Source organism: Staurois parvus, unplaced genomic scaffold (assembly GCF_062004578.1).
Source record: "Staurois parvus isolate SC_StPar_1 unplaced genomic scaffold, SC_StPar_1.0 ptg000003l, whole genome shotgun sequence".
Classification (NCBI taxonomy): domain Eukaryota; kingdom Metazoa; phylum Chordata; class Amphibia; order Anura; family Ranidae; genus Staurois; species Staurois parvus.
Genome location: NW_028317799.1, coordinates 725,161 through 869,339, shown reverse-complemented (window position 1 = coordinate 869,339; position 144,179 = coordinate 725,161). Strand labels below are relative to the sequence as shown.

The 144,179-nt window shown below is 44.1% G+C and overlaps 4 protein-coding genes and 1 pseudogene across 5 annotated transcripts; 3 read left to right on the top strand and 2 right to left on the bottom strand.

The window, feature by feature from the left end:
* Positions 1-5,829: 5,829 nt before the first annotated feature.
* On the top strand, positions 5,830-7,740 carry LOC149474701 (galanin receptor 2a-like). Its single transcript, XM_089672423.1, has one exon. It carries the CDS (start codon positions 6,128-6,130, stop codon positions 7,439-7,441), a length of 1,314 nt encoding a protein of 437 aa, XP_089528549.1. The 5' UTR covers positions 5,830-6,127; the 3' UTR covers positions 7,442-7,740.
* Positions 7,741-33,716: 25,976 nt separating this feature from the next.
* GPS1 (G protein pathway suppressor 1) lies at positions 33,717-89,922 on the bottom strand. Of its 2 annotated transcripts, none has more exons than XM_089670387.1 (14): positions 89,781-89,922; positions 70,323-70,415; positions 66,162-66,352; positions 62,499-62,663; positions 62,203-62,338; positions 59,573-59,650; positions 57,977-58,037; positions 56,631-56,716; positions 56,445-56,539; positions 53,183-53,288; positions 50,347-50,427; positions 43,457-43,594; positions 43,242-43,376; positions 33,717-34,538 (listed from the first exon to the last, which is right to left on the bottom strand). In XM_089670387.1, the coding sequence occupies exons 1-14, from the start codon at positions 89,811-89,813 to the stop codon at positions 34,464-34,466; spliced, it is 1,473 nt and encodes a 490-aa protein (XP_089526513.1). In that variant the 5' UTR covers positions 89,814-89,922; the 3' UTR covers positions 33,717-34,463. The 2 variants fall into 2 exon arrangements, with proteins under 2 accessions (XP_089526513.1, XP_089526597.1); XM_089670471.1 differs by having other exon boundaries at positions 66,171-66,352.
* LOC149474700 (U2 spliceosomal RNA) lies at positions 86,752-86,867 on the bottom strand (annotated as a pseudogene).
* Positions 89,923-89,986: 64 nt separating the features above from the next.
* RFNG (RFNG O-fucosylpeptide 3-beta-N-acetylglucosaminyltransferase) lies at positions 89,987-117,273 on the top strand. The gene is made up of 9 exons (XM_089670279.1): positions 89,987-90,070; positions 93,503-93,951; positions 97,885-97,933; positions 101,724-101,826; positions 103,324-103,477; positions 103,661-103,746; positions 106,116-106,281; positions 108,607-108,692; positions 112,738-117,273. The coding sequence occupies exons 2-9, from the start codon at positions 93,556-93,558 to the stop codon at positions 112,814-112,816; spliced, it is 1,119 nt and encodes a 372-aa protein (XP_089526405.1). The 5' UTR covers positions 89,987-90,070; positions 93,503-93,555; the 3' UTR covers positions 112,817-117,273.
* A 3,406-nt stretch (positions 117,274-120,679) lies between these two features.
* DCXR (dicarbonyl and L-xylulose reductase) lies at positions 120,680-139,417 on the top strand. Its single transcript, XM_089670088.1, has 8 exons — positions 120,680-120,765; positions 120,836-120,933; positions 122,629-122,783; positions 124,972-125,014; positions 126,759-126,858; positions 128,788-128,852; positions 134,886-135,003; positions 139,053-139,417. The coding sequence occupies exons 1-8, from the start codon at positions 120,714-120,716 to the stop codon at positions 139,154-139,156; spliced, it is 735 nt and encodes a 244-aa protein (XP_089526214.1). The 5' UTR covers positions 120,680-120,713; the 3' UTR covers positions 139,157-139,417.
* The last annotated feature ends 4,762 nt before the right edge of the window (positions 139,418-144,179 follow it).

The window sequence follows — 144,179 nt, the reverse complement described above, 5'->3', positions numbered from 1 at the left end:
ATTACAGGCCTCTCTCATCTTTTTAAGTGGGAGAACTTGCACAATTGGTGGCTGACTAAATACTTTTTTGCCCCACTGTATATATGTAAAGCGCTGCGTAAATTGATGGCGCTATATAAGTACCTGAAATAAATAAATGCACGGCCCTGCAGTGCTGAGATGTAGAAATTAATAGACCAATAAATTAAAAACATGGCTTTTGCTGCAATTCTCACCTTCAGTTTGGAGATGTCACCGCAGCAATTCCTTTCCCCCACTAGATGTCCTCGATCTTCTAAATTGAATGGAGCCAGCATCACACTTCCTTATCTCTCCTTCTGTAGGTAAAGTGTTACTAAACCCCGGACCCTGCATTCACTATATCTGGTCTCCCCGGACCCTGCATTCACTATATCTGGTCTCCCCGGACCCTGCATTCACTATATCTGGTCTCCCCGGACCCTGCATTCACTATATCTGGTCTCCCCGGACCCTGCATTAACTATATCCGGGCTCCCCGGACTCTACATTCACTATATCTGGTCTCCCCGGACCCTGCATTCACTATATCTGGTCTCCCCGGACCCTGCATTCACTATATCCGGGCTCCCCGGACTCTACATTCACTATATCCGGTCTCCCAGGACCCTGCATTCACTATATCCGGTCTCCCCGGACCCTGCATTCACTATATCCGGTCTCCCCGGACCCTGCATTCACTATATCCGGTCTCCCCGGACCCTGCATTCACTATAGCTGGTCTCCCCGGACCCTGCATTCACTATATCTGGTCTCCCCATACTCTGCATTCACTATATCTGGTCTCCCAGGACCCTGCGTTCACTATATCCGGTCTCCCCGGACCCTGCGTTCACTATATCTGATCTCCCCGCACCCTGCATTCACTATATCCGTTCTCTCCGAACCCTGCATTCACTATATTTGGTCTCTGTGGACCCTGCATTCACTATATCTGGTCTCCCAGGACCCTGCGTTCACTATATCCGGTCTCCCCGGACCCTGCGTTCACTATATCTGATCTCCCCGCACCCTGCATTCACTATATCCGTTCTCTCCGAACCCTGCATTCACTATATTTGGTCTCTGTGGACCCTGCATTCACTTACCTACAGGGCACTTATACCCCCTTCCTGCCCAGGCCAATTTTCAGCTTTCAGCGCTGTCACACTTTGAATGACAATTGCGCGGTCATGCAACAGACAGATAGAGCTTTCTTTTGGTAGTATTTACTCACCTTTGGGTTTTTTTATTTTTTGCTAAAACCAAAAACAACTGAAAATTTTGAAAAAAAAAAAAACCCGTTTTATCTTAGTTTTTGTTATAACATTTTGTAAATAAGTGATTTTTCTCCTTCACTGATGTACGTTAATGAGGCTGCAGTGATGGGCACTGATGAGGAGGAACTGGTAGGTGGCACTGATGGACATTGACAGGCATCACTGATGGGCACTGAAAGGCAGCACTCATATGGCACTAATAGGCGGCACTGATAGGAAGCACTGATAGGCAGCACTGATAGGTGGCATTGACTGGCACTGATAGGTGGCACTGAATGGCGGTTAAAGTGTATGTTAAGGCAAACGAAAAAAATAAAATGCGTACGTTCCTGCAATACATGCACATTTCACATGTTTTATGGCTTTAAACGCATTTCAAGCATGGAAAAAATTACAGGTGATATGGTGAGTTCTTAAAGTGGCTGTAGAAGCTCAAGGTCTTTTTACCTTCATGTATTCTATGCAGCAGCCCCCCCTAACACTCACCTAAGCCCCCTCTCGATCCAGTGATGTGCACCGGAGTCTCTGCTATCCCAGGACTCCCTCTCCTCATTGGCTGAGACAGAAGTGGGAGCATTGACTCCCACTGCTGTCAATCACAGCCAGTGAGCCAATGAGAAGAGATGGTGGTGGGCAGAGCAGCCGCTCCATGTGTGAATGAATACACGGAGCAGCAGGTGCCCCCATAGCAAGCTGCTTGCTGCATGGGCACCCGACAGGAGGGAGGAGCCAGGAGCACCGGCAGGGGCTCCGAGTAGAGGAGGATCAGGGCTGCTCTGTGCAAAACCACTACACACAGCATGTAAGTATACATATGTTTTTTTTTTTTTGTTTTTTTAATAAGTCTTTAGAATCATTTTAACTTCCTGTTGGAGCTTTGAAATCCTAAGCCTGTGGTGTCAGCCCTGCCTATCTCTTTCTGAAGGATTACATAGGACACACCCCTTTCTTCATCTTCATAACCCCTCCTTGTGTACAAGAAGTTATCAGATCACAGGAGTTTTATTTTCGTTTAACAGACAGATATTACAAAATGCTGCCAACAGTAAATCTAGCAAACCAAAAGGGAGCAAATAGAAGACGTTCATTGTTGGGGTTTACATACACTTTAAGCTAGTCATACACCATACCACCCAGGGGCCTCCAAACTTTCTAAACAACGGTCCATCAGACTTTACGGGGGCTGGCCAGTAGGAGTAGATAATATTCTAACATCAGTGGGAGTAAGCAATGCCCCATCTTTGGTGTCAGTGGGAGTAAGCAATGCCCCATCTTTGGTGTCAGTGGGAGTAAGCAATGCCTCATCTTTGGGGTCAGTGGGAGTAAGCAATGCCCCATCTTTGGTGTCAGTGGGAGTAAGCAATGCCCCATCTTTGGTGTCAGTGGAAGGAAGAGTGCCCCATCTTTGGGGTCAGTGGAAGGAAGAGTGCTCCATCTTTGGGGTCAGTGGAAGGAAGAGTGACCCATCCTTGGGGTCAGTGGAAGGAAGAGTGACCCATCTTTGGGGTCAGTGGAAGGAAGAGTGACCCATCTTTGGGGTCAGTGGAAGGAAGGGTGACCCATCTTTGATTTCAGTGGAAGGAAGAGTGACCCATCTTTGGAGTCAGTGGAAGGAAGAGTGCCCCATCTTTGGTGTCAGTGGAAGGAATAGTGCCCCATATTTGGTGTCAGTGGAAGGAAGAGTGCCCCATCCTTGGTGTCAGTGGGAGGAATAGTGCCCCATCTTTGGTGTCAGTGGAAGGAATAGTGCCCCATCATTGGTATCAGTGGAAGGAATAGTTCCCCATCCTTGGTGTCAGTGGAAAGAATAGTGCCCTATATTTGGTGTCAGTGGAAGGAATAGTGACCCATCTTTGGTGTCAGTGGAAAGAATAGTTCCCCATCCTTGGTGCCAGTGGAAAGAATAGTTTCCCACCCTTGGTGTCAGTGGAAGGAATAGTGCCCCATCTTTGGTGTCAGTAGAAGGAAGAGTGCCCCATCTTTGGTATCAGTTGATGGAATAGTGCCCCATCTTTGGTGTCAGTGGAAGGAATAGTGCCCCATCTTTGGTGTCAGTAGAAAGAAGAGTGCCCCATCTTTGGTATCAGTTGATGGAATAGTGCCCCATCTTTGGTGTCAGTGGACGGAACAGTGCCCCATTTTTGGTGTCAGTGGAAGGAAGAGTGCCCCATCTTTGGTGTCAGTGGAAAAAAGAATACCCCTTCTTTGTTGTCAGTTGATGGAATAGTGCCCCATATTTGGTGTCAGTGGAAGGAATAATTCCCCATCCTTGGTGCCAGTGGAAGGAATAGTGCCCCATCTTTGGTGTCAGTAGAAAGAAGAGTGCCCCATCTTTGGTATCAGTTGATGGAATAGTGCCCCATCTTTGGTGTCAGTGGAAGGAAGAGTGCCCCATCTTTGGTGTCAGTGGAAGGAAGAGTGCCCCATCTCTGGTGTCACAACAATTGAATCTCTCCTTAAAGTTCTTGATGATCCAATAAGTGGTTGATTAGGTGCAATCTTAGTAGTAGCAATATCCTTGCCCATGAATCCCTTTTTGCACAAAGCAATGATGACTGCACATGTTTCCTTGCAGGTAACCATGGTTAACAGAGGAATAACAATGATTTCAAGAACCACTCTCCTTTCAAAGCTTCCAGGCTGTTCTTCTACAGTAACTCAGTCAGCATGACAGAGTGATCTTCAGCCTTGTCCTCATCAACACTGACACGAGAGAATCACTGACATGATGCCAGCTGGTCCTTTTGTGGCAGGGCTGAAATGCAGTGGAAAGGGTTTTTTTTGGATGAAGTTCATTTTCATGGTAAAGAGGGATTTGCAATTAATTTCAATTCCTCTGATCACTCTTCAGAACATTCTGGAGTATATGCAAATTGCCATGAGAAAAGCCGAGGCAGCAGACTTTGTGAAAATTAATATTTGTGTCATTCTCAAAATTTTTGGCCACAGCTGTAGTTTATGATTAATGTGCTTTAACAAAAACATTCACAACTCTTTTCATAGATCTTTCTTGGACGGAGGGTAGCACAATCCACTGAATTTGGGAATGCACTGAGGCAGAGGCGTCTCTAGGATTGGTGTCACCCGCTGCGGTAACACTTGGTGACACCCCCTCCGACGATCCCCGCAGAATGGATCAGATCTGCAGACTGAGCATAATGAATCGGACTCTGATCCATTATGCTCAATCCACAGATCCGATCCATCCTGCGGGAATCATCGGCTTTCTTTCCAACTTACCTTTTTGGGGAGCGGGTCCGGTGTCACCCCGTATAGGTTGCATGCCGACGATCCCCGGAGGATGGATGGGATCTGCGGATTGGGGAGCATAATAGATCGTACTCCGATCCATTATGCTCAATCCGCAGATCCACCAACCACACAGGGTGACACCGGACCCGCTCCATGAAAAGGTAAGTTGTAAACGAAGCCGACGATTTCCCGCAGGATGGATCTGATCCATCCTGCAGGGATCGTCAGCTTTCTTTACAACTTACCATTTCGTGGAGCGGGTCCGGTGTCACCCCGTATAGGTTGCATGCCGACGATCCCCGCAGGATGGTTTGGATCTGCGGACTGAGCATAATGGATCGGAGTCTGATCCATTATGCTCCTCAATCCACAGATCCCATCCATCCTGCGGGGATCGTCGGCATGCAACCTATACTGGGTGACACCGGACCCGCTCCACGAAAAGGTAAGTTGTAAAGAAAGCCGACAATCCCTGCAGGATGGTTCGGATCTGCGGATTGAGCATAATGGATCAGAGTCCGATCCATTATGCTCCCCACTCTGCAGATCCCATCCATCCTGCGGGGATCGTCGGCATGCAACCTATACGGGGTGACACCGGACCCACGCCATGAAAAAAGGTGAGTTGTAAAGAAAGATGACGATCCCCGCAGGATGGTTCGGATCTGCGGATTGAGCATAATGGATCAGAGTCCGATCTATTAGGCTCCCCAATCCGCAGATCCCATCAATCCTACGGGGATCGTCGGCATGCAACCTATACGGGGTGACACCGGACCTGCTCCACGAAAAGGTAAGTTGTAAAGAAAGCCGACAATCCCCGCAGGATGGATCGGATCTGCTGATTGAGCATAATGGATCAGAGTCCGATCCATTATGCTCCTCAATCCGCAGATCTCATCCATCCTGCGGGGGATCGTCGGCCTGCTTTACAACTTACCTTTTCGTGGAGCGGGTCCGGTGTCACCCTGTGCGGTCGGTGTCACCTGGTGCGGGCCGCACCCCCGCACCTGCCTCGGGACGCCATTGCACTGAGGATACAGGATGATTTGTATCTATGAATACATGGCATACAATGCCCTTTGCAAGTCTTTCACATGACATAGAAGATGTATCTTTAAAGGGTAAATCTGCTTTGACAAACTTTCACCTGTTCATAGATCTTTCTTGGCTGGAGGGCAGCTGATAGCAGAGAATTTGGGAATGCACTGATGATACATTGTTGCAGGAATAGAGGAGGATTTGGGATCTGAATGCATTGTATACAGTTCCCCTTTGCAGTCTTTTCACATGACACAGAAGGTGCATCTTGTGCTGTGTGTCTCCCAGCATTTAATATGCATTGAATGAAGTGCTGGCAGTCACTCAGTCACGGTTCAGCTTGTAGAGAGGCGAGTCTGCTGCTCCCCCAGCTGGTACATTCAGCACCTGAGCCCCGGACAGCTCCGCACAGAGCTCCATCATCATTCCCTGACCAGCTGGAGGAGGCTCCTCAAACTTCCCATCACCGTTGTCACCACAGACAGAGGGTGATCTGCCATCACAAGCCTTGAACAAGCAGGCACAGGCTGCCCAAAGTCTCTGTGCTATGATTGCTGATGGACACCATGGAGCTCCACCAGAGGCTGGGGGACCTTCTGCTTTGGAATGTCTCTCTGTTGGACTATCTCTCTCCTGGAAATGACAGTTCCTGGCAGTCCAGACCTTTGTCCAGCAACCTCCTTTTCTCTGCCCATGAACCAGGGACCATCCTCTTGGTGGTAATGTACTCTGCTTCCTTTCTGGGGGGCTTGGCAGGCAACATCATGGCTTTGAGGGTACTGGGAACACGCAGGAGGAGAAGATGTGGCTTCTCTGGGGTATCAGGGACCAAGGACCTTCTTGTCAACTTGGCAGTGTGTGACATGATGGTGATTTGCATCTGTATGCCCATCAACCTTGGTCATCAGGTTCACAACGCTTGGGTGTTTGGTGGGTTCCTCTGCAGAGCTGTCCCTTTTGTCCAGGCTGTGTCTGTCTCTGCCAGTGTCCTCACCTTGTCTGTCATCAGCCTGAACAGGTACTATAGTGTACACAACCCTATACATGCCAGGACTTGCTTCACCACTAGGAGAATAACTGTCATGATCTGTTTAGTGTGGCTCTTCTCTTCTGCTTTATGCATTCCTCTGCTGTTCATGAACAGGACTCAGAACTTGGTACTCTACCCTGGGCAGTTGGCTGTAGTGGTGTGCACCGAAAGTTGGCCAAGTCTTAACATGAAACTTATTTACAACTTCTTGTTGTTCTGTGCATTGTATGTGTTCCCTGTCTTATTCAACCTCTTGATCTGTTTTCTGACAAGTCAACGACTTTGGGGGTCCAGTGACACAGTGATTGACAAGAACAGTTGGTCCATGGCTGGCTCCAGGTTGAAGGCTCGAAGGAAAATTGCCAAGATGGTGGTGGCACTGGTTCTTCTCTTTACACTGTCATGGTTGCCCCTCTATGTGCTAGACATCTGGATTGACATCAACATGACCTATGCCCCTTTTGGCGAAGTGTTGGGGTCCCTCCAACATGACTGGATTTTGCAGTTGAGACCCTTCGCCCAGTGGCTTGGCCTTACCAACTCGACTCTGAACCCCCTGTGCTACTGCTTTGTGGGCAACCTGTACCGATCAGCCAAACGGTTTAGGAACAGCTACCGAGAAAGGTTGGTGTCTATCTTTAGTCAGTCATTGACCCAGGCTCCAGGAGACCCTGCTGCCCCCCGTTTATTACACTACAAGGCTTCTAAAGACAACATGGAGGCACGGTTCAAGAGAGGCAAGCTCCAGTCAACGTTTCAACCGCTCACCAAGAACAAAAGTGCTTCCTCAGTCCCAATCTGCGAAGGGAGCCCAGGGCAACCCATGCCTGTCCCTATTTGATCACAAAGGGGGGGCTTTCTCTCTGCAGAAGGCGCCTGGACTCACACAGCTGATTACATCCCTTGGTGTGTACTGTATTGAACTAATCAGACACTTATTGATTATTATGTCATATGTGTGATTCTAAGCTGGACTGGCGTTTATTGATTATGATGTCATTTACCACGTGTGCTAATTAGAGAGCCCGCATGTACTTGTGGATTAGATGACCAACTGCTGTCAACTATACTTTCTATATTCAGGATAATAAACATGTACACCTAATCCATTGTCTGTAATGGGCACAATATCGCACAGAAGCATCTTTGTTGTGGGTTCTTTAACTGATATTACAGCAGAAATAACGAGCGATGGGACACAGAAAAGAGTCATTTCTGATCACAGCTTTCCTGTGTTATATATCAATGGAGCTGAGAGAAAAATAAATGTAAGCTGTTTAAAACGTATCCAAACCCAGGAACAGAAAGGTAATATATTGCAGTGCAGAGGTGCCTCTTGCATTCCTTTTCTTTGTTCAGGCTTTTTTTTTCCTTTATGTTCAACTGGTGATCCTGCCAGTAACATACTTCCTCTTCTAGGGTGACAGCACTATCCATTGTACTATGACTATGGAGAATCAGTGTAGTCATCTTTGCTCATGATTTGGACTACAGAACACCTTTTTTTGTTATAACATAAGGGAAGGTGTTCTGTAGTTCAAAGAGTTAACCTAGGCAGAGCTAATAGGACTCCTTTGGATTTCAGTGCAGCACAGGCAGAGTGCTCCGGAAGTTGGGAACTTACTGGATTTCTGGCACCATCAACAGGTTTTTTTTTTTTTTAAATGGAATGGACTGTACACTAAATCTAATGTTCTCGTGCTCTGTCTCCTCTCCACTCCCTCTTTAAATTAGATATCTTTTTATTTATCTATTTCTAAACATTTTTTTTTATTTCAGGTACTTATATAGTGCCGTCAATTTACACAGCGCTTTACGTATATATTGTACATTCACATCAGTCCCTAACCCTCAAGGGGTGTACAATCTAAGGTCCCTAACTTGCATTCATACATATACATACTATGGACAATTTAGACAGGAGCCAATTAACCTACCAGCATGACTTTGGTGTACCTCGGAGTACCCGGAGGAAGCCCACGCAGGCACAGGGAGAACATGCAAACTCCAGGCAGGTGGTGCTGTGGTTGGCATTCGAACCAACGACCCGTGTACTGCCAGGCGGAAGTGCTAACCATTTAGCCACTGTGCTGCCCCATTTTTTAAAAAAAAAAAATCTGAATTGTCCATATTTTTGCTGTTTTAGTGCATTGGGATGCCTATAGGAATCAATAGCCACTCACTGAACTGCATATAACCTGCATTTTGATGTGTCGGCAACAGGTTTTTATAGACTTTGGCCCATGGCTTGTTAATCCTATCCACTATGAACTATAAATCAAGAAGAGTGGCTAAATGGTTAGCACTTCTGCCTGGCAGTACTATGGTCGTTGGTTCAAATCTGCACCATCTGCCTGGAGTTTGCATGTTCTCCCTGTGCCTGCGTGGGTTTCCTCTGGGTACTCTGGTTTCCACCCACACTCCAAAGACATGCTGGTAGGTTAATTGGCTCCTGTCTAAATTGGCCCTTGTATATGAATGTAGGTTAGGGACCTTAGATTTTACACAGCGCTTTGAATATATATTATACTTTCACCTCAGTCCCTAACCCTCAAGGGGCGTACAGTCTAAGGTCCCTAACTCACATTCATACATACACATACTAGGGCCAATTTAGACAGGATCCAATTACCCTACCTGTATGACTTTGGTGTACCTCGGAGTACCCGAAGGAAACCCACGCAGGCATAGGGAGAACATGCAAACTACAGGCAGGTGGTGCTGTGGTTGGGATTCGAACCAATGACCCTAGTACTGGCAGGTGGAAGTGCTAACCACTAAGCCACTGTGCCACCCCAAACATCTACTGTGCTTCAAAGCAGCACTTCTGCATATCTCGCCTAGGTGAAAATGACATCTGGGATCCCCCAGCCCCCTTCCCTAGCACTGCGCATGCGCAGATGTGCTGCAGTGCTTTGGGTCCCCACAGCCCTGGAGTTCATGTGCAGCTTTATCCATACATCAGTGCATGTGCGTGGGTTCCCCGTGCATCCACAAAGACAGGTAGCTTCAGGATCCAACAGCCCTGCGGCATGTCTGCAGGTGCACTGGTTTCCCGATACATCTGTGCATGCGTGAGGTTTCCAGTGTATGCACAAAGATGGGTAGCACTGCAGTCTGAAAATATCCCCATCCTGACGCATGTGCGGGAAATGTGCGCAGATATACCCAAGGGCTCTGCCAGGACCCAACAGCTGGTGCCGAAGGGGGTACTGGAGCAAACGGGCAGAGAATTGAAGTCCCTCTCTAACAGATATAAAAAAAAATATGTTTTCAATGTTAAGATTAACAGTCCAAAAGGGAGCAAATAAATGCTTGTCCACACAATAGTATACTTACAAGCAAAAAGGGAGCATGCTGGCATGTATTTTTAAATTGTGCTGCAATGCATTTTTGTAAGTGTCTTGCTGTGTTTTTTTTTCCACCTTCTTTTCATGTGGACCTGCATGCTTTTTCTGTGTACTACAGCATGTTAAATGCATTATAGTGCATCAGTGTGAAGAAATGAGGTTATTTGCTGTATCCATGTATTGGGGACTGTTTTGGCAGCCCGATGCTGCAAGTGTGAACATGCCCTATGAGCAGTGCCTGGACAAGGTCATCCAGCGCCCAGGGCTAAGGTACCAATCTGCCCCCCCCCCAGTTCATGATGCTCCTGCTTATGGGATCCTACACTCAGCAGTCACTCGCTTGTCAAAATATCTGCTGCTGTCACTACTCCTGTCAGCCTTGCCACAGAAGGAAGGCACCCCCCCATCCCTACAGCAAACCATTGTGCCCAGGACAGCCGCCCCTTCCGCCCACCCCTTGTCCCGGCACTGCCTATGAGAAGTGCAGTATTAGAGCTTACATACAGGGCTGCTGTTAGAAACCATGTGGTTTGGAGGGCCCTTTCAGGTTGGCTGTACGGGACCTTGTGGTTTCTAACAGCAGCCCTGTATGTAAGCTCTGACAGGTCCCCCCAACCCACAGGGCCCATACAGCCAACCAGGTCCCACTAAACCACGGGGCCCCATACAGCCAACCCGACAGGTCCCCCCAACCCACAGGGCCCATACAGCCAACCAGGTCCCACTAAACCACGGGGCCCCATACAGCCAACCCGACAGGTCCCCCCAACCCACAGGGCCCATACAGTCAACCAGGTCCCACTAAACCACGGGCCCCATACAGCCAACCTGACAGGTCCCCCCAACCCACAGGGCCCATACAGCCAACCAGGTCCCACTAAACCACGGACCCCATACAGCCAACCACATCCCCATAAACCATGGGGCCCCATACAACCAACCTGACAAGCTCCCCCATTCCCACAAAAAAAAGTTTACTAGGCTTCATTTGTGCACAAACACAGTGATTCATTGGTACCAATCACTCATTGTGTTCATTCAGGAAAGGAAGGGGCTGGTAAATGTGACATATTTACCAGACCTTTCCCCCAACTCTCCATCCTGAAGGATGCAGCTTGCAGCTGCCGATGGGAATGAGAAAAGGGAAGCTGGCAACATTTCAGGGGTGGGGGCAGCAGGGGAACTGTATGGTGTATATGGAGGGTGATGGGTGCACCAGGGAGGGGGGGGGGGAAATTACTGTAACCGTTGCCCTGTATGGCTCTCTCTGCAGCAGCTGAAAGCCAGCGGGAGGGAGGGAGAGGAGAAGACAGTTTCAGCTGCTGCAGAGAGCCATATGGAGGACCGGTTCCATTAATAGCCCCCCAGCTGTGCCGATCACCCTCCCTGCCCACATCTGATTCACCCAGCTGCCTGGGCCCCTCTGCTGACCAGGACCCCATACAGGAGGACTGGTGGTACCCCCTTATCCATGGCCCTGCTTACATACAGTGGTGTATTTAGGTTTTGTGCTGCCCTAGGCAACACAAAAATCATCTGCCCCCACGGACACCAACCAACATCCCCCCCTTCCCGCAGAGAGAGCCTGACATTGACCAACACCAACACTATCCCCCCCCCCCCCTCAGTAATAGAGAGAAAGACACTCATCTTCACAATTCCGGACATCCCCGGGAACAAGAATCAGGCTCTACATACACTATGAAGCAGCCTGCAGCCTCTCTTGGATCCCACCTCGTTCCTATGGCGAGTGTCCCTTCTTTCATCCCTTCTGCGGGGGGGTGCTGCCCCCTTGAAAAATGCCGCCCTAGGCAAGTGCCTTGTTTGCCTTGTGGTAAATACACCCCTGCTTACAACCATATTAATTCTAATGGCCTTGGCTTCAATTTTCATATAGAATAGTTTTAATGGTTGAACTGGATGGACTTTTGTCTTTTTTCAGCCAGACTAACTATTTAACTATATATAAATGGCTTTCAGTTCATGAAAAGTGAAGTTGTCGCCTTATAGCTGCAAAGATGAAATTGGTTTGGTTCTTACAGGGAATAGCGCAGCATTTTCTCCAGTTAATATGATAAATCTTCAATGAAGGTTGTTTGCCACATCTCCACTATCTCGGTAGCAGCAATGGATACGCATAGTTACCCATTAATTACCCAGTAATTCATGTAACCTTTACATTTCCTGTTTAAGCTGATGAGCTGATCTGCAGTCCTTTGATACTAAAAAGGCAGATTGCCACAAAGCCAAAAGGGTCATTGGTATGTGCGTAAGAGTTCTGCAAAGGCTTCTGGGAGAAAAAGTTTTGAGGGAATGCATTAAAATGCCTGCTAGCGTAAAGGGCACTTGCCTTGCCCTGAAACTGAAAGAAAAAAAAACTTCTGGGATTAATGAAGAATCCAGTGTGGTGCTAGAGACTTCTTTATTACCTAGTCCTGTAACAAGTATGCAGCAAGTGAAGTCAGGGCTGCTGTTAGAAACCACGGGGCCCCTTACAGCCAACCTGACAGGGCCCCCTCAAACCACAGGGCCCCTTGCAGCCAAACTAACAGGGCCCCCTCATGCCCACAAAAAAAGGTTTCAGTTATGAACACAGCGAGTGATTGGTACCGATCACTCATTGTGTTCGTTCAGGAATGGAAGGGGCTAGTAAATTACTGGAACCGATCCCCTGTATGCTTCTCTCTGCAGCAGCTGGGGGGGGGGGGGGAGAGAGGACAAGAAGCCAGCTTTCAGCTGCTGCAGAGAGCCATACAGGGGATTGGTTCCAGTAATTGCCCTACTCACTCTTCCTGTACACATCCAATTCACCCAGCTGCCTGGGCCCCGTACAGGAGGACTGGTGGTACCCCCTTATCCATGGCCGTGAGTGAAGTCTTGCTACTCTTGGGTCAGTAACTCAGGAACAGGAGCTGACTGACAACTCATGGGGCCCCCGTGCAGTAGGGGATTGTGGGGCCCCTGTGTCCTTGCCCACACTCAAAGCACACCCAAAAAGCCTATAAAAGGTACCAGGGGCATTTCATGGGACCCCCTACTGACCCTGGGCCCTCGGGCAGTGAGTGAAGCCCATGGCCCTGAGTGAAGTCTTGCTACTCTTGGGTCAGTAACTCAGGAACAGGAGCGGACTGACAACTCATGGGGCCCCCGGGCAATAGGGGATATCTATCTATCTATCTATCTATCTATCTATCTCTCTCTCTCTCTCTCTATCCCCTATATCCTATCTATCCCCTATATCCTATCTATCTATCCATTCAGTCGTATCCAACCCTTGGTGATTGCATGGACCGTCACTCGTAAGCGACTTTTTCCATGAATTCTCTTAGCAATTATTTTACAGGGTAGGCTGCCAGGTATTTCCCCAACGCCTACCATGCAGGAGATCCCGCATGGCAATCGATGAAACTAGGACAATTTAGACAGGAGCCAATTAACCTACCAGCATGTCTTTGGAGTGTGGGAGGAAACTGGAGTACCTGAAGGAAACCCATGCAGGCACAGGGAGAACATGCAAACTCCAAACAGGTGGTGCCATGGTTGGGAATTGAACCAATGACCCGAGTACTGCCAGGTGGAAGTGCTAACCATTTAACCACTGTGCTGCCCCTTATTTTTATAGATTTGTATAGAGCGGGCCCCTCCTAGCAGGGGGCCCACGACAACTGCTCCTTTTCTCCGCTTTTAAAATCTAGCACTGGTAGACAGTGTTTCGGCGGTCAGACTTCTGAAGAACCAGGCTGCTGCTTTGTGCGCGAGCAGCGGTCTGACTCTCACATCTACATACATATCCATATATCTAAAAACTGTAAAATAAAAAAAAACCACCTCCATAAACTCTTGTTTATGTGCAAAGTGAAATTTCAGCTTTTCTATTCTGCATGGAATGTACTCTGTGCTGTTTTCTTTTAATGGAGCTATCTGGTTATATTGATAGCGGACACGTATGTAATTTATAATACAGTACAAAGGTGTATTTTTGTCCTTCGCAGAAAGAAAGTACAAATCAGAAAAAACCCACTTGTGTTATATAACATGTAAACATCCACAGCAGCAAGGTTAGAGGAGACAGATTCCACACAAACAGCGACTACATGGGCTCCAGCTGGGAGTGATTATAAATGACATAACAAGTTATTGTTGGATAATGAGACACAAAGAATGACATAAAAGACGATAGAATTCTGGCAAGGGAAGAGATTCAGGATGCTTCCCTTAAGACCCTTTTTGTTTCACTATGCCTTCCGAATACAACACATCTAAGGGCAATGCTAGACGAGATGGAAAAACAGTCCTGGGGGATGAACTAAACAAGGAATAACTTTTTACCCAAGTCTTATTTTAGGTCTGCTATAGAAAATAAAGCTGTCCCATGGCTGGCAACCCATTTTTTCAACCTGGGTTGGAGGACCCACATTTCAAGGACCTAATGTAAGACGTTCTGTGCCCATTCTGTTTCGCTGACCTCTGCTGAGACAACTAACATTGAACCAAGGCCTCTCACGAGGGGTGGACTGACCATTTGGAAACTCGGGCACTGCCCAAGGGCCCGGGGTCAGTAGGGAGCCCCATGAGATACCCCTGGTACCTTTTTCATAGACTTTTTTGAGTTTGGACAAGGACACAGAGGCCCCATGATCCCCTATTGCCCGGGGACCCCATGAGTTGTTAGTCCGCCCCTGCCTCTTACACCCTGGGACATGGAGGCTCTCATAATTGTCCCATTTCCTCCGTTGGCATCTTCATCTTTGCTCCCCGGACCCCTCACTCAATTTGAAAAGGAATGCGAACACAAAACCCTCTCAGACATACTGTTTCCATTATGTAGTTATGCTCAATACCCTAGAGGAAAACTTTGTTCCCCTTATAGCTGGCAAAATGGAACCTGACCTTAAACTTGCCTTCAGAACAGTAGGATAGGATTCTATATTTTGCCCACAATCATCTATTTGTATGAAAACCACAAATCAAGCTTTAAAATCCTATTTTGTTGATTTAAAATGCCCCATGTCCTTCACCATATGTTTCCCGTGACCCCTGACAAATGTTGGTGGTGTGACTCCACTCCAGGTGATTTCCTATATATTTTCTAGTCTTTCCCTTCCCTCCAACCCTTCTGTTCAATGGTACGCTACCACTTGCAAAGATTCATGGATTGTCCTATTTCAAATGACCTAGCTCACATATGTCAAACACAAGGCCTGTGGGCCAAATCTGGCCCCCAAGACCAGGTCATGTGGCCCTCACACCCAATTTTTCAGTTGGAACATGGATAAACGTTGTTTTACCACCTCCAACTCTCACCTTCCGCTCCCCGTTGTCACTTGTAAATACAGAAGCCTTTTATGTTTACAAGGACAACTTTGCTCTGGGTGGCTCATGGCCCAAACAGATCCCTCAGATATTCCTCAACCATGCACTCTGTACACAACACACCCCTGAACTACATACATAATGCACTCCTGAACTCTGCACTCTGTATGTGATGCACCCCTGAACTCTGCACTCTGCAGATAACGCACTCCTGAACTTTGCACTCTGTACATAACGCACTCCTGAACTTTGCACTCTGTACATAACGCACTCCTGAACTCTGCACGTAATGCACTCCTGAACTCTGTACGTAATGCACACCTGAACTCTGCACATAATGCACACCTGAACTTTGCACTCTTCACATAATGCACTCCTGAACTCTGCACGTAATGCACACCTGAACTCTGCACTCATCACATAATGTACTCCTGAACTCTGCACTCTTCACATAATGCACTCCTGAACTCTGCACTCTTCACATAATGCACTCCTGAACTCTGCACTCTGTACATAACGCACTCCTGAACTCGGCACATAATGCACTCTGCACATAACACACTCCTGAACTCTGCACATAATGCACTCCTGAACTCTGCACTCTGTACATAACGCACTCCTGAACTCGGCACATAATGCACTCTGCACATAACACACTCCTGAACTCTGCACATAATGCACTGCTGAACTCTGCACTCTGTACATAACGCACTCCTAAACTCTGCATTCTGCACATAACGCACTCCTAAACTCTGCATTCTGCACATAACGCACTCCTGAACTCGGCACATAATGCACTCTGCACATAACGCACTCATGAACTCTGCACATAATGCACTCCTGAACTCTGCACTCTGTACATAACGCACTCCTGAACTCTGCATATAACGCACTCCTGAACTCTGCATTCTGCACATAACACACTCCTGAACTCTGCACTTTGTACAGAGCACACTCCTAGCACACAACTGGCCCTTTGAGGGTAACCATATTGCTGATGCGGCCCGAGATGAAATTGAGTTTGACACCCCTGACCTAGCTTATTTCCTACTGCATCACAAGACTATCCCCAAATGGACATGCAAGAGATCTGTACGTCTTCAGCTGCTTAAAGTGGTTGTAAACCTTTACCTTTACCCACCTCAGGTGATACACAGAGATGAAACTAATAATTACATAAGTTGTACCGGTTTATCTGCAGTTTTTTCTTTAGCTGTTCCTGAATTTATAAAGCTTGTCTGAGCATTTAGAAAACATAGGGCAGAGAGCAGAAAAAACACACTTCAGAGCTCAATGAGGAGAGCTCTGAGAGCTGATTGGAGGGAAGGGACACACCCACCTTCGCACAGCTCACAGGAAGAGAGCTGAGGCTGTCAATCAGCTGGAGGTCACCATTATTCTCTTGGTGTCAGGAAAACGTGAAAGAAGTGACTCATGCTGATAGCAGGGGAATGAAGCCTCAGACAGAAATGATGCTTTATGCTCTGGACTGAGACAAGTACACACTATAGAGGCATATGCTTTGGTCATATTTCATATCTGAGGTTTACAATCACTTTAATGCAGCTAGAAGATGCATTCCGCAATGTTGGAAGCAACAGTGCACAACACCTGGATAACCAAAGTAAATAAAATTGAGCTTATGAAATATGTACTTGCCATGGACAGAAACTCCCATGATAGACACCAGAAAACATGGTACTACTGGAATGAGTTCTCCATTATTGAATATGAATCTTTGCTATAGGTTCGCGGTGATGCTAAAAAGGTGACCATCTCCTGAGGAGAGAGGATAACAGAGCGATTCTTTTACTACGCCCTGTCCAACCTTTCCCGCTTTTTCTTAAATTTTTTTTTTCAGTTTTTTTCTATTTCTTACCATTTCACCTCCACGCTTACCTTTGTTTCACAAATCATGTGCGCAGTACAGTTCACATGCGAAGACCACTTTACCACAACAGACCCGAATCTGTACAACACTGTGTCTGGTTTACATAGGCTATGCTAGATGATGTTCTGTATTATTTTGCTAGCCCTGTGCATGCTTTATAACCTTTTTTTTTTTTTTTAAGATACTAGAAATGTGTTGTGCTGTACGGTACTTTGTATAAATGAAAAATGCAAAAAAAAAAGGAAGTCGTATTCAACCAACAGGTTACTTTTGAGTTTTGTAACAACCCAGCTATTGCAGAAAATGACACATTGATTCCTCCCCTAGTTCACATAAGGGTTCTCTACTCTAGGGAGTAAGGTAATTGTAAACCCGGTAACTGAAAGCACATATAAACTTTAACTGTCTTCTAATTTACCTCCTGTGTTGTTGCCTGACAATTAAGCCCCTGATGTAGACAACAAGGAGCCTTGAAGGTCCTCATTCGGGCACTTCCTGTTATGGGATGACAACGACTTCTAATTGTGCTCAAGCATTGTTGTCCCTACACATACAGTGGGGGAAATATTATTTGATCCCGTGCAGATTTTGAAGGTTTGCCCACTTACAAAAAAATGAAGGGTCTATCATAGGTATATTGTAAATGATAGAGACAGAATATCAACTAAAAATCCAGAAAAAAACACGATACAAATGTTATAAATTAAGTTGCAGATAAATAAGTATTTGATCCTCTACCAACCAACAATAATTCTGGCTCTCACAGACTGGCTATGTGCTCACGTTCTACACAAATTAGTCCTGTCAATTTAAGAAGGTGCTCCGATCAACAATTTGTTACGTGTACAAAAGACACCTGTCCACAAAATCAATTTCTTCCATTCAAACCTCACCATCATGGGCAAGACCAAACAGCTGTCAAAGGATGTCAGGGACAAGATTGTAGACCTGCACAAGGCTGGAATGGGCTACAAGACAATCAGCAAGAAGCTTGGTGAGAAGCAGGCAACTGTTAGAGTGATTATTTGCAAATGGAATAAAAAAAAACAAAACATCAACTGCCCTCGATCTGCAGCTCCATGCAGGATATCGCCTCATGGGGTAAGGATGATCATGAGAAAAGTGAGGCATCAGCCCAGAACTACACAGGAACTACACAGGAGGAGCTTGTGAATGATCTCAAGGCAACTGGGACCACAGTCAACCAAACAAACCATTGGTAACACAATATGCCGCCATGGATTGAAATACTGCAAGCTCCCCCTCCTCAAAAAGGCACATGTACAAGGCCGCCTGAAGATTGCCAATGAACATCTATGAATGATTCAGAGAAGGATTGGGAGAAAGTGCTGTGGTCAGATGAGACCAAAATTAGGCTCTTTGGCATTAACTCGACTCCACCGTGTTTGGAAGAAAAATGCTGCCTGTGACCCTAAGAACACCATCCCTACAGTCAAGCATGGAGGTTATTATGCATTATGCTTTGGGGCTGCTAAAGGTACAGGCCTACTTTGCCGTATTGAGGGGCCAAGTATTGTAAAATCTTGGATGAGAACCTTATTCCCTCAGCCAGAGCACTGAAGATGGATCGTGGATGGTTCTTTCAGCATGACAATGACCTAGCCAGTCCCCAGACCTTAATCCTATAGAAAATTAATGGAGTGAGCTAAAACCACGAGTTGCCAAGCGACAGCCAAGAAACCTTAAGGATTTAGAAAAGATCTGTAAAGAAAAGTGGACCAAAATCCCTCCTGAGATGTGTGCAAACCTGGAAACCAACTACAAGAAACATCTTACTTCTGTGCTGGCCAGCAAGGGTTCCTCCACCAAATACGAAGTAAATACTTATTTTACTCACTAAACTGCAATTCAATTTAAAACATTTGTATTGTGTTTTTTTCTGGATTTTCGGTTGATATTCTGTCTCTATCATTTAAAATAAACATATGATAAAAAAAAGACCTTTCATTTCTTTGTAAGTGGGCAAACTTACAAAATCTGCAGGGGATCAAATATTTACACTGCTCAAAAAAATAAAGGAAGACTTTTTAATCAGAGTATAGCAGCAAGTCAATGAAACTCCTGGCATATTGATCTGATCAGTTAAATAGCAGAGGGGGTTGTTAATCAGTTTCATCTGCTTTGCTGTTAGTGAAATTAACAACAGGTGCACTAGATGGGCAACAATGAGATGATCCCCAAAACAAGAATGGTTTTACAGGTGTAGGCCACTGAAATGTTTTTCCCTACTAATTTTTTGTTTTTCAATAGTTTTGCATTTGGCTAGGGTCAGTGTCACTACTGGTAGCATGAGGCCATACCTGAACCCTACAGAGGTTGCCCAGGCAGTCCAACTCCTCCAGGATGGCACATCAATACGTGTCATTGCCAGAAGGTTTGCTGTGTCTCCAGCACAGTCTCAAGAGCATGAAGGAGATTCCAGGAGACAGGCAGTTACTATAGGAGCTGAACAAGGCCGTAGATGGTCCTCAACCCATCAGCAGGACCGGTATCTGCTCCTTTGTGCAAGGAGGAACAGGATGAGCACTGTCAGAGCCCTACAAAATGATCTCCAGCAGGCCACTGGTGTGAATGTCTCTGACCAAATAATCAGAAACAGACTTCATGAGGGTGGCCTGACATCCTCTAGTGGGCCCTGTGCTCACTGCCTGGCACCATAGAGCTCACCTGGCATTTGCCATTGAACACCAGAATTGACAGGTCCACTACTGGCCCCCTGTGCTTTTCACAGATGAGAGCAGGTTCACCCTGAGCTCATGGGACAGATGTGAAAGGATCCGGAGAAGCCGTGGAGAACGTTATGCTGCCTGTAACATCGTTCAGCATGACTGTTTTGGTGGTGGGTCAGTGATGGTCTGGGGAAACATATCCATGGAGGGACACACAGACCTCCACAGCCAGACAATGGCACCTTGAATCCCATTAGGTATCGAGATGAAATCCTTGGACCCATTGTCAGACCCTACGCTGGTGCAGTGGGTCCTGGGTTCCTCCTGGTGCACGACAATGCCTGGCCTCATGTGGCAAGAGTGTGCATGCAGTTCCTGGAGGATGAAGAAATTAATACCATTGAATGGCCCCCATGCTCGCCTAACCTAAATCCAATAGAACACCTCTGGAAAATCATATTTCAGGCCATCCGACACCGCCAGGTTGCACCTCAGACTGTCCAGGAGCTCAGTGATGCCCTGGTCCAGATCTGGGAGGAAATCCCCCAGGACACCATCCGTCATCTCATTAGGAGCATGCCCCGACGTTGTCAGGCACGCATACAAGCACGTGGGGGCAATACAAACTACTGAGGACCATTCTGAGTCGCTGCAATGAAATTTCAGAAAAATAGACTCGCCTGCTGCATCATTTTTTCACTTTGATTTTCGGGGTGTCTTTGAATTCAGTTCTCTGTAGGTCGATCATTTTCATTTCCATCAAATGATGGGGCATCCTTACATTCCTAACACATTACCCCGTCCTTATCAGTATAGATATCCAGCAGGAGATTTTACCACATTGAGATCTGATGTGTTTTCAAAGTTTTCCTTTCATTTTTTGAGCTATGTGCTTGGATGTAACACGATCTTTTATATTTTACCAAAGAAGAGGTAATACATTGCTTTAGTGTATTTTTTGTATTGAAAATTTGCATCTGATAAACTGATGCTCTAATATTGTGTGATATAAAAACTTGGAACGACCACCATTTCATTCTCCAGGCTCTCTGCTAGAGAAAGAGTTAAAAATCTTCAATAAAGCATGGTGCCTGCCCTCCCTGTACACACCGCTCTGAGATCAGAGGCATCCTCTGTGGATGTTCCTGTTGACATCCAGATCAGCTTTGGACAACGACAAAAGGCCAGATCACCAGGTAAAAAAAAAGAAAGAAAAAAAAACTAAAAAAGATACCTAATGCAGCCGCCACATAAAAAAAAAAAGCGTTAAGATGCCATATATTACATTTTTAATTTGGGGTTTAATACAATTTTAATTCAGTTTAATGTCACCCTTTCAACATGATCTTAAATTTACAGGATTTGGGAAAAAAAATAGCACCTTCTTTAACCAAATGCCTCGAACTCCAAGACTATGGCATCATTCCAGAATACCCTCTGGCAACACAAACTACAAACTGTCTCACTCCTCTGCAGCAGGTATGGAGGATCACTGGTCAGGGAGAAATATTGAACCATTCGCTGTCCATATTAGAACATAAGACAAGAGAAAATACTGTGCTCACGAGATATCCTTCACTCCTATAAACCTGTCTGTGGAGAAGACGTGACCTGCACAGGGATTAATGAATTTTGTGGCTATGTCTAATCATCGCACGCTTCATGACAGAGAGCCTAAGAAAAGAAAGTGTTGCCATGGATCTTGAATTACGGTCTTGGTTGCAACTGAAACAAATAAGTGATCTTAGCAGACAACTATTTATAAATGATATAAACTACTTACTAATGCGAAGCACCTGATCCACTAAATTAAAGTCATTGTAAAGGATCAATTTTTTCTTTAAAAATAAAAACATTATACTTACTTGCTCTGTGCAATTGTTTAGCTCACAGTAGTTCCGATCCTCCCCTTCTCATGTCGCTCGCTACCGCTTCTGGCTTTTCCCTCACTCTGAGTGCCCCCATAGCAAGCCAGTTGCTATGGGGGCACTCGTGCAGGAATGTTCCCAAGCACAGAGCGCGGATTGACCCCACCCCCATTCCATGCTCACTGGCTGTGATTTACAGCAGCAAGAGGCAATGGCTGCTGCTGTCTCTGAGCCAATGAGGAGGGAGAGAGCATCTGCTCTCATGCACAATCGCTGAACTGAGATCAGGCTCAGGTAAGCATATGAGAGGACTGGGGGGGAGCTGCATGTAGAAGGTTTTTTTTACCTTAATGCAAGTGGTTGAAAACCTCAGACATGAAATATGAACAAAGCATATCCCTCTATCGTGTGTACTTGTCTCAATTAAAGCGGAATTCCACTCACACTGAAAAAAAAATAAAAGTCAGCAGCTACAAAAACTGTAGCTGCTGACTTTTGAAAAACAGCCACTTACCTGTCCCACGATCCTCCGATGTCCTCCCTGCAGCCCGTTTCACCGGCCATCCTGTGTTACAGGCACTGGCATCTTCAGTGTGGGCACCCAGCTGTAACGGCTTACAGTTTCACAGCCAGGTGCCCACTGCGCATTCGCAAGAAGCACTGTGCCCAGAGAGAGAGAAGGGGGAGGGAGGGAGAGAAGGGGGGAGGAAGGAGAGAGAGAAGGGGGGAGGAGGGAGAGAGAGAGAGAGAGAAGAGGGGAGGAGGGAGAAAGAAGGGGGAGGGAGGGAGAGAGAAGGGGGAGGAGGGAGGGAGAGAATGGGGGGGAGAGAGAAGGTGGAGAGGGGAGAGAGAGAAGGTGGAGAGGGGAGAGAGAGAAGGTGGAGAGGGGGAGAGAGAGAAGGCGGAGAGGGGGAGAGAGAGAGAAGGTGGAGAGGGGGAGAGAGAGGTGGAGAGAGAGAGAAGGGGAGAGAGAGAGGGGGGAGAGAGAGAGAAGGGGGGAGAGAAAGGAGGGGAGAGAGATAAAGGGGGTAAGGGGGGAGGAGAGAGAGGGGGGAGGGAGGGGAGAGAGAGAAAAGGGGGGAGAGAAAGAGAGAAGGGGGAGGGAGAGAGAGAATGGGGGAAAGAGAGAGAAGGGGGGAGAGAGAAAGAAGGAAGGGGAGAGAGAAAGAAGGAAGGGGAGAGAGAAAGAAGGAAGGGGAGAGAGAAAGAAGGAAGGGGGGAGAGAGAAGGGGGAGAGAGAGAGAGAAGGGGGGAGAAGGGGGAGAGAGAGAAGGGGAGAGAGAGAGAAGGGGAGAGAGAGAGAAGGGGGGGAGAGAGCAGGGGGGAGAGAGGGGGGAGAAGGGGGGAGAGAGAGAAGGGGAAGAGAGAAGGGGGGAGATAAAGAAGGGGGGAAAGAAAGAAGGGGGGAGAGAAAGAAGGGGGGAGAGAAAGAAGGGGGGAGAGAGAGAAAGAAGGGGGAGAGAGAGAAAGAAGGGGGAGAGAGAAAGAAGGGGGAGAGAAAGAAGGGGGGAGAGAGAAAGAAGGGGGAGAGACAGCAAGAGATGGGGGAGAGACAGCAAGAGATGGGGGGAGAGACAGCAAGAGATGGGGGAGAGAGAGAAAGAGATGGGGGAGAGAGAGAAAGAGATGGGGGGAGGGAGTAGAGGGATAAGAAATGGACCAAGTGAGGAAAGAGACAATAGGAGAGAGAAATGTCCTGGTTGGGAAGTGAACCAAGGACGATGGTGATGCAAAGCAGTAGAGAGCGAGAAAAAGAGAAAGAAAGAGTTCTCAAGAGGGAGAGAGACATAGGAGAGAGGTGGGAGAGAAAGAGAGACAGGGAAACGAGAGAGAGGATGGGGATTGAGGATGGGGGAGGGGGGTGGTTTGAGAACTTTTCTGTGTGGCATTTAAATTTGCATGTTTCTGCGTCCTGCCATGGCAGATCAGAGATTGCATGTTCAGCAGGAAAACTTGAAAAACATCCATTCTTAGTCAGTCAATATAGTAGTCACTTGTAATTCAGGAAAATGTCCGAAAGGTTCTAGCACTCCAACGGAAATCCTTTCAGCCTTTGTGTTGCCTTCTCTTAGCTGTAGGCCCACGCTGGAAATCCGATGCGTAATATTGATTGTGGCCGTATTTGAGTTAAAAAGAGAAACTCTACAGAGGAGCGTGCGATCCTGACACAGACAAGATGACTGAAAGCCATGGGTGTCTCCACGGCAACGGAACAGCATCTAAAAATGTACAGAATAAACAGCGTGTGGCAATAGTTTAACCAGAAAACCGACAGGACCCCCAGAGACACCTTTCTACGGCAAACAGAAAGACGGCTATTTTTACCTTCCGTGCATAAACATTGTTCACAGCATCCATTGCTGAAGTGATCATTAAATGAAAGAACAAAAGGGCATGCTGATCCAAACTCGGAAATATCGCTGTGACAATTTTTCCAGAAGAGTGTTTAAACTAGAGAAAAATCTTCAAGGTCAAGCCCAAACTTTTTTTTTTCCTTTAGCTTTGAATAGATTAGTGAAGGGTTAACCCTTGTCAGGTTATTATTTTCTCTCTGTGTGCCATTGGGGAAATTCCCTTCACTTCCTGTCACTGAAAGACAGAAGGAAGTTGGACTTCCACTCTTAGTTGTCCCCAATGTGTTCCATCTGCTGACAATCCAGGAGGGGCACAGAGTCTTCCATCAAAGATTTCTGTCTGCCGTGCAGGAGATGAGGAGCAACCCAATTGCACCAACCTCTCCTTTCTGTGTGGAGACTACAGTTTGAGGAGAGCTACTTTGCAATACATTGTCTTTAGGCAAACCAGCGCAGCAGAGAGTAGTGCTCTTATAACTCGAACATACGATAAGAAAATTGTACGAACATGTCCCTACAAGGATCGGATGATTATCTGATAGTTAGTATACTGCCGATTCTGACTGTTCAAGTTGGAAAATTTTTATTGCACGAAAACACAACCTCTGATATATGTGTACAGTAATCACACAGAAATGATCAAACAGAAAAAAAGATGCATGGTTGGAAGCAAAGAACGACCCTACACTAGTATGAGGTTACGTTTGCCTTTGTCGGTTGAGAATTTTCATACAAGTTAATACCATTGTTGGCTACATCCAAAATACGCACCTACGTGGAAAATTGGACAATTGTTCGGCCAATTTTCCCATAGTGTGTTCTACGTTTTTGAGCTGTCCAACACAGGGACAAAGCTTTTTGTCCTAGAAAACTCCCACTCCTTCCCGAGGGAAAGCCAATGCAACTCTCAGTGATGTCCAACAGCATCTAACCCTGGAAGCTAACTCAAGACAGGCAGGAGGGGACCAGCTGTTCATGAGAGTCAGACTGAAGTGATGGGAATAGAGACATCTTGGCAATTGGGGTCCACAAAGTCAGGGGGGGCCAAGGCCACCCTGTTCACCAGAAGTGGCCCATGGGTCACACCAGGGACTATCCGGTTCAAAGAGACAATCTGCTTGCCTTGATCAGAGACAAGGTCCACAGCAAAAGAATGGGGAGAGAGCCAATGAGAGAAAGGAAGACCATCCCGAGAGGGTGATCCCACAATGCCCTACAGTTCCCTGATGAAGGGCCAAAAAGCTAACTTTTTATACAAGGACATCTAAGCATCCCACATGTCAGAGATGTCAGGAAAGGATACTAAGTGAACACAAGGGCTAATGCTCCAAGAAGTAGCAGGGTTATTCAAAGGATGCCAAGAAGCCAGTTCCTTTTAAGCAGAGAACAGCTAGAATTAGTTCCAAACAACCTTGTAGACCTCTGAAGAGGAGAGATGCTAAGGGATAACAGGACACAAGGACAGAATATTCTACTGAAAAAGCAAGTGAATGAGAAGCTAGCTGACCTTTGGCCTCCAACCCTATGTGTGTAATGGGAATCAGACTCCTAAAGCCTTAGGGTATCTACTGCCAATTAGATGGAGAGCAGTGGGATTCCTCTGACCTGTCCATAGACCTCCTGTGTTAAAGCACAGATTCAGAGTCCCAGTAATCTTTCATTAAAGTGATGGTTTTTGAGACACCACAGCCTTCTGCCATATTTCATTGAAAGGGCTTGTTTCGAACCCTATTGATGCAGCGTCTTCTACCCTGCATCTGGAAGATCAGCCTGCAGATCCAGACATTGAATCTTTTAGGGTTCCTAGAGCTGCAAAGACCTTTAACCACTTTAAGCCCACCCTATAGCACATTTACTGCCCCAGGGCGAACGTTCTGTGCGAAATCACATATATAAATGTGCTTTTGCACTTTTACTGTAGGGAGGCACGCAAGCAAGCCGCTGTGATTGGATACAGCAGAATCTGATCAACAGGTGCCCTCCAATGGATAAGCGCCGACACGCGTTGACTGCTGAGGAGACTGACAGAACACAGCTCTGCCTATTTAAATAAGGCAGAACTGTGATTTGTCAGCAGATATCTGCTAGATTTTATGAAGGGAATAAAATCTAGCAGATTGCCTAGTAAAAACAGCACATAGAAAACACATAAACACTGACTAGGCACACAATTAACCCTTTGATCGCCCTAGATGTTTAACCCCTTCCATGCCAGTGTCATTAATACAGTGACTGCATATTTTTAGCACTGATCACTGGTTTAGAGACACTGGCTCCCACAAAGGGTCAGTTAATTTCAGACTGTCTGCTGCAATATCGCAGTCCCACTAAAAGTCGCTGATCGCCACAATTTACTAGTATATAAAAAAAATTCCAGTATTTATAACGTTTGCGCAAACCAATCAATATACATTTATTGGAATGTTTTGTTTTTTTTTACTGAAAATATGTAGCAGAATACATTTTGGACTAAATTTATGAACAAGTTTTATTTCTTTTTATTGGATGTTTTATAGCAAAAAGTAAAAAAAATTGTGGTTTTAAATGTTTTGGTGGAAAAGCTCTATTTGTGGGGGAAAAAATGACAATTCATTTATGTACAGCATTGCATGACCACGCAATTGTCAGTTAATGGTCTGGTCATGAAGGGGGGTGGGGGGGGGGTGTAGATCTTCTGGAGGTCAAGTGCTTAAATTATACTCCCTGAGGAGGGAGTATGTTGAAGGGCCCTGGGTCCCATCTGAGTGTGTGTCTAAACATTTTCCCATTTCAGAGGGAATTTGTTAAACAGTGGTCTGTTCCTGGTGTAGATACACCAGTTACCCTCCTTAACAGAGATGCCAGTGCCAAAACATCCTGAAGGCAGCAGTATGTCCTGACTGTAGCTAAATCAGTGTCCCTCAAAAGGATGAGAAAAAAATGTTTTGTACTTACATGTCAAGGCAAAACCCTTTCAGCAATAAACCCAGAGAGTTTGCTGAAGAGATCAAGTTCCATGCAAGTTGCTTGTTATTTAATTACAAGCTCTATCAAGTGGTAGGGCATTTTTGGAAATTGTATCTACTAATTGAGCATCATGCCCATGGTTGACGGAAAACAGAAACTTCACTAGCTACATGCATTCTCCAGGTCAGGAACTCATTAGGTAGGGAAGCAGGGATTAGTTGGAAGCAGCACAGGTAGCCAGTCAGTTGTGGTGCAGTGCTCATGTGTCAACAAGAAGCATGCTGATAAGAGGGGAGAGCAGCTACAACCTGTCCATCAATGGCTCTGCCTGAACTCTGGTCTTCCCCTCAGATAAAATCAAGTGATTACATTCCAAGACAAAAGGTTACATGAATGACTTTCTTGGTGGCCTTTTAGGCCATTGATTTTTAAAAATTATAGGGTAATATCTGCGAGAGGGCTTTGGCCATTTCCCATCAGCATATGGAGAAATTGAACCTGAAATGGTCTTGTTGGAAAGAAATGTTTATGTTACACATTATGAATATATAGAATTGAGTGTGATTTGGTTCCAGTGGCTAAATTTGAGCTCTGTTCTTTTCGAACCCTTTGTATGTCTCCTTTCCTTTCTCCTTTTTTTCCCCTTTCTCTTCTCTTTTTTTTTTTCCTTTTTTTATTATGATTAGAATACCTGGAGGTCCGGCCATATGTGGGTCCGCTCTTCTGGGATAACTGTGATGGCAATTAGTGCACTATGAAAATACTATACGCCTTAATTGTAACCACTTTTGTTGGAAACTAAAATCGCAATTATTACATTGTATTGTTTATGTATACCAGTGGTTCTCAACCTGTGGGTCGCGACCCCTTTGGGGGTCGAACAACCCTTTCACAGGGGTCGCCTATGACCATCGGAAAACACATATTTCCGATGTGTAAAGAGCAGCTACTGTGTAGAAAGCAGCTGCTGTGTTGAAAGCAGCCGTATTGGAGGTAAAACGACACATGAATTATAATTACTGGATAAATAATTTTATAGTTGGGGGTCACCACAACATGAGGAACTGTATTAAAGGGTCGCGGCATTAGGAATGTTGAGAACCACTGATGTATACCTTTAATGGCCAATAGGCCAGTATATGTTAGCTTTCGCAAATTAAAGACCGTATTTGAGCCATAGTGCTAAGAAAAGATTTTACTTATTTTCTACCCTGAATCCTTCTATATTGTTGTAATTGTTAAAATTTCAATAAAAAAGATTTGAGAAGAAAAAAGTATAGGGTAGGCTGGTGAGGATAGGGCATGGAATTGTACTGTATATTCCAAGAATCACTTTAGAGCTTCTGCATCAGATGAAACTATACAGAATGATGATTAAAATATTATAAAATTCTTGAGGCAGCCTACAAAGTTCTCCTGCGGTGGTACTGGGTCCCTGCGCGGACTGCGTACTTTAATCCGACTGGCGGAGATAGATGTTTCCGGAATTGTGGTCTACGTGGGGACGTCTTACACATTTGGTGGTCGTGCCCGTGATTGATAGGCTTCTGGTCTAGGGTTTTTGGTTTGCTACAAACGCTATTTAACATTACGGTCCGTAGGGATGCAAGGGTGGCCCTTCTACATTGCCCAATTCTGGGTCTGTCTAGATCTCAGCAGAAACTGGCATCCTACCTATTTATTTCGGCCAAACGCACCATAGCTCATGCTTGGAGAACCCCTTCGGTTGTTTTCCAAGGGGTGAAGACCCGGATGAATGATATGCTGATCAATGAACAGATGTCTAGCGTTCTTCACGATTCTCACCCGAGATTTCTTAAGGTTTGGGAACCTTGGATACGATATTCCTTGCCATCCCTGCCCCTTACTAGTTATGACCCCTTATAATTGCTACCTGTGCAAGCCCTGGATCCGTGACTGTTCTAGTCTCCTTTTCCTGTTTTTTTTCTGACTCCTTTTTTCTATCCTCTTCTCTTTACCGTATTCTGTTGGACTACTGCTGATATGTGGCTCGGCTTTTTGCCGTCCTTCCTTGCTGTTATTGGACATTTTATTATTTGGCTAATGCAAGTCAGCAGGATGTACCTGTTCCTGAGTTACTGTTAGGCTCGGCCCCTGCGTGGGCGTATATTGAGCTTGTTGTGTTCATAAAACAAAAACTTTCTTTATAAAAATATTGAAATAGAAAATAATATAAAATTGTACTATTAGCACATTTAACAATGAGAGGCAATACAAAAGTTGCAAAAAAATTCTCACTCCCATTATTACAAGCCCTTGCTCTGGATATTCCAGCACTATTTAAAGGCAATAACTGTCACTGCAACACAGTCATTCCAAACTACAAATTCTTTAACTGGTCACACTGGTCAAGTATTCAACAAATGTAAAAAGCAAAGGGCAAAAAAGACGACCACAAAAGTATCTCCAAAAGCCTTGATGTTCATGTGTCCACGGTAAGACAGACTGTCTACAAATGGAGAAAGTTTAGCACTGTTGCTACTCTCCCTAGGCGTGGTCGTCCTGTAAAAATGACTGCAAGAGCACAGTGCAGAATGCTGCATGAGGTAAAGAAGAATCCCAGAGTGTCAGCTAAAGACCTACAGAAATCTCTGGCACATGCGAACATTTTTGTTGACACATCTACAATAAGGAAAACATTAAACAAGAATGGAGTACATTGGAGGACACCACGGAGGAAGCCATTGCTGTCCAAAAAGAATATTGCAGCACGTTTGAAGTTTGCAAAAGAGCACCTGGATGTTCCACAGCACTACTGGCAAAATATACTGTGGACAGATGAAACCAAGATTGAGTTGTTTGGGAAGAACACACAACACTATGTGTGGAGATAAAAAGGCACAGCACACCAACATCAAAACCTCATCCCCACTGTAAAACATGGCGGAGGGAGCATCATGGTTTGGGGCTGCTTTGCTGCCTCAGGGCCTGGACGGATTGTTGTCATTGATGGGAAAATGAATTCCAGAGTTTATCAAGACATTTTGCAGGAAAACGTACGACCATCTGTCCGCCAATTGAAGCTCCGCAGAGGATGGGTGATGTAACAGGACAATGACCCAAAGCAGACAAGTAATTCAACAAAACAATGGCTGCAACAGCACAGAATACGCCTTCTGGAGTGGCCCAGTCAGAGTCCTGACCTCAACCCGATTGAAATGCTGTGGCATGACCTTAAGAGAGCGATTCACACCAGACATCCCAAGAATATTGCTACACTGAAACAGTTTTGTGAAGAGGAGTGGTCCAAAATTACTCCAGATCGTTGTGCAGGTCTGATCTGCAACTACAGGAAACGTTTGGTTGAGGTTATTGCTGCCAAAGGAGGGTCAACCAGTTATTAAGTCCAAAGGTTCACATACTTTTTCCTCCCTGCACTGTGAATGTTTACATGTTATGTGCAATTAAACCATGGCAACATCTAATGTTTGTGTAGTATTATGTTCAGCAGACTGTGTTCTTCTATTGTTGTGACTTAGATGACGTTCAGAGCACATTTTATGCCCAATTCATGCAAAACTCCACGTAATCCCAAGGGGTTCACATACTTTTTCTTGCAACTGTAAATCGGTTACCATACACAGTGGTAAGATGAAGCTGAGAAGTTTAAATTTACACTAAATACCTTTTATTTTCATAAACGTATCACGTATCAATACAATCAGTATGTGAATATGAGAACTACCGTTTCCTTTAGATGTCACAAGCTCTCTGGTTGTCGACTTTATTCTCTAACTTCACTAATTAGAGACTGACCCTGAACAAGTTCAAAAAGGTTTGGAATGTTTTTTCTGCACTTATTTATCTCAGAGACAAAGCAGATTCACATTTTATCCTCCAATTATTTTCTTGTGCAAAACATTGAGCAGGTTTTATAAAGATGCTATTTAAAACTAATAATGTACACACTGTGGCCAACATTTTGAGGACACCTGACCATCACACCATTCTAAATGGTAGGCAGTATGTGGACACCCTTCCAAATTGAGCTCAGGTGTATCCATGACAGCTCTCCTTACTGAGCTTTGCAGTGTGTAATTTCAGCTCTCCACTCCCTTATTTCTGAACTCTCAGACAAACTTTCTAAACTTTGAACTGCTGTAAAGAGAAGACTGCAGATAATCAGGTCCTTTGTTCTCTGCCACGACCCTTAAACATCTCAGCCACTCTGACACACCAGGTTAAAAGAACAAACAACACACACAAATTTCTTGATGGAGGCACCAAAACTTGAGGAAAAATAAACTTGCTGAGCTAATTGTTCACAGAGAACCCCAGAGGAAGCGTGAATGCATGTGAAACTGGTGTCCAGACAAGGGATTCTTGCTCCAGGCTGGCTGGCTGTTCCATTTAAAGGGGCCCCGACAGAGTCATATTGGTTTAATGCGCATAACCTATGTGCATCTGGTGAGTGCGCATTTTATTCATTGCTGCACGGATCCCTATCACGAGGATTTTTGTATGGGAAGCACTTATGAAGTTTGAAAACTAAGCACTTTACTGCTGACCTGACTAAGTCAAACCTGCATCACTTCTGAATACGTCATTAGACTGTGCAATATTACTCTTCCTCTTTGCGCCTGATTATGCGCTATACCTACCCGGAAATTTATAGGTTTTCCACTGTTCAGTATCATTTATTGGTACATTAAGTTATTTCACATATTTTAGAGCTGCACTTTTATATTGATGTATTTTTACTGGGTTTTAGGGTTCCTATGTCGGTGCATTTGCAGCTGGTTATATAAGTACTGTATTTACTTTTTATTTCTGTATTTTTCATTTAACGCTCTCTGTACAATTTTTATATATTTTTTTAACATAAAAAAAACAAACAAAAAAAACCCCCAAAAACAAACAACTTACCTGCTTATACTCACCTGCTCCATTCAATTCCAAGGCCAAGAGTGGCCCCCATCTTCCTCCTCTTAGGCCCCCTGCTGGCACTCCTTCCTACTTCCTATGGTGGCACACCTGCAGGCTCGATCCCGAGTCACGTTGCCTGTGTCCAGACAGACAGCGAAGCTTGTCCCCTCCCACCCACTCCATCATCACGGGATTTGGCTGGCAGTAAAGCCTGTGAGAGCAGGAAGAGCCGCTACAACAGATGGGCACAGCAGCATACTGCAACGTAAACATTTTTTACCTTAACACAAGGAATGCATTAAAATAAAAAAAAAAAATCTTTATGCTTTAGAACCTATGCAATGCATGGGTAATTTTTCACCAGCCTTATAACATCCTTCTGACCATACAACACATATGTGTGGTGGAAAAAGTGTGGGCTTTAATGCCCCTACACTGCACATATGCAATGCTGGGTGGCCAATATTTTTGTGCTTAGATTGCACTTACTATGCGCTCCCAGCTCAAAGACTGAGCTTTCATACAGAGCTATTGATCCAGAAAGATCGGTAGCCGATGGGAGCAGCTTCCAATACATGTGACCAATGTGACAGTGGCCACATAATCATCGATCCTTCCCACTCCCCAGGCGTTCAGAACTATTTACAGGGTGGGGGGAGGGAATAAGGTACCCACACTTTAGTGGATACATAGGAGATTCTCTGAAGAAAGGGACTCATCCCCGAAATGCGTCAGTCACTTGACCACACTGACAGTCAGAACACCTTGCCCATTGTTGCGGCCATCTCCATTATGCAAAGCTTTGTATACATGCTATGCCTGTGAGTATGTTTTTGTCTTTTACAGCTTTGAATAAATCTTGGATAATGCACTAGGTGTTTTGCTCTTTTCGCAGAACACCTCTATCATACTATGTACTAGAGCAGGGGTGGGCAAACATTTTGACTTGAGGGCCGCAATGGGTTCATATATTGGACCCGGGGGCCGGACCAAGAGTAGATAGTAATTCATCCCCCATAGTAATTCATCCCCCATATAGTAATTCATCCCCCATATAGTAATTCATCCCCCATAGTAATTCATCCCCCATATAGTAATTCATCCCCCATAGTAATTCATCCCCCATATAGTAATTCATCCCCCATAGTAATTCATCCCCCATATAGTAATTCATCCCCCATAGTAATTAATCCCCCATATAGTAATTAATCCCCCATAGTAATTAATCCCCCATATAGTAATTCATCCCCCATAGTAATTCATCCCCCATAGTAATTCATCCCCCATATAGTAATTCATCCCCCATAGTAATTAATCCCCCATATAGTAATTCATCCCCCATATAGTAATTTATCCCCCATAGTAATTCATCCCCCTATAGTAATTCATTCCCCATATTAATTCATCCCCCCTATAGTATTTCATCCCCCACAGTACTATTCCCCCCCAAGTAGTAAGCCAAGTCCCCCGTGTCACTTACCTTTGCTCCGCGCGTTCCTCTCGTCGTGTTCCCGCGCCGTTCCGGTCTTCAGGGAGGACTGTGAGAGGAGCCTAGCTCCCTTCACGTTCGTCACGCTGCCCTGCCTACACACATCCTGACAGCCGATGTTTGCCTGCCCTGGCTGTGTTTTTTTTTAGCACGCTCCGCGGGCCGGATTAAAAGGTCCGCCGGGCCGTATACGGCTTGCGGGCCATAGTTTGCCCATTGCTGTACTAGAGTCAACATAGAAGGTGGAGAGTTTGAGAGCTCCCAGGAAAAGACCACAGCTCTGTTTCAGGACAAGTGCTAAAAAGGACTCGAAGTGATGATGAAAGAGTAAAGAACGCAAAAACAAGAAGTTTAATTGAAAACCAAGAACCAGAAGTAACAGGGAACATTTAAATATCAACTTTTTTTTTCTTTTTTTTTTTTTGAAGGTGGAAGAGGAGCTTCTGATTGGATCCTAATGCAGCTGTATATCCTGTCTTCATGAAGGGTAAAAAAAAAACAGGACCAGCATCTTAAACTTAGAACGGCCCACTCACTGGGGGGTTTAATGTTCAGAGAACAGCAGACAGCATGAAGAAAGGGGAGATGGCAACAAGCACAGGAAATGAAAAGGAAAGGGAGGGGGGCAGAGAAACAAAGGAAAAAAAAAAAAAAGAAAAAAACCTGTTGGATGACGTAAAGGCTGAGAGGGGCACACACGCTGCTGAATGCGCTTTGGAACATTCATTCTGAGATGACACTGTGGCTGTTTCCTGCTGTTTACATCTCAAATCGTAATTTCGGCCTGCCCCTGTGCAGCTGCTGCCTGGAAACGTCCAGATGAAGACACAGCATTACATCGCTACTCCTCTAATTCGGCCAGAAAGAGCGAAGGTGATCACGTCCAATAAACTGAGACTGATGAGATAAACCATGCAGCTCCTGACAAGTTCTTAACAACAGCTCAGCCAAGGCAGCCTATGGGAAGGTGACGCAAGCGGGTGGAACATGTCATATGCCTGTGGGGTATTGTCTGACCACCCTCGTACTCTTCTCGTGACGTGTCAGTGGCCAGGAGTGCAGGGCAGCGACACTCTCACATGTTGGTGCTGAGCCGGGATTGGCTATTAGCTGGGGTCAGCTCTCCTTGGCTTCCTTCCCTAGGAGGGGACTGAAAATAGAAGTAACAATGAGTCTAGTGAGAGACTGGTAAGAGATGTACAGCATTTTCAGCAGAAAAGGAAAAAAAATTAAATAAAATTATGTCTCCATTTTTAATGCCTTTAAAAGTGTAACAGAACAAAAAATTACCGGTTGATCTGCTAGATCAGTGAGCTCCTAACTTTGTGCACCCTCTGCTTCACTGAAATCCCAAGCAGTGCTAGGCATACGGGTCGTTTAGCCTCAATGCATGATACTCTGGCATTTTGGTATTGGTGGAAGGTACAGGTGCACCGTCCAGCTATAATGCAGGGCAGAGCAGGAATGCGCATCAAGCGGTACCTGCGTTTTATGCAGTATGCTCCTAGGGACAAATGCCTGGAGCACACACTGCTTGCATTCCAAGCATTTGCAGTAAATGGGTCATGGGTTTGATTCCCGACCATGGCGCCTCTGCATGGAGTTTGCATGTTCTCCCTGTGCTTGCGTGGGTTTCCTCCGGGTGCTCCGGTTTCCTCCCACACTCCAAAGACATGCTGGTAGGTTAATTGGATCCTGTCTAAATTGGCCCTAATATGTGTATGTATGAATGTGAGTTAGGGACCTTAGATTGTACGCCCCTTGAGGGTTAGGGACCTTAGATTGTACGCCCCTTGAGGGTTAGGGACTGATGTGAATGTACAATATATATGTAAAGTGTTGCGTACATTGACAGCGCTATATAAGTACCTGAAATAAATAAATACATTTGTCCTTGGGCATACAGCACTAAATGTACAGTGAAGGAAATAAGTATTTGATCCCCTGCTGATTCTGAATGCTTGCCCACTCACAAAGAAATGATCAGTCTAAACATCGAATGTTCGGTGTATTGTAACACTGAGAGACAGAATAGCAACAAAAAATTCAGCAGAAATGCATGTCTAACAAATGATGACTGATTTGCATGTTCATGAGGGAAATAAGTATTTGATCCCCTTCACAAAACATGACTTAGTACTTGGTGGTAAATCCCTTGTTGGCAATCACAGAGGTCAGATGTTTGCTGTAGTTGGCCACCAGGTTTGCACACATCTCAGGAGGGATTTTGGCCCACTCCTCTCGGCAGATCCTCTCCAAGTCATTAAGGTTTGGTGACTGGCTCGAACTTTCATCTCCCTCTACAGATTTTCAATCGGATTAAGTTATGGAGACTGGCTAGGCCATTCCAGGACCTTAATGTGCTTCTCCTTGAGCCACTCCTTTGTTGCCTTGGCTGTGTGTTTTGGGTCATTGTCATGCTGGAACACCCATCCACGAACCATTTTCAATGTCCTGGCTGAGGGAAGAAGGTTCTCACACAAGATTTGACGGTACATTGCCACGTCCATCGTCCCTTTGATGAGGTGCAATTGTCCTGTCCCCTTAGCAGAAAAACACCCCCAAAGCAGAATGTTTCCACCTCGTTTGACAGTTGGGATGGTGTTCTTGGGGTCATAGGCAGCATTCCTCCTCCTCCAAACATGGCCAGTTGAGTTGATGCCAAAGAGCTGGATTTTGGTCTCATCTGACCACAACACTTTCATCCAGTCCTCCTCTGCATCATTCAGATGTCCAGTGGCAAGCTTCAGACAGGCCTGGACATGTGCTTTCTTGAGCAGAGGGACCTTGCAGGCACTGCAGGATTTCAAACCTTGTCGGCGTAGTGTGTTACCAATTGTTTTCATGGTGACTGAGGTCCCAGCTGCCTGGAGATCATTTACAAGATCCTCACGTGTAGTTCTGAGACGATTCCTCACTGTTTTCATGATCATTGACACTCCACGAGGTGAGATCTTGCATGGTGCACCAGACCTAGGGAGACTGACAGTTGTTTTGTGTTTCTTCCATTTGCGAATGATTGCACCAACTGTTGTCACCTTCTCACCAAGCTGCTTGGCGATAGTTTGGTAGCCCAGTCCAGCCTTGTGTAGGTCTACAATCTTGTCCCTGACATCCTTGGACAGCTCTTTGGTCTTTGCCATGGTGGAGAGTTTGGAATCTGATTGTGTGATTGCTCCTGTGGAAAGGGGTCTTTTACAGAGGTAACAAAATGAGATTAGCAGCACTCCCTTTAAGAGACTGCTTCTAGTCTCAGCTTGTTACCTGTATGAAAGACACCTGGTAGCCAGAAATCCTGCTGAATGATAGGGGATCAAATACTTATTTCCCTCATGAACATGCAAATCAGTGCATAATTTGTTAGACATGCATTTCTTTTGAATTTTTTGTTGCTATTCTGTCTCTCAGTGTTACAATACACATACCATTCGATTTTTAGACTGATTATTTCTTTGTGAGTGGGCAAACATTCAAAATCAGCAGGGGATCAAATACTTATTTCCTTCACTGTATGTATTGCTCGGTGCACCACCCAGGCCTGTTTGGCCATAGCCTCTCAGAGTCTAACAGGCTGCTGCCAGCAGGGCCTGTACCTTCCACCCACACCTAAACGCTGAAGCCTTATGCACTGGGACTACATATCCAGTGTGCATTAGGCCTTTTCAGCCCTACCCAGCCTTTGGACTACAGAACTTCTGTTTCCTATGTTACGGGAATAAGGAGAGGGAGTAGGCTTGGTAGGCTAACACGAGAGAACTCAGGCAGGGCTGACCAAATTACTTGGGATTTCAATTTTGCAGACACAGCGTTGTCAGTTCACAGTAGGAAGTAACGATCTCAATGGATTTCTGGCACATCAATAGATATATTTCTGTACCTGCTGCACTTTTAAGGAGACAAAACAAGGTATAATGTGAATGTATTGCAGAGATGTACTGCATTTGTTTGCCCAGACATATGCTTCAGATACCTGTAACGGTTCACCTTAATATTTCCATGTAGGTCCAGGTAATCAGTGGTTAATAGTACATTTTAATCCAGGAAATCAGGATTCATGAATTGTATGTCTAAGGACTGAACATATGTCCATGTATATTTTATAGAGAATTAATGATTTCTATAATCTGCAGATTCACCTGGTCTTCAAATCAATTCATTCTTCACCATCTGTAATCTAATTTTTTTTTTAAATCAATCTTTATTAACATTTTCTAGGGATATTAGGCAATAATATCGGCAAATATGTGCCAAGCAGTCAAGAAAACAGCAATAAAATGTATAACAACATAACACCTTGACCAAAATCGTACATAGCTTGAATATCAATGGCAAATAGTGACTCCAATATTCCAAAAAAAAAAAAAAAAAAAAGAAAGGAACAAAAAGAAGTGAGAAAAAAACAAAACAAAAATCCACTAAAACAATTCTGTTGTAGTACTAAACAAGCAAGAACACATATTACACAGGTGTACTGTACATTAAAAGTCCAATCTATCCAAATGAACTTAGGCAACCAGTATCTCAGAGGAGTAGTACATCCACCCTTTGCCAGATACCTTTATATTTCTCCCCTTGACTTCTAACCAGTAACACCCAGCTCTCCGCTTCTCCGCTTCCATGATTTTATCTACCTCCCGTTTCCAATCAGAAAGTGTGGGACACACAGATTGTTTCCAGAACCTAGGGATCAAAGATCTAGCCGCATTCAAGAGGTGGGGAGTGACACTACGCTTATAGGCCTTCATAGAAGTTGAAGTCACATAAAAGAGGAGACAAACGGGAGATTGCTCCATTGGACTCAACGTCAATTTCCGAATCCAGGTGTCAAGGTCCTACCTTTTCCCAGAGGTTATGTTACTCCATGTGCTGGCATCCATCTTGCATTTCTGCAGAGCATGGTGGGAATCCTTTATGCCTTCAGGTCTCTGAGGTCCATCCCGCAGAGGGGTGTGGCTGATTACATATAAGCCTGTGGCCAGCACATGCTCTTTGCACTTGTGTCTTGTGTCTTGGTGTTGCTATAACTCTGTTCTGACTCTCGTGACTCTCCTGGAATCTGACTTGGCTTGTGACTCGACCATTCTTTGTATTCTCCTTTGATCTGACCCTCCATTGCTGAACCCGGCCCGTGACCTGTGATTCTCATCTGCTGTCCTGTACCGTTTTGTCCCGTTGTTGTCGACCCGGCCCGCCCGACTACTCTATTGTCCTTTCCACCAGCTACACGCCATTGGCGGTGGCCATTACTGCAACTGGGGTGTCTCGGGGGCCGCGACTTGGTTCCTGGCTACGTCAAGTCCATCCCCACCACCAGGGGCCCTGGTGAAGGGCAGCCTGGGACTTAGACTCCGCGCCCTGAGGGACTTCGGTCTGTGGGTGATGGTTGTCGTCAGTCAGTGCGTTACATTGTTAATAGGCCTGCCTGTCCATTCCAGCGTTCCTGTCCTGACACCAGGGCATAATAGCATCCCAAAAGGGCTCAATTTTGGGTCAGGTCCACCAGAACTGTAATCTAATATTGAATTGAAGTTAACCATAAGGAGGGTAGGGGATGTTAATAAGAGCTGTCTCAGTGTTGAAGTGATCTACTACAGAAGTGTCATGTTTTAAAAATGAACCTGGCCTAAGACATTCCCAACAGCATGTGGTGCTCGCACGTACCTGTGCTTCTTTTTAAATCCCTTCCTGTATCCTTGTGTAATGCTGCATGGATTCAGGACTTGGACTTTACACAGGGCGTGAAGCTGAGATTAATCCCTATTCACTCTCCTTTAGCGAAGCACTTATCTACTACTGCCATTGGACTATGAAATGCCAGAGCCTCAACAGCCTACTGAACCTCTAGCTCTCAACCGAACTGTCATGACAGCAAATGACTGGTGTCATAGCTGACCACATGTGCAGTATCAGAGCAACCGCAGATAAAAGACGCTAAGATGACATTGGATTCCTTGGCTGTAAAGGATAGGAGGGTGTAGTTCCACTTTATACCTTCTATATGCTCCCTTGTGGTCTGCTCAATATAATATTTTAGGGGGTTTTGCTATATCTAATAAGTGTAAAAAATACTTGTTGATTTTCCCAGAAATCTTGTGAGCCTTTAACTGTCTGTGATATCTGGCTTTGGAAAAGGTGGGGTGATGGAGGTGAAAATAAGGGAGGAGACGAGAAGGTAGGAAGGTAGAAGCACACTATATTTCTGGCATATCATTTTATTTATTTATTTCAGGTACTTATATAGCGCCGTCAATTTACGCAGCGCTTTACATGTATATTGTACATTCACATCAGTCTCTAACCCTCAAGGGGTGTACAATCTAAGGTCCCTAACTCACATTCATACATACACATACTAGGGACAATTTAGACTGGAGCCAATTAACCTACCTACATGTCTTTGGAGTGTTGCAGGAAACCGGAGTACCCGGAGGAAACCCACGCAGGCACAGGGAGAACATGCAAACTCCATGCAGGAGGCGCCATGGTCGGGAATCGAACCCATGACCCATTTATTTTTTATTCACTTGTAGCGTGTTTAAAAGTATAAACTATCGAGAAAACATATATGTTTAAAAGAGATGTACCAAATATGTTTTTTTTTTTAATTTTTGCCATGGCATAAGCTTTAATATTGACTTAAGCAAAAGTCGAGACCCACGTCAAATACGGTCTGGGCCACAAGAATGATAATCACTGAAAGTACTGGCAGCAACCACAAGTTGCCTACACTTCAGCTCTGTTTAAGGTCAGGATAGGTTGAACTTCAAAGCCTAGTCTATCTCTGTATTCTTTCATACAGTTTGCCAGTAATTGTGCCAAAGCTGGGAGGTAAGATGTGCCAGGAACAACTTAAGCTTCTCAGAAAAATCAGTATTTTACATTAAACTCTACTGCAATCTTTTTTTTTTCCTTTTTTTCTATAATTTAAATATTTATTAATTTTTCAGATAAATAAGTTATACAAACATACTCATTAAAACCTTAGCATATTATCAAAACATTTATCGTTTCACCCCCCCCCCCATCCTCTACCTATATACCACCCATCCTTCCCCCCACCCCCATCCAAACCCCGACCCCTTCTGCTCTGCATTTTCCTGTTCATTTCTGGAGATCGTAATCCCTAAAAAGAGGAAAACAATGTGTTTCCATATTATTCTATGTTAAACCCCCATAACCTCTAAGGCTAGCCTTGACTTTTTGAATTCCTCCCATTTGTTCCATCTTGTATGGTGACTCTTTATCTTATCTTCATTCAAATGATAAAGTTCCTCCAATTTACATATTTGATCCACCCTCCTCCAATACTTGGGTATCAGTCCCTTTGCTGCATTCAAACAGTACAATAAACCAGATTCTTTGTATTTTTTAACTGAAAGCTTAGTACTATGAAAAAGGCAAATCTCTGGGTCTACTAGAATATCCACCTTACTATTTTCCCCCCCAATACTCTTGCATTTTAGAACACTCCCACCATATGTGATACATTGTGCCTCTACCTCCACATCCACGCCAACATAAAGGTGAAGTATCTCCACTCAATCTGTGTGCCACACTAGGTGTGATATACCATCTTGCCAATCACCCACAATTCACCACTACCTCCTGCATATTTATATTTCCGTGGATTATTCTATACATTTTCCTCTGTTTTTCCGCATCTACAGCGGGGATCGAAAGTTTGGGCACCCCAGCTAAAAATTTGTATTAATGTGCATAAAGAAGCCAAGGAAAGATGGAAAAATCTCCAAAAGGCATCAAATTACAGATTTGACATTCTTATAATATGTCAACAAAAGTTAATTTGATTTCCATCATTTACACTTTCAAAATAACAGAAAACAAAAAAATGGCGTCTGCAAAAGTTTGGGCACCCTGCAGAGTTAATATCTTGTACTGCCCCCTTTGGCAAGTATCACAGCTTGTAAACGCTTTTTGTAGCCAGCCAAGAGTCTTTCAATTCTTGTTTGAGGTATCTTTGCCCATTCTTCCTTACAAAAGTCTTCCAATTCTTTGAGATTTCTGGGCTGTCTGTCACGCACTGCTCTTTTAAGGTCTATCCATAGATTTTCAATTATGTTGAGGTCAGAAGATTGTGAAGGCCATGGCAAAACCTTCAGTTTATGCCTCTTGATGTAATCCCCCGTGGATTTCGAGGCGTGTTTAGGATCATTATCCATTTGTAGAAGCCATCCTCTCTTTAACTTCAGCTTTTTCACAGATGGCATCAAGTTACCATCCAAAATTTGCTGAAATTTTATTGAATCCATTTTTCCTTCTACTCGTGAGATGTTCCCTGTGCCACTGGCTGCAACACAACCCCAAAGCATGATTGATCCAACCCCATGCTTAACAGTTGGACAGAGGTTCCTTTTCATTAAATTCTGTGCCCCTTCTTCTCCAAACGTACCTTTGCTCATTCCGGCCAAAAAGTTCAATTTTAACCTCATCGGTCCACAGAACTTGTTTCCAAAATGCATCAGGCTTGTCTATATGTTCATTTGCAAAGTTCAAACGATGATTTTTGTGGTGAGGACGTAGAAGAGGTTTTCTTCTGATGACTCTTCCATGAAGACCATATTTGTACAAGTATCTCTTTATAGTGGAATAGTGTACCACAACTCCAGTGTCTGCCAGATCTTTCTGGAGGGATCGTGCAGTCAAACGTGGGTTTTGAATTGTTTTTCTCACAATCCTGCGAGCTGTTCTGTCTGATATTTTTCTTGGTCTTCCAGATCTTGCTTTAACTTACACTGTTCCTGATGACTGCCATTTCTTAATTACATTCCGAACAGAGGATACTGACATCTGAAAATGCTTTGCTATCTTCTTATAGCCTTCTCCAGCTTTGTGAGCGTCAACTATTTTCAGTTTCAGTTTTCTAGACAACTGCTTAGAAGAACCCATGGGGCTGATTGTTGGGGCAAGGTCAGATGAGTCTGGGCATTTAAAACCTTTGAGATTGACATCACCTGGTCTTCCCAGACAATGATTGAGAACAATCCATGACACTGGCAGGTCTCAGCTTGGCAAAGGGGGCAGTGCATGCTATAAATTCTGCAGGGGGCCCAAACTTTTGCAGACGCCATTTTTTTGTTTTCTGTTATTTTGAAAGTGTAAATGATGGAAATAAAATCTAACTTTTGTTGACATATTATAGGAATGTCTAATCTGTAATTTGATGCCTTTTGGAGATTTTTCCATCTTTCCTTGGCTTCTTTATGCACATTAATACAAATTTTTAGCTGGGGTGCCCAAACCTTCGATCCCCACTGTATTGTTACTCCTATTTCTCTTTCCCATTTTTCTATATATGGAGGACTTATATCTGCGTTTATTTCTCTACTGCAATCTAACCTTCTTACACCTATCACAGTAAAAAGTAAATACAATATGGTGAAGGGTTGGTCCATTAAAATGTGATATTTAAACCTGAAGTCTCTTGGAATGAGTTGGCCACCAGCTCCTTATATTATCTTGCAGACCCCAACATTGATGTCCCTTTGTCATAATTCCCCGCACTGTTCATGTCCTCCTTGGAGGTTGGGGTGTTCCTGCCCACCTTTGCATGTTTCAGCTCATCCCGGTACATTCCCCATTATTTAAAATAAATAGAAATCTAGCAGATGGTGGGAGCCCCTCATAATAGACAGATCAGGTGTGAAGACCAAGGAACTCTTTGCACATCTTGCCAATAAGGTCCCAGAGAGACATAAGACACTGCCAGGTGGTGTTGCTCTTCAGCATCTACCAAAGGCTGAAGTATACAGCAGTTTTGGGTAGATTAACCCCCTTACTGTTACTCCTGAAAAACACATCCATAAGGTAAGAGAAATAAATGACTTGCACTCACCTTAACGTGGATTTGATTACGTAGAACAGCAGCTCGCAAAATCATGGCTTTGGCTCGTCTCTGAAACTCTCTCCCCATTTGTAATGATTTCTCAAACGTAGTGCTGCGCTGGTCAACATCTCGGGCATATAGGATCTGCAAATGAACATGAAAACACATTAACTGGCATTTCTTGGATCCCAACATCTATCACGGCAAGTCTTGGAAATTCTTACCTTACTGTGGGAATCAATGCGGGCGTTGATTAACCCTTCCAGAATCAGCTGCGTTAGCTCATCCTCAAGGGCGGAGACAGTTGTGTTAAAGGCAATGGCCATTTTGTACATGTCCGCAGAAACGTAAGGGCTAAAGTACTGCAAAATGCAAATAGAGATTGATTTTGAATACTGGCAGATGCATGCTATAAACAAAGGATTCATTTATAATACGTATAATATATTACGTATATATATATATATATATATATGTATATATAATGTATATATATATATATATATATATATATATATACACATATGTATAATTCATTTATAATATCATACATACACAATGTGAAAGTGAAGGGTACATTATTTTAAGTGCACCTGTCATAAGAGGAGTATGGAGGCTGGTGCTGCTGACCACTGAGCCACAGGATTGGCTGAGTGCTATCAGTTCTGAGCCTTGAACAAGCAGGCAGCACAAGAGTCAGAAAAAAAGAAGTCAGGAATATTTTTCTCTATACTTGCTCCTTGACTGTGACTAAAAATACTGAAGCCAAAACACCAGAATGACAGCCAGGCAGACTGCATTTTCTGAAGAAGTGCCCTGCTATGTCTCTTTTGAAATGATTCCTTTAGGAAGAATTGCAGGAAGCAGTTTTACCTACCTAGAGTACATGCTGAAGGATTTGTATTTCTGTCCATCCAGTCCTGAGATTTACTCAGCTTTGTCACATATCACAGCCCTGTCTGGCAGAGCAGGAGACCTAATTTTTCTCCACTGCAGTAAAGTAATTCTTACAGGTCTTAACCCCCTTCCAAGCCTGTCATTGGAGAAGCAGCAGACTGATGAGCTCATCTCTGTCACCCTGCTCCTTTGCTGCATAGCTAAATGGATCCTTGTGCTGGTTCTATCTCCTCTAGTCTGAGCTCTACTCTACAGGGACTGCAAAAGGCATAGACAAGGTCAAATGCAGGTCTTTGCAGTGCTTGCGTTTTTAAAAGATGCAATAAAGGACATATGGGGGAATTCAGAGCTCCATTAACCACTTGAGCTCCGGAGGATTTACCCCCCCCCCCTCCTAACCAGGCCATTTTTTTGTGATACGGCGCTACGTTACTTTAATTGACAATTGGAACAGTCATGCAATGCTAAACATAAATTAAATTTATGTAATTTCATTCCCCACAAATAGAGCCAAAATTCTTTTGGTGGTATTTGACCACATCCGGGTTTTTTATTTTTTGCGCTATAAACAAAAAAAGATCAAAAATGTTGAAAAAAATATATATTTTTTATTTTCTGCTATAAAACATATCCAATAAAAAATTTAAAGAAATCAACTTGCTTCATAAATTTAGGCCAATATGTAATTTACTACCTATTTTTTGAAAAAATCCCAATAATCGTATATTGATTGGTTTATGCAAAAGTTATAGCTTCTACAAAATATGGTATATATACTGTATTTTTTTTTTTTATACTAGTAATGGCGGCAATCAGCGACTTATAATGGGACTGCATAATTGCGGCGGCCAAACGGACACTAACTGGCACTTTATGGGAACCAGTGTCACCAATGCAGTGATCAGTGCTAAAAATATGCACTAACACTGTACTAATGACACTGGCTGGGAAGGGGTTAAACATCTAGAGTGATCAAGGGGTTAACTGTGTGCCTAACTATGTGTAATGTTTACTGTGTGTGCCGCTTTCACTAGGTAATGCACTGGATTCTATTCCCTGCTTGCAGAGAATATTTTGGATTTGGTGATGTGCTGAATCCTTTTGTCACACATTTTCAGCCTAAGAGTCACAACAAAATTTGCTAAGCTAGTAGAACAAGAATTCTCTAGAGTGGCACAAAGAACACATAGAAGTCATCAGGATGTCACAGTGGCCTTAAAAAGCTGTCAAAGATTATCACTTAGTCCCAGAAGAGAGGAGTGATGAGCAGAACAGAGGCAACACCTTTCCATCAAACACTGTTTTGTTTTTTCTATGTTACAAGAACTTTATTGACAAAAAAGTAAAAGAAGGTACACTTGCACAACAGATTCCACAGTAAATGATACACACTATACAACAAGTATAAACTTTCAAAGCAGCAAAAAAAAAAAAGCGTGGCATTAACTTCAATCAACCATGCCTGAAGGGTTGGAGGTGTCGCCTGCATCCAATGCAACTAATTTCCGAGCACTAAAAATGGTCTCATATAGAAGGGTAACAAGGAACTTGTCCTCAGGAAGGTCCGGGAGGAGGCCAAGCAGGCATGACTTGGGATCTAATCGTAGAGGAGAGCCCATGTGATCATGCAAGAACATGATAATTTGCTCCCAGTATATCTGAATATCTGGAAAAGACCATAATAGATGAAAAAAGGTACCCGTTTCCCTTAGAAATTAGGGGCACAATGGGCTCTGTTCAAGGCAAAATCTGGAGACTCTACATGGGCTGAGGTAAGCTTGGTGCACTATATAGAGCTGGAGAAGTCTATCAGGTAAGTCTTGGTGAGAGCAGCCGTCCAATAACTTGTCCCACGCCTCTGCTTCCAATGGCCCGACATCCGGCTCCCAACGGGATTTGGCACTACTAAGCAGGTCACCGTAGGGGTGCGTAACGCAGTGTATAGAACCAAAATTAGTTTGGTAGGCTCAGTATATAAAACAACATCTAACAGAGAGAGGGACTGGAGAAGGGGGGCGCTTGCAGGAAACTGGGCCTGCAGGGTGTGTTGTAACTGTAGGTATCTGAATAGCATATGGTTGGGGAGTTCAAATTCCTATTTTAGGGTTTGGAATGGCTTGAGCCTGGAAGGCATTAGTACCTGATATACATGCATGACCCCTCCTAGAGATCCATGTCTCAGGGTTAGGAATAGTGATTAGTTCAGGCAGTTGGGGGTTATGCCAGAGGGGAACATTGGAGTGATAGGAAGGGGCATACATTCGTCTAAGACCTAGCTCCCAAATGTGTTCATGATTGTGTAATAGCGGTTCATGTGTTGCAGGGGCACCGGAGTGCCTACCGCCCCGTAAAAACACATGTAGAGGGGAAAATAACATACAGCCTGGTTGGCTACAAACCAGGTCCAGATACCGAGCGGCCTCAGATTTATTTAAGTGGTAAACGTGAAAAAGTTGCGTCGAAAAATAATAAGGATGAAAGTCTGGGAGGGCCGCAACCCCCCCCCCCCCCAATCATGGTGGGATTTTTAAGTGTGAGCCAGGGGTGCTTATGCCTACCCAAACCCCAAATAAAGGAATTAAGGATTCCGTTGATTGAAGGTTTTCAAAGGTAGCAGTTCAAGGGAATGCCAAAACATATACAGGAATTTAGGCAGAAGGATCATTTTAACTAGGTTGATTCTCCCCATAACCCCTAGTGGGAGTCTTGCCCAGGATTGAGTGCGTGCCTTCAGGATGGTAAATAAAGGCTCAATGTTGAGAGTGGGATAATCCCGGAGATCCCTGGTTACATGAACCCCTAAAAACTGAATTGTAGAAACTCTGCGCAGAGGCGGGGAACCAGAAATATATGATGGAAGATAGATGTCTAGAAGGTGGATTTATGACTTACTCTAATCGACACGCAGCCCAGAGTGCGCTCCAAAATCCTCATTAACCTGTAAAGTGGCCTGCATCCTCCAGGTAGAGTATCATATCTTCCGCATACATTCCCTATGGTTTCTACTAGGGTCCCAACCAGAGGCAGTCTGCGCGAGATGGCTAAGGGTTCTGTTGCAAGTGAATACAGTCGTGGGGACAGGGGGCAACCCTGTCGGGTTCCTCAACCCAGAAAAGGAGTCTGAGATCCACCTGTTTACAGCTACCCGGGCAATAGGGGAGTAATATAGAAGTTGTACCCATTTGATGAAATTGGGACCAAAACCAAATCCCCCTAGGCATTCCCAGAGGTAACCTCACTCCACGGAGTCAAACGCCTTTTGCGACATTCACTGCCATCACCGGCCTGGTACCCACTACAACATGAGAAACTTGAATAATCATATATAATCGGCAAATGTCCATGGCAGTATTTTTACCTGGCATGAATTCCGTTTGGTCAGAGTGTATAAGAGATAGGATAACCTGATTAGGACACATGGCCAGAATGTTATGCAGACCATAGACGGGTTGTTTATCAGCCGAATTTTCGTCCGTATGAAAAATCGGCTGATAATCACGCCGTTAGTGGAGCCAGCCAGTTGACTGTTTTTCACGGATCTCCTCATTTATTTTTATCGGTCATGCTGAAAAATCCGTCTGTTTTTCATGGACATGGGTGGCAGCATTGGCAACGGGGCCGACTGATTTTTCGTTTATCGGCCGAAAATGCGGCCGATATTGGCCCGTCTATGGCCTGCCTAAGTCTAGATCTTAAGATCTACCTGTAATAAGGACATAGGGTGATAAGATTTTGGAAGGGAAGGGTCCTTGCCAGGTTTGGGAATCACTATAATCAGGGCTTCTCTCATATAATCATAGAACGTGATCGATCACTTATTAAAAAGGAGAAAAAGGTGTTTATAATGTTTTTTATATGTATGCATTAATGTTTTGCCTTTCATTTCTATTTTAAACTGAATATGTCGTTTACAAGGTGAGGGTTTACATATTCTTTAAAGTCTATTTAATAGGACCTTATGGTCCTGTGTCAGGTTTACTCTAGGTGTGTATGAGGTATGGCTCCTATACCCCACTATGGCAACTCTAATTTATAAGGAGCTGCTTAAACTAGAGTGATTTCAGGGTTGGGACAGACTGGGCATCCGATAAATGGCGCAGTTTTTTCAGGAGTCAGTTCTAAAAATGCTTACAATTTAGGCACGTCCTCCAAGCACAGGCTTCTGATATATCACCTCAGTGGGCAGGAAGTTGCAAAGGCATTGGAATTCTGATAAGATAAACAACTATATTTCTGTACTTGGCCTGAAAAAAGGAAACTAATGCAGCCACAACACCTTAAAACTGGTAAGCTGCTATATATATATATATATATATATATATATATATATATATATATTTTATTTTTTTTTTTGTGTTTGGGTTTAGATATCCTTTAAAGTGTAAGTTCACTTTTTCATAAAAAAATAAAATAGAATGGTGAACACTGTACACCCTCCCCACAGTACTTACTTCCATGGGTGATGAGCTGTTAAGTGCTCATGCAGCCAATGTAGCCGTGCAGAGATTTGAAATTCTCGTTCTTCTTTCTGTACGGTTTCCAGGATGGATTAGAGTAATTTCGATTGGCCGAAGTGGTTAAGTGTCAGAACTGACCAATCAGAATATCTCTGATCCATCCTGGAAATCCTACAGAGAGAAAGAGAACAAGAACAGGGAATTCAAATTCCCGGACCGATACACTGACTACTTATCACCCATGAAAGCAAGTAAAGCGGGGACAGAGGGGGTAGAGACGGTGTAGGGTGTTAGTTCACCTTTTCATTTTTTTTCTGAAAAGGTGAACTATTTCTTTAAGTGTGTAAGCTTTAGCCAGGATAGTCAACAATACAATGTGAAGGAGGATGCACTGTTCAGTAGATTTAGTTCATATGTGAACAGGAGTAATTTTTTTTTTAACTTATTTACATTGCTTCCACGTCAAAACAAGTTTTGTATTTATCCAAAATACTTTCGAAGACCTATTAGCTCTCTCTTCAGAAGAAGGAAGAAAAACTGATGATTATATGATGATCTGGAAACAACAAATTGCTCCGACAGCAATCAAGCAGCGTGAACCTGATCTGCACAGTTTCAGTTCTAATCTACTAATGTCAGTGTGCTGCTGCGATGAGATGGAAAGCAACCAGGGGGGTAAGACTCTTCTCAATAGCTTTGAATCGACTTCACTGATATAAGCTGTCCATTTCTTGTTCATGCGTGCAGCAGAACATAAAACACGGGCTTTACATCCCTTTGTATCTGAAGAAACAAATTTAATGTACTTGCCGTAAAATCCTTTTCTCTGACTTTGACGGACATGACCAGATCCTCATGACAGATAGGCAATTCTCTGGATGGGATAAGTAAAAAACATCAGTAGGGGTGATCCAGGAGCCCTTGAACCACCAAATGCAAGTTGACCAGATGCTGACGGGAAAGGTGCAATAGGAAGGAAAAGACCTGGAAGGAAGAACGAGAACTCTCCTTTGCAGTCAGAGGAAACCACCTCCGGGACCCATTGGAATGGGATAACAGACAGCCAGTGATCTACTGACAACAGAAGACATTTTCCCACCTGGAGTTAAGTGGGGGCATCCCTTTATGTGGAGGTGGGCTTTTCAGCAGGTATGGAGGCCTTGGGCTGCCATGTATGCTTGGCTTCAGAAGAAACGGGGGACTTGTCTTTGGTGGAGGAACCTTAGCTGCGAAAACCCATTTGTGTGCGAAGAAGGGGAAGCCAGGTTTACGCTGCGGCTCCTAGCCCTTCCAAGCCCGAGGCAGAAAGGTACTCTTACCATCAGTGCTGTTCTTACCGATCTCGTCCAGAGAAGTGCCTATCAGTCATCAGGCTGTGTCAGTCAATGGCCAGAAAAGAAAATGGTGCTTATGTCACTTTCCTATACAATGAACAGTATCAGCTGAAAGCTCATCCAATAAGAATAGGAGATGCAATTTAAATGGACGTGTGTTGCTAGCAATAGACAATTTCAAGTCAGATCTAAGCTGCCAAAAGCAATACATGCACAGTGGAGCAGGTAAGTAAATAACAAATAAAGACGACACAAAGATGCCGGCTGGTAGGCCAGGAATCAAAAAGGCTTAGTCACAGCAGGCGGTGAGAATGAAACACAACATGGTGCAACAGACCCGGCTGAAACAACAGCGGGAAGAGCACAGCCAGCAGTTAGCATCAAAAGAGCAATCAACTGACTAAACCACAGCACAGGGAGGGATACCTGTATAAGAGCTCGGTTTCGGATCTGAGTATAAAGTGTTCGGACGTGAGGAGCCAAGTACATGTCCAGAAGAAGATTATCCTGCAGGGGCAGAAAACAGAATTATAAAATTATACAAGGAAGAAAGGTTTTTCAGAGACAAACACAATAGGATTTGCTGAAATGATTTACCATAAAGCACAACTCCAGGCACCATCATTTCAATACTTTTAGATAGACTAGTAGATAGTTATCTCTACTGTGTGTTAGTTCAAGGATTCTTTTATTCTTTTCAGCTAAAAGTGACCGTCTCCAGATCATTTATTTTAGCAAAAAACATCCAATTAGATCAAAGGTGAATTTAACATTTTATGCATGATATTTACCTGTAAAAGCCTCCCTCATGTAGACATCCAAAAGGGACTGCTGCTGGGTGCCACCATCTTGGGTGTGATGTTAGCAGCCCCAGCAGACTCAGGGCTGTCACTCAAGTGACACTCTATTAGTATACCCCTTCACTCTTAACCTGGCAGCTACATAAAAGGTAATGCAGGGAGGTGAGGGCAGGGGTTGAGGAGCTTGTCCAGCAGAGGAAGTGGTTAAGACACTGCCAGAAGAACACTCTGAAAACACATCAGATTTCAACGGGAAAAAAATCTCCTGCTGGATATCTATACTGATATGGACGGGGTGATGTATTAGGAACGTAAAGATGCCCCATCGTTTGATGGAAATGAAAATTATCCACCTACAGAGGACTGACTCCAAAGACACTCCCAAATATCAAAGTGAAAAAATGATGCAGCAGGCGAGTCCATTTTTCTGAAATTTCATTGCAGCAACGCAAACTGGTCCTCAGTAGTTTGTATGGCCCCCACGTGCTTGTATGCAACCCTGACGTCTGGGCATGCTCCTAATGAGATGACGGATGATGTCCTGGGATATTTCCTCCCAGATCTGGGCTAGGACATCACTGAGCTCCTGGACAGTCTGAGGTGCAACCTGGTGGCGTCGGATGGACCGAAACATGACATCCCAGAGGTGTTCTATTGGATTTAGGCCAGGCAAGCGTGGGGGCCATTCAATGGTATCAATTCCTTCATCCTCCAGGAACAGCCTACATACTCCACATGAGGCCGGGCATTGTCGTGCGCCAGGAGGAACCCAGGACCCACTGCACCTGCGTAGGGTCTGACAATGAGTCCAAGGATTTCATCCCGATACCTAATGGCAGTCAGGGTGCCATTGTCTAGCCTGTAGAGGTCTGTGCGTCCCTCCATGGATATGCCTCCCCAGATCATCACTGACCCACCACCCAAACAGCCATGCTGAACAATGTTACAGGCAGCATAATGTTCTCCACGGCTTCTCCAGACCCTTTCATGTCTGTCACATGTGCTCAGGGTGAACCTGTCCTTATCTGTGAAAAGCACAGGGGGCCAGTGGAGGACCTGCCAATTCTGGTGTTCAATGGCAAATGCCAATTGAGCTCTATGGTGCCGGGCAGTGAGCACAGGGCCCACTAGAGGACATGGGGAACTCAGGCCACCCTCATGAAGTCTGTTTCTGATTGTTTGGTCAGAGACATTCACACCAGTGGGCTGCTGGAGGTCATTTTGTAGGGCTCTGGCAGTGCTCATCCTGTTCCTTCTTGAACAAAGGAGCAGATACCGGTCCTGCTGATAGGTTAAGGACCTTCTACGGCCCTGTCCAGCTCTGCCTGTCTCCTGGAATCTCCTCCATGCTCTTGAGACTGTGCTGGGAGACACCAAACCTCCTGGTAATGGCACATATTGATGTGCCATCCTGGAGGAGTTGGACTGCCTGTGCAACCTCTGAGGGTCCAGGTATGGCCTCATACTACCAGTAGTGACACTGACCTTAACAAAATGCAAAACTAGTGAAAAACGGTCAGAAGAGATAAGTAGGGAAAAAATGTCAGTGGCCTCTACCTGTAAAATCATTCCTGTTTTGGGGGTCGTCTCATTGTTGCCCCATCTAGTGCACCGGTTAATTTCATTAACACCAAAGCAGCTGAAACTGATAAACAACCCCCTCTGCTACTTCACCGATCAGATCAATATCCCATGAGTTTCATTGACTTGATGCTATAAAAAGTCTCTCTTTAATTTTTTATTTTTTTGAGAAGTGTACATGTTTGTTAAATTTGATGCTATACTGAAATTTAAAAAAGTGTTCCTTTAATTTTATTGCAGTGTATTTGTATGGTGCATTTGGATGCCTTCAGCTTTAACAACAGTGTCACGTTTCTTTGAAAGATTTTCAATGTGGTAGAATAAAAAATATTGTGGAGATCAGCTATTGAAGTAGAACCTTCAGTAAACAACTGCAGCTGGAAGAACTAAAATATTCTCAATAAATGTTAAATTCATGAAAACGAACAGAAAGAGTGAAACACTCCTCATAATGGTCCCAACAGGTAGATGAGCTGGGGGAGATTTTACACCCAGGGTCCCAGATAGGTATAAGAAGCTGGTGGGTCCTTCAAACTTCAGAATCTATCCTATTAAGTAAGTATAAGGGCCAGTGTCAACAGCTGGTGGGTTTGTGTTGATGGCATCAGTTTGAGATGATTCTGTGTTCATTCAGAATTCATTGAGAGGTGCAGCTGATTTCCTTCTGACCTGCATTTAACCTGCTTTTGGAAGGTTGTGCATCTGTAAAGACTTGTGTGGGAATAAAAAAATCTGTTGGAAACCAGCAGTGACTGCACAAAGTCATGTCATGCCACATAAAACATCATGCAACATCATCAGAACTGCAGTAAAGGACAAACTCAAGATGACTTTCAGCACACACAAGCCATGTCTCCATGGGTTGGAACGTACACAATTACCTTCATCTCGTCCAGCATCTTTAGACAGGAGGCGTACTTTGATTCATAGAATTTAAAGATGATATCACGGACTTGAGGCTCTAACTCCAGAAACAGCTTGAAAGAACTGTAGGAGATAAAACGCAACAGTTTTATAGCCATGCAAAGAAATGTCCACCCACATTCAGCTAGTGTATCACCTCAAGCGCACACACTGTAAACAACCAAAAATCTATCAAACACCAATATAGCGGTTAGTGTTGCACCGAAATGAAAATTCTGGACTGAAACCGAAAAATCAGGATGCACTTGGTCGAAAACCGAAATAGACAGGTTGCTTTTGTAAATATATTTTTTATATAAAATTGTATTATATTCAAATTAATATAATGAATTTAAATGATTATGAATTTAAAAATACAATCCACTAACATAAAATAGCTTTCATTAAAAGTAACACAAAAAATTGGACAGAAACTCAAATTAAATATATATAAAATTAAAAAACTGCATTTTTGCACTGAAGTCAATAGAAGGCGTTTTTGCACTGAAGTCAATGGGACGCGATTTTGCACTGAAGTCAATGGGAGGTTTTTTGCATTGAAGTTAATGGGACGTGATTTTGCATTGAAGTCAATTATCAAACGGCACTTTTTTTTTCTATCAGCAAAATGCAGATAACCCTATTTTTAGACGATACTTTTTGGCGGCTGATATATCGGTGCACCACTAACAATGGTCATGAGTTCTTATCAGACAATTTTCAGCTGGACAAGATTACCTACAAAATAATAGTGCTCCAAAGTAAAATATACAGTACTTTGAAGACTCTGCACTGAGGCGGTAATACTCAACATTTTGGAGAATGCCATCACCTTTAGGGAGCGGTCTGTTTGCTCTGGGTATTTTCTGTAGTTATACCAAGAATAAAAACCATGGTTTCCAAAACAATAGTTTGGCATTCTGGGGACCCATAAATAAATCCTGATGACGCATCCCAATCTGTAAATCTCAGTTTGAGAAAATTCTCTACAGTCAGAATCCTAAAATGGTGTGGATAGATCTGCTTCCTGAATCCTGTCATGTGCAACCACAGGATCACCAAGCAAGTTGAAAACTTTTAAAATTATAACTAAAAAGCAGAACTGTTTTTTTTAGTTTTGGACAGAGTGGAGAGTGATTAGATTAGACCCCCGGACAGTTTTTATTGAGGTCTGTGCAATAACCATTAGGGAGAATCTCCGTCTCTATCCTGTTTAGCACTATCATTGAAAGTAAAAGAAACCCCAAATTCTGGGCTGTCCCCAGAAAAGTAATAGGAGGGGAAATTCTTCAATGGGGACATTAGTTCTGGTGACCTGGGGTCCCCAAGAAAATCCCTTAAATTTGCAGGGATTTTCTCTCACCTCCTGTTTTGGCTATGGGAAAGGAAGTGAAGGGAAATCACCCCAATGGGACAGAGATGGGAAAAAAATAAACTGATAAGGATCATAACCCTCCCTCACTCTATCCAAAATGAAAAAAAAAAAAAAAGGTTTGACTTATAGTTCTATTTCAGGGTAATTTTTATTCAGATTAGTGCTTCTTAAAGCTCAACTACTGGCGCACTGCTAAATATACAGATGAAATACACAGATCAGTGTGGTCTTACCTGCCAAGGGTTTCTGTCCATCCAGTTCTGAGATGTACACACCTATGCCACACAGTACAGCCCTGTCTATCATGGCAGGAGGCCCTATCTCTGTCTGCTACAGATCAGCGACACTTAAAGGTCTTGTCCCTCCATCAGCCTGTGACTGGACTGTGAAAGGTGATGCAGCAGATACATAAGCTCATTTGTCACTCTGCTCTCCTCTGCTACTTATGTTCCTGCGTTAGCACATCAGCGCTGCAGTAAAACTGACTGGCTGCTTCTCCCTAATCCTCTATGAGCTCTGTTGTAAATGGATTGCAAGAGGTAAAACAACACCCCACTTTCTTTCCCAGCCCCACCGTCACTGAACACTTACCTGGCTTCATGTCACTGCCCCAATGGTATCTCAGCTGTAGTTTTTGAACTAGAAATTGAGGGCAGTGGAAGCTATAGGCTCTTACTGCTGTCAGTCAAACTGTTGTGAGGAGGGAGCGGGGGCTGACTTACTGGCGCTGCGGTCTCTATAGAGCTTGGCTCAGGAGCGTGTACGTATGGGTGCCTCCTTAGCGCCCGGCTTCCCAGGGAGGCATCTGGAACAGGGAAAAGGTGGCAGCGCTGGAAGGGGATGACCAGAAGACTGTGCTTTTGTGCAATATCATTGCACAAAACAGACAAGTAGGACCCAGGGGCAGACTGACAACTCATGGGGCCCCCGGGCAATAGGGGATCATGGGGCCCGTGTGTCCTTGCCCAAACTCAAAAAAGCCATGAAAAAGGTACCAGGGGCATCTCATGGGGCCCCCTACTGACCCCGGGCCCTCGGGCAGTGCCCGAGTTTCCAAATGGTCAGTCTGCCCCTGGTAGGACCTCATTGTATTTAAAAAAAAAATATTATATATATACTTTATCACTTTGAATAATACAGATCTACGTTAATTTGTGTCCTTTATATCCACCCAGAGTGCTACTTTAAGGCCTCTTTCACATGGGCAGACCAATCAGGTCCGCCTGTCTATTTTTCAGGCGGACCTGATCAGACCATCTATTGCCCTCTATGAAGCGGCAGATGTAAACGGACATGTGTGCATTTACACCCGTCTGCATCCGATCCAATCCACTAAAAAACAGACGGGTATCTCTTCCCCGTCTGTCTAGTGGATTGGATTGGATGACAGTGGAAGGTAAACAGACAGGTTTGTTTACATCTGATCACCCATAGAGGAAAGCAGGCTGTGTCCATATCCACTCTGCATAAGCAGAGCGGACACAGACCTGTCATCCACCTGCTCAGAGGGGATCAGCTGACAGATCTCACACTGAGCAGGTGGATCTGCTGATGGAGTCTGCCCATGTGAAAGGGGACTAATTCTGACAATATGATATCCTGTAATATGTATGAAAGACAGTGAATAACATAGATGTTTGTAATGCAGAGGAGGTGTTCCCAAACAGTTAACCAAAATGGGTGTTCCAATCACAAAACAGTAGGTGGCTGGTACAATAAAGCATCACCTTGGTGAACAGCTGGAGGTCTCGGCGGTTAGGCTGGACTGTAGCTTACAGACCCGTTTTTAAGTAGCTGACTGGAGGTACCACCAGAAACAAACAGGCAAGCCATTTTAAAACCAGTGACTTAAAAGATCAACTGACCTGCTAGAGATTACATTTCTCTGAAGTTCTTGGCGATCAAAAGTGGCCAGTGCACAAAGTCCCCCATATACAGCGACATTACTAGAGGAAAGCAGCTGTAGAGAGGCAGAATAGTGCGTGATCACTACAAGTAGGATTCCATTGTATTTGAGTACATTGCACAGGTTGATTAGGATAGAAACTTACCTCTGGAAAGTCACAGTGATCAAACGATGCCAGCAAGAAGCATTTTGCTGCCTGTTTGTATTTACGTGCAGCTAATTCTGCCAGGCCTGAAACCAGAAACAGCATTAAAGGGGATGTATAGTCTTTAAATGTTTGATTTCTTTAGACCTAAATAAAAAAAAACATCTTGGTATACACAATATCAATATATTTTATTGTAGAAAAAAAAAACCCAAAACACTATCTATATCTTTTAGTTACAAAAATGAGCTGCTTGGTCAAGGTGCCAGAAAGAAGCTTTTACTGCATCAATGCCACAAAAAAGCCCGGTTACAATATGCCTGACAACACCTTGACATACCTAACCGGGCCTTCTTGTGTCATTGATGCAGTAAAAGCTTCTTTCTGGCATCTCGAACAATGCAGCTCATTTTTGTTCAAGTGTCATCATATTGTGCTCCTTCAAAACAACCACACTGTCTTTTTCCAGAGCAGCCTGTATTCTTCTTGTGGTTACCTATGGGTTTCCCTTTGTATCCCGAACAATTCTTCTGTCAGTTAAGGCTGCAATCTTTCTTGGTCTACCTGACCTTGGCTTGGTATCAAGAGATCCCCGAACTTTCCACTTCTCAATAGGTGATTTAACAGTACTGATTGGCATATTCAAGGCTTTGGACATCTTTTTATGTCCTTTTCCATCTTTATAAAGTTCCATTACCTTGTTATGCAGGACTTTTGACAGTTCTTTTCTGATCCCCATGGATCAGTATCTAGCCTAGTCAGTGCTTCCACGTAAGAGCTAACAAACCCATTGACTATTTATACGCTGACACTATTTGCAATTCAAAAAGCCACAGATGTGGGACATTAACCTCTAACTTGCATTTTGTGTCACCTTGTGTGTCTGCACCAAGGCCAAACATTCCAGGGGATGGAAACTTTTGATCATGGCCATTTGGGTGATTTCTGTTATCATTATGATTTAAAAAGAAGCCAAACAACTATTTGATAATAAATGGCTTCATATGATCATTATCCTTCAATAAAAGAGCATTTTTTGGCATGATCAGTCATATTTTCATTATCAATGCCCCAATTTCACAATTTCTGCCAGGGTATGTAAACTTTTGAGCACAACTGTATACAATCTTCATAGACAAGTACTATATAAAAGAAGCAAATATACGTTAAACATTGTTTATTCATTCAAATGTATGCAAAAAAAATACATTGTACAAAATTATGCAAAAGATTCTGCTGTATAGCATCACCAACATGAGCCGTCATCTTCTGTACGTCTGTACTCAGTTCACCAAGCAACCCACTAGACCTGGAGTACACACAGCCCAGAAAATGGAACTACTAACCTGCAGCACACTTTAACTTTGTAAGCACTGACAGGGTCTGGCTGTCTCTTTCTCCCCGTTGCTGGAAAATAAATTAGTTTAAAAAGGTGTTATTTATTGTTATTGTTGTTGTTAATAAAACAGTGCTGACATATTCTGTAGCTATTGATAGAGAATTGCTCATTACAGTTCCTGCCTGAGTGGAGTTTATAATCGTCAGGGCATACATAGCATGGCCAACTGGATCCAAGGCTAATTAATTTACCAAAGTGATCATGGCGGTGGGAGGAAACTGGAACCCTCAGATGAGACCAACAAACCCAGGGACAGCAAACCGAAAAATAGGGTGACTGGTAGGAATGTAACGGAGGATTCTACAGCTGCCACACTGAATTTAAATCAGAACTAAAGCCAAAACATTGCATAGCAGAAGGGAGGGTTTTTTTTGCTTGCTTCCGGGGTATGGGCCATTAAGGAGATTTCCTTTCACTTCCTGTCCGATAGCCAAAAGAGGACGTAAGACGAAATGCCTCTAAAAATAGGGAAATCCCTGGTTGGCACCATGATCACCAGAACCAGATTTCCATCTCTTCCTGTTCCAGTGACAACTCAAAGTTTGGGATTTTCTTTTATACGTGTGGTGATTGGCTCTTTGCTCAAGACCCCTCAGCAGACGGAGTGACCCCCCCACGGCAAGTGGGAATGACATAGACAGCACTGAACCTGGTAGAGACTCTCTTCTCACCTTTTTGGGATTTTCTTTTGATTTCATTTTCAGTGATAATGGTAAACAGGACAAATAGGGAAGGTGAATCTCCATAACAAGAGATAGCAATAATAACCTGACAGGTGTCCTAATCCCTCTTCAGTCTTTTTAAAACAAATGTTGCCCCTAATTATATTTTAATGCTCTGATGGCAATATCAGTTCAAAATTACAGGTTTAGACACATGAATCAAGCATCATTTTCAGGTCATTTCCAAGACAGAACTGGGAGGAACAGTTTAATCCTATGGTTGTGGTCTTCCTTTTTCTTACATACTAGTTTGACTGATATGTATCAGAGAACTACCTTACTCAACGTAACAGATGTTCACTGTGCAACGTGGACGTACATTCCACATCCATGTGCACTGGGTCTGAAAAGGACTTCCCTGCTGTCATCGCTGTGTATGAAAGCAAAGGCTGACTACAGGTATTACAAAGAATCCTGTAGCTTCGATCAGCATGCAAACTGACCAGACCAGCACAAATATCTATTTCTGTGCTTCGCGCAGTACGTAAGACACAAGGATAAAGGAGAACGTGAAAGATCCCCAGGTGCTTCCTAATAAATGGGACTGCTGTGACACAAGTAGCAACGTTTCTCAGACACCTGTGTAGTAAACAAATATATTCCTGCAATATATGTGTTTAGCTTCAGGTACATTTTACTAAGTAAACAGTCTCTATTCCTTTAGAAAATCATTGTCTTAAAGCCACGGAATCAGTGACAGCCAGCAACTAGTCAACCATAGAATCCAATATAATTCCCTCAGTAAAGCGGTCCTTCAAGGTTTAATACAGCTTTGAGAGAAGAAGCAAGACACTTAGTACAACGCATGCTGGGGAACTCACCTCTGCAATTTCAGGTGTTGATTCTGCTTTACTGACATAGCTGAGAACATGGGACCAGTTTTGGAGGTAAACACTGACCTATAGCAAGATAAATCACATAAAACCAGAGTTTACAATGCTGATCTCTCACTTCAGCAAAAATAATCAAGGACCTAGACATTTGAACAACTGACAAAACACAGTGGATCCTTCAGTAGCAATTTCCCAAGGCATGTTAAAATGGTATTACTAAAAAAACTTTTTCTGGCCCCTGCAGGTTTATACCGTTCCAGAGAGAGATATATAATTTCCTCCGGTACAAATCATAAGTAAGACCTCTTCTTGAATATGCAGTTCAGTTTTGGGCTCCAATTCACAAAAAGAACATTGGGGAACTGGAGAAAGTACAGAGAAGGGCAACCAAACTGATAAGAGGCATGGAGGAGATCAGCTATGAGGAAAGATTAGAGGAACTGAATTTATTCTCTCTTGAGAAGAGGAGATTAATGGGGGATATGATCTCCATGTATAATACATAAGGGGGGATATGATCACCATGTATAATACATAAGGGGGGATATGATCACCATGTATAATACATAAGGGGGGATATGATCACCATGTATAATACATAAGGGGGATATGATCACCATGTAAAATACATAAGGGGGGATATGATCACCATGTATAATACATAAGGGGGGATATGATCTCCATGTATAATACATAAGGGGGATATGATCTCCATGTATAATACATAAGGGGGGATATGATCTCCATGTATAATACATAAGGGGGGATATGATCTCCATGTATAATACATAAGGGGGGATATGATCTCCATGTATAATACATAAGGGGGGGGATATGATCTCCATGTATAATGCATAAGGGGGGATATGATCTCCATGTATAATGCATAAGGGGGGATATGATCACCATGTATAACACATAAGGGGGATATGATCACCATGTATAATACATAAGGGGGGATATGATCACCATGTATAATACATAAGGGGGGATATGATCTCCAGGTATAATAGATAAGGGGGGGGATATGATCTCCATGTATAATACATAAGGGGGGGGGGATATGATCTCCATGTATAATACATAAGGGAGATATGATCTCCATGTATAATACATAAGGGGGGATATGATCACCATGTATAATGCATGAGGGGGGATATGATCTCCATGTATAATACATAAGGGGGGATATGATCACCATGTATAATACATAAGGGGGGATATGATCTCCATGTATAATACATAAGGGGGGATATGATCTCCATGTATAATGCATGAGGGGGGATATGATCTCCATGTATAAATACATCAGTGGTTCATATAGTGAACTCAGTGTAGTTATTCACCTTGAGGTCATCACAGAGGACAAGGGGGCGCTCTTTACATCTGGAGGAAAAGAAATTTAATCTCCAAACATGGAAAGGTTTCTTCACAGTGAGAGCTGTGAAAATGTGGAATAGATTCCCTCAAGAGTTGGTTCTGGCCAGCTCAGTGGATTGCTGTAGGAAAGTCCTGGATTCTTTCTTGGATACACAGAATATAACTGGATATAACATTTATAGGTAAAGTTGATCCAGGGAATATCCGATTGCCTCTCGGGGGTTTAAAAAGGAATTTTTTTCCCTGCAGGAGCAAATTGGATTATGCTTTGCTGGTTTTTTTTTACCTTCCTCCGGATCAACTGTGGGTATAGGATAACTTTTTTAACATTTTTTTTAATGGTTGAACTGGATGGACTTTTGTCTTTTGTCAGCCAGACTAACTATGTAACTATAATGTGCTTGTATGCACACTAGCACAATATGACAGACTTATCTGTCAAAGGATGAACTCCAGCTCTGTGTGGTCAGTGCTCAAGTGCTTTCTACTTCTCCTGGTCTTCCTTCTGTATTTGTTCTGTTTGGCAACTTGAATGGCCAGGCTGCGACCTCACTACCACGCACGTACATGGGAGGCACTTCACCACGGTGCAGAGCAGGTGTCAAAAATGTATTCAGAGCTGTTAATGCATAGCTCAATGTACATTACCGCTGACAGGCAGGGGAAAGCATTTATGACAGAAGATATTTATTTCAGGTACTTATATAGCGCTGTCAATTTGCGCAGTGCTTTACATATATATTGTACATTCACATCAGTCCCTAACCCTCAATGGGTGTACAATCTAAGGTCCCTAACTTACATTCATACATACACATATTAGGGCCAATTTACCTACCAGCATGTCTTTGGAGTGTAGGAGGAAACCGGACCACCCGGAGGAAACCCATGCAAGCACAGGGAGAACATGCAAACTCCATGCAGGAGGCGCCATGGTTGGGAATCGAACCCATGACCCATTTTACTGCAAGGCAGACGTGCTAACCACTAAGCCACTGTGCCGCCCAAGATATCATTAAGTCTCTTCTTTCACAAAAACCCTGCTTCTTTTTTTTTTTTTTAATTTTGAGTTAAATACCATTTTAAGTATTTTAGAGCTTCTTTTAACAACTGTATTTTAAGGCTGTGGGATGGACAGAGGTGGTAGAGTGTTATCACAGTTTAGCTGTATTAAGGAGCTTTACTGCCAAAACACAAAGCATAGCAGCACAAAGCACAGAAAGAGGTCAAAGTTTTACCTTGATAACATTCAAGCACATATTGATGACATGTTTAGCACTAGTGCAGTAGTCCCGGGCTCGAGAGTAGCATTTAAGAGCGTTGCTAAGATCTCCACAGTCCAGGTAATGATCTCCCAGATCATCATGACCCCTCCTGTAGAAAAATGGTCAGTGTAATTAGAGAAGTGATGAACCACAGTATAATACATTGTCTTTAAGCCCATTATTTAGAAGATCTAAATCTATTTCCACAAGAAAGTCACCTTCACTATTCTGATTATTTCACCAACTCTTTCTGTGAGTTTTGTCCTTACCTTATACTTTCTTTAATTGAATTCCCTTTGTAATTCTTTAGGTCAGTGTCCAGTTTCTCTAATTTCAGAAGTGCTTTTTTTCGAGTGGCCTCCACCCAGGCTGTGTCCAGAGGAGGAGGGTCCAACGAGCCCTCAGGCAAAGCATCCGGTGCATTCTGTAGCTCTCTGCACAGATATTGAAAAGCATTAGAGGGGGAAATAGAGTACTAAAGAAGAGGACAGGGTGGAAAATGATTTAAGAAAAAACAAAAAAAAGCAAAAAAACTAAAAACCAGAGTGTGTGGACACAAGGAGAAAAATGCATACAGGATTAGTTAGTAGACCTTGACTACAGCACCACTACAAACTGTATAGAAATTATTACTTCTCTATTCCAGAAAAAAAGAATTTGCAATCTGCTCATTGAAGGAACGGAAGTGACAGTGCCTTTTGAAAGCACACCTGACCTACCAAGGTATGCTCACCCATCTGTGCTTCCTTGCTGCCTCCTCACTTGTTCTAATGGAGTGGGAATTCTGGGTATGGGAAGGCAGGCAAACTTCAGCTTGTGATAGAGTTTACTGAACTCCTGCAGCGTGGATTGGTAAGTATAACTTGCTGGGGGAGGATAATGAGAAACTATACAAAAAACAAGAAAAAACCCCTGCGCTACCTGAATAAAGTGAAAACAATGTGATAAGGAGCTGCTGCAAGCAGTAAAATTGTGTTCCCACAACAAAACCATAAATCATCAATAAAACAATGCTGTGCTGCTAATACAATATAAGATGATTTAAATCAAAAGTGTAATAAACTTGTGTAAGTGTAATAAACTTACACAAAGTGTCCCCCTTTGTAATGTACAGCGCTGAGTGAACTATTGGCGCTTTATAAATACTGTAGAATAATAATAATAATAATAAAGAGAGTTGAAGCATATCTAAGTCATTAACAAAACATTGGAATAAAATGTCCATAAAAACAAGTCCATAAATGGGAAATCATCAGTAGTGATTCAATAATATAATTCTTCACACAGTTCTTCATGTGCTCACACACCAACACCATCAGATGAAGTGCTATGAAAATACAGACGGTGTCACCTCGGTGCTCACAGAACTCTCACCTCAGAGCAATTAAAATGAGCTTTGTAATACCAAGTAGGCAAACAGTTCTTCACTCTCTCGATCATCAACTGTATAAGAGTGGTCAGACACCTTTTAAGCTTTCAATAAAATATCAAGCCAGAAACCGATACCGGTACCAATTACAGGTGTACCTCGGTTTACGAATTTAGTGCGCTCTCCGGGATGTTTCATTTGGCAAAAAATTTGTAAACGAAAATGCAGTTTCCCATAGGAATGCACTGAAAACCAATTAATCCGTTCCGGAGGTCAGAAAAAAGTTAAAAAAAAGTCGCTGTCACTATAGGTCAGTGCCAGTTTTTAAACGTAATTACTGGCTTTTTTTTTTTCTTCACTATAGCTCAGAGAATCAGCTGTCACTTTCCCCCAGCTAAAAGAAAGAAAGTTTCCTTTTAGTTTATTTCCCTGAGTTAAAAGAAACAATGTTTCCTTTTAGTTTGTTTCCTGAGATAAAAGAAACAAAGTATCATTTAGCTCCAGGGAAAGTGACAGCTAATTCTGTGAGCTATAGTGAAAAAGAAAAAAAAAAATCTGGCAATTGTATTTAAAAATTGGCACCGACATACACTTTGTATTGTGAAAAAAATGTGTAAAAAATTCATAAACCGAGGCATTATTTTTAATGGATTTTCCTTTGTGAAAAGAAAATTACATTAACCGAGGCATTCATAAACCGAGGTACACCTGTATTCTGGAGTATAATCCTGATCTTCGCTCTGGCGATCATTCATCCCTCATACGCTCAGGGGTGTATTTAGCATGAGGCAAACAAGGCATTTGCCTAGGGCGGCATTTTTCAGGGGGGTAGCGCAGCCCCCCAGAAGAAAGGACACACATGACATGGGGACCAGGTGGGATCTGAGAGAGGTCGTGGGCTGCTTGACAGTGTACACAGAGCCAGACTCTCCTTCCTGGGGCTGTCCAAAGCTGTAAAGGTGAGTGTTTTTCTCTCTCCCTCTGGGGGAGAGGGTGGTGGTAGCGGAAGGTTTTCTTGGTCGGGAGGGGGTGGGTGGTGGTGTTGGTCGTTGTCAGCCTCTCTCCGTGGTGGTGGGGGGGTTAGGGTGCAGTTGGTAGGTGTCAGTCTCTTTCTGGGGGGGGGGCATGGTTGGTTGGTGTCAGGCTCTCTCCATGGCAGGTGTATGGGAGGCAGTGGTAGCGGAAGGCTCTCTCGGCTGGGAGGGGGGTGGGTGGTGATGTTGGTCGTTGTCAGTCTCTCTCCCTGGCGGTGGGTAGGGTGCAGTTTGTGGGTGTTAGTCTCTTTCTGGGGGGGCGTGGTTGGTTGGTGTCAGGCTCTCTCCGTGGGAAGGGAGGTAGGGGGAAACATCCAATTTTTGCCTTGCTTGGGCAGCACAAAACCTAAATACACCACTGCATACGCTGCAGGGTCAGATGAGAGTTCTGTGAGCACTGAGGTGACACCATCTGCATGTTTCATAGCACTTCATCTGATGGTGTTGATGTGTGGATTGCTTCAAAAAAGTCCAGGATTGTTTCTTAGATACACAGAATATAACTGGATACTAATATTTATAGGTAAAGTTGATCCAGGGAATATCCGATTGCTTCTCGGGGGATCGGGAAGACATTTTTTTTCCCAGCAGGAGCAAATTAGATCGTGCTTTGCTGGGGTTTTTTTTTTGTCTTCCTCTGGATCAACTGTGGGTGTAGGATTATAACTTTTTTTTTCTCTATGGTTGAACTGGATGGACTTTTGTCTTTTTTCAGCCATACTAACTATGTAACTATATGTAACATGAAGAAGCATAATAGTCTGTGAAGAATTATATTATTGAATCACTACTGATGATTTCACATTTATGGACTTGTTTTTATGGACACTTGATTCCTATGTTTTGCAGTGCAGCATTGTTTAATTTATGATTTAACCACTTGCCGTCCGCCTGCTGTTTAAAAACGGCAGAGCGGTGGCACTCCAGGGGCGGGTTGCCGTTCATAAACGGCACCCGCCATTTCTAGCTGTGCGCGCTCCCTGTTTAAAAATGATAATTTTTGGTTATAAACTAATTTGGCTTATTTTGTTTTTACTAAAAAGATAATGGAATACATTTCGGCCAAGCTTTATGATGAAAGATTATTTATTTGCAAAATTTTATAAGAAAAACACTTTTCTTTTAAATTTTTGGACATTTTCATTTACATAGCAAAAAAAATAAAAATCTCAGCGGTGAATAAATACCACCAAAATAAAACTTTATCTGTCTCAAAAAAATGGTAAAAAATTCATATGGGTACAGTGTTGCATGACCGCGCAATTGTCATTCAAAGTGTGATAGTGCTGAAAGCAGAAAATTGCCCTGGACAGGAAGGGGGTAAAAGTGTCCGGACTGGAAGTGGTTAAGGAGAAACTATCACTTTCCTCTAAAAGTAGAGTATGTGGAAAAGAAGCGCATCACAAAGGTTTGATAAATCTACAGCAAGAAATAAGGTAAGCAATGTATGAGTGGAGTCCAGAAGTAGGGGAGAGTATAAAGGTAAGAAAACAGAAGATGTGATCAAATTTATGTATAATTTGTTTTACCCCTGATACCTGATGGCTTCTGACAACTTGCGATGAATCTCTTCATAAACATCTACATTAAAAGTCCGCTGCACAAAAGACAGGGCCATCTTCAAGGCCTCAACACGCAGCTGTGGACACCGATCAGCAATAAACTGCAACCTCTCAATCCGCATGAGACCACTGTAACTGGAGGCGTACTGCTCGAGATCCTGCAGGGAACACAAAGAACACACTGACCATCAAGCTTATGGAAACAACCACAAACAACAAGCAATAATATTGGGCAACTTTCAGTAATACATAGCAGCCAACCAAAATGTTGCCCTTTGTGGATTTCAGGTGATATTTAGATCGGTCTATGAACCATAATGGACTTTTAAAATGTTATTGCTGAAATATTAAAAGTAGAACTGTAGGCAAAACTTTTTGCTTTCATTTTGGATAGAGCAAGAGAGGGTTATAACCCTTGTCAGATTTTGTTTTTCGCCATCTGTGTCCCAATTCGGAGATGTAGCCAAACAGGAAGCGAGAGGAAATCTCTGCAAATGAAGAGAATGCCTTTGGGACCCCCCGGTTACCAAAATGAGTGTCCCCATTGGAAGATTTCCACCTCTTATTAATTTTCTGAGGACAACCCAAAATATTTGATTTCCTTTCACTTTCAATGTTAATGGTAAACAGGACAAATAGAACAGTGGATCTCCTTAACAGGGGGCAAAGACAGAACCCCCCCCCAAAAAAAACAACTGCCAGTTGTACTAATCTCTCTCCTCGCTGTCCAAAACAAAAAAATTGGCTTAATTATACTTTAATAGTTCTCCACCAATTAGTTATATTCATTGAAAGATTTTTAAACAGACTTTACAATGTCTGAACATATACAGGTGCATCTTATTTATTTATTTCAGTAATTCAATTCAAAAAGTGAAACTCATATTATATATGTACAAAGAGAGCACAGCTGAACCCCTATGACTATGAGCAGTCGCTCGAAACGCGTCAACAGGTGTGACGCTACGCCGCTGGCGCCACGAGGGGCCCCGGCGGCCATCTTTTTTCTGTTTATACGAAGCATCTACATCCATGTGAGGAGACCCCCTGTGAGTAGGCTGTATCCACTGAGTGGAGAATCCTTAGGAGCACTAATACCGCCAGGGAATGAGGTTTAATTTGATCTGATCTGACCAGACCTATTCTGTGATGACATCTGGATGACCAGAGGCTTACTACTATTTATGCGCATTTATAATGCGTATCTGGTGAGTGCACATTCTTATTATTTACCACCAGAACCATGGTCTATATCACTGGACATCCTGAGATCATTGGAAATCTCAAGAGCACCTCTTCTTTCTGGACTGTATATATTGAGTCTACACTCTAGCACTTTTTGACCACCATATAGTGGCCTATGTATTTGCACTTTATCACTTTATATGTGTATTTACATTGATATTTTAATACTGCTGAATCTACTAGCGCTGCACCCTCTCTTTGTACATGTGTCTTGGAAGGTGTATGGGTACCTTTTTTGGTGTACAGCTGCTCATTCATTTAGGATCATTTTAGCGCTCACTTATCTCCTTTTGTACTTATTCATATATTATATAGATTCATTACACACAGAGTGATTTATTTCAAGCATTTCTTTATTTTAATTTTGATGATTATGGCTTACAGCTAGTGAAAACCCAATATTTAATATCTCAGAAAAGTACAATATTACATAAGACCAATCAAAAAAAAAAAAAAAAAAAAGAAACCGATTTTGTAATACAGAAATGTTGGCTTACTGAAAAGTATGTCCATGTTCAGTATAGCATGCACTCAATACTTGGTTGGAGCTCCTTTTCCATGAATTACTGTATCAATGCGGCATGGCATGGAGGTGATCAGCCTGTGGCACTGTGAAGGTGTTATGGAAGCCCAGGTTGCTTTGATAGCGGCCTTCAGCTCGTCTGTATTGTTGGGTCTGTTGTCTTCCCATCTTCCAATTGACAATACCCCACAGATTCTCTATGGGGTTTAGGTCAGGGGAGTTTGCTGGCCAATCAAGCACAGTGACACCATGATCATTAAACCAGGTATTGGTATTTTTGACAGTGTGGGCAGGTGCCAAGTCTTGCTGGAAAATGAAATCAGCATCTCCATAAAGCCGGTCAGCAGAGCGAAGCATGAAGTGCTCTAGAATATCCTGGTGGAGGGCTGTGCTGACTTTGGTCTTGATAAAACACAGTGGACCAACACCAGAAGATGGCATGGCTTTCCAAATCCTCACTGACTGTGGAAACTTCACACTGGACCTCATGCAACTTGGATTCTGTGCCTCTCCACTCCACTCCACTCCTTCTTGATTTCCAAATGAAATGCAAAATTTACTTTGGACCACTGAGCAACAGTCCAGTCCTTTTTCTCCTTAGCCCAGGTAAGATGCTTCTGACATTGTCTCTAGTTCAGGAGTGGCTTGACACAAGGAATGCGACAGTTGTAGCTCATGTCCTGGATACGTCTGTGTGTGGTGACTCTTGAAGCACTGACTCCAGCCGTAAACCACTCCTTGTGAATCTCCCCCAAATTCTTAAATGGCCTTTACTTCACAATCCTCTCAAGGCTGTGGATATCCCTGTTGCTTGTGCACATTTTTCTACCACACTTTTTCCTTCCACTCAACTTTCTATTAATATGCTTGGATACAGCATTCTGAACAGCCGGCTCCTTCAGCAATGACCTTTTGTGACTTACCCTCCTTGTGGAGGGTGTCCATGACTGTCTTCTGAACAACTGTCAAGTCAGCAGTCTTCCCTATGATTGTGTAACCTACTGAACCAGACTGAGAGACCATAAAACGGCTCAGGAAACTTTACAGGCGTTTTGAGTTAATTAGCTGATTAGAGTGTGACACCATAAATCTACAATATTAAACTTTTTCACAATATTCTAATTTTCTGAGATACTGAACTTTGGTTTTCACTAGCTTTAGGCTATAATCCTCAAAATTAAAAGAAAGAAACGCTTGAATGATATCACTCTGTGTATAATGAATTTATAGAATATATAAGATTCACTTTTTGAATCGAATTACTGAAATAAATTAACTTTTTGATGATATAATTTATTGAGATGCACCTGTAATTAACATCCTGCTGTGTCCAAGAGTGACAAAAAACTTTTTTGGCTTTAAGGTGCAAGTTCACCTTTTAAAAAACACCCTACACCCTTCCTATGACCTCAGTCCCCACTGCACCTACCTCTGTGGGTGATTAGCTGTCACGAACCACACAGCCGATGCAGCGGGATAGGGATTTGAAAGTACAACTCTTCCTCCCTTTCTTTTCTTAGGCCCCTTTCATAGGGGTGATCTGATCAAGTCCGCCTGTCAATTTTTCAGGAAGACCTGATCAGAAGGCCCATGCATTCTTATGGATAGGCGGGTGTAAAGATACCTGCATCAGTTTACACCCGCTTATCTCGGATCAGGCCAGCAGTTAAAAAAAAAAAAAAAAAAAGGAGAAGGATCACGTCCTCTTCTGTTTGAGCAGACCAGAAAGGAGGCAGCTGGATATAGACAGACAGAGGAGTTCATTTACTCTCGGCTGTCCATAATGCATAGCGGGGTCTGTCCATTTACGTTCTGCTGAAACTAAGTGGACACGGACCTGTCATCCGTCCCTCTTTGCTCTGATCAGCAGGAGATCAGCTCACAGATCCCCTGCTGATCAAAATGGAAGCTGTCCATTTGAAAGGTCCCATAGGGCTTTGCAGCCAATCAGAATCACTCTGATCTGTCCTAGAAGCCCTAATGAAAGAAGGGAAGAAGAGCAAGATTTTTAGATGCCTAGATCAATTCACCGGCTGTGAGAGCAGTGACAGCTAATCACCCACAGAAGTGCAGTGAGTGGGTGAGTGGGGAGGTTGCAGGTTAGTTCACCTTTTCATGAAAAAATGAAAAGATGAACTTTCACATTAAATGGCTTGTAAATATATGTTTTAATTGAGAATAACATGAAAAAACAAACAATAATACCTTTAATCAGCTCTCTGCACATACTAAAATAGCAAGCTTTGAGACTACTCAAGCCCCAGCATATTCTTCTCAGAGACAAGGGATACAATCAAAAACACACAGCAAATATGTCACAGGAAGAAGACAATACAGATGAGCTATCAGGGTAGACTTACCAAAGTTGGATTTTCCACCACATAGTTGATATCAGGCACATTCTGCTGGTCATCTTGAGGGTCAGCATCAATCTGCATGGGCTCCACAGCACCCTACATAGGCAAAAGAGAGCTGTCAATCACTGTACTCAAGATCAGCAGCAAAGGTCCAGTGGCCTGCAATCTGCACTGAGCCACAACACTACATCAACACTCGTAACAACCTATCCCTATATAGGAACAAAAGATCCGGTCAGCAATTCATTAGACAAAATTATATAACAGAAAATAAAATGGTCAAGAAAGAAGAAAAAGTACCCTAGACACACTGAGACTTGTCCATTCAGGACAAATTTACACCAGTGGACACCACCTAAATACAGTGATGGTGCTCGGGCCTAGCAACTGGCTGCTAAACCCAAGCACTTCATCATGGGAACAGTTTACATGCTACTCCATAGCCAGAAGCACTGGTTAGTTTGCAGAGGCGGTTACAGCAAGAGAAGCAATGGGCAAGGTGACAGGCACTGCTCTGATACTGAGAAACTGTCCTGTGAAGTCTGCTTAAAAAACAAAAAAAAGACACTTCCAGAAATGTCTATTTCACGCGTTCCATGCTACGCTCAGTGGTCAAGCGTAGGCCAGCCCAGGATAACCCCTCCTACTATCAGCATGCCTCCGTTTGTAGCAAAACAGTACTGAGAGCATGATCATATTCACAGCGGGGTGGAACCTGTGCCCCTTAATGGACTCCATGAAAAGGATTTTATGGAGAGTGCAAGATCCTATTTTCTTTCTTGTCCACTGCAAGCCACAGTAAGCCTTTAACCTTCTGGATATCCATCAACAGCTCATCTGAGGGGTGGGTAATGCAGTAAACAAAATGCTAACAGACTCAAGAAAGAACAGAAAAACTGGGGATTGCCAGCACCTCAAAGTCATCTGAAGGACTTCACATCCAAAAGCGGACATCAGATGAGGCAGAAACATCCACCTAGTGGTACTTGGTACTTACAACAGAGTGGGCTATAAGAGGAAAAGGTGGAACCTGATCCTTGAGACCATAAGCACAGATGGTGGCCTGTCCAAGTCAAGGGGTTGCACCTTTTTGGGGACCATCTGTGATAACAAAAGAGGAAAACAGTCTAAAGGTGGCAGTAGCTGACAGAGAAACTCACAGACCCCCCAAACCAAATACAGACAATTGAAGGTGAACTGCAGGCAGGCAGAATAATGCCCTAATTGGGGTGAAAGGTAGGAACCTCCACAGCCTTGAAGGATGTCCTCTGCTTTAACACCACCTTGACTTTATTGAAAACCAAAAAGGATTCCTTTTAGGATTAGATCACCAGTTCAGACACCCCATGCGATGGCTGCAAACAAAACTACATGTGGGTGATGTCTCTGCTGGGTTCCAGTGGTGGTTTTTGAAGCACAGAGAGAAACAAATTCAGATCCCATGTAGTCACAGGAGAATAGACAGGGAATCTACATGAGACTCCCTGTATAATGCACGCCATAGATGGGTCGAAAACCGGACTTTTAAAAAAATAAAACCACGAAAAATCGGTCGTTCAATCGGCCGACGCTACCACCATTGGTAAAAAAAAATCGTCTGATTTTCGTCCCGTCTACGGCCGGCAAATATAATAGTGGAGTGTCCCTGCAGAGAGCTCCGTTATTATATTTGACATTTAAAAGTATAGCAAAGTTGCAATATTGTATCTATTTGTATCCATTTTGGATACAGAGGGTTCTATTCTGATACAAATAGATACAATGTTGCAACCGCTATACTTTTAAATGTCAAATATAATAGAAGAGCTCTCTGCAGGGACACTCCACTATTCTATTTGACATTTAAAAGTATTGCGGTTGCAACATTGTATCTATTTGTATCCGAATAGAAACATCTGTATCCGAAATGGATACAAATAGATACAAATGTTCTTCTTTTTCTTTGTCTTCATTGTCTTTTTCTCGTTTCTTCTTCTAGCAGGTCACGGCTCATGCACATTTTTTTAATCGATAAAAAGATCGGCCAATTTGAACATCATTGCCATGAAAATCGGCCGAACGACAAAATCGGCCGTTTTTTTTTCCAACATAACCGATTTAAAAAAATGTGTCAAAATCACAAAAAAACAACCGACAAATTCACCCACTAATGATCTGAAAATCAGCAGATTATTCTTTCGGCCAAATCTTCGGCCGATTTTTGACCCATCTATGGCCTACATAAGGGTCTTAAAGAGTGAGAGGCCAACAGTCTCTAGAACAGAATAGAAAAAGCAGAAACCTAGCCTTTGATAGCACTGACTGACAAACGCTGGTTTAGACCCATATAAAAGGTAGGGATCAGTGAGCGCTCAAAATTAGCTGCTATTGCACACTAAGGTAACCAGATAAAACCTCAAAAAACATACGAACTAAAAGGTGCAGCGCTAAAATTAAATTATGTCTGTTGAAATGTGTATAAATGAATATATCATAAAATAAAGATAAAATGTTCATAAAGTGACAGTTCGTGCTAGGGTGCCAATCACAGTTGTGGATTACTTCAATATTCAGCGATGTGTCCAAAAGTGTGGTAAAAATACACACTCACCAGATGCGCATTATAAATACGTATGTATTATGTGTAATCAGAGGTCCCCGTTAAGGATGGATGAGGTAAGCCGGGTACGGAATCTCCTCCCTCTGGATGGTGTAAAGCCCAATGGATATCTCCTGGATACTCAAGGAACTAATTCCATCTTAGGCTGCAAACACCCATCCATCCTTTAAGAGGACCTCTGGCAAGATTAGTTCCTTGAGTATCCAGGAGATATCTGTTGGGGTGTACACCATCCAGAGGGAGGAGATTCCGTAGCCGGCATACCTCATCCATCCTTAACAGGGACCTCTGGTTACACATAATACATACGCATTTCTAATACGCATCTGGTGAGTGTGTATTTTTACCACACTTTTGGACACATCACTGAATACTGAAGTAATCCACAAATGTGATTGGCACCCTAGCACGAACTGTCACTTTATGAACATTTTATCTTTATTTTATGATATATTCATTTATAAAGTGACAGTAAGTGCTAGGGAGCCAATCACAGTTGTGGATTACTTCAATATTCAGCGATGTGACCAAAAGTGTGGTAAAAATACACACTCACCAGATGCATATTATAAATACGTATGTATTATGTGTAATCAGAGGTCCCCGTTAAGGATGGAAGAGGTAAGCCGGGTACGGAATCTCCTCCCTCTGGATGGTGTACAGCTCAACGGATATCTCCTGGATACTCAAGGAACTAATTCCATCTCAGGCTGCAAACACCCATCCATCCTTTAAGAGGACCTCTGGCAAGATTAGTTCCTTGGGTATCCAGGAGAAGTCCGTTAGGCTGTACACCATCCAGAGGGAGGAGATTCCGTACCCGGCTTACCTCATCCATCCTTAACGGGGACCTCTGATTACACATAATACATGCGTATTTATAATACGCATCTGGTGAGTGCGTATTTTTACCACACTTTTGGACATATCACTGAATATTGAAGTAATCCACAACTGTGGTTGGCACCCTAGCACAAACTGTCACTTTATTTTCATTTTATCTTCGCGTTAGCACACCCTGTCGCAAGACCACCACTTGCTGGGACTGTCACATTGGTTCCTTGCCAAATATTAAATAGTGAAGCGCTCCCAAACTACCTAAGAAAATTCCCTCTATGCATACCATAAATACCAACTGAACTTAAAAGTAATCGATACCATAAGGTGATAAAAAACATAAATCTATTAGTGATGAAGTCACGACGCACGTGACGCAACGCGTCGGAACGCCATTCCCAGTTCGAGATTACGTCACTTCCGGTCACGTGGGGACGTTTGTCCGGACGCAGCGGCCATATTTGTTTCCCTCCCTGTATGTGAATACACCCATGATGTGAGGTGGAAAGCGCTGTTTACAAGGATTACATGTGGTGGAGTGGAAGTCCTGAGGTCCCTTGCTGAGCTGCCTGGAATAAAGGATTACCTTTGAGGGGAGTTTTTTGCCTTGTGGCCCTGTGTGGGTCGAGGAGGGGAGGTGAGCAGGCATTGCTGCCATTGGAGGATTCCTTTTTGAGCACTAGAAGTGAAGATCACAGAGTGTTTTCACAATTTGCATGGACTTTTTGAGTATATTCTGGACACTGAGTTCATTTATTTTTTCACAGAATTAAGTAGTTATCTATTTAATTTAATTTGTTATAGGGTTTTATCACAGGATATATGTATTGCACATTTCTTTATTTATTTTTTGAAGAATCACTATTTATTTTGATTTATAGGTTTGTCACTATTTATCACGATTTGTCACATCTTTTATTATATTATGAATTATTATCACTAATATTTGAGATTTTTTATGAATTTTATATTTGTTATTTTCCATCACAGATCAATTATGAGGCATTATTAATTGATTAATTAAGAGAGGTGTTTATGTATTTTCACTAATAGATTTATGTTTTTTATCACCTTATGGTATCGATTACTTTTAAGTTCAGTTGGTATTTATGGTATGCATAGAGGGAATTTTCTTAGGTAGTTTGGGAGCGCTTCACTATTTAATATTTGGCAATTAAGACTTATTGGTTGAGGTTGAGTGATTGCAGCTGGTAGATAGGGACGTATCCATATCAAGCGCAGGAGGATATCCCCCCCCCCACATTGGTTCCTTGCTTTTATTTATGATTTATTATCTAGGCCGCAATTATCAGCACCTGTATCGGCTCACTTTTTACTAGAGTTAAAATGCCAACAGGCCTATTTTTGCCAGTCGAAATTTCGGTGCGTCAGTAAATAAGAGTAGTCTAGAAATTGAATCTCAATGTAGAAAAGAAAATTTGGTTTCAAATTTGGACCAAAGATACATTATAAAACACCTGCACCTGGAAGCTTCACCTGCAGTGAATGTTTTGTAAATATCAGATTTACTGCTTTATAAATAAACTAATTAAAGCAGTATTAAACCCAAACGCAAACATTTATTTATTTTTTCTATTTTCATCTGGTGATCCAGCCAGTACGTCTGTTGTTTTTCAAAAGCTCAAGCAGAATGTATCAGTTTACATGAATGAGACAAACCACTTAAAGCGGAACTTCACTGTATCTGAGCACCACAAACAAAAAAAATTCATTTTTAATATTCAAAGCATTTTTAATATTCACTCCCCCATCCATCCATGTCTTAGGATTTCTGGGCGTGGCCATCCTGAGTAAGGGAAGATGATTTATGTGGAATTTACTTCCTGGAATCCATCTGCCCTTAGTTCAGGCATGCAGCCAGGAGGGTGTGCTTTGCTGAGAAAACCCCTCCCCCCTCATAAAGACTTCTGGGATGTATGACATCACTTGCCTAGGCATGGAAACCAGGAAGTAACTGAAGAAATGTAAAAAAAACAAAAAAAAAAACTGTTTAAAACAAGTAAATATGATATACTTTCCTTCCTATTTACTAATGCTAGCAGCATAAAATTTAAAATAGTCAATCTTGACTGAGAGAGTGAAGTTCCGCTTTAACACTGGCAGGGGGTGATTAAAATAATCAGCTTTTATTTACGCATTCAAAACCCTTATTCCAAAAGGAAACAGCTGAGTTCTGTCCGTGATATTTTACTTATTTGCACCAACATACAATTTTCAGGACAAGCTTTCAGGGTATGTCCCCTTCTTCAAGGTCCAAGCGGTACTACTTCACAAAGTTTTAGGCAGAATGTTAAAAGAAAAAATCTCTAAGGGGGGGGGGAAGAAACAAACAAACACAGGAAAAAAAACCAAAAAAAAAACCACACAAACAAATGTACACAGCAATGGTTATAAAACTAGGATTAGACTAGATATAAGACAGAGCAAAAGCAAAGACTGTGTGGGGGGCTGGGACAATGAGGGGGTCATAAAACTGTTGGATAATGAGGGAGGAATCCCAAGTCCAAACTTATGCAGGCCATAGATGGGTTGAAAATCGCACCGAAAATTTTCGCACTGTTAATGGGTTAATTGGTTGGCCGTTTTTCTGGATTTTGGCACTTTTTATTAATCGGTAAAGTTGGAAAAAAAATCGGCTGATTTTCGCGGCAATGATGGGCAAATCGGCCGATCTTTTTACCGATAAAAAATCTGCGCATGAGCCATGACCTGCAAGAAAAAGAAGAAAAAGGAGGAGAAGAAGAAGTAGAAGAAGAAAAAGAAGAGGAAGAAGAAGAGGAAAAAGAAGAAGAAAAAGGAGAAGATGAAGAAAAAGGAGAAGATGAAGAAAAAGGAGAAGATGAAGAAGAAGAAGAAGAAGATGAAGAAGAAGAGGAAAAAGAAGATGAAGAAGAAGAAAAAGAAGAAGAAAAGAAAAAGAAGAAAAGAAGGAGAAAAAGAAGGAGAAAAAGAAGGAGAAAAAGAAAAAGGAGAAAAAGAAAAAGCAGAAAAAGAAAAAGGAGAAAAAGAAAAAGGAGAAAAAGAAAAAGGAGAAAAAGGAGAAAAAGAAAAAGGAGAAAAAGAAGAAGAAAAAGGAGAAGATGAAGAAGATGAAGAAGAAGATGAAGAAGAAGAAAAAGAAGAAGAAGCAGAAAAAGAAGAAATAGGAGAAAAAGAAAAAGAAGAAGAAGAAGAAGAGGAAGAAGAAGAATTTGACATCAAAAAGTATTGCGATTTCAACAATGTACCTATTTGTATCAGAATAAAAAAATCTGTATCCGAAATGGATACAAATGGATACATTGTTGCAACCGCTATACTTTTTCATGTCAAATATAATAGCGGAGCTCTCTGCAGGGACAGAAGTAATTAAATGCCGGCCGTAGACAGGATGAAAATCGGCTGATTTTTTTTACCGTTGGTGGTAACGTCGGCCTATTAAATGACCGATTTTTTGTTTTTAAAAAAAAAAAAAAAAAAAAAAAAAAACGGCCGGTTTTCGACCCATCTATGGCCTGCATAAGGCAGGCCATAAACGGGTCGTTTATCGGCCGAATTTTCATCCGAAAGAATAATCGGCCGATATTCGCACCGTTAGTGGGCAATGTCGTCGGCTGATTTTCGCGGTTCCTTCTCGTTTCTTTTATCGGTCATGTTGGAAAATCTACGAAAAGCATTGCTGGCAACAGAACAAACGATTTTTCATTTTTCAGCCAACAAACGAATCGTCTATGGCCTGCATAAGACCGTTATTGTTCACTGTAGCGGATTATAAAGTATGAGCTGGAGTTTGACTTAATTTTGTTATTGCATTCAAATCTGCTAATACATCTAATAATCCCATGGGCCGCCGCCCCCCCCAGACTAACAAAGCTGCCGTTTGCTGTGCCTCCTATGCTCATTCCTACAGTGTTGTGTCCCAATAATACAGGAGGAGTGTTACTGGCCAGATCATCCGGTGAAAATAGAGGGGAAAACAGCCAAAGAAAAAAAAACAAATGCAGCCACCACATCTAATGATTGGTAAACTGAAATATATGACATTTATGGTTTGGGGTTGGGGTTTAATACCCCTTTAAATCTGTTCTCTGTCAAGTGTTATATTACATTACGGCTTGTAGCCAAAGGCAGACATCTACTCCTCCATGATACCTCAAAATGCAATGAGTAGGCTGATGAAATGGATCTCCAGATGAAAGTTGCACATTTAGCTAAAAAGAATTCTTCTGTACTATTGCTGCCAGGGCTATCATATACATCTGTCCGTGGAGAGGATTCTGATCTGTTCTGACTGTCTGTATCCTCAGACCCTGACACACCGTCTACCTGCTAAAGGTAAATACAACAGTAACAATTGATCACCAGACACACACAAGACATGCTCTATGCCACAGATCATGTACTTTAAATCCAACTCTAAGCCGTGTATTTTTACCACCCTGTTGCATTTTTTTTTTTTTTTGCTTAGTTATGTCATAATCACTTTTTTCAGAGCAGTCACATGACACACAAGATCCTCGTCCCATCTTGTCCTGGCAGTAGGCAGGCCTTAACATGGTTGTAAACCCTTACATATACCCAGTGAAGTGACTGGCCTCAGGTGATACACATAGATGAAACAAATCCTCCTACATAAGTTGTGCGTGTTTATCTGCAGCCGTCTGTGTAGAATATATACAGCTTGTCTGAGCTTTCAGAAAGCAGGGGTCAGAGAGCTGAAATTACACACTGCAGTGCTCAGTGAGGAGAGCTGATTGGAGGGAAGGGACACATCCTCCTTCACACGGCACGCAGAAACAGAGCTGAGGCTGTCAATCACAAGCTGTGTGCTGGGACTCTCTCCCGTCAGCTTTTTATCTCTTTTTGTCAGGATAACTTGTCAGAAGTCACTCATGCTTGTAGCAGAGGAATGAGGCAGCACACAGAAATAACACTTAGTGCTCTGGGACAAGGACCAAAGATATCCTCTTAATGAGTGAGACATTTATTTATATATACATTTTTTTTAAATTTTATTGATACAAAAGATTAAATCTGGAAATAAAGAGCCATGAAAGTCCAAAAGATTGCGGCTACATTAGTATTTTCACATGTGGACTGTAGAATCATGAAGCAGAGTGTATGATACAACCGAATATGTGCAACTGCATAGATAATCCAATGATACAACACCCAACGCATTTCGAAATGCACCGAGTGTTGAGTCATTGGATTGTCTATGCAGTTCCACATATTCGGTTGGATCACACACTTTGTGGTTTCTGACCCGCCCTTTAGGGGGCGACCTCCCTGTCTTGGTAACCCCTGCCCACATATGGGAGGTCTGGTTCATGATGCTGTGATCCATACGTGAAAATACTAATGGTCCTTTATTTCCAACTTTAATCTTTTGTATCAATGAAATGCATAAAACATTTGTTTAGATATAAATACTTGTCTATGTAGCCGTAAACATCCCGCTCATTAGAGGGTATCCTTTGTCTATGTACATATAGGGATGATGGTTACTTATCAGCACCATATCCCATCCTCTATCCTTCTGGATTGAGACAAGTACACACTGTAGAGGGATGTGCTTTCTTCATATTTCATGTCTGAGGTTTACAAACACTTTAAGATAGAACTAAAGGCCATTTTTTCCCCATTCTGAATAGAGCAAGGGAGGGTTATAACCCCTTTTCAGTGTTTTTGCCATCTGTGTCCCACTGGGTAGCTTTCCCTTAAAGTGGTTCAAGAGGCAGTAGGTTCTTTTTTACCTTAATGCATTCTATGCATCAAGGCAGGGGTCTCCAAACTACAGAATAAGGGCTGGATGTGGCCCCTTGCAAGCCTTTATCTTGTCCTTTGGGCACTTTTGCTCCCAATGATATCAGGCACTATTCCTCCCACTGACACCAACAATGGGGCACTATTTCTTTCACTGAGACCAACGATGATGTACTATTCCTCCCACTAACACCAATGATGGGGCACTATTCGTCCCACTAACACCAATGATGGGGCACTATTCCCCCCACTGACACCAATGATGGGACACTATTCCTCCCACTGATACCAATGATGGGGCACTATTCCTCCCACTGATACCAATGATGGGGCACTATTCCCCCCACTGATACCAATGATGGGGCACTATTCCTCCCACTGATACCAATGATGGGACACTATTCCTCCCACTGATACCAATGATGGGGCACTATTCCCCCCACTAATACCAATGATGGGGCACTATTCCTCCCACTGATACCAATGATGGGACACTATTCCCCCCACTGACACCAATGATGGGGCACTATTCCCCCCACTGATACCAATGATGGGGCACTATTCCCCCCACTGATACCAATGATGGGGCACTATTCCCCCCACTGATACCAATGATGGGGCACTATTCCCCCCACTGACACCAATGATGGGACACTATTCCCCCCACTGATACCAATGATGGGGCACTATTCCCCCCACTGATACCAATGATGGGACACTATTCCTCCCACTGATACCAATGATGGGGCACTATTCCCCCCACTGATACCAATGATGGGGCACTATTCCTCCCACTGATACCAATGATGGGACACTATTCCCCCCACTGACACCAATGATGGGGCACTATTCCCCCCACTGATACCAATGATGGGGCACTATTCCCCCCACTGATACCAATGATGGGGCACTATTCCCCCCACTGATACCAATGATGGGGCACTATTCCCCCCACTGACACCAATGATGGGACACTATTCCCCCCACTGATACCAATGATGGGGCACTATTCCCCCCACTGATACCAATGATGGGGCACTATTCCCCCCACTGATACCAATGATGGGGCACTATTCCCCCCACTGACACCAATGATGGGGCACTATTCTTCCCACTGATACCAATGATGGGGCACTATTCTTCCCACTGATACCAATGATGGGGCACTATTCCTCCCACTGATACCAATGATGGGGCACTATTCCTCCCAGTGATACCAATGATGGGGCACTATTCCTCCCACTAATACCAATGATGGTGCACTATTCCTCCCACTAATACCAATGATGGGGCACTATTCCTCCCACTGACACCAATGATGGGGCACTATTCCTCCCACTGACACCAATGATGGGGCACTATTCCTCCCACTGACACCAATGATGGGGCACTATTCCTCACACTGATACCAATGATGGGGCACTATTCCTCCCACTGATACCAATGATGGGGCACTATTCCTCCCACTGATACCAATGATGGGACACTATTCCTTCCACTGACACCAATGATGGGGCACTATTCCTCCCACTGATACCAATGATGGGGCACTATTCCTCCCACTGACACCAATGATGGGGCACTATTCCTCCCACTGATACCAATGATGGGACACTATTTCTCCCGCTGATACCAATGATGGGGCACTATTCCCCCCACTGACACCAATGATGGGACACTATTCCTTCCACTGACACCAATGATGGGGTACTATTCCCCCCACTGATACCAATGATGGGGCACTATTCCTCCCACTGACACCAATGATGGGGCACTATTCCTCCCACTGATACCAATGATGGGACACTATTCCTCCCACTGATACCAATGATGGGACACTATTCCTTCCACTGACACCAATGATGGGACACTATTCCTCCCACTGATACCAATGATGGGGCACTATTCCTCCCACTGATACCAATGATGGGGCACTATTCCTCCTACTGAAACCAATGATGGGGCACTATTCCTCCCACTGATACCAATGATGGGGCACTATTCCTCCCACTGACACCAATGATGGGACACTATTCCTCCCACTGATACCAATGATGGGGCACTATTCCTCCCACTGATACCAATGATTGGGCGCTATTCCTCCCACTGACACCAATGATGGGGCACTATTCCTCCCACTGATACCAATGATGGGACACTATTCCTCCCACTGATACCAATGATGGGGCACTATTCCTCCCACTGACACCAATGATGGGACACTATTCCTCCCACTGATACCAATGATTGGGCGCTATTCCTCCCACTGACACCAATGATGGGGCACTATTCCTCCCACTGATACCACTGATGTTACTCTTCCTCCTACTAACCACCAACCCTGAGGCCATCTGTATTCTCACTGATGCTGAGGCCGGAACATTTTCTACCCCGGCTAGCCACAATCCGGCCCCCCTAAAGTCTGAAGGTCAATAAACTGGCCCATTGTTTGAAAAGTTTTGAGACCCCTGCATTAAGGTAAAAAGCCTTCTGACTGCAGCTTTCCTTTCCAGCCCCCTCTGATACATAAAGTGGAACTGCATCTGAGCACCACAAACCAAAAATGCTATTTAATTCAATGTTAATATTCAAAGTAAATGCCCCCATCCATGCATTCTCTATGCTTTATTTTGTTGTAAAATCATTTTGGAAAAACACCCCCTAGCATTTCTGGCAGTGGCCATCTTGAGTAAGGGCAGGTGATTCATGAAGCATTTTCTTTCTGGAATCCATCTGCCCTTATCTCAGGCATTGGCTGAGCTGAGAAACCCTTCCTCCTCTCCTGAATACTCCTGGGGTGTATGAAATCATTTTCCTAGGCATGGAAACCAGGAAGTAGCTGCAGAAATGTTAAAAAAAAAAGTTTAAAACAAGTAAGTATTATATACTTTCCTATCTATTTACTAATGCTAGTAGCATAAGATTTAAAATAGTCAATGTTGATTGAGAGAGTGAAGTTCCACGTTAACGGACCCCCTTGATCCACCGAAGTTCATGAGAGCAGCAGCTCTCCTGATTGGCTCACACAGCAGCTGTCAATCACAGCCAGTGAGCCAATAAGGAGAGAGCAGGGGGGGCAGCCACACTCCGTATGAGAATGAACAATGTCCATTCAAAGGAGCACAGCTCGGGAGAGAGCCTGCTCAAGTGCCCCCATATAAAGAGACTTGCTACTGCAGGCACTCAGGAGGGGGGAGGAACTAGGACTGTTAGTGTGGGACCCCAAAAGTAGATGATCAGGGCTGGTCTGTGCAAAATCAACTTTTTTCTTTTTTTTTTTTTTAAATTACAACCTGTAGAATCAATTTAATTTCTCGTCCCGTAGCCAAAACAGGAAGTGTGAGGAAATCCTTCCAAAATTAGGGAATTCCTTGTTGTCACCAGAACTAATGTCCCCATTAGAAGATTTTCCCTCTATTGTTCTGGTGACAACCCAAAAGTTGGGATTTCCTTTCACTCTGGGTAATAGACAGTACACAAGACACATGGAGAGGGTGACTCTCTATAAGGCTCCTCCTATAGCAGGGGTAGGCAACCTGCAGCTCTCTAGCTGTTGTGGAACTACATTTCCCATGAGGCATTGCAACATTACAAAACTGACAGTTACAGCTATGACTTGCAGAGGCATGATGGAACTTGTAGTCCTGCAACAGCTGGAGAGCCGCAGGTTGCCTACCCCTGTCCTATAGGGAGTCAATGGCTCCCACTGCTGTCTCTGAGCCAATAAGGAGGGAGAGAGCCGATGCTCTCATGCGCAATGCTGGATTGAGATTGGGCTCAGCTAAGTAGGTATGCTCCGTACATAAGGTTTTATTACCCTTTTTTTTTAAAAAATCATTGAGGAAAAAACCTTCAGCCTTAACAACCACTTTGACCTTATTTTGGTGTGTGCGGTATGATTTGATGGTTGTTGGGAATATTGTACCCGGTAACGCCATTGCAATCACCAGCCTGTATGCACACCTCAATGATAAAAACATGCTGCTTACTGCATATTCTTGCTAAATATCACATGCCTCCCTGCACTGCGCTGCAAGTAGAAGCCAGTCCCTGAACCATCATCGCAAGAAACATGCTGCATATTTTTGCTAAATATGACATGATTCCTTGTGCTGCATTGACAGTAGGAGCTATTTCCTGAGCCAGCACCACCAGAAACATGCTGTGCATTGCATATTATCGCTAAATAGGACATTTAAATGAGGGGTGGACTCCTGCGCTGCCAAATATCCTCTCAGGGGATGAAGTAGCTGCTAACACCTGGAAAAAGATGAGATGAAAGAATTATTTTATAAAGGATGGTGTAGCGCTGTAAGTGCTAAAATTAAATATTGTCAAATCATATTATTGTGAATAAACCAGGGTGGATAAAAATCAATGATTTAAAAAAAAAAAAAATTGGATTTTTTTTATTTAAATCGGATTTTTTAAAATAAAATGCTTTTTGAGGAAAATATATTACCATCCAAAGGTTATTCCATCATGAAATAAAGATTAGTTTTTTAATTATGTAGAATAAGGCTGTATATGTTTATTTTTTTTGGTACATAAATTCCATGAATCCATTCACAATGTCATGCTCTTCCAGAGGTTTCTGTAAGATTATTGGGCAGTTTCTCTGCCTACAAGATATTATCACAGATGATTGGTTTACTTTTGCAGTTCTCAAAACTGAATTTGACTCAGCGGAGATCACATGCCTCTTCTTCACAGCAAAAATATTATAACATGAACAGAGTTAAGAAAAAGACCTTCATCCTAACTTCTACAAACCTATGAATACAGAATCAACCCCTTCACTGCTAAGTTTCAAGAAGTTCAGTGAATAGAATAGAAACAATATTTTTCTGATTGTTTGGAGTGGAATAGATCTGCACAAGAAGAAAGTGAAACTAAGTGTGAGGGGGAGGGGCTGACAGTCTAAGTTTCTTCAAATATATAGATTTTGTTTAGCCAAATTAGTTACCAAACATGGATGTTTAATCAAATCACATATGCTGGAATGTTATTGTTTCAGTTGAATAAATCTATTTAAATTGTTATTATTAAAGGTAATGATTATTTTTCTCCTTCCTAAGTACAACAGAAAAGTTGTCCAAATATGAATGATTAACCTATTAAACTGGGGATAAAAAAACTAATATGAAAAGTTGTTGTTCTAAAAATCTTCATCTACTTGTATATTAAAGTTATACCAGCAAGAATTAGTCTTTATGTAGAAAACTAGGATTTACATCAAGCCTTACTGACTAGTGATTTAAATCAATCCACCCTGGAATAAACAATATTATTGTGAATAAATGATATAAATAGGACATGCCTCCCTGCACTACATTGCAAGTAGCAGCCAGGCCCTGAACTAACGCCGTATGAAACTTGCAGCGTATCGCATACTGGGGCTCCATTTACAAAGAGGTATCTACCCTTTCAACTCCTTTCCAACAGACGTATGCGCATATGTGGCCCCTTGGAGGATGGGCCCTAACGTCGAGAGGCCGCATATATGCATACCCAAAGAAAAACAGATCTCTGCCGAGAGCGTACACCGTGCGTGCTCCCAGCAAAGTTACCGGCGGCTAATGGAAAGCTTCCGATCTCTACTTGCAACCGGGAGCTTTCCGATCATGTGACTGCTGGGACAGTCAATCGCATTACCAGAAACCGCGACCCGCCTCCTTCCTTAAAGGGCTGGCGCCAAGGGGGTTAAGATTTGCATCAAAATACCTATTAGTGTTTATTTTTTTACAATTCACTTTAAAACGCTACTGAAATACGGCATGAGCTATTTTATGAAGTGATGCGGTATTTGTCCTCTAACAACCAGTATATAGCTGGATGTAAAGGAGCAGGCAACTCCCGTGTCCTTAACAACCATGATTCAACACCAATGACAGAAGAATGTAAATAAAAGAAGTCCTGGTTGCTATAGACGCAGTGGCTGCCTGGTCCTTAACAACCAGCTATTTACTGGCGGCTACCAGCTCTTTAACAACCAGCTAAACAGATTCCTTAACCACTTTCCCTCCAGAGGATATCCCCCCCCCCCCCCTTCCTGACCAGGCCATTTTTTGCATTACGGCGCTGCGTTGCTTTGACTGAAAATTGACGGCCATGCAACACTGCACCCAAATGAAATTTACATCCTTTTTTTCCCACGAATTGAGCTCTCTTTCAGTGGTATTTGATCGCCTGTGTGGTTTTTATTTTTTGCGCTATAATAAAAAAAATATAGACCGACAATTTTGAGAAAAAAAAACAATGTTTTTGACTTTTTGCTATCAAACATCTCCAGTGAAAAACTGATAAAAAAACAAATTTCGTCTTAAATTTAGGCCACAATGTATTCTGCTGCATGTATTTGTTAAAAAAAAATCCCAATACGTGTAAATTAATTTTTTTTGTCCGCAAACGTGCAACTATAACAAAAAAAACCCGTAAGTGTTCACAAAAAAAGTGCAAGTGCAAAACACCACACGAAAAAGTGCACTTAGGGGTGTGCTTTTGTCCTACCACTAAAGGGGCTGGACCGCTACCCTGATCCCCCGGGGCACGAAGCTCCTGACAGGGACAAGGTTCCCATTTGGTCCTCCTGGCCAAAAGGCCTGGTGGACCACTGTTCCTTGTGTCCAGCCGAAGCCGGACATCCAGTACTTGGTCAGGGGGCTCTCCCGAAGAGAAAACCCCCCAGGGACAGGGGAGGAAGGAACCAAAAGGCCACACATCCTCCCCCTAGACTTCAGGGCAGGCCCGAGGACCCATCACCCTCCATCCTGTGGAAAACACACACAAAAGTAAGAAAAAGTGACAATACGTGGGAGTGTAAATAAATTAAATAAATAGAAAATAAAAAAGTGGTTGTGCCAAATTGTGCACGGACCAGGCCCTGAGGCCTGTAGCAAAAATTGCCCTGATCCTAGCCAAAAGGCCTGGACCTAAGGGCGCTTGTGCAAAAAGAGTGAAAAACAGTGACCTTGTGCCATCTTCACACTGTGGGGTCCCACACCCAGGTGTTACTAGTGGCACCCCTGAGGGCGTCTACTCAGGGGGCACTGGTTTGCGGACTTTCTGCCTTCCCGACCCCTGGCCAGACAAGGTAGATCCGTCCAAATCAGGAGGTACTGGGTCCTTCCGGTCTTCTCGGGGGAATTACTCACGGGCCCCAGCTTCTACTCGTGGGCACCACGCTTTCTGTCCCCCTGGTACTAGCCTTCCAGACCCCCATCATACCAGTGAGGGTACTATACAACAGTCATCCCCGCAAAGCTAGAATGGCCGGGAGCACCCCCACTGGACACTGATAAGAACAGATACTACACTTGATCTTAGCCAAAAGGCCGAGAAGCGAATACGTGTAAATTAATTGGTTTACGTGAAAGTTATAGCGTCTACAAATGGTGAAATATATACTGGAATTTCTATTTTTACTAGCAATGGCGGCGATAAGCGACTTATAGTGGGACTGCGGCGGGCATTCTGACACTGGGGGGGGGGGGGGACTGACTTGGTGTCACTGACATCCCCAGTGACGCCAATACAGTGATCAGTGCAAAAAAAACAAAACACTGACACTGTTCTAAGGGCAGTGGGAAGAAAGGGGTTAACATGAGTGGCGATCAAAGGGTTAACTGTGTGCCGTTTTACTTGTGTCTGCGTGCTTAACTGTAATCACACTGCTTTGGATGGCTGTGCAGAGCCATCCAAAGCAGTGTGCACGAGCTGACAGGGAGGAGAACTGTATTGCTTAAATACAGTTCTCCTCCCTGCCGGAGATGCTTGGCAATCACCGGGGCGCCAGCGAGTAATCACTGGTCGGGACCCAGTGATTGACAGCTGCGAATGGCGGCGTGGATAGGGCGAGCGGGCGCGCATGCCTCGTGCCCGCCCCCTACACGGGAATGCAAAATCATGTATATATACGTGCTTTTGTGCACCCGTGCTGCCCTGTAGCAGTATATCTGCTATAGGGCGGTCAGGAAGCAGTTAACTATCGCATGCCTGGACCACTAATTGTTTAACACATTTATTTATTTCCTTTAGCCCTGGTTCACACTGAATGCGGCTTTGAAATCACACTACTTCACTTGAAAGCGGAGCTCCACCCAAAAAGAGGGGGAAGTTCTGCCTTAAGGACTGGTCCCCTGCTCCCCGATAAGGATTGACATCTTTGGGGAGTGGGTACGCGAAATTGACAGGTACCCGCTCCCATTTCCGCTGCGATCGCCTAGGCCAGGGGTAGGCGACCTGCGGCTCTCTAGCTGTTGTGGAACTACATTTCCCATGAGGCATTGCAAAGATTACAAAACTGAGTTACAGCTATGACTTGCAGAGGCATGATGGAACTTGTAGTACTGCGGCTCTCAGGTTGCCCAGGCAATCGGAAGTGAAAGTTGTCCTCCCCCCCCTGTAGTCTTCTAGGACATGTGACAGGTCCCAGAAGACTACGGGACCAATCAGAAAGCGCAGCGCTACTCGTACATGCGCAGTGGGCACCCGGCTGTGAAGCCGCAAGCTGTCACAGCCGGGTGCCCACAGTGCAGATGCCGGGAACACTGACCGGCCGCTGAAGTGGGCTGCGGGGAGGACACCGCGGAATCAAGGTGTCTGTTTTTTAAAAGTCAGCCGCTACAGTTTTTGTAGTGGCTGACTTGTGTCTGTTTAACATTTTCACTGGAACTCCGCTTGAAGTAGCGCGATTTCCATCCCACTGGTCACTGCGATTTCACGTGCCGCTTGCCTGACATCTGTGCGACTTCATGCACGGTCCCTATGCAAGTCCAAAAATAAAACCTTTTTTCAAAGTCAGTGCCGCACCAATTTGAACGATTGCATTGCTGGCAATGGGTTAGGACTTGTCATGTGATTTGGAACGGTCAAATCCCATGAAAACTTGCACCGATGAGAACCAGGGTTTAGGGGAAATGACTTTAACACCATTTATGCGGCACTGAAGGTTATAGGTAAGGTTACGGTGAATCAACATTTTCAGCATCATGTGCGATATTTGGGGGGAAAAGGTGTCAGATCTCCTAAATACCGAACACAATTTGCTTTTGTGAACGGAGCCTAGTGTTGCGAAATATAACGTGCTTCCCTGAGCTGCATGGCAAGTAGGAGCCAATCCCTGAATCAGCACCACCAGAAATATCCTGTGCAATGCATACTTTCGCTGAATATGACACGCCTCCCTGCGCTGCATGGCAAGTAGGAGCCAATCCCTGAATCAGCACCACCAGAAATATCCTGTGCAATGCAGAATGTAAGGACACGCCTCCCTGCGCTGCACGGCAAGTAGGAGCCAGTCCCTGAATCAGCAGCACCAAAAATATCCCGTGTAATGCAGATTGTCGCTGAATAGGACACGCCTCCCTGCGCTGCACGGCAAGTAGGAGCCAGTCCCTGAATCAGCACCACCAGAAATATCCTGTGTAATGCAGAATGTAAGGACACGCCTCCCTGCGCTGCACGGCAAGTAGGAGCCAGTCCCTGAATCAGCACCACCAAAAATATCCCGTGTAATGCAGATTGTCGCTGAATAGGACACGCCTCCCTGCGCTGCACGGCAAGTAGGAGCCAGTCCCTGAATCAGCACCACCAAAAATATCCCGTGTAATGCAGATTGTCGCTGAATAGGACACGCCTCCCTGCGCTGCATGGCAAGTAGGTGCCAGTCCCCGAATCAACACCATCAGAAATATCCTGTGCAATGCAGAATGTAAGGACACGCCTCCCTGCGCTGTACGGCAAGTAGGAGCCAGTCCCTGAATCAGCACCACCAAAAATATCCCGTGTAATGCAGATTGTCGCTGAATAGGACACGCCTCCCTGCGCTGCATGGCAAGTAGGAGCCAGTCCCTGAATCAGCACCACCAGAAATATCCTGTGCAATGCAGAATGTAAGGACACGCCTCCCTGCGCTGCATGACAAGTAGGAGCCATTCCCTGAATCAGCACCACCAGAAATATCCCACCTAATGCAGATTGTTGCTGAATAGGACACGCCTCCCCGCGCTGCACGGCAAGTAGGAGCCAGTCCCCGAGGCAGCGCAGTCAGCACCGACCCCTCAACAGACTCCACCTCAGTACTTAAAAGAAGCCCCACTTATGTCCTCCACAGCAACCAGTCTGACCACCTCCAATGGAAAGAAAAGTGTGCTTGGTTGCTATGAGCAACACAGGCAGTCCTCCTTCCAGGGGAGGGGTGACCCCCCTCACATTGATACATACACCATACAGCCGACCCCGCCCTCTCCTCCTCTGACCTGCAGGCTGAACACTTGCACCGGGAGAGGCATCGTCACCCCCTCACACTCCACCGCTCCGGCCCCGACCCGCTGACCGCTTCCGGGTTACGTGCCTTGCGCCTCCAGAGACGGGGGGACGCACGCAGAGACGTCAGGCACGTCGACGTCGGAACCATTGAGAGCGGGCCTGGGATAGAAAGGCGGCTGACGTTCAGTGGCGCGCGTGGATGACGTTGATCGGCCAGCTGAGGAGACCAGGAGCTCCTGACGTGCCAGTGGCTGGGGGCCCCGCTGTGTGATACAGACAGGTATTGGGGGGCTATAGTAATACTAAGAATTGTGTTCTATTTGATATACTATATGTGTGTGATAGGTGGGGGTTTATAGTGAACCAGACAATTGTATGGAGCAACTATACTGGTCAGGAGTCCTGCCTTCACTGGCTGCATGCTTGTTCAAGGCCCCTAAGTTCTGGGTGACAGTTCTAGATTTTGCCCTTTTAAAACCTCAATGGCAGGTTTTTTTTAAATTTAACTTTATTGCTATCACGAGGAGGCTAACAAGTGCTGTATGTGATATAAGCAGGTGACCGGTCCTCTTTATGAAGACTTGTGGAAAGACAGCCCGGGGCCCGCAGGTATGCTCCACTGGTTTTGTTATCGTAAGATATTATGTTGTGTAAATCAGTGGTTTCCAAACTGCGGCCCGGGGGCCGGATGTGGCCCTTTGCTTCTATCCAGCCCTTTGGGCACTATTCCTACCACTGACATCAACAAAAGGGCACAATCCTTGTCTCTGATACCAACAATAAGGCACTATTCCTGCCAATGTCCCCCAACGATGGGACACTATTCCTGCCAATGTCCCCCAACGATGGGACACTATTCCTGCCAATGTCCCCCAACGATGGGACACTATTCCTGCCAATGTCCCCCAACGATGGGACACTATTCCTGCCAATGTCCCCCAACGATGGGACACTATTCCTGCCAATGTCCCCCAACGATGGGACACTATTCCTGCCAATGACCCCCAACGATGGGACACTATTCCTGCCAATGACCCCCAACGATGGGACACTATTCCTGCCAATGACCCCCAACGATGGGACACTATTCCTGCCAATGACCCCCAACGATGGGACACTATTCCTGCCAATGACCCGCAACGATGGGACACTATGCCTAGCAATGACCCCCAAGGGTGGGCCACTCTTCCCGCCAATGACCCCCAAGGGTGGGCCACTCTTCCCGCCAATGACCCCCAAGGGTGGGCCACTCTTCCCGCCAATGACCCCCAAGGGTGGGCCACTCTTCCCGCCAATGACCCCCAAGGGTGGGCCACTCTTCCCGCCAATGACCCCCAAGGGTGGGCCACTCTTCCCGCCAATGACACCAATGGTAGAGCACTATTCCTTCCCATGGTCCCCGCAATGGGGCAATATTCCTTCCACTAATGCCAATGATGGGCCATTGTTAACTCTCATTGAAGCCAGGGCATTTTCTACTTTCACTGGCCACAGTCTGGCCCCCTCAAAGTCTTAAGGACACTAAACTGGCCCTTTGTTTAGAAACTTTGGAGGCCCCTGGTGTAAATGATCTGGTTCATGGGCAGGTGGCTTCTTCATCCCAGAGGGTCTCCACCATCTCTCTGGCTTGTAGTGTAATGTAAGAAGAGCTGAAATAGAAGCACCACACAACTCATAAGAGGTCCAGATACAACTTTATTCCATTAAAGGTCAGGGGTATAACTTGAGAAGTAGCCAAAGTGTTTCGGGGGTCCAAGTGCCCGCTTAATCAGGGCTCCTTATGAAGACATCAGGGATCTATTAGACCCCTAATGTCTCCCCTTCATCGGGGATCTATTAGACCCCTAATGTCTCCCCTTCATCGGGGATCTATTAGACCCCTAATGTCTCCCCTTCATCGGGGATCTATTAGACCCCTAATGTCTCCCCTTCATCGGGGATCTATTAGACCCCTAATGTCTCCCCTTCATCGGGGATCTATTAGACCCCTACTGTCTCCCCTTCATCGGGGATCTATTAGACCCCTACTGTCTCCCCTTCATCGGGGATCTATTAGACCCCTACTGTCTCCCCTTCATCGGGGATCTATTAGACCCCTAATGACTCCCCTTCATCGGGGATCTATTAGACCCCTAATGTCTCCCCTTCATCGGGGATCTATTAGACCCCTAATGTCTCCCCTTCATCGGGGATCTATTAGACCCCTAATGTCTCCCCTTCATCGGGGATCTATTAGACCCCTAATGTCTCCCCTTCATCGGGGATCTATTAGACCCCTAATGTCTCCCCTTCATCGGGGATCTATTAGACCCCTAATGTCTCCCCTTCATCGGGGATCTATTAGACCCCTAATGTCTCCCCTTCATCGGGGATCTATTAGACCCCTAATGTCTCCCCTTCATCGGGGATCCATTAGACCCCTAATGTCTCCCCTTCATCTGGGCTTTTTATGAAGACTTCAGGGATCTATTAGACCTCTAATGTCTCCCCTGCAGCTAATCAAGCACAGTTTGTGCTCGATTAGCTGCATCCTTAGCCACAGTAGCCAAGAAATGACTGTAAGGTTGGCCATACATGATACAATTTTTTTTATTCTACATTTTACCTATTTAGATTTAATAAATCCGTATAATATGAGGTCAGACCTAAACACTTTCAATTTGTATGCAATGAGACAGGTCCTTGTACTACATAGTGAAGGTAAATCTAAAGGAAATTGAACAAGAAAAATGTATAATATATGTCAAGCTTTAACCCAAAAGGGAAGTAGTGAATGTTGCGGGGGAGTCAAGGAACATCCATGCGTTCAAAGTTACCACCCCTTTACCACAGAATGGGAAGGCCTGGGAGCCAGTGCCTGTGCAGCCCTTCGGGGCTCTTTATGAAGACATCAGAGATCTATTAGACACCTATTGTCTTCCCTTCATCGGGGCTCCTTATGAAGACATCAGGGATCTATTAGACCCCTAATGTCTCCTCTTCATCAGGGACCCTTATGAACACATCAGGGATCTATTAGACCCCTAATGTCTCCTCTTCATCAGGGACCCTTATGAACACATCAGGGATCTATTAGACCCCTAATCTCTCCCCTTCATCAGGGCTCCTTATGAAGACAGAGATCTATTAGACCCCTAATGTCTCCCCTTCATCAAGGCTCTTTATGAAGACATCAGGTATCTATTATATCCCTAATGTCCCCCCTGCAGCTAATCAAGCACAGATTTTGCTTGATTAGCTGCATCCTTAGCCACAGTAGCCAAGGAATGACAACTGTAAGGTTGACCATACACAATACAATTTTTTGGTACAATTTTCCTTTAGGTTTACCAAAACCATATAATATGAGGTCAGACCTAAACACTTTCAATGTGTATGCAGTTAGACAGGCCCTTGTACTACATAGTGAAGGTAAATCTAAAGGAAATTGAACAAGAAAATTGTTTAATGTGTAGTGCCATGTTTGGGATTCACACTGATGGCCCTAGTGCTGCCACTTAGCCACTGTGGTTTGTTGGAGGTTGTATGTGATCCTATGTTCTGTCCTGCCTATTGCAAGGTGGGAAATGGCCGTCCTCTGCACAAGTTGTCTGCTGTAAACTTTAACTGGATATGTATCGGACCCCACTTTTTAGTAACTCCGTAATATGGTTGTCATGTCCTGACTGGTATTAATAAAGCTTTAACATCTGACAATGGTTTGTCCCTTCAGTGTCTGCAATGCCAAAGCTGGTTGACCAGGGCCCTTCTCCAGAGGGCTGAAGAATGAAAATCTCCAACATCGGATTGACTAAGATCTGCTTCCTGCTGTCCGTGTCAGTCTACATAATAATCTTCCTTCTCGGTTCGCGGAGGCAGCATGTCCTACCCAAGCCACTGCCGGTCCCCGCCTGTAATCTCACCTGTTCCCACAGCTACCGGGAGCCCCGGTCTGAGGTCACCAGGCTTTCCACTGCCATACAGACTCGAAGCAACCATTCCCAAGAGTGGAAGGGAGACCAACTGAAGTCCCCTGTACACATTGGCCTGAAGGATGATTTTCGTTCAAGCAAACTTCTTCAGTTAGAAGATCTATTTATCGCGGTGAAGACCACTAAGAAATATCACAAATCTCGTATGGACCTTCTTCTGCAGACCTGGATCTCCCAAGCAAATAAGCAGGTGAGCTTGTGGTGGTCCCAGCTCTTCCCAGGCTTGTGAAACTGCAAACATTTTTTTCTTTTAGATGGGTTTTCGTATTATTATTTGCCAAACAATTAAAGTGTAAGTTTACCTTTTAAGAGGAAAAAAGGTGAACTGACACCCTACATTCTCCTCCCTGGCCCTGCAGTGCCTAAGGGCTCATGTACACTGCAGCTGATAAACTCACGTTTAGGATCTGTTCAGCGTTTTTTTTTCAGCAGTCCCTGAACTCACCCTAATGTTTTCCTATGTGTCCATGTACACAACTTCATTTACAGGCATTTGAGTTTACAGTCGTTTTTTTGAACGCAGAAAACTTGCGTTCAGCAGTCAATTTTATCAGCATTTCAAACGCAAAATGCTTGTGAATGCGACAAATCGCGTTTATAAGCATTTGCATTTTAAAATTTTCTTTTAACTCTTCCAGTTCCCGATGCTGTCCAGAGTCTTTTTTTAATCATGAAAAATGCATGCAAAGCGTTTTCAAGGTACTCAGATGGACAAAACACTGAACACAGGATGTTCCTACCAAGCTTGTCACACATTGTAATTATCAATTCACACCTCAGACCTCTCCCACCCTTAGAAACAAGAGATATGTTAATGACCATTCACACCTCAAATTTCTCATCAAGACCCCCTGCCAGGAGGTCTTAATGACTCTGGCCACCAGACACCTTTCCCACCCTTGGAAACAAAAGAAATGTTAATGAGCAACTCACACCTAAGCTAATCTCAACACATACTGCTGTCTCTGCTTCTACTCTCTGTATTTCTCTGAAACAGTCTGAAATAGTAAATAAATTACCACTTTTCAGTGCATTCTGGGCATTTGGGAGGTTCTCCTGTGCTTATCTTTAAAAAACGCTTCTAAACGTAAACGCGGCTAAACAGACTTTTTTAACCTACGTTTTCCAGCATTCAGTTTCCATTGTTCAGACGTGTCCCGTGTACATGGAGCCTAACTCTGTGGGTGATGGACTGTCAGTGCCCATTCAGTGACTAAAATCCCTGCTCTTCTCCCTCTTCTCTTTTTTTTTTTTTTTTTTTTTTTTTTTCTGCGCTGTTCCCAGGATAGATCAGAGCTATGCTGTGCGTTGGTGCTGACCAATTAGAACAGTTCTGATCCATCCTGTAAGTGCTGCACAGAGCAGAGGGAGAACTGCTGCACGGGCAATGACAGCTAAGCACCCATGGAGGCAAGTACAGGCAGGAAAAGTGGAACGGTGTACAGTGTTCAACTTTTCATTTTTTTCTGAAAAAGTGAACAAACCCTTTAAAGCTGAACTCCAGGCAAACTGCCAAATACACTGATAAAATACATACTGTATTCTTGAGTCATAGGATTTGTAGTACTGTTCACCAAACCCTTAGATTGCAATGCCTCATAACACAGCAGAGCAAGGTGGATGACACCTCTTACATTTAAAGTGGCCCTGTCATGAAAGAGTAGGGGGGTCAGCCATTGATGAAGTAGATGAAAATGCTGGAGTCCAGCTATGAACCTTGTTACACTTTATTGAGTAAAAATCCAGGTTATCCCAGAACAAAACTCGAATGCATTTCAGCTAGAAAAGCCTTAGTCTAGAAATGTGTTTGTGACTTCTTCTTCTTGTATTGGATAGTCTAGATTTGTAATCAATCAGTGCTACCAAGAATTAGAGCAGTATGTGCTCAGGGACTAGTGTGTTGTGGGCTTTCGTCCCTCAGCGCATACTGTCCTAAGCGTAAGTAGCACTTTGCCGGCAGCCTGTCATAGTGTATGACAGGCTGACAGCTGCTGTGGCTGAACAATGCAGTGCTGTGGGGCTCAGACAGTGTCCCTGTGCCTTCCGCCCACACTTAAATGCTGGATTCTCATGCACCAGGGATAAGTGCCCAGTGTGCATGAGGCCAAAGAGTTGTCACCAGAAAAAGTGGTAAGGGTAACTCTTTCAATAGGGACAGCTCTTACTGTGGCAATTTTTATATAAGAAAGAAGTCCCCCTCACATTGAAGAAATTTCCTTTCACTTCCTGCTGGGCCTACAGAACAGGAAGTGAAGTATAATCACCACAATGGGTCATAGACAGTAAAAAATACACAAACTGGGGGCTGTAATCCTTTCATACTCTACCTCCAAATAAAAAAAATAAAAAAATTAAAGCAAAGATTTTTAGATACAGCAAGCCCTCTACATATGAACCTTTGAGACCCGTACATTTTTATAATGGCAGTGATTGATTTTAATGCTCTATAGAAAAAAAATACCCTTTAACCACTTGCCTACCAGGCACTTATACCCCCTTCCTTACCAGGCCAATTTTCAGCTTTCAGCGCTGCCGCACTTTGACAATTGCGCGGTCATGCAACATTGTACCCATATGAAATTTTGATCATTTTTTTCTCACAAATAGAGCTTTCTTTTGGTGGTATTTAATCGCCACTGGGCGCTTTACTTTTTGCGCTATAAATTAAAAATGTGCAAAAAATTTGAACAAAAAAAAAAAAGTTTATTTGTTTCTTTTATAAAATTTTTCAAACAGGTATTTTTTCTCCTTCACTGATTTGCGTTGATGAGGCGGCACTGATGGGCACTGATAGGTGGCACTGATAGGCAGCACTAAAGGGCACTGATAGGCAGTACTAATGAGGTGGCACGGATAGGCGGCACTGATAGACAGCACTAATTAGGGGTCACGGATAGGCGGCACTGATAGGCGGCACTGATAGGCGGCACTGATAGGCGGCACTGATAGGCGGCACTGATAGGCGGCACTGATAGGCGGCACTGATAGGCGGCACTGATAGGCGGCACTGATAGGCGGCACTGATAGGCGGCACTGACTGGGCGGCACTTCTGGGCACAGGTAGGCGGCACTGCAGAGTGGCACAGGTGGGGGCACTGCTGGGCGCACTGCTGGGCGGAACTTGCGGGTGTCACTGCTGGGCACCGATCATCAGGGCACTGATCATCAGTGCCCTGATGATCGGTGCTGATCCCCGCTCTGACAACTGCCGGTTCTCGGCAGTACTTTCCTCACGATCTGACAGCGTGAGGAAAGTGCAGCCGAGAACCGGCACTTGCATTTCCCTGTGATCAGCGTGTCATTGGACACCGCTGATCACGTGGTAAAAGGCCGGTGGGATCGGCCTTTCACCACATCACGTGATCAGCTGTGTCCGTAGGACACAGCGATCACGGAGATCGCCGGGTGCGCGCCCCCTGGGGCGCGCAGGAGAGCGCATTCTGGGAGGACGTCATATGACGTCCACTCAGAACTGGCCGGCCGCGGTGAAGCCGTCATTCGGCTATGCGCGGTCGGCAAGAAGTTAAAGTGATATTAAAGGTTAATTTTTATTTTTTAAAAAATAGCAAACATGTTATACTTGCCTGCTTTGTGTAATGGCCTTCTACACAGCAGCCCCAATCATCCTCCTTCTTGGGTCCCTCGTTGGCGCTCCTCCCCCATGACCAGTGCCCCTCCCAATAACAAGCCCCTTGCTATAGGGGCACTGGTGCATGCCAGCTTCCGAGCCCCGCTCTATGCATCCTTAAAACACAGAGCCGTGGCTGCCCCCCCTCTCCTCATTGGCTCACTGACTGGGATTGACAGCCGTGGGAGCCAATGTGTCCTGCTGCTGTCTCAGCCAATGAGGAGAGAGAGGCCTGGGACAGCAAAGACTTCCATGCACATTGCTGGTTCGAGAAAGGGCTCAGGTGAGTATTGGGGGAGGGAGGGGGGGGGAGCAGCAGCACACAGGTTTTTTTTTTTTTCTTTCAGCCTTTACAACCACTTTAAGCTCTCTATGGCAAGTATGCTGAATTTTAACCAAGATACTTAGCAGTGATTATACTATAGTATCATTGTTTCTATGTCTGACAGAAGGCAGTTGCCTGCCATTGTAAACATTTTTTTTTGTCTCCTTCAGACATTTATCTTTACAGATTTCGAAGACCAAGAGCTGCGCCAGAGAGCAGGTAAGGAACACCAGGGTATCAGGGAATAGTAAACCAAGCAAAGCTGGACTGGGGGGTGATCTTTAAAGTGTTTCTTTTGTTCATGGAATTCTCCTGTATACCCATATGGGTAGCCAGATTACCATAATTCAATTAACGTTTTTTTTGTGGATTGTGGTTGTTGGTCTACTCACAAGTACCTACAGAGAGCTAGTGAAGTCAAAATATAAGCAAATTACGTTTCAGCTTTAAAGCTGAACTCCAGGCAGCTAAATACACAGATAAACATACCAAAGGATTTGTACTTCTGTCCATCCAGTCCTGGGTATTTCAGAGCTCTGCCACACAGCCCTGTCCAGCAGGGCAGTAGACCTGCTTTTTCTCTACTTTTATTTAACCGCCTCCCGCCCACCATATAAGGAAATGACGGAACGGTGGTTCTCTTTCATATGACGTTCTCCAACTCTAACCTCGCGTGCATGTTCCCAGGGGTGCACAGCTCGGTGATCGGTTGTGCGCTTTGTCCTTGGGATACAGCGGATCACTGATCAGCGGAAAGAGCCACTGACTTCGGCTCTGTCATGTGATCAGCTGTGTCCAATCACAGCTGACCACATATAAATAAGGAAATGCTGGTTATCGGCATTCCTCTCCACACGAGCTGTCACGCTGACAGCTCGTGAGGAGAGCTGGTAATCAGCATTTCTCAGAGGGGACATCTACACTGATCATCAGAGCACTGATGATCAGTGTAGCCCCATCAGTGCCACCTGTCAGTGTCCATCAATGCCATTTCTTAGTGCCCGTATGAGCTGCCAGTCAGTGCCACTTATCAGTTTTCGTCAGTGCCATATATGCATTCTGCCTTTCAGTGCCACCTGTCAGTGCCACCTATGAGTGCTGACAATCAGTGCCACTTATCAGTTCTCGTCAGTGCCATATATGTGAAGGAGAAAAATTACTCATTTACAAAATTTTATAACAAACTAAGAAACCATTTTTTTTTTTTTTTCTTCAAAATTTTCAGTTCTTGGTTTGTTTAGCAAATAATAAAAATCCCAGAGGTGATTAATTACCACTAAAATAAAGCTCTATCTGTCTCAAAAAAATGATAAAAATTTCATATGGGTACAGTGTTGCATGACCACGCAATTGTCATTCAATGTGTGACAGCGCTGAAAGCTGAAAATTGGCCTGGACAGGAAGGGGTGAAAGTGCCGGTAGGCGAGGGGTTAAAGGATAAGTTCATCTTTTAACAAAAAATAATAAAAGCACTTTTTTTTTTTTTTTGCAGGTAAAAAATGTGCATTTATTTTATTTTCTGGAGCAGATCGCTGGTGCCGTGCAAGTCTCCATCTGACCTGTCCTTGTATCTGCTTGCTCGTACATCCTGTACTAGCAAGCAGATACTTACCGACAGGAAGAATCAATGGACTTGTTTGTTGAGAACTACAAGCCAACAGCTGCAAAGGTTGTTGGAACTTGTGTTCTTATTCACAGAACGCTGTGAATGAGTGACACGGCCGGGTGGGCGGAGCCCTGGACAGCTGTGATTTTTTTTTTTTTTTTTTTTTTTTTTTAATTGTGACAGCTATCAGGGGGGAGAAGATCCCCCAATCCCCTGTCACAATCGGGATCGGTCTGATCATAACATGTTAAACCCTGAATATGGGTGTAACATGTTATGAAAGGTGAACTTCTCCTTTTAAAGTATAAGTAAAAGCAAAACGGTTTAAAGTTTTTTTTTGATAGAGTGGAGAGGGGTTAGAACACCTGGCAGGATTTGATTGCTGCCAATGCTCCTGTTACGGAGATTCACCTTCTCTATTTGTCCTGTTTACTGTTCTCACTAAAAGTGAAAGAGAATCCCAAATTTTGGGTTGTCTCTTTAGAAATGTATTTTTGACCCTTTTTTTCTGTCAAGGCACCCTTTAAAATTATGGACAATCTAAAGGCACCCTGTAAAATTCTGCACAATTTCAAGGCACCATATTCTAAAATAATATTTGGGGGGGGTTGGGGTTTTTTTTCTTTTTTCCTTCCAAAGTAAATATACCTTTGCACACTAGCACTGACTAGAATTCCAATGTTTCTCCTTCAATTTCTCTCCGTCACTCAGTTTATGTGACTCCAGTGCTGACAGAGGGGAAAAAAAGGATTGTATAGGCACCTGACATCCTCCCTATAAACTGATGACATCTTTGGGTGTTAGGAAGCCGGCAGCTAGAAGGCCATAAAAGTGCACAATGAAAACCTGTGGCTTTGTGTCAGGGTGGATAAAAATCAGGTTTGTGTGTTTTTTTTTTTTTTTTTTTTAATTTAAAAAAATCAGATTTTTTATATTTTTATTAAGTTTATTTTAATAAAATGCTTTTCGAGTTAGAATCTATTTAAAGACAGTTTTTTTCTATTTAAGATACATTAATAATTTAGTTTATTCAGCATGAAATGGAGCTTAGTTATGTAGCGTGAGGCTCTATATTCTGCAATATTTACATTTTTGGTAACTCAGTCAATGAATCCAAGCTCTGCAAGCTGAGATGACATGCGCTGCATTGATACATTCACACAATTTCACAGTAACCATGAGAAAAAACATGAAATAAAAGAATTTGAGTCGTTCTCCAGCTATGTGTGATGAACCCATTAACCTGCAATCAGTTCTGATATCGCTGTTTTACTAACCTGACAGCTTATTATTCTAAAAAGGAAACCTTCATTTGGTTTGCAAATATTAAAGATTCTTCACTACCAGCAAGAATGAGTCGGATTCCTTGCATTTAAAGAGCACCTGTCATTTTAGATCCATCATGGCAGCGTCTGTTAGCGGGCATCCACTCACCTGCTGCCCCCACGTCCCTCATCTTGTGTCACTGCTACACCAGACGTCCCATTAAAGTGACTGGGACCGTCAGTGAGTCAACAGCGGGTCAGAGGAGGAGCTGCAGGACAGAGATGAGTTGGTCCCTAAAAATTATGATTTCAATCGAGCCTTTTCACTAGTGTTTTAAATCAAATCCGCCTTGCTTTGTGTACTAAAAGGCAGGCTTGATTCACCTGCTGACTTGTAAACAATTTTTTTGGCAATATTAGGCCTATTGCGAAGGCACCTCTGAAGAAGCCTGAAGGCGCTTCAGTGTGCCTGGGCACCCTGGTTGAAAAGGGCTGCTTTAGGACAGTATTAGAGGGGAAATCTTCCAGTGGGGACACTAGCTCTGGTGACAACCAGGGATTCACTCACTTTTGGAGGGTTTCTTCTCACTTTTCCATTTTGGCTATGGGACAGGAAGTGAAAGGAAATCTTCCCAATGGGACATAGATGGTGAAAAAAGGAGTTATAACACTCCCTTACTCTATCCAAAATAAAAAAAGACTGAGCAGTGAAAGGAGAATCAGTGAGCTCATTACTCGATCATTCTGTTCTCTTCTCATGCTTCTTGTTGGCACATGAGTATTGCAGCCAACTTGATTCGGCCTTATGCTGCTTCCTCCTGCTCCACTCTGAGCTCTGTTGTACTGGGACTGGAAGTGGCTGAAGCCAGGTCTAATGCAAATACTTTACACTGTTTGCATTTAAACAATGTATTAATACAAAGCTGGTAATAATTTGTGTATTTTGTTTCTGTCTGTTTTTCTGTAAAGGTAACCAGTCATGACTGAAATATCAAAGCTACCATTGCTAACCTCTCCTTCCAAAACTGCAAGTCGCTTGGCTGCAATGCTGAGTCTTCTTACTTCTGTAGTTATTGTTTCAAGGTATCTGGCTTAGCTGCCTTTTGAACAAACCTGAATACTTTCCCTTGTCTTTTAGGGAGCCAGATGGTGAACACAAACTGCACCGCAGTGCACACACGTCAAGCTCTGTGTTGTAAGATGTCTGTCGAATATGACAAATTTGTGCTTTCCTCCAAGAAGTAAGGGATGCTTCCTATTTATTTCTGTTAAAGTGAACTTAAAGCCCAACCCCATCGATTCTCTTTCAGGTTACATAGTTATGTAAAGCGCTGAGCAAACCGTTGGCGCTATTTAAATCCTGTATTATAATAATAATAGTTGGTAAGATTGAGTAAAGACACTAGTCTATCCAGTTCAGTGTGCGTGTGTAAAAAAGTCTATATCTCTGTATATAGTGTTTGCTAAGATGCCCTTTCTAGAGTTTTTTTTTTTTTTATTATTATTAAATGATCAATACTTCTCGCTGACAACACCGAAGTGGACTTATGGAAGTGGGCTCCACATCCTCACCACCCTGACAAAAAAACCCTTACGTAGTTTGTTAAACTGCTTCTCCTCCAATATCATTGAGGATGAATGTCCAGCATCATTCAAACTACTTCCTGTGAGCCCAGGTATTCATGGACACTCCCTTTGGGGAGTCCAAAGCCTGAGCTCACTGTGCAAAATAGTAAATTAACTATTTCAGACATTTTGTGAGAAATAGAGAGAGCAGAAGCAGAGAGAGCAGTATGTGTTGAGATGACCTGTCTTTTCTGATTGTATTCACTATGGATCCCATCATGAGCATAATGCGGCGCGTTCTACCATTGTTTTCCTTCATGCGAAACCTGGAACTGACTGCGCTGGTGTGCCGGGTCCATTTGAATACATGGAAAACGCTTTGCATGCATTTCTGATGATAAAAAAAGGCTCTGGACAGCATCTGGATATGGACAATCCCAAAAACCCGTCTAAACGCACATGTGCATTCACGCGCTTAGAAGCGTTTGGCGTTTGAAACACCGGTAAACTCGACTCCTGAACACAATTTTTGTGCTTTCAAAAAAATGCCTGTAACCTCAACTGCCTGTAAACGACGATGTGTACATAGACACATAGGAAAACATAAAGGAGAGTGCAGGGGCTGCTGAAAAAAACACACAACTGCTCCTAAACTTCAAGCGGAGTTCCACTCATCCTGTCGAAAAATCAGCAGCTACAAAAACTGTAGCTGCTGACTTTTAAAAAGCAGCCACTTACCTGTCCCTCAGTCCCATGGTGTGTCCCCCGCAGCAGGTTTCGCTGGCCTCCCTGGAAGCCGGCATCTTCAGTGTGGGCACCCGGCTGTGACAGCTTGAGGCTTCACAGTCTGGTACCCACTGCGCATGCGCGAGTAGCGCTCCGCTTCATGAATGGTCCTGTTTTTTTCTGGGACCAGTCACGTGTTCCAGAAGACTACGAGGAGGGAGGGGGGATACCTTCTGTTTTCGATCGCCCAGGCGATCGGACCGGATGTGGGAGCGGTTACCTGTCAAATTCGGGTACCCGCTCCCCCCCATCCCCCTGATTGATTGGGGGAGGGGCCTGGTTCTTAACAAAAAAACCTTATTGTTTTTCCAGATTCACATTGTAGAAGCACTTTCATGCAAGGTCCATCGCAATGGTGGAATGCTGATTTCTTATACTTATTGTAGATGGTTCTGTCACGTGGATGATGACAATTACCTGAATCTGCATGCCCTGGTAGATCTGCTCTCTGCCTTCCCACACAATACGGATGTTTACGTCGGACGACCCAGTCTGGACCACCCTGTGGAGACTCTGGACAAGGTGAAAGGCGATGGCTCGGTGAGATAGTCCAAATTCATTTCCACTTAGCTGGCTGTATTAATGGTAAAGCAGTGAGATAAATATCTGCCTGAAAATTCCATCTTCTATTTAAACACATAGCAATGTAAGAAAGGCACACATTCAGAGGGAAGGACGGGGGTGACACTTCACTTATTGTTTGTTTTTTATTTTTTTTTAAAGTCATCTCTGAAGTTCTGGTTTGCAACTGGTGGTGCTGGGTTCTGTATCAGCCGAGGCCTGGCCCTGAAGATGAGTCCATGGGCTAGGTGAGTGAATCACAGTAGAGCTTGAAGAATAGAAAGTCTTTGCATTGCCAACCTCCACCGATTTAAAATCTGTTAGGTCTCTATAGCCCACCCCAGCCCTTACTATGTGGCCATAGATTTGTGGACACCTGACCATCACACCTGCACTATAGCATATAAAGTTTGTGGAGATTTCCTTCAAATTACTGATTGCAAGTGTTTCCAGTGAAGAGTATTTTTAATGCAACAGCATACAAAGATGTTTAGAAAATTGTGTACTTCCAACCTTGTGGTAATGGCTCAGAGAATTCCCTTTTCTGTTCCAGCTGTGTACAAAGCCAGCTCCGTAAAGTGGAACTTTAGGATAAGCAATTAAAATTGGCGGACTGGCAGAATTTTTAATGCAGAAGACACATGCTTTGTCTCGTGCATTAAAGCTACTTGCCTGTCTGTCTGCTGCTGTGTAGTGAGCCTCACATGCGCAGTTCACTGTGCAAATCCGGCAGTGCCAAATTTGACTGAGCTCCCATGCATGTGTGGAAGAGACATCATCTATGCCTGGGCCAATGGCAGTGATCAGCGACGGAGCTCGAGGATTCCGCATTACTGGAGCTGAGGTGAGTATTGAGGGAGGGAGATCGGGAGAGGGAGGGAGATCAGGAGAGGGGGAGCGAGGGAGATTGGGAGCTCCCATGCATGCGTGGAAGAGACATCATCTATGCCTGGGCCAATGGCAGTGATCAGCAACGGAGCTCGAGGATTCCGCATTACTGGAGCTGAGGTGAGTATTGAGAGAGGGAGGGAGATCGGGAGAGGGAGGGAGATCGGGAGAGGGAGGGAGATCGGAAGAGGGAGGGAGATCGGGAGAGGGAGGGGGAGCGAGGGAGATCGGGAGCTCCCATGCATGCGTGGAAGAGACATCATCTATGCCTGGGCCAATGGCAGTGATCAGCGACGTAGCTCGAGGATTCCGCATTACTGGAGCTGAGGTGAGTATTGCGAGAGGGAGATCGAGGGAGGGAGGGAGGGAGATCGAGGGAGGAAGATCGAGAGATTGAGAGACCTGCACGGAGCCCTCACCACTTCTGAAGATCTGTGGAATGAATTGGAAAGCCCATTGCAAGCCAGATCTTCTCATTCAACATTAGTACCTGGCTTAAAAATTAAGCTCCAGGAAGGAAGTGAAACTCATCGGTGGAAGTTATGGGTGGGGTGGAGTGTGCTGGACGAATACTTTTTTTTAAGCTTCATGAGTTAGTGGTTCACGGCTTCACATCATTTATGAGTAGAATGAGGAGGTGACCACCCAGAAAGTAGACAGAACCCATAGCTGATGTGGGAAAATACCAAGCCTGGGAGTTGTATCCTGGATGTATCAGAACCTAACCTTACAAATGTTCTTTTCTGACCTTACAAATGTTCTTTTGGCTAATTCCCAAAGACACACGGTAAAGTTTTGTGGAGAGCCTTCCCAGAGAAATCAAGGCTGTTCTAGAAGCAAAGGAGGGACCAACTCTATTAATTTCCTTGGTTTTGGAAAGGGATGGTCAGGTGTTCACAAACTTTTGGCTCTTAAGTGTACTTGCGTTTCCCTAGCACATGCCAAAGTTGGAAAACTACCTTGCTGTTAAGGTTTAGATAGAGCGAGTCCAGAGACGGGTAACAAAAATTGTGAAAGGTCTGGGGGATAAAACATATCAAGAGCGACTTCAGGAACTTAAGATGTACTGTCTGGATGAAACCTTTAAATATACCGAGGGGATGAATAAGGTTCAGGAAGGCAGGATCATCTGACCTTTAACTAACAGGAGGAAAGTACTACTTTACTGAAAGAGTAGTTGATGCTTGGACTAAATAGCACTTTAAACATTCTTGGGACAAGCATAGATCTATACTCGGACATAAAAGTTAACAAAAACAACCCCCCCCCCAAAAAAAAACCCCCAAAACAACAAAAAAGCAGACTCTATGGACCAGGGGCGGACTGACAACTCATGGGGCCCCCGGGCAATAGGGGATCATGGGGCCCCTGTGTCCTTGCCCAAACTCAAAAAAGGTACCAGGGGCATCTCATGGGGCCCCCTACTGCTACTGACCCCGGGCCCTCGGGCAGTGCCCGAGTTTCCAAATGGTCAGTCCGCCCCTGCTATGGACCACTCGGTCTTTTTCTGCCGTCACTTTTCTTTGTTTCTATGTTTTACCTTCCATCATGAAGGGGGTTAGGGGATCCTGTCGCTTTGCCCTGAGGGTAGAAAGTGGCTGATGCACCTTAAATGACACCAGCTAAAACCTGATTGGTTGCTGTGGTCAGTAGGCAATTTTATTCATTCATCCCCTATGATTTGTTGCTGCTCTGTGGATGGTGATACAATTCTTTGCCTCATCTTTAGCATGGGAAATTTTATTAGCACGGCAGAGAAGGTTCGACTCCCTGATGACTGCACCATCGGGTACATTATTGAAGGATTGCTGGAGGTGAAAATGCAGCACAGCAGCCTCTTCCACTCACACCTGGAAAATCTCCAGAGACTCCCTCAGAATTCTTTACTGCAGCAGGTGAGTGTTCCTGTTTTAGGGGATGATGACTACATTGGCATCTGGTATGTTGCCTCTTCATTTCCGTTTTTACTGCTCTGTTAAAGGTGGTTTTTACATGTTGGTTGTGTTTGTACAATCATGAATAGATATTGCTGAATGGATATTCAAGCAAAAATCACAATCTTCGGATCTTAGGAATTGTATCCTCCACATATATCCTGCCTGATAGTTGTCCACTCCATGTGCACATGGAGCAAAAGAGAGCTGCTACAGCCACTAAATTTAACAAACATGTACACTGCTCAAAAAAATAAAAAATTAAAGAGACTTTTTATAGCATCAAGTCAATGAAACTCCTGGTATATTGATCTGGTCAGTGAAGTAGCAGAGAGGGTTGATAATCAGTTTCAGCTGCTTTAGTGTTCATGAAATTAACAGTTGCACTGGATGGGCAACAATGAGACGATCCCCAAAACAGGAATGGTTTTACAGGTGGAGGCCACTGGCATTTTTTTCCCTACTCCTCCTTTCTGACTTTTTCACTAGTTTTGCATTTGGCTAGGGTCAATGTCACTACTGGTAGCATGAGGCCATACCTGGACCCTACAGAGGTTGCACAGGCAGTCCAACTCCTCCAGGATGGCACATCAATACGTGTCATTGCCAGAAAGTTTGCTGTCTCGCAGCACAGTCTCAAGAGCTTGGAGGAGATTCCAGGAGACAGGCAGTTACTCTGATAGCAGGAAAGGGCCGTAGAAGATTTTTAACCCATAAACAGGACTGGTATCTGCTCCTTTGTGCAAGGAGGAACAGGATGAACACTGCTAGAGCCCTACAAAATGACCGTCAACAGGCCACTGGTGTGAAGGTCTCTGACCAAACAATCAGAAACGGGCTTTGAGGGTGGCCTGAGGGCCCGACCTCCTCTAGTAGGCCCTGTGCTCACTGCCCGGCAACATAGAGGTTGATTGACATTTGCCATTGAACACCAGAATTGGCAGGTCTGCCATTGGCACCCTGTGCTTTTCACAGATGAGAGCAGGCTAAGCATATGTGACACGTGAAAGGGACTGGACAAGCCGTGATGAACGTTCTGCTGCCTGTAACATCGTGCAACATGACCGTTTTGGTGGTGGGTCAGTTTTGTTTGCGGGGATACTGTACATGTGTGGAGCTATCGCTGTTCAGGTGCGTGTGGAACCAACGCCCGCGTGCATCTTTGCCCGCAACCATGAAGGGGCAGGGGCGCTTTAACATTTTTTATCTTTTTTTTTTTTTTTTTTTTTTTTTTTTTTTTTACCTTGTCGCTTTAAAAAGATTTTTTTTATGATCACTTTTTATTGCTTTTACAAGGAATTTAAACATTCCCTATGACAACAGTAGACATGTGAAAGGCATTCTTTCTGGAGAGATCTGGGATTAATAAGACCCTAAATTCCTCCTCTACCCTTAAAAGCATTTAATTACACCAAGATCAGTGAGATCAAATGCTTTTTTTCTTTTTTAAAAATGGTGACGTTTTATATCGGAGTAAACTGGAAGTGACGTATGGTCATCGCTTCTGGTTATTATATCATAGAGCCGAACAAAGCCGATCCGGTCTCTGTTTGGCTCTGTGCTGGCTGGCCGAACAGGAGATCCTGGCAAAGCCGTGGGAGGGGACATCCCCTCCTGCTGCTTGTAATAGCAATTGAGCGGCTGATTAGCTGCTCTGATTGCTATTACAAGAGAGTGGACTGTCGGCTCTAAATAAAAAAAAAAAAAAAACTGTAGCAGAATGATGCCTGCAGCTTCTGGCATCATCTTGTTATAACTACCCAAATTCCAGCAACGTATAGGTACGTCGCTGGAGCTCAAGTGGGTATTTTGCCCTTTTCAGCAGTAGGCATCATATGGTACTGTCTGTATGCCACTTTAACTCCTCCTCCTCCTCTTCTGCAATGGCAGTCCCTTTAACTGGGCTATTATGCCTGGGGGCGGGAATGTCTGCTTAATCACATGACCACTTTCATTGAATGTCAGTGGTTACATGATCGGGAGCAGCTCCTGCCAGTTCCCAATCATTAGTACAGACTGAGCTTTTGACAGCGTGTTCTCTGTGCTGGGAGCACAACACCGTAACCTATGTCACTGGTAGACACACGTGTGGCGTTTTGCTGCTGCACATATTAATTCCGTGGGTGGCAAGCGGATAAAATGTACTTTTTTTTTTTTTTTTTTTTTTTCTCTAAACCCAACACAAGCAAAAAACAACAGTTTTTAGGTTGACCTGAGATTTCAGAATAACTGCTTTTCGGAGGCTTTTGGCATAATATAGTCTCTTTTCTGATTTCTGCTACTAAGGTAACCCTGAGCTATGGTGGCCCTGAAAACAGAAGGAATGTAGTAAGAATTTCTGGAGCTTTCAGCCTAGAGCAGGACCCAACAAGGTATGTCAAATCCTGTCTAACAAAGCAAGTTATATTAAAAAAAAAATAAAAAGCCATGTGGAAAGGTTTTGGGGGGGGGGGGTTGTGGCTTGCAGTTTCAGAAATCTGCTCAACCCTGTGTTTTTTTGTTGTGTGTTTTTTTTGTTTTTGTTTTTTTTCTTTTTTTTCCTACCCATAATACAGTATATACCTTTAAATCCCTGCAGTCTTCTGGACAGTTCAGCAGTGACTAAATGGGTCCTTCCTCTTTTCCTTCAGTGTGCAGGTCTTCTCAGTTCTGTCCCAGGGTGATTGATGAAACAACCCCAGAAGGTGTGCCCCTGACAGCCTAGGCTCATTGAAAATGGTTTGGATGTTGCATACATAGTCTGGCTGAAAAAAGACGAAAGTCCATCTAGTTCAACCATTAAAAAAAAAAGTTATAACCCTATACCCACAGTTGATCCAGAGGAAGGCAAAAAAAACCCAGCAAAGCATGATCCAATTTGCTCCTGCTGGGGAAAAAAATCCTTCCTGATCCCCCGAGAGGCAATCGGATATTCCCTGGATCAACTTTACCTATCAATGTTAGTATCCAGTTATATTCTGTGTATCCAAGAAAGAATCCAGGACTTTTTTAAAGCAATCCATTGAGCTGGCCAGAACCAACTCTTGAGGGAGTCTATTCCACATTTTCACAGCTCTCACTGTGAAGAATTCTTTCCATGTGTGGAGATTACATTTCTTTTCCTCCAGGCGTAAAGAGTGCCCCCTTGTCCTCTGTGATGACACCTAGTTCACTATATGAACCACTGATGTATTTATACATGTTGATCATATCCCCCCTTATGTATTATACATGGTGATCATATCCCCCCTTATGTATTATACATGGAGATCATATCCCCCCTTATGTATTATACCTGGAGATCATATCCCCCCTTATGTATTATACGTGGAGATCATATCCCCCTTATGTATTATACATGGACATCATATCCCCCCTTATGTATTATACATGGTGATCATATCCCCCCTTATGTATTATACGTGGAGATCATATCCCCCCTTATGTATTATACGTGGAGATCATATCCCCCTTATGTATTATACGTGGAGATCATATCCCCCCTTATGTATTATACGTGGAGATCATATCCCCCTTATGTATTATACGTGGAGATCATATCCCCCTTATGTATTATACATGGAGATCATATCCCCCCTTATGTATTATACATGGAGATCATATCCCCCCCTTATGTATTATACATGGAGATCATATCCCCCCTTATGTATTATACATGGAGATCATATCCCCCCTTATGTATTATACATGGAGATCATATCCCCCCTTATGTATTATACATGGAGATCATATCCCCCTTATGTATTATACATGGAGATCATATCCCCCCTTATGTATTATACATGGTGATCATACCCCCCCCCCCTTTTGTATTATACATGGAGAACATATGCCCCCTTATGTATAATACATGGAGATCATATCCCCCCTTATGTATTATACATGGTGATCATATCCCCCCTTATGTATTATACATGGTGATCAAAACCCCCCCCCCCCTTATGTATTATACATGGAGAACATATCCCCCCTTATGTATAATACATGGAGATCATATCCCCCCTTATGTATTATACATGGAGATCATATCCCCCTTATGTATAATACATGGAGATCATATCCCCCCTTATGTATTATACATGGAGATCATATCCCCATTATGTATTATACATGGAGATCATATCCCCCCGTATGTATTATACATGGAGATCATATCCCCCCGTATGTATTATACATGGAGATCAGATCCCCCCGTATGTATTATACATGGAGATCATATCCCCCCTTATGTATTATACATGGAGATCATATCCCCCCTTATGTATTATACATGGAGATCATATCCCCCCTTAATCTCCTCTTCCCAAGAGAATAAATTCAGTTCCTCTAATCTTTCCTCATGTCACTGGGTATCATTCAACCTGGAAGCAGGATCTTGCTGCAGGGCCCATGATGTTGTGTTTTTTGTTTTTTTTTTTTAATTTTTCTGTTTTTGTTTGATTTTGGTGTGCAATGCTTCAGTTCAATAGCAGTCTGATTTAATTACATTCAGAATTTTACAGTTACAACTGTAAGATTGATTTTTTTTTTTGCATCTAGGAATTATATCAGGTATATTTGTAGATGGAGAAAGGGAAAACTAGCCGGACATATTGTACGTCAAAAATGTTGGATTTTCAAGGTGCAGTGAGAGACCACAATCATACAAAATATCACTATTGGTATAAAGCACAGAATACAATACCCCCAAACACAACAGAGGAAAAGGAAAAAAAGTACATAACATATCTTTTACATGTAGCTTATCGGTGTCAACCATATGAATACTGATTTTTATTAAAGTAGAGTAAGAAGTAAGGAATGGTCAGTGTGTTTTCACCTACATATATGGCTGCTTCAGGACCGAAACCTCTGTGTAGGGGAGAGCAGCACTACATGTAAAATACAGAGAAAACAAACAATGTATCCAAAGCCAATTAAATACAACAAAATAGCATATACAAGTTATAACAAACATTGGGCTTACATAGGAGAGCGGCAGCCACAGACATCTATGCTGTTTTGTTGATGAAAAAAACTCCTGCGCTCAATGGAACACCTATTAATAAGCAGCACAGACTCACCTCAACCACAAGGAAAGAACATAAAATACAAAAAATAGTGCAGCGCTAACAACCTATACTAAAATACAAATGAGATAAATGGAAATATCACATATAGAATGCACAATAAATATTCAGTGTTAGGTGCTCATAAAATGAATACTATGTGCAGCAGTCCATAAATGCCAATGATGGTGAAAAATCACAGCAAAACTCTGTGAGGTGATCACAGTGCCACTCAATGTGCGGTCAATCCACAGATGGCCAAGATGGCCCCTCACCTCCTACAGCTATGTAGGTGACCTTATACACCCAATAAGGTATCATCAAAGGATGGAATGTATGGATAGATCCCTCCAATATCTTCTCCTAGGTACTCAATTCCACAAAACCGTTTAAGATACCATTAAAAACAAAGAAGATCCTCCATAGTGTAATCCAGTTTTAATAATAACATGAATATAAATAAAATGCCCATTCACATGTAAAATGACAAAGATCAGCTTTTTCCCATATCATGGATGTGTTTCCATGGTTTTCATGCTAAGAAATGCATGCAGCTCCACTTGCTCCACAATCCCTCCAGAAATGGCGGCGACGCCGGAAATGACGCCACCGGAAATGTCAGTGCGTACCTTAACGCGTTTACGTCACGATCCACGTGACTTCCTCAGAGTGGCACTGTGATCACCTCACGGAGTTTTGCTGTGATTTTTCATCATCATTGGCATTTATGGACTGCTGCACATAGTATTCATTTTATGAGCACCTAACACTGAATATTTATTGTGCATTCTATATGTGATTATTTCCATTTATCTCATTTGTATTTTAGTATAGGTTGTTAACGCTGCACTATTTTTTGTATTTTTATGCTGTTTTGTTGTATTTAATTGGCTTTGGATACATTGTTTGTTTTCTCTGTATTTTACATGTAGTAGTGCTGCTCTCCCCAACACAGAGGTTCCGGTCCTGAAGCAGCCAGATATGTATGCGAAATGCATTGACTGTTCCTTCTTATCCTACTTTCAAAAAAATCAGTATTCATGATATGGTTGACACCAATAAGCTACATGTAAGGGGATATTATGTACTATTTTTCCTTTTCCCCTGTTGTGTTTGGGGGATATTGTATTCTGTGTTTTATATGCTGTTTTATGCTAATAAATTGTGTTATTTTATATGGTTGTGGTCTCACTTTGCCTTAAAAATCCACCATTTTTGCTGTACATTATGTCCGGCTAGTTTTCTCTTTATACTTTTAAGATGTGGCACTACATTATTTTTGCTGTAACTAGAGAAAACAGATGTGGCGATGCTTTATGCTTTGCTGCTGTAAGGCTGATGTACTATTTTTTTTTTTTTTCTCTTGCAGATTTAAAACTGTTCATTGTCTGCTTCATCCGGAGGTGAACTGGTGTCTTCAGAAGAAGCGTCCTCCTTCCTTGATATAAGTTCCATTGCATATCTTTGCCGTCTTCCTTTTTTTTTTTTTTTTTTTTCTTTTTGTTTCTGTGAAACAATGTATAAAGGCACATGGGGTCTAAAAGCATACCTGTCCTCATCAAGTAATTATCATGAAGAATAGCAGAGGAGGTAGACATTGTGGATTTTGGAAGTGTCACATTGAAGCATACCTGTCCTCATCAAGTAATCATGAAGGATGGCAGAGGAGGTAGACATTGTGGATTTTGGAAGTGTCACATTGAAACGAACTAAAGCCAAAACTTTTTTCTTTTTTTTTTTTTTTGATCAGAGTAGAGGGGAAAGCTATAGCCTCTTATCAGTTTCTGCCATCTGTATTCCAGTGTGGAGATTTCCCTTCACCACTTGTCCCTAGCCACAACAGGAGGAAGTGAGGGAAATGCCCTTTTAACCAATTGTCTCCAGAGCTAGTGTTCCTTTTGGGTGATTTACCCTCTATTCCTGCCTTGGGGGCAACTCAAAATTTTGGATTTTTTTTTTCTCATTTTCACTCTTGGGTGACAAAGGTCACCAGGAAAACAAGAATCTCCTAGCTGAAAAACATGACAGATATCCAAATTCCTTTTCACTTTATCTTAAAAAAAAAAAATAGCAAAGTTTTATATGTAGATTTAATGAATTTAAGATCTGCTTGCTACCCTGGCATTATATCAAGGTTTGGTTGCGAAAGGATTGGCATCAGCATTTTTCAGCATCTCACAAGAGCAGTGCGCAACAATACAGCAAACGTTTCCACAACTCAACCCCCATAAGTGTCCCTATAGATAAAGGGTGATATGGCTTGTATAGGTGGGCATTGGTAAGAGACATGGGACTCCAAACCCTCTTTTAAATATTTAGTAAAACCATCTCCACATAAAGAAGTAGGGCAATGTCTACCATCTCTACCACCTCTTGCAGCTTATTGTTTTTCATTTGTACTACAGATCCTCTTTGATATATCCAGATAGATGTCTTTCCCTTGCAGCAACTTCTTTTTCTTTTTTGTAATCATTTTAGCATTCCCAACTATAGTGACAAAAAATTGTATTACTGTCATTTCACTGAGAGCAAAGGTGATATCTATAGATTTTGCCTGAAGCAACACCTACAGGTGAAACACAGTATTGCAGAATGACCTCTGGGAGCATTATTACAGTGCTTGGACATGGGACGTATTCTAAACAGCCGAAAATCCTACTCCATCAGTGCAAGTTGTATGCCTCTGAAAGTAAAGGTAAAAGGGCACCCACCCACCTTTAAACAAATATGATATTCATTTAATATTCATACCACATTTCTTATCGTTCCATAATCCGTAGCACTGCAGGTGAATTCTGCCTGTAGACTAAGGTATGCTTTGTGCTCTGATGTGTGTGCGGCAATGATGCTATTTGAAGCTATTCAATGAATTTAAAGGCTTAGTTCACTTTTTTTTTTTTTTTTAATTACAGCTGAATTCAGTAAAACAATGTAGTATCCATTTCTATGGAATTTTACAGTCATCGCTAAGAGCTGGAGCAACCAGCAGTAGCTTTTTATATCCAATACCTACCTCTGGTATCTACTAAAACACCCTGTGCACCAGCAGCCAATTGCTACATTTCAAAAGCAGTTTAGCCAGAGCAATCAGTTCCCCATCTCTCAGGTAATTTTCATGCTTTCTTTGTTGGACAGGGTCAAGAAGCACTGTTGCACCAAAGTTACAAAGTATAGTCAGGTGGATGCAACAAGACGCTCAGGGATGGGAGTGCATCTTTTAAAATCACTGCCTGAGTAGAGGCAAATTCCCCACGGTCAGGGATAAGGTGTAGTAAGAACTAACAAAATAAAAAATGACTGGGCCACGAAAGCAGATATCAAAGGCTTCAATTCCTTAACAAAATGTAAGTTATGCTACAAAAGGTGAGCTAAGCCTTTAAAGTTGTCCTCACGTAGAACAAGATTTGGCAGACACAAGGTTGCCTCTCCCTGCGGAGTTCCTTTACAGTCCATTGTGTTGCAAACGTGAATTATTTAGCATGACGGCTTCCATTCACCAGACGGAACTGTATGCCTGTCAGAGCGTAAGATATCAAGGAGTGTCTATTAGTCCTTCCAACCCCTTGCAAATGCCATATTGTGCCTGTGTATTCTAATCCTACAGCTGGCTATAGAAGTGGCCATTTGCAATGCAATCGAAAACATAAGACGTTGGCATCAGCCGCCTATGGCATCAGAATTACCCGGCCAAACATGGCAGAAAAATCTGATCGTTTTCGACACAATGACTGCAGGTTTTTTTTTTTGTTTTTTTTTTTTCTGTTTCCAATTTGATTTTTTTTTTTTCCCAAAAAAGGATAATGGCATATCAGGACTTGGGGTTTCTTCACAGTGCTGTTTTTTTCTAACATGTTTTTCATACTTGAAGTGTTTTTTAACCTATGTAATGCACAGGGGTGCATCTTGTTTGTATTTTTGCTTCCTGACAAAAGACTGGGGCGCATGTTTGTTTCTGACACATAACAGTGCAAAGCACGCTTAAAGCAAAGTTCCACTCAAAAGTGGAAGCTCTGCTTATTTGCCACCCCCCCTCTACTGCCATATTTGGCACCTTTTAGGGGGGAGTGGATTCCTGTTTTTGACAGGTACCTGCTCCCTCTTCCTACTCAGTTTGCTGCGGCGAAGTGAGCTGGAATTTCGGCCCCTTCCTCTCTCCCGCAGTCTCCTGGGAACTTCCACAGGTCCCAGGAGACTGCTGGACCAATTAGAAGGCGCAGTGCAATGAGCACCAGGCTGTGAAGCCGCATGCTGTCACACCCTGGTGCCCACATTTGAGATGCACCCTAGAGGAGAGAAGGGACCGCACTGGTGCGAACATTGCTGGACCCTGGGACAGGTGAGTGTGTGTTTATTAAAAGTCAGCAGCTACAAAAACTGTAGCTGCCGACTTTTAATAAACACAAAAATGGCTGGAACTCCACTTTAAAGAGAGCTTACCACAAAACAAATCACATGTAGGATTTGGTTAAGATGGGGCAGTCATACCCTGATGCATGCAATGTGTGTTTGTGGCTGAGTGTGCATGCTAACCACAAGCTGAGCATGCGCAGTGAGTCTCTGCCTTGGACTCACGAGCTGAGTGTGCACACTGAATCTCACTGTCTTGGACTCACAAGCTGAGCATGCACAGTGAGTCTCTGCCTTGGACTCGCGAGCTGAGTGTGCACACTGAATCACTGTCTTGGACTCACAAGCTGAGCATGCACAGTGAGTCTCTGCCTTCGACTCGCGAGCTGAGTGTGCACACTGAATCACTGTCTTGGACTCACAAGCTGAGCATGCGCAGTGAGTCTCTGCCTTGGACTCGCGAGCTGAGTGTGCACACTGAATCACTGTCTTGGACTCACAAGTTGAGGTTGCACAATAAGTCTCTGCCTTGGACTCGCGAGCTGAGTGTGCACACTGAATCACTGTCTTGGACTCACAAGTTGAGGTTGCACAATAAGTCTCTGCTTTGGACTTGAGAGCTGAACGTACACATTGCCTTGGACTAGAACTGAGCGTGCACACTGAGTCACTGCTTTAGGTTTGAGCTGATTGTGCACCCTGAGTCCACTGCCTTGCACTTGGGAGAGCGGAGTGTGCACACAAAGTCACAGCTTTGGACTTGAGAGCTGAGCATATACAGAGTCAATGCCTTGGACTCGAACTGAGCGTGCCAAATGAGTCACTGCTTGATACTTGAGTCTAAAGCAGTGACTCAGTGTGCACGCTCAGCTCGAGTGCTGAGCGTGCACACCAAGTCACTGCTTTGGAGTCAGCAGACAGCACGTGTACCGGAATACCTTTTTCTATCAGAACCAAACCAGACACACGTTTTGCATCTAGTTGGTGTCTCTTTAAGCTGAATATTTTATTTATCCTTTTTATAAAGAAAGGGGGAAAACCTCTTTACAAATATAATCCTCTCATACAGGTACTAGATGTAAATACAACCACAAGGTACTAAAAATTGATAGGATTCTGTGCTTTCATCATGTCCCCCCACTTGGTGGACAGTTGCACCTTCCATTCGCTCTCACTGCCTTGTCCTGCATAATCTGCAAGTCATTCTTGGCTTGGTGTCTGGACGCTTGTGGTGCACTGTGGGAGAAACATGGAAAGAGTCATGCTCCCCATAACTGGATGGTACCGGGCAATTCTCCCCACCCTGGTGGGCAATGGGGTAAACATTTATGGGTCCAGCACAGGTCCACTTTAAGGTGTGTTCATGACGGCCTTTCCCCACATTCCAGATGATCCCCTCTGTTTTATGTAATATAATGTCTGTATTCCTATTGTACTCTCCTTACATGGACAGTGCCATGCGAGATTATAATTTATTTAAATTGCACAAATATTCAGTGAATGATCTGTACAGTTGTTGTTGATAAATGTAAATAAAGTTTGAATTTTTTTTTTCTCAGTTGAATTGCTATGTGAACATTTTGTGGATTGGGTATATGTGCTGTTTGCTCTGATTGGACTTGCCTGTTGAGAAACAACCCACAACTGTTAAGGAAAACCATCCAGTAAAATATATCAAAACCCAACTGAACCCTCAGTTTAAACATTTCCGGTGCATTAAAACGAGGTGTTCATTGTCTTACAGTCTGTTTTATTTCTAAAGCAACCATAGTCTTCATAGAAAGGTCTGTCCCCTTTTTAAACCGTATTAAAGTGTAACTAAACCCACAGCAGTACAATCAGTCTGTATATACAGTAAAGCATGCTTGTTATACTCACTGTGGAACCTAAGGGCATAATCCTCCGCATTGTGCAAAGAGGCTTTTTGATCTGGACTTCTCTGATCCTCCCCTTCTTTTACCATCCCCAATCCATCTGCTGATAGAACAGAGCCTTGAGGAAAGTTGCACATGTTCAGTTTGGTGTGTATTGCTAGAGTGTGGTTTTTGTTTTTTTGTATCTGGGGAGTGTGCATGTGATCAGCAGAGGGCCAATCAGCAGTGTCCAGACAGGGCCAGGGGTTATGCAGCCTCATAGAATATAAATATATATGTGTATATATAAAATTTTATTTTTTTTTCTGAAAATATAGATTTGATGAAGCATTACACTAATATGTGGCCTACAAGAAATTGCAACTGCCATAATTTTATTCTCCAGGGGCTCTATTTTCAGAAAATGTGTTTTTTGGGGGGTTTTAACTATACTCAAGGCCTAAAATGTGTATTTTAACATATGGGCAAAAAGTAAATAAAAACATATCTGGGAGCTAAAAGGGTTAAACAAAACACCATCTCCAGTGTGGAAATGACAAGGAAGAACTCCCATTTCTATTTTATTTTTTTTCTCAGTGTTCTGTCCCTCAGTGGATAAAGTATATGTAGTGCTTTTATCCCAAGTTCCTGCTCTATAAGACTAGCTCCTAGGTCGGACAGGGCACCTCTCCCTCCACGAGGCCGGCCAACAACATAGCTAGCAAAGAGACAGCTGCTTGATGACCAGCGGTTGTCTAGAGTCCAAACGCTTGCTCAAGAAAAGCAGCAGCAAGAGCAATGCAGGATGAAGAGTCTGACACCCCCCTTACAGTTGTTTGGAGCCTGGGAACACACTGGTTATCAAGCAGCCGTCTTCTTGCTAGCTAGATTATTGGACGGTTGGGGAGGAGGGGTGCTCACCACTAAGCTTACAATGGGACAATGTACTACATATACTTTGTCTCCAGAGGGACATAACACACAAAAAAAAAATTGCAGTGAGGGTTCTTTAAACACAGATCCTAATGGGAATGCTGATTGCCACTTTAAATAGGCTGCTAGCAGGCTACATCAGTCTCTGAATCGGCTTCAAGTAGTTTTGAAGCCTGCTAGCAGCTTGTTTAAAGTGATAGTTTGCACCCTTATTAAGATCAGTGTTTAACATTCCAAAACTAGAGCTGAAGGGTGATTTAGCCCCTTCCTGTCCGGTCCCGGTGTTCTTTCCCAGGGTCTTTAGCCTGGGTGACCGGGAAGGACCAGTAAATCACGTGACCACTGTCATTGGCTGTCAGAGTAGTCACATGAGCAGGGGTTGATCCGGTCAGCTCCCAATCATTAGTAGAGACTGACAGCTGTGAGGGCACTGTCAGCACAGAAAGCTTTGCTGCCTGTGGACATATACATGTGCGGCATGTGGGCAATGAAGTCCACCCTCTGTAATGTACATAGTTAACGCACATATGCTCTATGTGGTTGGCTGAAATATATCCTTTTTGCTGTCATAAGGCATTTGTTAGCATTGCGTTGTACACAGCAGGGGATAGTGGTGAATCTGACATTGCTGGCTGTAAGGTGGAAGCTACCCAGTTGCATGGAGATTCCAGGAGACGGGCAGTTACTCTAGGAGAGCTGGACAGGGTTGTAGAAGGTGCTTAACCCATCAGCAGGACCGGTATCTGCTCCTTTGTGCGCAGAACAGGATGAGCACTGCCAGAGCCCTACAAAATGACCTCCAGCAGGCCACTGGTGTGAATGTCTCAGAAACAGACTTCATAAGGATGGCCTGAGGGCCCGATGTCCTCGAGTGGGCCCTGTGCTCACTACTTGGCAGCATAGAGCTTGATTGGCATATTCCATTGAACACCAGAATTGGCAGGTCCACCACTGGCATCCCGTCCTTTTCACAGATGAGAGCAGGTTCACCCTGAGCACATGTGACAGACGTGGAAGGGTCTGGAGAATCCGTGGAGAACGTTATGCTGCCTGTAACATCGTTCATCATGACTGTTTTGGTGGTGGGTCAGTGATGGTCTGGGGAGGCATATCCATGGAGGGACGCACAGACCTCTACAGGCTAGACAATGGCACCCTGACTGCCATTAGGTATCGGGATGAAATCCTTGGACCCATTGTCAGACCCTACACTGGTGCAGTGGGTCCTGAGTTCCTCCTGGTGCACTACAATGCTGGCCTCATGGTGAGAGTATGCAGGCAGTTCCTGGAGGATGAAGGAATTGATACCATTGAATGGCCCCCACGCTCGCCTGACCTAAATCCAATAGAACCCCTCTGGGATATCATGTTTCTTTCCATCTGATGCCGCCAGGTTGCACCTCAGACTGTCCAGGAGCTCAGTGATGCCCTGGTCCAGATCTGAGAGGAAATCCCCCAGGACACCATCCGTGGTCTCATTAATAGCCTCCCCCAACGTTGTCAGGCATGCATACAAGCACGTGGGGGCCATGCAAACTACTGAGGACCATTCTGAGTTGCTGCAATGAAAATTCAGCAAAATGGACTCGCCTGCTGCATCATTTTTTCACTTTGATTTTCGGGGTGTCTTGGAATTCAGTCCTCTGTAAGTCAATCATTTTCATTTCCATCAAACAATGGGGCATCCTTACATTCCTAACACATTACCCCGTCCTTATCAGTATAGAGATCCAGCAGGAGATTTCCCCCATTGAGATCTGATGTATTTTCATAGTGTTCCTTTACATTTTTGAGCCGTGTGCTTGGATGTAACACGATGTTTTATATTTTACCAAACAATAGGATAATATATTGCTTTTAGTGTATTTTGTTTTAATTGAAAGTTTGCATCTGATAAACTGATGCTCTAATATTGTGTGACATAAAAACTTGGAACAATCACCATTTCATTCTCCAGGCTCTCTGCTAGAGAAAGAGTTAAAAATCTTCACCAAAGCATGGTGCCTGCCCTCCCTGTACACACCGCTCTGGGATCAGAGGCATCCTCTGTGGATGTTCCAGGTCAGTAGTTAGTTTCCTGTTGACATCCAGATCAGCTCTGAACAAAACCAAAAAAAAGGTAAAAGTTTCAGCAAGTTTCATCTTGAACTTCAGGGCCCCTCCCCCTTTAAATCCCCTCCCCCTCCGCCGTCAGTCCGCTCAGAGCTCTGCCATGGAGATCAGCTTCGCTGGGCGCCGGGCTCTGGTCACCGGGGCAGGGAAGGGTGAGTATGGGGGAGCAGGGGGAGGAGAGATCGGTCGGAGCGGTGTATAGATAACGTCTGCTCTGTTCAGGGATCGGCCGGAGTACGGTGAAGGCTCTGCGGGCTGCCGGGGCGGCTGTGATCGCTGTGAGCCGGACTGCAGAGGACCTGGAGAGCCTGGCCAGGGAGGTGAGCGCTACCATACCGCCATCTAACGGCTGAATTTCAGTATTACAGTAGACTGGGTTATATAGGTTTTTAAGATGTTAAAAGTATATGTGTGTATGTATATATATATAATTATTATTATTATACAGGATATATATGTATGTGTGTATGTATATATATTATTATTATACAGGATATATGTATGTGTATATATATATACACACACACACTATATTGCCAAACGTATTGGTCGGCCTCCCTTTACACGCACATGAACTTTAATGGCCCCCCAGTCTTAGTCCGTAGGGTTCAATATTGAGTTGGCCCCGCCCTTTGCAGCTATAACAGCTTCAACTCTTCTGGGAAGGCCGTCCACAAGGTTTAGGAGGGTGTCTATGGGAAGGTTGGATCATTCTTCCAGAAGCACATTTGTCAGGTCAGGCACTGATGTCGGGGGAGGAGGCCTGGATCACAGTCTCCGCTCTAATTCATCCCAAAGGTGTTCTGTGGGGTTGAGGTCAGGACTCTGTGCAGGTCAGTCAAGTTCCTCCACCCCAAACTCACTCCTCCATGTCTTTATGGATCTTGCTTTGTGCACTGGTGCGTAGTCATGTTAGAATAGGAAGGGGTCATCCCCAAACTCTTCCCAAAAGGTTGGGAGCATGAAAGTGTCCAAAATGTCTTGGTATGCTGACGCCTTAAGAGTTCACTGGAACTAGGGGGCCGAGCCCAACCCCTGAAAAACAACCCCACACCATAATCCCCCCTCCACCAAACTTTACACTTGGCACAATGCAGTCAGGCAAATACGTTCTCCTGGCAACCGCCAAACCCAGACACGTCCATTGGATTGCCGTGATTGGTCATTCCAGAGAACATGTCTCCACTGCTCTAGAGTCCAATGGTGGCGTGCTTTACACCACGGCATCCAACGCTTTGCATTGCACTTGGTGATGTAAGGCTTGGATGCAGCTGCTCGGCCATGGAAACCCATTCCCTGAAGCTCTCTACCCACTGTTGTTGTGCTAATCTGAAGGCCACACCAAGTTTGGAGTTCTTTAGCTATTGACTCTGCAGACAGTTGGCGACTTCTGCGCACTGTGTGCTTCAGCATGCACTGACCCCGCTCTGTCATTTTATGTGGCCTACCACTTGGTGGCTGAGTTGCTGTTGTTCCCAGTTGCTTCCACTTTGTTATAATCCCACTAACAGTTGAGCGTGGAATATTTAGTATCCAGGAAATGTCACGGATGGACTTATTGCACAGGTGACAACCTATCACGGGACCACGCTTGGAGTCACTGAGCTCCTGAGAGCGACCCATTCTTTCACCAATGTTTGTAGAAGCAGTCTGCATGCCTAGGGGGTGATTGTATACACCTGTGTCCATGGAGGTGATTGGAACACCCAAATCCAGTGATTTGGAGGGCTGGCCCAATACTTTTAGTAATATAGTGTGTGTATATATATATATATCTCACACACACACACAGTATGTGTGTGTGTATTTTTTTATATTGTGTAAATTTTGAAAAGAATTTATAATTTTCTATTTCAATATTTTTATTGAATTTGGAAAGTTCTACAGATCAGACAATCTGCATTCCATGCACAGAAAAGAACAAGCAGAATAGAGTGATCAACAGTATATCTAAAGAACAAAAAGTAAAGATGCGGTGTAATTTGGAAGTAATAGATAATTTTCTAATTTTTCAGTGTCCTGGAGTGGAGACGGTCTGTGTGGATTTAGGGGAATGGTCGGCGACTGAGGCTGCCATGGAATCGATCGGGCTGGTGGACCTTCTTGTGAATAATGCAGGAGTGGCTCACCTGCAGCCTTTTCTTGACATCACACAAGAAGCATTTGATAGGTATGTGTATATTCCTAGCAGTATAGTTTTCCATTTTAGTTTTCATAGTTTTGTTCTTATTTCTTTATCATTCATTAACAACAATGATCCAAACTGTCAATGTCTGGTCCTTTTAGGTGGGACACTGCAAGCTGCTTGGGAACTGTTACTGGATCATGGGTCCAAGTCACCCAGTGCAGCGGTGCTAATCCTTCTGTGCTTAGGATTTAACATGTTGTACTGTTTAAAGAAAGTCTCCCCAAAAATACTCTGTGGCATGAATCTTGACTTTTTTTACAATCAAATCAAGCATCTAGATCAGTGTTTGGTCTTAAGTACCATGAAGGGTCAAATCTTGGCCCTTGTGATCTTATTTCAAAGATTGCTAGCCTCTTTGGATATGATTTTTGCACAGAGTGCCTCTCACGTGGCTCCTCATGTACAAACCTCCTGTGACTCTAAGGCAGGGGCGGACTGACCATTCGAGCACTCGGGCACTGCCTGAGGGCCCGGGGTCAGTAGGGGGCTCCATGAAATGCCCCTGGTACCTTTAATAGGCTTTTTTTTGAGTGTGGGCAAGGACACAGGGGCCCCATGATCCCCTATTGCCCGGGGGGACCCATGAGTTGTCAGTCCGCCCTTGCTGTATGGATTTAAATTTGGTTATGTTGGCTCTTCAAAGCATTTACACTTGAGCGATTTGTATCTCGAAGCTCAGTTGTTCTCCATGGTGCCTGTTCACACCTAATCACATGAACAGGCACCATAGAGAACAATTGATTTTTTTAAGTTTGAACGTTTTTGGAGCCTCGAGCTTCAAGCAGTCTAAGGGATATTCCCATTTCCACGCTCACTCACAAGACTGTGTTCCTTTTCGCCATCACCTCTACACGACATGTATTTGGTCTTGCACAAGGACAAGGTAATATCCCTCCTTAAAGTAATGTTGGCCTTTCACCTGAACTAGGACATTGTTCTTCCATCTCTCCTTCTGGCTCCAGTACATCAGAAGGGAATTTCCTTCACTCCCTGGATGTAGTTTGTACCACATGGGTTTACCTTTCAGTCATTGGTTTCGGTAAAAAGGAACCAGCCTCTTGATCCACCATTTCCCAGTGACTCAGACAGGTCATTGTTCAAGCTTTGGTTTTTAAAGGCAAGGTTCCCACCTTTCCTGTCAAAGCGTACTCTACGTGATCTGTGAGGGCTTCTTGGGCTTTTAGGCATTGGGCAACTGCTTCCAAGATTTGTAGTAGATTGATCGTGCTGGAACCTTAGGTAGGTACAATTGGGTACTAACTAATATATGGAATATGCAGTTCAGTTTTGGGCACCAATTCACAAAAAGAACATTGGGGAACTGGAGAAAGTACAGAGAAGGGCAACCAAACTGATGAGGCATGGAGGAGATCCGCTATGAGGAACATATGTACTGTTAAGCATAGTCCCCTTTTTTTTTTTTTCCTTCCATAACATAAAATGCTGTATGTACTTGTATTGGCCTTTAATGCTACATATATGAAGTAGTTCTGCTGACTCCATCTCTCTGGGAATCTAGTTAAGCTGCATTGTGCAATGTCAAATTGTAAATGGATATTGATTGTAGATGTAGCTTTGTACTGAGATTCATATATTAGGCAACATGTTTCATGTACTTTTATGCTGTACATTTTGTACATATGGCGATAAAACCTCTTTAAAAAAAAAAAAAGTTAGTTTTACACCTTACTCCTTTTATCCTAGGCAAAACTCAGCATTTAACCTTTGCAATGTGGTGGGGGGATGAGTCACTTCATAGGTGTCTTTTTTTCTTTTGCCCAGAGGTGGACTTTAACAATTGGTATCTGTGCTTGACTAGCTCACTAGCTGTTTTCTGGGGGAGAGCTACTCTATTCTGACATTACTCACCTGTTTACATAGTAACATATTACATAGTTAGTTTGGCTGAAAAAAAGACAAAAGTCCATTCAGTTAAACCATAGGAAAAAAAAAAGTTATAATCCTATACCCACAGTTTATCCAGAGGAAGACTTTTTTTTTTTTTTTTTTTTTTGAGAAAGTAACAGGGATGCAAAGTCTCTTGCAGCTATAATGCCCATGATCAGAATGTAAATGCCTCTTTGTGAAAGAAATGATTCTTAAATTTGTCTGTCCCTGAATATCTGCTATCACTGTTTTGTATTTTACCTGACATTTGCTTTTTGTTTAGGAGCTTTTCAGTGAATGTGAGAGCTGCAATTCTTGTATCTCAGGTAAGTCCTAAGTACGCTCTTAGCCATGCTGATCTGTAAAAAAAAAAAAAAAAAAGTGATCAGACACTCAAATTATACTTATTATTATTATTAGTACTTATATAGCGCCATCAATTTACTCAGCGCTTTACATACATATTGTACATTCACATCAGTCCCTAACCCTCAAGGGGCGTACAATCTAAGGTCTCTAACTCACATTCATACAGACACATACTAGGGACAATTTAGACAGGAGCCAATTAACCTACCAGCATGTCTTTGGAGTGTGGGAGGAAACCGGAGTACCCGGAGGAAACCCATGCAGGCACAGGGAGAACATGCAAACTCCAGGCAGGTGGTGGCATGGATGGAATTCAAACTGATGACCCTAGTACTGCCAGGTGGAAGTATACTTCAATATATGCAGGGCTTTTTATTCCTCAAAAAATAAGGGCAGGAACTCCCCCCTTCTAAGTCACTTCTTGTCTCAGCCCCCCTACCCACCTGCGAGCACCTTCACTTGGTTCCACCCCCTACCCACCTCAGAGCACCTTCACTTGGTTCTGCCCCCTACCCACCTCTGAGCACCTTCACGTGGTTCTGCCCCCTACCCACCTCCGAGCACCGTCACTTGGTTCTGCCCCCTACCCACCTCCGAGCACCATCACTTGGTTCCGCCCCCTACCCACCTCAGAGCACCTTCACTTGGTTCCACCCCTTACCCACCTCAGAGCACCTTCACTTGGTTCTGCCCCCTACCCACCTCAGAGCACCTTCACTTGGTTCCACCCCCTACCCACCCCAGAGCACCGTCACTTGGTTCCGCCCCCTACCCACCTCCGAGCACCGTCACTTGGTTCTGCCCCCTACCCACCTCTGAGCACCGTTACTTGGTTCTGCCCCCTACCCAACTTCGAGCACCTTCACTTGGTTCCGCCCCCTACCCACCTCTGAGTACCTTCATTTGGTTCCACCCCATAACCATCACCCAGTGTTTCTCCTTTTGGAGAATACAGAGCCAAGTATCATTTTGTGGTGCTAAATAATTTGTATGGAATTTGTTAGTTATAACAAGAAAAGCAGAAAAATAGATCCCCCGCAACTAGGAGCGATAAACACCCCCCCTCCCCCAGCAACAATAGATTCCTCCAGCAACAATGGACCCCCAAAATAAAATACCATCCCAGAAACAATAGACTCCCAACAGCTACAAGAGATCTCCCAATAGCCAGCATTAATAGGCTCTCTAGCAGCCAGCAACAATCGACAACAGACCCCTCCCTCAACAGTAAATCCAACAATTGACCGCCATCAACAATATATCCCCCACCAGCAATACTAGACCTCCCTAGAAACAATAGAGCACCACTCAAAAATAGATCCCCTTCAGTGACAATAGATCCACCAGCAGCCATCAACAATAGACCCTCCAGCACCCCTTCCTATTACATACATTCAATGCTGGAGGTGCCGGAACTCAGTGCTGTCAGGCAATCTCCTCTTTACGATCCAACCATGTACCATGCAGTGTCAAATCAAGAAAAAAGAAGGAATTAAAAGAAACTTTCCCACTCCCCTGTGAAAACAACAAGACTCTCCTATGCTCCTCTGAGTTCATTAGGACTCCATACATGCTGAGATTGAAGCACTGTTGCCTCGAATCATTTGTATCCTGCGCCAGTCTTTACCCCTGCCGAAAAATCTACTGATGGAAATAAAGAATTAAAAATAAATCCAATGACATTCTTCTTTTATCCGTCAGATTGTGGCACGTCAGATGGTTGAGCGTGGCATACCTGGGGCCATTGTCAACGTGTCCAGCCAGGCCTCTCAGGTGGCCCTACAAGATCATGCAGTATACTGTAAGCACTATAGATGAACAATTGAAATATACAGCATATAACGTGTGAACTGGTTTACATGCCAAAGGATTTGTTATACAGTTCAGCCAGTTTTGTGATCCTGGCATATCCTCCCAACACAGCTCAGTCAAGAACAAGACCCAACCAGCCAATTGAAGGATTAGCAGTACATTGGTGAGGTCTTTCCTGTGCTTACCCCCTCAATGGCTGTAAGCTGCACAATCAATGCTCCAAATGGCCTCTGGAGGCTATTGCCCAATTTTCCGAGGTGAGAAGACTCTGTAAATGGACAGTGAGAGGAGAAGCAGAAACATTTGAATTCATATCTGTGTAACTCTGCCCTCACCTTCTATTGGCATACTCTTTGTTCTGCTTCTCCTTCCCTCTCTTTGAGCTCTGCTGTACAGTAAACTGCTAGAGGCTGATTTTGTCAAATTGAGATACTTAACCATTTGACACCCGGCCTATGGCCAAATGGCATCCGCAAAAGTGTATTACCTTTCCGGGAGGCCGCCATATGGCGTCCTCCCGCACATGCGCAGTTCGCACGCTTGCAGAGCCGCGCAGCGCACGATCTGTCACCGGCCGTGTACCTCGGACACGGCCGATGACAGATCTGAGTACCGGCCCCCGTTGCCAGTACCATGTGATGTGCTGTGACCAATCACAGCAGGTCACATGACAGTTGTATACAATGGATGGCTTCATTCATGCCATCCATTGTATACTAGTGTCTAGCTGTAAATGGTCACAGCTAATCACATGCACATGTCATGTGATTAGCTGTGGCCAAATCACAGCTAAGCACAAAAAAAAAACAAAACTGAATGAATCGATGTCATTCAGGTAAATGCTTGCTTATAGCAAAGTAATTCTTTGCTATAAACAAATTGTGTAAAAAAAAAAAAATACTGATCACTTCCCCAAAGTAGTACAATGTTACTATGGTAACATTGTACTACTTTGGACATAGTGAAATATGAAAAGAAAATCTTAAAAAAAAACCTTTAAAATCTTAAAAATTTAATAAAAAATTAAAAAAAAATATATATATATTTTTTTTTTTCACACTGTGACCAGTCAGTGTCCCTGTTCACCGCCATGCCAGTTATATGATGACGCTGTACTGCACTGGTGACAGTATGTAAAAAAAAAATAGTGAAAATAATTTTTATTTTTTCATTTTCTGAAAAATTATGACAAAAAAAATACAACTTCAAAAAACTCGCCATGCCTCTTATGAAGTACGTCGGACTGTCTACTTTGCAAAAAGGGGTCATTTGGGGATATCTGTACTATTCTGACATTCTTGGACCTCAAGAAATTAGATTGGCTGTCAGTACTTCAGGATTGATCAATATTCAGATCTATACCATAGTTTGTGAACTCTATAACTTTCCTACAAACTAAAAAATACATCCTAATTTGGGTTATTTTCACCAAAGACATGTAGCAGAATACATCTCGGCCTAAATTTATGAAGAACAATTATTTATTTGCAAACTTTTACAACAGAAACAAAGAAAAACGTGTTTTTGTTTTTCCAAATTTTCGGCCTTTTTTGTTAATTTAGCAAAAAATAAAAACCCCAGCGGTGATTAAATACCACCAAAAGAAAGCTCTAGTTGTGTGTACCCAAACTAAAATGTTATCATTTTCTTCAATGTTGTATGACTGCACAATTGTCATTCAAAGTGTGAGAGCGCTGAAACCTGAAAAATGGCCTGGGCAGGAAGGGGTTAAAAGTGCCCGGTATTGAATTGGTTAAACTTCTTGTATTAAAAAAAAAATACATTTATTCAATTAATAATTACAAATCTGCATTATTCTGTCCCTTTTAGATTTGCTCAGGGGTCAACTTTAACATTAAGAGCAATCCAATTTTTTTTTTTTTATACTTTATTTTCTTTTTATTTTCTCTTTTTATAGGTGCCACAAAAGGAGCTCTTGACATGCTCACAAAGGTGATGGCACTTGAACTGGGTCCAAAAAAGGTAGCGCTTTTTTTGTTTGTTTTTTTACAACCACAAAAAACAAATGGTTACTGTAAAGGAAGACTAATCTGTACCTGTACCACTGTCTCTTTGGAGCTACATCGGTAGTTCTAAGGGTAGATTTAGACATGCATCTTTCTTCTGAAGCCCAATCCGCATTTGGATTGCACTTCAGAGGCTTCTGACAGGTGGTGAGGAAGCGATGTGATGCCTCCTCAGCTGTTTTAAACCCAACGTGCTTGCAGTGCATGTGGTTGCAGGGTGTTTCCAATGCTTCCCCATTTGCTTCAGTGTATAGTTCTCAGCGGGCTTGCCAGCCGCTGATCGCTACATGTTGGGTAAACTTTGCTGTGGGCGCGAGGCATGTAAACCCTTCCATCCATTGCAGCTTAAAGTGTTACTAAACCCCCAACAGTACAATCAGTCTGTAGATGCAGTAAAGCATGCTGGTTATACTCACTGTGGAACCTAAGGGGTTAAACCTCTGCATTGTGTAAAAACGCTGTTTGATACTGTCTTCTCTGATCCTCCCTTTCTGAAGTCCCCAATCCATCTATTATTATTATTATACAGTATTTATATAGCGCTAAAAGGTTTGCTCAGCGCTGTACATTATAGGGGGGACAGTACATGAGACATTACAGTAACAAAACAATACACGAGGGGGTCAAGGGCCTTGCTCTTTCGAGCTTACAATCTACTCATAGTACAGAGCTCTAGGAGTCGCCCTGAACATGCTCAGTTTAATGTGTATGGCTAGAGAGCTTTTTTCTCTTTGGGAGAGTGCATGTGATCAGCACAGGGCCAATCAGCACTGTCCAGACAGAGGGTCGTCAGGGGTTTGCAGCCTCATAGGACAGTCAAAGGAAAATGAAAACTCCTCCTACAAGACTGCTCTAACTGCTGATGAGAAAAGGTATTTAGCAGTTTATATCTACTAAAATAATTGCATTTCCATGTTGTGTGTACTGTGGGCGACCAGATATAGTGAATGCAGGGTCCGGGGAGACCGGATATAGTGAATGCTGGGTCCGGGGAGACCGGATATAGTGAATGCTGGGTCCGGGGAGACCGGATATAGTGAATGCTGGGTCCGGGGAGACCAGATATAGTGAATGCAAGGTCCAGGGAGACCGGATATAGTGAATGCAGGGTCCGGGGAGACCAGATATAGTGAAGGCAGGGTCCGGGGAGACCAGATATAGTGAATGCAGGGTCCGGGGAGACCGGATATAGCGAATGCAGGGTCCGGGGAGACTGGATATAGTGAATGCAGGGTCTGGGGAGACCAGATATAGTGAATGCAGGGTCTGGGGAGACCGGATATAGTGAATGCAGGGTCCGGGGGGGGCGGATATAGTGAATGCGGGGTCTGGGGAGACCGGATATAGTGAATGCAGGGTCTGGGGAGACCGGATATAGTGAATGCAGGGTCTGGGGAGACCGGATATAGTGAATGCAGGGTCTGGGGAGACCGGATATAGTGAATGCAGGGTCTGGGGAGACCGGATATAGTGAATGCAGGGTCTGGGGAGACCGGATATAGTGAATTGCAGGGTCCGGGGAGACCGGATATAGTGAATGCAGGGTCCGGGGAGACCAGATATAGTGAATGCAGGGTCCGGGGAGACCAGATATAGTGAATGCAGGGTCCGGGGAGACCAGATATAGTGAATGCAGGGTCCGGGGAGACCAGATATAGGGAATGCAGGGTCCGGGGAGACTGGATATAGCGAATGCAGGGTCCGGGGAGACCAGATATAGTGAATGCAGGGTCCGGGGAGACCGGATATAGTGAATGCAGGGTCCGGGGGGGACGGATATAGTGAATGCGGGGTCTGAGGAGACCGGATATAGTGAATGCAGGGTCTGGGGAGACCAGATATAGTGAATGCAGGGTCCGGGGAGACCGGAAATATAGTGAATGCAGGGTCCGGGGAGACCGGATATAGTGAATGCAGGGTCCGGGGAGACCGGATATAGTGAATGCAGGGTCCGGGGAGACCGGATATAGCGAATGCAGGGTTCGGGGAGAGGGGATATAGCGAATGCAGGGTCCGGGGAGAGGGGATATAGTGAATGCAGGGTCTGGGGAGAGCGGCTATAGTGAATGCAGGGTCCGGGGGGGGCGGATATAGTGAATGCGGGGTCCGGGGAGAGCGGATATAGTGAATGCGGGGTCCGGGGAGAGCGGATATAGTGAATGCGGGGTCCGGGGAGAGCGGATATAGTGAATGCGGGGTCCGGGGAGAGCGGATATAGTGAATGCGGGGTCCGGGGAGAGCGGATATAGTGAATGCGGGGTCCGGGGAGAGCGGATATAGTGAATGCGGGGTCCGGGGAGAGCGGATATAGTGAATGCGGGGTCCGGGGAGAGCGGATACAGTGAATGCGGGGTCCGGGGAGAGCGGATATAGTGAATGCGGGGTCCGGGGAGAGCGGATATAGTGAATGCGGGGTCCGCGGAGACCGGATATAGGGAATGCGGGGTCCGGGGAGAGCGGATATAGGGAATGCAGGGTCCGGGGAGAGTGGATATAGGGAATGCAGGGTCCGGGGAGAGCGGATATAGGGAATGCAGGGTCCGGGGAGAGCGGATATAGGGAATGCAGGGTCCGGGGAGAGCGGATATAGTGAATGCAGGGTCCGGGGAGACCGGATATAGTGAATGCAGGGTCCGGGGAGACCGGATATAGTGAATGCAGGGTCCGGGGAGACCGGATATAGTGAATGCAGGGTCCGGGGAGACCGGATATAGGGAATGCAGGGTCCGGGGAGACCGGATATAGTGAATGCAGGGTCCGGGGAGAGCGGATATAGTGAATGCAGGGTCCGGGGAGAGCGGATATAGGGAATGCAACACATTGCGAAATGAGATCAGCCATCAGTACATCAGGATTGATAAATTATTTGAATATATACCACTCAAAAAAATGAAAGGAACACTTTGAAAACACCGGATTTTAATGGTAAAAACATCTCCTGCTGGATCTCTATACTGATATTGACGGGGTAACGTGTTAGGAATGTAAGAATTCCCCATTGTTTGATAGAAATGATGGGAGGTTGGCAGGTGGCAAAAATGCAGCTCTTTCATGCAGGTCCAAATGAAGCCTTAGTCTAGGTTCACACCTATGCGTTTTTCATTGTGTTTTGCAGAAATGCACAGCCATCCAGTTAACATGATTTCTTATGGGACAGGTTCACATTGCGTTTTCACCCGGTGCGGTTTTTGGAAAGGGTCAGGGACTTTTTTAAAACGCTTTTTGGTTCAATAGACTTCAACGGAGATGCTGCAAAAAAGCATGTATGTGCTTTTTTAATGTATTTTTTACACGTTTTTGATGCGTTTTAATCTGCCTAGCAACAAGTTGGAAAATAAACACAACGCATCAAAAATACATGTGCAAAATGCAGCGCAAGAAGCCACTGCAGAAACGGATCAAACACAAACTGCATAGGTTTGAACCTAGCCTTAAAGAGATGGCAGGCACTGTGCTGTTGGGCACTACAGTGGCTTCGTGGTTTGCACCTCTGCCTTGCAACACGGGGGGCCTCAGTTCAAGTCCTGGTCATGGAATTTGCATGTTGGTTCTGTGTTTGCATGGGCTTTTTCCCCTGGTACTGTCTATTAATTTGCTCCTGTGACCTTGTATGTGGGTATATGTACAGTGGGGATCGAAAGTTTGGGCACCCCAGCTAAAAATTTGTATTAATGTGCATAAAGAAGCCAAGGAAAGATGGAAAAATCTCCAAAAGGCATCAAATTACAGATTAGACATTCTTATAATATGTCAACAAAAGTTAGATTTTATTTCCATCATTTACACTTTCAAAATAACAGAAAACAAAAAAATGGCGTTTGCAAAAGTTTGGGCACCCTGCAGAGTTAATATCTTGTACTGCCCCCTTTGGCAAGTATCACAGCTTGTAAACCTTTTTGTAGCCAGCCAAGAGCCTTTCAATTCTTGTTTGAGGTATCTTTGCCCATTCTTCCTTACAAAAGTCTTCCAGTTCTTTGAGATTTCTGGGCTGTCTGTCACGCACTGCTCTTTTAAGGTCTATCCATAGATTTTCAATTATGTTGAGGTCAGGAGATTGTGAAGGCCATGGCAAAACCTTCAGTTTACGCCTCTTGATGTAATCCCCCGTGGATTTTGAGGTGTGTTTAGGATCATTATCCATTTGTAGAAGCCATCCTCTCTTTAACTTCAGCTTTTTCACAGATGGCATCAAGTTATCATCCAAAATTTGCTGAAATTTTATTGCATCCATTTTTCCTTCTACTCGTGAGATGTTCCCTGTGCCACTGGCTGCAACACAACCCCAAAGCATGATTGATCCAACCCCATGCTTAACAGTTGGACAGAGGTTCTTTTCATTAAATTCTGTGCCCCTTCTTCTCCAAACGTACCTTTCTCATTCCAGCCAAAAAGTTCAATTTTAACCTCATCGGTCCACAGAACATGTTTCCAAAATGCATCAGGCTTGTCTATATGTTCATTTGCAAAGTCCAAACGATGATTTTTGTGGTGAGGGCGTAGAAGAGGTTTTCTTCTGATGACTCTTCCATGAAGACCATATTTGTACAAGTATCTCTTTATAGTGGAATAGTGTACCACAACTCCAGTGTCTGGCAGATCTTTCTGGAGGGATCGTGCAGTCAAACGTGGGTTTTGAATTGTTTTTCTCACAATCCTGCGAGCTGTTCTGTCTGATATTTTTCTTGGTCTTCCAGATCTTGCTTTAACTTCCACTGTTCCTGATGACTGCCATTTCTTAATTACATTCCGAACAGAGGATATTGACATCTGAAAACGCTTTGCTGTCTTCTTATAGCCTTCTCCAGCTTTGTGAGCGTCAACTATTTTCAGTTTCAGTTTTCTGGACAACTGCTTAGAAGAACCCATGGTGCTGATTGTTGGGGCAAGGTCAGATGAGTCTGGGCATTTAAAACCTTTGAGATTGACATCACCTGGTCTTCCCAGACAATGATTGAGAACAATCCATGACACTGGCAGGTCTCAGCTTTGCAAAGGGGGCAGTGCATGCTATAAATTCTGCGGGGTGCCCAAACTTTTGCAGATGCCATTTTTTTGTTTTCTGTTATTTTGAAAGTGTAAATGATGGAAATAAAATCTAACTTTTGTTGACATATTATAAGAATGTCTAATCTGTAATTTGATGCCTTTTGGAGATTTTTCCATCTTTCCTTGGCTTCTTTATGCACATTAATACAAATTTTTAGCTGGGGTGCCCAAACTTTTGATCCCCACTGTATGTGAGACAAGGACCTTAGAATGTAAGCTCTTTGAAGCCAGGAGGGCAGAGACTGATATGAATGTATAGTCTGTTAAGCTTCTTCAGCTTTTGGGCTCTATACAGTAACTACCTGTAATGATGATAATAAAAACGTACACCCCTGTGGCCATGTTAAATGCCTGGTCCTTGCTGGTTCCCCCCACTATGTCGCTACAGGACACCATTTTGGATAGAATGGGATCATAGGCAGCACAGTGGCTAAATGGGCAGCACAGTGGCTAAATGGTTAGCACTTCCGCCTGGCAGTACTAGGGTCATTGGTTCGAATCCCAGCCACGGCACCTCCTGCCTGGAGTTTGCATGTTCTCCCTGTGCCTGCATTTGTTTCCACCGGGTACTCTGGTTTCCTCCCACACTCCAAAGACATGCTGGTAGGTGAATTGGCTCCTGTGTAAATTGTCCCTAGTATGTGTATGTATGAATGTGAGTTAGGGACCTTAGATTGTACACCCCTTGAGGGTTAGGGACTGATGTGAAGGTACATTATAGATGTAAAGTGCTGTGTAAATTGAGGGCGCTATATAAGTACCTGAAATAATAATAAATAAAATCAGGGATTTTGACTAAAGAAAAAGGATTGGCTATGGATGTATGCTAAAGCTGATGTCATTGTTGATTCAGATGGATGTAGACATTTTCTGATGATTCAAACACTGTTGAAAAATCAGTGGTCAGCTCCGGGTGGGTGATGAATAGTTCTGTGTTTTTTAGATTCGTGTAAATTGTGTGAACCCCACAGTGGTAATGACTGATATGGGACGCGCCAACTGGAGCGATTCCCAGAAGGCTGAGCCAATGCTAAATCGGATTCCCATGGGTCGCTTTGCAGGTGAGTGGATGATCCTAATGTTGGCCAAAAATCAGCTTTAGCCATTTTTTAGTTTTTCAAGTGACTGTGCAAAAGCCAGAATCTCTATCAGGTTCTTATTGGTGTCCGTGCTCTTCTTGGGGAGGTTTCTAATCAATTCTGTCCCAGGTGACAACAGGGCAAGTGATGAGAAGGGGAGGTTGTCACTGGGATGGGCAAGACTGACAGCAATGCAAATCTGATTGATGTTTTATCCCTTCCGCTCTCTGCTTTATAAATGTGCTTTTGTTGTTGTCTGTCTGTAGCTGAAAAGTATCCCATCATCTCCCGTCCTTATGACACTCTGTCTCTGTGGACAGGAAGTAAGAGTAAATCTCTCTAATGGGGACACAGATGGGAATAAGAACCTGACAGAGATAGATATTACATACTTCTACTAAATTAAAAAATAAAAAGTTTTGTCTGGATTTGGTCTACACACAGGCTTGCTTATTTTCCTAATTCAAAGGCAGGGGGGAGTCTGGTAAAAGATTACCTCTTAAAGTGATAATAAAGGTAATTGAAAAAAAAAACATTATATTTGCTCTGTGTAATAGTATTGCACATAGCAGCCCCGATCCTCCACTTCTCGGGTCCCCTGTTGGCACTCCTGGCCCCCCTCCTGCCGAATGCCCCCAGAGCAAGCAGCTTGCTATGGGGGCACCCAAGCAGGCTAGCTGCCAAGCCAATGCTGTGCGTGTCTATTCACACACTGAGCTGTGGTTCAGCCTCACCCCTCTCTTCTCATTGGCTCAATGGCTGTGATTGAAAACGGCAGGAGCCAATGGGTCCCTCTGCTGTTTCAGCCAATGAGGGAGAGTCCCCAGAGAGCCAAGGCTTTCATGCACATCAGTGGATCGAAGCCACAGCTCTGTGTGTCCATTCACACAGTGAGCTGTGTTTCGGCCCCACCCCTCTCTCCCCATTGGGCTTAGTCGCTGTGACTGACAATATCGGGAGCCAATCAGTGGTGTATTTAGGTTTTGTGCTGCCCTAGGCAACACAAAAATCATCTGCCCCCACAGACACCAACCAGCACCCCCCTCCACTCCCTCCCACGGAAAGAGCCTGACATTGACCAACAACACCCCTGCCCCCCACCTGGGAAGAGCCTGACATTGACCAACAACACCCCTGCCCCCCACCTGGGAAGAGCCTGACATTGAGCAACACAGGGGCGGACTGACAATTCATGGGGCCCCCGGGCAATAGGGGATCATGGGACCCCTGTGTTCTTGCCCAAACTCAAAAAAGTCTATAAAAAAGGTACCAGGGGCATCTCATGAAGCCCCCTACTGACCCCGGGCCCTCGGGCAGTGCCCGAGTTTCCAAATGGTCAGTCCGCCCCTGGACCAACAACACCCCTGCCCCCCGGCAAAAGAGAGAGACACCCATCTTCACAGCACCAGACATCCCCAGGAATGAGAGTCAGGCTCTACATACACCATCAAGCAGCCCGCAGTTTCTCCCAGATCCCATCTGGTTCCCATGGCACACATGTCCCTTCTTTCATCCCTTCTTCTTGGAGGAGGTGCTGCCCCCCTGAAAAATGCCGCCCTAGGCAAGTGCCTTGTTTGCCTTGTGGTAAATATACCCTTGGAGCAAATGGGTCCCTCTGCTGTCTCAGCCAAGGCTTTCATGCACATTACTGGATCAAAGCCACAGCTCTGTGTGTCCATTCACACATGGAGCCGTGGTTCGGCCCCACCCCTCTCTCCTCATTGGCCCAGTGGCTGTGATTGACAACAGCGGTAGCCAGGGGGTCCCTCTGCTGTCTCAGCCAATGAGAAGGGAGAGTCCCTGGAGAGCCAAGGCTCTCATGCACATCGCTGGATCGAAATTGAGCTCAGGTAAGTATTAGAGGGGGCTGGAGGGAGCTGTACACAGAAGGTTTTTTACCTTTTATGCATAGAATGCATGAAGATAAAAAGAAAACCTTGATCCTTTACAACCACTCTAACCTACCCTTGTCCCCTTTACCATGCTGCCCTGCTTAAGTTCTGGGGAAATACCTGGTACTTCCAGGTATTTGGGAGCATGTGACCTTCTTTCCCTACTCCCAGGATGCAGTGCACCGGTCAAAAAACTGGGCACTTGCAGGCCTGAGAGAAGGTTGGTGGAGCTGATCCTCCTGTACTGGGCCTAGGCCCCACCAGTTTAGCAGGGGGCCCAGGGACAGAGAGGGGACTTGGGCACATGCACATTAATCCCACAGGCTGTGGCTCCCAGTGATTAAATAAAGAGTTCCCTGGACCCTATCCGTTCAGCAGCAGGGGCCACAGATGGGGGACTTTTTTTGGGGGGAGCAGGCAGAGTAATGCTCTGTGCTGCAGATCCTCATAATTAAGGTTCTAACCTCTTCTATTTCAATCCACTGGAGTAGGCCAGAACGTAATTGTCGAGAGCCACCGCATGGAGGATTACTCCATCTGCTCTCAAAAATGAGTATATCGCCCACTCTCTATTTCTGGCCCCTGCTGCTGAACTGATGGGGCCTGGCAAATTTTTTATTATATTCCTGGGAGGCGTGACTAGTGGGATGGCTGTGTGTGAACAAGAAAGAACTCTGGGGGAAAAAACTTCTTTATATGTGCTTGTTGCTGATTTCCTACCTTTACTGAATAGGTCATCCATCTTCTGGTTCACTGAGTAGTTGCTCTGACATAGTCTATTCATTTTCAAATCAAACCGTTAATTCTCTTTGGTTTCCTGTTTGTAAGACCGGTGGCTGCTAAGATTCCTATTCCCCCAGCCATGGGTCTCGGCACATCCCATCTGTAGTTCTTTTTCCAGGAAGCAGTGCTGTCATTCAGACCCTCTTACAGCAGTGTGCGGACGGAGACTCTCCGATATATTCAACATGTACAGACCTAGCATACCCACCCACATTCACTACAATTCCCTGTGGTTGATGGGAACTGTAGTTTCCTTTTACTGCAGAGAGGGAGGAGAGGATATAATGTAATCCCCGCTGTTACACCTCTTCCCTGGCAGAGCAGATGCTGTTATGTACCTGTCAAATTCAGGTACCCGCTCCCCCTCCCTCCCCAAAGGTCCGCAGTCTCTGGTCATCTCCTGCACTGCCGCAGTCTCTTGGTCATCCCCTGCACTGTCCGCAGTCTCTTGGTCATCCCCTGCACTGTCCGCAGTCTCTTGGTCATCCCCTGCACTGTCCGCAGTCTCTTGGCCATCCCCTGCACTGTCCGCAGTCTCTTGGCCATCCCCTGCACTGTCCGCAGTCTCTTGGCCATCCCCTGCACTGTCCGCAGTCTCTTGGCCATCCCCTGCACTGTCCGCAGTCTCCTGGTCATCCCCTGCACTGTCCGCAGTCTCTTGGTCATCCCCTGCACTGTCCGCAGTCTCTTGGTCATCCCCTGCACTGTCCGCAGTCTCTTGGTCATCCCCTGCACTGTCCGCAGTCTCTTGGTCATCCCCTGTACTGTGTCTGCAGTCTCTTGGTCATCCCCTGCACTGACCGCAGTCTCTGGTCATCTCCTGTGCTGTGTCTCCAGTCTCTGGTCATCTCCTGTGCTGTGTCTCCAGTCTCTGGTCATCTCCTGTGCTGTGTCTCCAGTCTTTGGTCATCTCCTGTGCTGTGTCTCCAGTCTTTGGTCATCTCCTGTGCTGTGTCTCCAGTCTTTGGTCATCTCCTGTGCTGTGTCTCCAGTCTTTGGTCATCTCCTGTGCTGTGTCCGCAGTCTCTGGTCATCTCCTGTGCTGTGTCTCCAGTCTCTGGTCATCTCCTGTGCTGTGTCTCCAGTCTTTGGTCATCTCCTGTGCTGTGTCCGCAGTCTCTGGTCATCTCCTGTGCTGTGTCCGCAGTCTCTGGTCATCTCCTGTGCCGTGTCTCCAGTCTTTGGTCTTTTCCTGTACTATGTCTGCAGTCCATTGGTTCAGAATATTTTTTTTCTTGTTTTCCTCCTCTAAAACCCAGGTGCGTCTTATGGAGCGAAAAATACGGTAGTTTGAACTGTGGGAAATGTCCTTGCCTTGTATGCAGCTAATGTTAAATTTCACCTCTTCATTTTCAGAGGTGGAAGATGTGGTCAATAGCATCCTCTTCCTGCTCAGTGACAAGAGTGGGATGACTACCGGTGCATGTCTCCCCGTGGATGGAGGCTACCTTATCAGCTGAAAGGCTCAAGAGGGTTCCAACACGTTGACAGGTAGACGGCCTGCAACATCTCGACTTTTTAATTGGCCGTGAAGCCGTAGGTCACCGAGGTCTGCAGCTGCAAGGCTTTCACTAGAGCGTGCTCATTCTTCCATTCAGTCCCTGAAGGTGTGCGGATTAGTGATTAGACTCATGGCAGGAGTGTATAATGAGACGATCTGTAAACCTGGTGTGTTCATCGCTGGCTGCCTTAGAGGTAAATCAATAAACCATTACTGTGAACATGCTTGAGCCTGCATTATTACACGCGGTTTGCTGGCTCGGAGCGCTTAGGAATAACAAAGGTGCACTTGAAAGAGGACCTGTCACTTTTTAAAAATATTTGTTTTGACTGTCCATTTGCTGCCGGTAATGAGAGGTCCAGATGCATTTCAGTCCTTTTCCCTTCTCTTTCTTCCACTTCTCACTCATTCTGAATAGGATGTCCAATCCAGGCTTGTGATCAGAAGATTCATTTTCTCATCCCCTTTTATTTAAAACAGCCTTTAGCCATTTGACCTCCGGATGGTTTTACCCCCTTCATGACCAGGCCATATTTAGCTATTCAGAACTGAGCTACTTTAACTAGCACGGTCAGGCAACACTGTACCCAAACAGGGGCGGACTGACCATTCGAGCACTTGGGCACTGCCTGGGGTCAGTAGGGGGCCCCATGAAATGCCCCTGGTACCTTTTTATAGGCTTTTTTTTTGGGTGTGCTTTGAGTGTGGGCAAGGACACAGGGGCCCCATGATCCCCTATTGCCCGGGTGCCCCATGAGTTGTCAGTCTGCTCCTGTACCCAAATTAAATTTTTATAATTCTTTCACACATATAGAGCTTTCTTTTGGTGGTATTTAATCATCACTGGGTTTTTTAAACTACTGAGCACCATTCTGAGTTGCTGCGCTGAAATTTCAGCAGAATGGACTAGCCTGCTGCATCATTTTTTCACTTGATTTTCGGGGTGTCTTTGAATTCAGTCCTCTGTAGGTGGCTAATTTTCATTTCCATCAAATGATGGGACATCCTTACATTCCTAACACATAACCCAGTCCATATCAGTATAGATATCCAGCGTGAAATGTTTCCCCATTGAGATCTGATGTGTTTTCAAAGTGTTCCTTTCATTTATTTGAGCAGTATATATTTGAATAAGTTATCAATCCTGATGCACTGATGGCCGAACTCATTTCTTAATGTATTATTAATCCCAGGACCCTGCATTCACTATATCCGGTCTCCCCGGACCCCGCATTCACTATATCCGGTCTCCCCAGGACCCCGCATTCACTATAGCCGGTCTCCCCGGACCCCGCATTCACTATAGCCGGTCTCCCCGGACCCCGCATTCACTATAGCCGGTCTCCCCGGACGCCGCATTCACTATAGCCAGTCTCCCCGGACCCCGCATTCCCTATATCTGGTATCCCACAGTACATGGAAATGCAAATATTTTAGTAAATATAATCTGCTAAATATCTTTTTTCATTAGCAGTATATAGCAGTCTTGTGACTTCTATCAGTGTCCAGCAGAGCATTGGTTAAAGCTTGTAGGAGGAGTTTTCATTCTCCCAATTGTCCTATGAGGCTGCAGGCCCCCTGACCCTATGTCTGGACAGCACTGATTGGTCATGTGCTGAGCACATGCACTATCCAAAGAAAAAACAACCACCTGAACTAGTGTCCCCATTGGAACATTTCCCCTCTATTGTATTTGTGTTTTGATGTCAACACAAATTTTACTTTTGATGATAATGGTAAACAGGACAAATATCTCCCAAAGAAGGACACGGGCAGCAATATAAACCTGAAACATGTTCTATGTATTATACATTCACATCAGTTCCTAACCCTCAAGGGGTGTACAATCTAAGGTCCCTAACTCACATTCATACATATCAGCATGTCTTTGGAGTGTGGAAGGAAACCCACACAGGCACAGGGAGAACATGCAAACTCCAGGCAGGTGGTGCCGTGGTTGGGATTCAAACCAACGCCCATAGTACGGCCCGGTGGAAGTGCTAACCTCATTATGGACAATTATGAACTCATTTAGCCCATTTTTACTAGAGAGGCCATTGCTTTGGTATTTTCTGGGATTGCACCGTATATCTTGTGTTTGATTCCCGTGAATGGCTGGGCTGCATGTAGCCTGATGTGGGATGGGAAGTCCTCCTCTCACTGCTGGAACACAGCGCTGTGTACAAGACACCCAGCTTGGCCCAAACAATCTACTTAAAGGGATATTCAATGTGGAGATAAGTTTTAAGCCTTTGTCAGATTTTATTGCCACTTGTGCCCGTCTTGGATAGATTTCTGCTTACTTCCTATCATAACAGGAAGAACACAAAACACATTCCGGGTACAGCAAGGTCAGGCAGAACTGCCAATGCTTTCATTGTTGGCTATGCCATCTTGTCGTGGTGACAACTTTACCCCTCATTTCTTATACAAATGCTATAGGGACTGAAGAAAAAGGAAAATCTCCCCAGAGGGAGTCACAGACAAATAACCTGACTCTTCTCCACCATCCACAATTAAAAAGAAAAAAAAAAAGTTATGTTGAACTCCGGCCTTCCCTTCAATCTTGCACAGTTGTACCAGCTCACCTCCTGTACTGTAAGTGCTTAATCTGATTTCACTGCACACTGTGAGCTTCTCACAATGTGCATCAGAAGCTGCAGCAAGTAAAATAGAGCCCGCCTCAGTTCCTGGCTTGAGGATGCCCTGCATTAGCTAGCCCTTTTCTCCCCAGCCTATATGTCCTTAGCTTGCCCTTTAACGCATTGGTTTTCAGTTCTTTCCATCCTGGGGACTCAGCTGTGTAGGTGGGTGTTATCTAGCAAATGCAGAAACACCCAATTCTGAAGATTGGCATGCACCTAAGCAGGGGCGGACTGACAACTCATGAGGTCCCCGGGCAATAGGGGATCATGGGGCCCCTGTGTCCTTGCCCAAACTAAAAAAAGCCTATGAAAAAGGTACCAGGGGCATCTCATGGGGCCCCCTACTGACCCCAGCCCTCGGGCAGTGCCCGAGTTTCCAAATGGTCAGTCCGCCCCTGCACCTAAGGCATTTTGATGTTGCTCCCACTGCTTGCAGCAGGACTCTTGAGATTCTGAGGCAGGGTTTGGTGATGTTTTCTGGAAGCTATGTACAGCCCCTCCCACCTGCATTGCATAGAAAGCCACAGAGACCCAGTGATGCCGTCACAAGGTCTAAAATGATATGTTGTGAAAATCGAAAAGATTTTATCAAAACAAAAAAAAAAAGTTTATATATTTTTTTTTATATGTATACACACACAGAGTATATATATATTTTTTTCTTTATCATTAGAAAGAACTAGGGAAGGCAAAATATAAGCAGGTCAATCTTCAGCTTCAACTCTTCCCCCTCAATCCAAAAAAATCTTTTCTGGTGTTAGTCTAAGTATGAATATTAACTTTGGTTACTCATCACCCATGGAAGTCTGACCCCAGAGCTGAAAGTGTAAAGTACATTTGGCGATGAAGCCCATTTGCAGCTATTCATTATCATTCTGTACATCAATAATATATACCTCATCATGGAAGAGACCTTACAGCTGTAACATTTCAGATGTACTGTATATAGCAGGGCTCTCCAAACGTTCTAACCAAAGGGCCAGTTTTCTGTCCTTCAGACTTTAAGGGGGCCAGACTTTGGCCAGTGGAAGTAGAAAATGTTGTGGTGTCAGTGGAAGTGAACAATGCCCCATCTATGGTATTAGTGTCCGAGGTACACGGCCGGTGAAAGATCCCGCCACAGTGCGGCCCTGCAGGCACAGGCAAAGCGCGATCCGGGACGGACGTCATATGACGCCCGGCCATCATTTGACTATAGGCTAGGCGCCAAGTGGTTAAGGTAGCGCCATAATGCAAAAAATGGCCTGGTCGAGGGGGGAGGGGTAAATCCTCAGGAGAGCAAGTGGTTGTGAACCCTTACATATACCCAATGACTGGCTTCAGGTGATACACAGAGCTTAAACCTATCTTCCTACATAAGTTGTACCTGTTTATCTACATTTTTTTCATCTATTCAAAGTGCTGAACTTATAAAGCTTGCTTGAGCATTCAGAAAAAAAAAAGGGGGACGGAGAGCTATAGTTACACACTGCAGTGCTCAGTAAGAAGAGCTCTGAGAGCTGATTGGAGAGAAGGGACACACCCCCCCCCTTCGCACAGGAACAGAGCTGAGGCTATCAATCACAGGCTGTGTGCTGGAGATCCCTCCCGTCACTTTTTTTCTCTTGGTGTCAGGAAAACTTGTCAGAAGTGATTCATGCTGCCAGTAGACAGGAATGACACTTAGTGCTCTTAACTGAGACAATTACACACTATAAAGGGGACATGCTTTGTTCATATTTCATGTCAGAGGATTTTCAACCACTTTAAAAAGGTACATTAAATTTGTGTCCTAACTGGAGAGATTCTCCCAGGGTGGACTGGCAACTCATGGGGCCCCCGGGAAATAGGGGGTCATGGGGCCTATGTGTCCTTGTTCAAACTCAAAAAAGCCTATGAAAAAGGTACCAGGGGCATCTCATGGGGCCCCCTACTGAACCTGGGCCCTCGGGCAGTGCCCACGTTTCCAAATGGTCAGTCAGTCCCTGGATTCTCCCCACTTAAGAAGTCAAGAAACCCCCCCCACTTGGGATACAGACAGCAGAAAAAACCTGACGGGTTTTAATGCTATTCAGAATAGAAAACAATTCCGGATGCAGTTTAATTGCTTTGCATGATGGCAATTTTCATATTTCATAACCTTTTAGCACTGCGGCTCTTGATCTCAATGTCTGTCAGTCACCAGCCTTGGGGTCCTTTTACATTTCCTCCCCACACTTCCTGTCCTGGTGACATAATAGAAAATCAATAAATCGCCCCACTGGGGACACAAACCCACCTGACAAAGATTCCTCTCCTTTTCCACTCTTAGGCTGAAGTCGGTATCAATCCACCAATCGTATGGCAGATGGTGTAAAC

Coding starts and splice junctions, on each gene's coding strand:
- LOC149474701 (XM_089672423.1), top strand. CDS start 6,128: ATGGACACCATGGAGCTCCACCAGAGGCTGGGGGACCTTCTGCTTTGG.
- DCXR (XM_089670088.1), top strand. CDS start 120,714: ATGGAGATCAGCTTCGCTGGGCGCCGGGCTCTGGTCACCGGGGCAGGG. Junction 126,859..128,787: donor ACAAGATCATGCAGTATACT/GTAAGCACTATA, acceptor CTCTTTTTATAG/GTGCCACAAAAGGAGCTCTT. Junction 128,853..134,885: donor TTGAACTGGGTCCAAAAAAG/GTAGCGCTTTTT, acceptor TGTGTTTTTTAG/ATTCGTGTAAATTGTGTGAA.
- RFNG (XM_089670279.1), top strand. CDS start 93,556: ATGAAAATCTCCAACATCGGATTGACTAAGATCTGCTTCCTGCTGTCC. Junction 103,478..103,660: donor AGGTGAAAGGCGATGGCTCG/GTGAGATAGTCC, acceptor TTTTTTTTAAAG/TCATCTCTGAAGTTCTGGTT. Junction 108,693..112,737: donor CTAGAGCAGGACCCAACAAG/GTATGTCAAATC, acceptor TTTCTCTTGCAG/ATTTAAAACTGTTCATTGTC.
- GPS1 (XM_089670387.1), bottom strand. CDS start 89,813: ATGCCTCTCCCGGTGCAAGTGTTCAGCCTGCAG. Junction 56,717..57,976: donor AAAGTTAAAGTGTGCTGCAG/GTTAGTAGTTCC, acceptor TTCTGGTTTCAG/GCCTGGCAGAATTAGCTGCA. Junction 56,540..56,630: donor ATCACTGTGACTTTCCAGAG/GTAAGTTTCTAT, acceptor GCCTCTCTACAG/CTGCTTTCCTCTAGTAATGT.